At 38.9% G+C, this 144,179-nt stretch overlaps 3 protein-coding genes, 1 long non-coding RNA gene and 1 pseudogene across 11 annotated transcripts in view; 2 read left to right on the forward strand and 3 right to left on the reverse strand.

Moving 5' to 3' along the window:
* Nucleotides 1-22,633: 22,633 nt before the first annotated feature.
* Dbf4 (DBF4-CDC7 kinase regulatory subunit) lies at nucleotides 22,634-53,280 on the reverse strand. Of its 4 annotated transcripts, none has more exons than XM_076566287.1 (12): nucleotides 52,978-53,280; nucleotides 51,696-51,868; nucleotides 41,525-41,704; nucleotides 39,919-39,969; nucleotides 38,199-38,268; nucleotides 37,943-38,019; nucleotides 35,485-35,521; nucleotides 34,341-34,386; nucleotides 31,123-31,251; nucleotides 30,590-30,704; nucleotides 25,508-25,632; nucleotides 22,634-23,792 (listed from the first exon to the last, which is right to left on the reverse strand). In XM_076566287.1, exons 1-12 carry the CDS (start codon nucleotides 53,021-53,023, stop codon nucleotides 22,856-22,858), a joined length of 1,986 nt encoding a protein of 661 aa, XP_076422402.1. In that variant the 5' UTR covers nucleotides 53,024-53,280; the 3' UTR covers nucleotides 22,634-22,855. The 4 variants fall into 4 exon arrangements, with proteins under 4 accessions (XP_076422402.1, XP_076422403.1, XP_076422404.1 ...); XM_076566288.1 differs by having other exon boundaries at nucleotides 34,341-34,383; nucleotides 52,978-53,262; XM_076566289.1 differs by having other exon boundaries at nucleotides 52,918-53,183.
* Nucleotides 49,898-50,078, reverse strand: LOC121828444 (U1 spliceosomal RNA; annotated as a pseudogene).
* An 80-nt stretch (nucleotides 53,281-53,360) lies between the features above and the next one.
* On the forward strand, nucleotides 53,361-83,234 carry Slc25a40 (solute carrier family 25 member 40). 3 transcript variants are annotated; one of them, XM_042272723.2, is made up of 12 exons: nucleotides 53,361-53,543; nucleotides 58,179-58,249; nucleotides 58,376-58,499; nucleotides 60,343-60,402; nucleotides 63,628-63,734; nucleotides 67,796-67,863; nucleotides 69,608-69,732; nucleotides 70,871-71,044; nucleotides 74,480-74,589; nucleotides 76,676-76,757; nucleotides 81,188-81,268; nucleotides 81,563-83,234. In XM_042272723.2, the coding sequence occupies exons 3-12, from the start codon at nucleotides 58,400-58,402 to the stop codon at nucleotides 81,667-81,669; spliced, it is 1,014 nt and encodes a 337-aa protein (XP_042128657.1). In that variant the 5' UTR covers nucleotides 53,361-53,543; nucleotides 58,179-58,249; nucleotides 58,376-58,399; the 3' UTR covers nucleotides 81,670-83,234. The 3 variants fall into 3 exon arrangements, with proteins under 3 accessions (XP_042128657.1, XP_076422406.1, XP_042128656.1); XM_042272722.2 differs by having other exon boundaries at nucleotides 53,404-53,543; nucleotides 58,179-58,261; XM_076566291.1 differs by lacking the exon at nucleotides 58,179-58,249 and having other exon boundaries at nucleotides 53,377-53,543.
* Nucleotides 83,235-114,558: 31,324 nt separating this feature from the next.
* Nucleotides 114,559-144,179, reverse strand: part of Rundc3b (RUN domain containing 3B) — a 160,744-nt gene continuing 131,123 nt past the window's right edge. The window contains exons 9-11 of one of the 2 annotated variants that reach the window (XM_042272720.2): nucleotides 129,393-129,539; nucleotides 119,761-119,882; nucleotides 114,559-116,936 (exon numbers count right to left, since the gene is read on the reverse strand). In XM_042272720.2, coding sequence (XP_042128654.1) covers nucleotides 116,791-116,936; nucleotides 119,761-119,882; nucleotides 129,393-129,539 — 415 coding nt within the window. In that variant the 3' untranslated portion in view covers nucleotides 114,559-116,790. The remainder of the gene's footprint in view (nucleotides 116,937-119,760; nucleotides 119,883-129,392; nucleotides 129,540-144,179) is intronic. The other variant, XM_042272721.2, reaches the window with a different exon arrangement.
* Nucleotides 138,329-144,179, forward strand: part of LOC143272285 (uncharacterized) — a 16,897-nt gene continuing 11,046 nt past the window's right edge. For both annotated transcript variants that reach the window (XR_013049717.1, XR_013049716.1), the window contains exons 1-2: nucleotides 138,329-138,441; nucleotides 140,408-140,517. This is a non-coding gene — a long non-coding RNA (uncharacterized LOC143272285). The remainder of the gene's footprint in view (nucleotides 138,442-140,407; nucleotides 140,518-144,179) is intronic.

Consider the following 144,179-nt stretch of genomic DNA (forward strand, 5'->3'; position numbering starts at 1 on the left):
ACTGAAAAAAAAGGAAAATATGGATATGATAAGATAAAAGGTAGATTATTGAATCTACTTTTAAAAAGCAACTACTAGTTTTAAATATTTTACATTGGATTGGATTTTTGTATATTGTGTACAAATCGTGTGTATTGATACAAAGTTGAGATTATTATTGTTAGAACATACTGTACATACATTTCTAATCTCGTTCAAGGTATTGTACCTATACAGTTCATTTAACAATGTAATGCAAATTGCTAGTCTTTGAAAGTTATTATTACCTGTAGATGAAATTCTAAATGGTCTTATTAAATGCAAAACAGAGCCAAATACAGAGTTAAAAGCCCGGAGATCAGAGCAATAGCCAAGAGCTAAGACCACCTTATCTCACCACTCGCTGCCGTCCTTCCCCTGAGAGAGAGAGACCTTCTTCCTGTGTCCTGTCTTTTTATTGCCTTTCTGTTCTGCCTTCTCATTGGCTCTAAACCCAACCACATGACTTCCCTGTCACTGCCTGTCTATACAGACCTCCAGGTCTTTATGGTTGGTACTGGGATTAAAGATGTGTGTCACCATGCTGGTTGTGTCCTTAAACACACAGAGATTCTGCCTGCCATGTGATCAGATTAAGGGCGTGTGCTACCACTGCCAGACTTCTGCTTAACGGCTATGACCTCTGATCTCCAGGCAACTTTATTTATTAACACACAAATAAAATCACATTTCAGCACAAATAAAATATCACCATAATTACCAACTATTTAGGGCAATAAAGAAATGCAGGTTAGTAGTTAGTCAGCTATTTCAATCTAACTTGTAGTCAGGTTAGGTATGTTTTTAAGGTCAAACAGAGATATTTTAGATAGACAGGTCATCTTCAAACACTTCAGAGATCTACAGAATACGGCACTTAAAATGTTTTAATAACATATTCTTTTTTTAATGACAATGAGACATGTCTGCTCTTGTCAGCACCAATGTACTTCAGAGAAGATAATGGACATTGAAGAAACTCCTTATGGAGTTTACTTTCTTTCTGGTAAAGTTAGCCACTGGATAAGAAAGTACCCTTGCCTCAACTGCTCACGGTATGCTGTCCAAATGGACAAGCAGGACACAAAAGAAAGTTCTGCTGCACCTTGCTAAAACAAGGTAGATGGCCCTTTAGACAATCCTGCTTCACAGAAAGGTCTGTCAGGTATGCTAGGCCTATAGGCTGAAGATGGATATCCCAACGTTGCAGAGGAACCTTGGGTGACTGTCCAGGCAGCCAGCTGTTTCTGTCATTTCTCATATTTTTTTGGAAGTCACTTGTTTGCACTTCCTGTTTACTTAGGTAATATTATTTCCTTGTCAGGTCTCTGATGGAGTTGAAGACTAGATAGTTACAGTTTTACTTATTAACAAATTCAGAAAAGAAACTCACTAAAGAGATGTAAAATGTATAAGTTTGAAAGACATTGAAAGATAGTTTTGGGTTGATAATACAAGTTAGGATAGAAAGTGAATTAGGTACAACACTTTGGACTCACCAAAATAGGATAAATAATGGAATATTTTCTCTGAATTTATCAATTGTTAATGGACTGGACATTGTTAGTGTAATTCTTGATTGTATATATTGTATATACTTATTGTACTTATTGTATATAGTTTTTATGATATTAGTTATAACCTTCTTTTATTATTTTAGACAAAAAAGGGGAAATGTGGTGATATATTATGTACCCTAATAATTTGCCTGAAGATCAGAGAACAGAACAAGTCACTAGATTAGCATAGATGCTAAGCAGTGGTGGTACACACCTTTAATATTATCACTCAAGAGGCAGAGACTCTTCTGGATCTCTGTGAATTCAAAGCCACTCTGGACTACATGAGATTGACTCAGTCTAGGAGAGAAAACAGAGCCAGGCAGTGGTAGCACACACCTTTAATCCTAGCACTGAGAAGCACACAGGCCTTTAATCCCAGGAAGTGATGGCTGGGCAGAGAAAGGTATTGGAGAAATTATTTTGGCCACTCCACGTAGTTAAAAGGATATTTATTAAATGGTGTAACTCACAAATTAAGTAATGGGTAGGTCGCAGGGTCTGGGGAAGGTGTAATGCAGTCCAGCGGTGTTCTCCAGAGCTCTGCACAGTCAATCTGCACCGGTCAGCGTCAGCGTTCCGGCACCGAGAGAGCGCCCAGAGCGAGCGCTGGCCCATCCAGCTCTCGGGTCCCCAGGCGCCTCCCCTCGCCCCGCCTCGTAGGCGTGACAGTTGCCAGAGTCTCAATGGGGGTTGGAACTTCCAGAACCAAGCTGGAATGGCTACCCACTACATCTCCCCCTTTTTGTCTAAATAAGAAGGTTCTAAACTAATACAAGACTATATACAAAGGAATGGTTATCAAATATTGTCCAGAAATAATGAGGGATAATGACCGAGATAAGATGTAACTACAACCAATGCAAACAATATCAAGCAAGAAACACATACTAAAATCCAGAGAAGTATAGAGCATAGGTAAACAGCATGTTATAAAGATCATTCAAAGGTGTCCTATCCTAAAGAACCTGAACCTAATACTTAATATGTTCTATCTAAGATATTATATATACTAAGTTGTAACTATAACTGCTAGTCTTCAATCCCATCAAAGACCTGAGAAGGAACATAATGGTCCCTGAGAAATGGTAGATGGATGCAAGCAACTTGCGGGAATCTTGCAAGAGTAGACCAAGACAGCTGGCAGCCTGGACAGTCACCTAATGTTTCTCAGCATTGTTGGTGCATTCAAATTGGCTACAGGCCTAGAGTATCTGACAGACCATTTTCAGAAGCAGGATTTCTGAAAGACCATCTTACCCTGTCTTGGCAGAGTACAGTGGTCACTTTCCTTGTGTCCTGCTTGTCCAGAAAGGAGAGCATTGCATTTGTACTGTCAGCCATCAAGGCAAGGGCAGTTCTTTGCCCAGTAGGCCATTTTGTGCCAAAGGACAAACTTCCAAATGGAAATGTCTTAGAAGCCCAACATTCTCTCGGGATCAATTGGTGCGGCCAGGAGCAATTGTGTCTCACGTCAACAGAATTCTAAGTTATTTAAATGCCATATTCTCCAGGTCTATGAAGTGTTTGAAGATTACCTGCCCATCTGACCTATGTATCTGTAAATCTGGATAACCTAACTAACGTAACTATAGAGATGACAGGCATAGGCGACTATAAATCTATAAATCTTATCTATCGAAATAACCTAAGGACTAAGGCTTCACATAAATAAGGTAAACAGTCTATAAGCAAATGTATGGTGAAGAACGATGACTTCAAAATTGTGACAATACACAAGATATTTATAACAGAGGTAGGAATATATAGTGCGATATGCAATATGACAATAATATTAAATATATATCAATATACCGAATATCCTAAACAGAAGTAGAGCATATATAAAGTATGACAGATATAAATTTACATTTGTATCAATATAAAAATGTTTCAAATAAGAGTAGAAATATATGTACATTATAACAAATATAGTTCTGTATTTGTATCAATATACAAATTATCTTAAACAGGAGTATAAAATAGTTTACATTTGTATCAACATATAAGAATCTATAACAGTACAAATTACAGTGCAAATTATTAAAGGTATATAAGATGTGAGGGGACAGGAACCAAAGGCTTTTCAGCAGAAGCATTCCTTTCAACTAGATGCTTTTTCTGCTGGAGTCTTTTAGCTAAGGACTGAGAGGATTTCAGTCAGAAGATTCATGGAGTTGGCGAGGTGAGACTTGGCAGTGGCTTGTGCCTTTGTCTCTCTGATCTTCCAGCATTTACCCCGATATCAAGCTCCAGGTTAATTATTATAAGACCTTGAGGATTCAAACAACAGTGTTCCTCTAATGGCTCTTTGTCACATTTAAGATGTAAAGATGCAAACCTAGAAACCAAACCAGAAGTTTCAAGGGAGAGAGGGAACTTGGTTAAGACTTAGTTAAAATGAACTATTTTTCTCCATGTGATGTACCATCATGGCCTACGCACAGTACAGACTACATCTCTACTTGCTTTAATGTCTTGTCTGAGTGCCTCCTGCATAACCCAGCCTCCACAAATCAGGTACCTCCAGTTGTCCCATCATTTATAGTCTTGCTTTTATCAGACATCTAAACTACTCAATGCAGCCTGAGCATCTGGGCCACTGCTAGGGAAGCAGGCAAGCAACTGCAGAGTCACAATTGCTGGCTGAAATAGCAGTAGATTAAGGCACAGCCACTCCGCATAAGATAAAATAATTTGCCACTCCATCGTGTGGCATGACCACACAGACAGAAGTAACGCCAGCTGGCTCTGCTACAGTTACAGGCTGGGTCTCTGCATGAGCACTCTTGGCAGTCCTCTGCTGCTTGCTGGGACTCTGGAAAGCAGGCTGGCACTTGAAATTTGTAGAAGGGGCTTGAGTTCACCACCTACACTGCCCACAAACAGTGGGAAATCAGCAGATTTGCTGAGATACCTGGGAAGGCCTTTAGGTGAGAGTTAAATAATATTAAAAAGAAAAAATTTCCCATGTTAAGAATGGCAAACACCAGTTGGGCAGTAGTGTTTCACACCTTTAATCCCAGCATTCAGGAGGCAGAGCCAGGCAGATCTCTATGAGTTCGAGGCCAGCCTGATCTACAGCGCAAGATCCACCACAGGCACCAAAATTACATGGAGAAACCCTGTCTCAAAAAACAACCAAAACAACAACAACAACAACAACAACAACAACAACAACAAAGAATGAGAAACACCACAACGCAGGACGCTAGGATGCAATATAGTGATATTATGGATGGTTTGAAAATGGAAAATTTAAATGAGGGGACAAATGACTTAGCTGGCATTGAAATAATGTCAGTTGTAATTACTATTAGTTTGATATTTTATTCTTAAAAAAGAGGTTTAATAATCGCCAAATATGAAAATTTGACTGATAAAATATAAGCTTTAGAAAGACTTATTACTGATAAAATACAAGCCAATAAAAACAAGGCTGATAAGATAAAATTCTTAGAAGGATTTACTATTGATAAGCTATAAGCTTTATAAAGACTTACTATTGATAAGATATAAGCCTTAGGAAGACCTACTAATGAAAATAAGGTAAATACTCAGACACAGACAGAGGAATTTAGAGCAGAACCTATCACACCATTGAATTATGAAATTGAAAAAGAGTGTAGCAGGCCAAGGTTATTAGAAAACCAACCTTAACTTATCCAGTTACCATACAAGAATGACCACCAGATGATAGGCACACCCAAGGCTATGCAGAAGTTAATTGGAATCCTGTAGAAATGTTAAGATTTGAAGAAATTCAAGGAAGCAGTCATTTCATATGGTATGCATTCACCCTTTGTGAAGCAGATGTTAAATTCATAGACTACTTGGAGCAGAATTATTCCGCAACACTAAGAAGGTTTAGTTACAGGAATATTGGAAGCTGGTCCTCAGTTACAACAAAGAACATGATGGAGAGAGGAAGCTAGGGTTATAGAACAATGAGGTAGGGCTAGAGGTCATGAAATTTCCCAAGACCAGCTTCCCAGTGAGGGCCAGTATGCCAGTCTGCAAAGGACCCTCCATATTTGATGATAACACCTTGATTCTATGATGTATAGTGTAGTGGGTAGCCATTCCAGCTTGGATCTGGAAGTTCCAACCCCCATTGAGACTCTGGCAACTGTCACGCCTACGAGGCAGGGCGAGGGGAGGCGCCTAGGGACCCGAGAGCTGGATGGGCCAGCGCTCTCTCTGTGCGCTCTCTCGGTGCCGGGATGCGGGATGATGAAAGGTAGATTGTGCAGAGCTCCAGAGAACACCGCTGGATTGCAATACACCTTCCCCAGACCCTGCGACCTACCCATTACCTAATTTGTGAGTTACGCCATTAAATAAATATCCTTTTAACTAAGTGGAGTGGCCAAAATAATTTCTCCAATATCTGGCACCCAACATGGGGCCCGAACCCACAACCCTGAGATTAAGAGTCTCATGCTCTACCGACTGAGCTAGCCGGGCTATCCTAACAAGAAAGGAACAACAGCTGCAGAGAGACATTGGACGACAGACAAAACTCCTGAGCTAAACCAACCAGTTTATTTCAAGGATGTGCTGACCTCAGAATGGAAACCTGGATATGTTCTACGTTGGGGAAGGGGTTTTGCCTTTGTTTCTGCAGGAGAAGAAAAGCTATGGATACCAACAAAATTAATAAAAATCCGATTCGAACATGAAAAACCCCTTGATGAAGAGAAGTAAAAGATCATCCACCAATGTGACATCTCTACAAGTTGTAAGAAAAATTTAACAAACAAAGGGTGGGGTAGGGTTCTGTTTTTGTCTTTCCAGGATAATGGAAATACCCATCTTCCAAAACTCATAAGGCCTTGGATATCCGGATGTTTACAGCAGAAAGGAAGAACCTATTGGTACCAATCTACACATGGTAAAATCTCACTGTCTAACATCTTTCTATCAATCTAGAAAAGTTGTGGTTCCAATTCAATTATAGCCAAGCTGGCTTTGAAGATGGAATTGGCTCACTCCTTCTCTAAACCCAAGCATATTGCTAAAAGAAAAGTTTGAGAGATTCTTCAGTCCCGTATCAGAAGAGTCCTCTGGTGTGAGACAGAAGGAAACCAATAAAAAGGGACCATTGTCTTCTAAATTCTAATTCTCTCCATGCTTACTCTTGATTTCTCAGAATCCTTTTTTTTTTTTTTTTTTTTTTTTTTTTTTTTTTTTTTTTTGAGACAGGGTTTCTCTGTGTAACTTTGCGCCTTTCCTGGGACTCACTTGGTAGCCCAGGCTGGCCTCGAACTCACAGAGATCCACCTGGCTCTGCCTCCCGAGTGCTGGGATTAAAGGCGTGCGCCACCACCGCCCGGCCAGAATCCTTTCTTACATGCTATGTCCTCTTTAAATCCAAACCTCCCATTTTTGATAACAAATAAGTTTTTCCAATAGCAATCTCAGAAGTCTCCAGAAGGAAGATGGGGCCCCAACAACAACAACTCTACCCAATCCAGAATGATGCCATGGTAATCATCATCATACTACACTTCTTGCCAGAATTTCAGACAATCTTACGCATTACTCTAAAACTTGCTGCAGAACCTACAGTTAGTCTAACTGAGATTTAACTATCTGAGCTTTCTCACAGTACCCAACAGAGATAACATCACCCCCTAAACGGCAGGAAGCAATTCTAAGAAAACGACGCCCCTTCTCCCTTAGGTTTCATAATTCTCAGGGTTATGGATGACAGTTATAGGGTTGGGGGTGGAAGAAAATATTAACTCAGTATTGTAAAGAAAAAAAAGGGGGGGGAGAAGAAATGGAACGGATAGGTATAAGATATGATGGTAAATCATTGTATATACTAGTAAACAAACTTAGTAAAATAGCAACCTTAGATAATTTGCACTGTAATTTGTACTGTTATAGAATCTTATATGTTGATACAAATGTAAACTATTTTTATACTCCTGTTTAAGATAATTTGTATATTGATACAAATACAGAACTATATTTGTTATAATGTACATATATTTCTACTCTTATTTGAAACATTTTTATATTGATACAAATGTAAATTTATATCTGTCATACTTTATATATGTTCTACTTCTGTTTAGGATATTCGGTATATTGATATATATTTAAGATTATTGTCATATTGCATATCCCACTATATATTCCTACCTCTGTTATAAATATCTTGTGTATTGTCACAATTTTGAAGTCATCATTCTTCACCATACATTTGCTTATAGACTGTTTACCTTATTTACATGAAGCCTTAGTCCTTAGGTTATTTTGGTAGATAAGATTTATAGATTTATAGTCCCCTATAATATGGTGATATTTTATTTGTATTGAAATGTGATTTTAATTTTATGTTAATAAATAAAGTTGCCCTGGGGTCAGAGCTATTAGAGCCATAGCAAGAGTGTGATGGTTAGAAGAGCTAGGTAGATTTCTGTGTGTTCAGGGATACAGCCAGTATTGGAGACATACGCCTTTAAGACCTGGAGGGCGGTACTTACAGGCAGTGATGAGGCAGTCACATGTTTGGGTTTACAACCAATGAGAAAGAATTGGCCTTGGTAGAAAAGAAAGTACATGAAGGGCATGTGGATCGTATTGATCCAAAGCTGGATTGCATTTTGGTTATTTTACCTTCTAGGCATTCTCCTACTGGAATATTAATGCAGAGGGAAGATATTATATTGGAATGGATATTCTTACCAAATAAACCAAATAAAAAATTAAAAACTTATAGGGAAAAAATCTCTGACTTGATTTGGAAAGGAAAATTGAGATTTCGTCAATTAGCAGGCATAGACCCAGCAGAAATTGTCGTACCTTTAACTAAGGAGGACATTGAAAAATTATGGACAGAAAGTGAACCTTGGCAAAGAGCTTGCAGTAATTTTTTGGGAGAAATTAACAGCAAATATCCCAAAAGCAATAGAATTGATTTTATAAAGAGAGCTGATTGGATCTTGCCTCGAATTGTACGGCAAAAACCCATATCTGGAGTTCGTACATTTTATACAGATGCCAACAAACAAGGAAAGGCAGGTTACAAATCAGAAAATTTAAGTAAAGTGGTTCAAATTCCTTATAATTCAGTGCAAAAATCAGAATTGTATGCTATTCTGTTGGTATTAATGGATTTTTCAGAACCTCTCAACATAGTAACTGACTCTCAGTATGCTGAAAGAGTGGTATTACATATTGAGACTGCAGAATTTATCCCTGATGCTTCAGAATTAACTTCACTATTTATTCAATTACAAGATACAATCAGGAAAAGGAGTCATCCTTTATATATAACTCACATCCGATCTCATACTGGTCTGCCAGTCCCTTTAGCACAAGGCAATGATGAGATTGATAAATTATTGATAGGAAATGTGCTGGAGGCCTCAGAATTTCATAAAAAACATCATGTCAATAGTAAGCATTTAAAAAAGGATTTTTTCATAACCTGGCAACAAGCCAAAGAAATCGTAAAGAAATGTCCTACTTGTTCCTTCTATAATCAAACACCATTACCAGCAGGATGTAACCCAAAGGGTACTCAGAGGAATGAAATCTGGCAGATGGACGTGTTTCACTTTGCAGAATTTGGAAAATTGAAATATGTACACCACACTATCGATACTTATTCAGGATTTCAATGGGCAACTGCTCTGAGTTCTGAAAAAGCTGATTCTGTAATCACTCATTTGCTAGAAGTTATGGCCATCATGGGTATACCTGCACAAATCAAAACTGACAATGCTCCATCATATGTCTCTGTTAAAATGAAACAGTTTTTTGCTTATTACAAAATAAAGCATATTACAGGTATACCACATAATCCTACAGGTCAAGCAGTTATAGAAAGATCAAACAGAACTCTAAAGGATATGCTAAATAAACAGAAAGGAGTAACAAAAACCCCCAGAAATAGACTGCATAATGCTCTATTAACTTTGAATTTTCTGAATGCCAATGAGAAAGGAACAACAGCTGCAGAGAGACATTGGATAATAGAAAAAACTACAGAATTAAATCAGCCTATATACTTTAAGGATGTGCTGACCTCAGAATGGAAACCAGGGTATGTATTACGTTGGGGACGAGGTTTTGCTTTTGTTTCTACAGGAGAAGATAAGCTGGGGGTACCATCAAAATTGATAAAGGTTCGATTTGAACAAGAGAAACCTCTTAATTAGAGATGGTAGTTCATCAACCAGCATGAACATCCAATTTAAACTAACTTGTACCAGTAACACATGCCTTTTTATTTAATCAGATAATAACTTGCCAAAAGGGAACATCCCCAAAATTAGTCTTGGGGAAAGGTTTTTGTTTTTGTCTTTTAGGGGAATGAAGGTTAATGAATCTGAAGGACACAAGAAAAACGAGAAAACTGAAGAAAAGGGACAAATCATCTATCCCAGGAAACAGAGTGAAACGGCGTATGGGTATATATAATCTAAAAAAATTTTATGTCTTCTTAAATGTTTGTTTCTGCTTTTTTCTAAAGATTTAACACTATTGGTCTTCTAATAGTCCCAGTTCAATTAAAATTTAAAGCTGACTTTGGAGTTGGAGAATGGCTCTCTCCTTCTTTAAACTCAAGCATGTTGTTAAAAGGAAAATACAAACTCCCTGTATCATGCCAGAATAAAAGAGCCATTTTCTGCTATGGGACAGGACAGAAGCCAAATTAATTAAGGGACTATTCTATTACTAATCTCAACTCTTTGATTCTATTCTGATTCTTTAAACTTTTCTTAAAGTATAAATCTTATATCAAAATTTACAAGATTAATATATATATATATATACATTTTAAACTTTGTTAAGATATGAATGGTCATATAGATTACTAACTAATTCTAGAAAAAAGGCTTCAATTAGCTGCATATATATGTCTTTGTGTTCGAGTCTCTTATCAGTTTTCTGCAGGAAATCACGGCCAGGCCTAACATCAACTGAAGTCTCCAGGAAGAAGATGGGGCCCCACAACAACAACCACAACAACAACAATTCCACGTGGACAATAATAATATCACTGAACTGACAAACATCATCTACAGATCAGCTCAGAGCAATTTTGAGATGACTAGCTGAGATGATCCAGTCTCAAAGACTACTTGAATAAGGACTTGAGATAAACCCTGAACTTTGGCATTATACACAGACTGGATAATAATGAAGGATATAGTTACCTTTCCTAGAATTTGACAATTAACCTAAATTTTTCTTTCAGGATAAAGATAACTTCGCCCATACCCAGCAGGAAGCAATTTTAAGAATATGACGCCCACATTCCCAAAAAAGTGGTGTGGGGCGGGTGGTTTTTTTGGTTCTTTTTAACGGGTTTTGGGTCTGGGATAATTTTCATTAAATAGGGGGGTTGGTTACAAGTTGTTTTCAAGGGTTAGGAAAAAGGCTAAGCAAAGGAGATTAGATTTAAGGTTCTTGTTTTTAAAAAAAAAAAAGAAAGAAAAGAAAAGAAAAAGACAATTACTAGTTTTAAATACTTTATATTATTACCAACTATTAGGATATAAAGAAATGAAAGTTAGTAGTTAGACATTACAATAGAAATTGCAGTCATATTAGATATGTTTTAAAAATTGAGCAGATATATTTTAGACAGGTCATCTTCAAACCCTTCAGAGATCTACTGAATATGGCATTTAAAATGTTTTAATAACTTAGAAATTTTTCTTTTTTGAGACATGTCGGCTCCTGGCAGTACCAATCTACTTCAGAGAAAATATGGGCATTGAAGAAACTGCATATGGAGTTAACTTTCATTGTGGCAAAAGTTAGCCACTGGACAACAAAGTATCCTCAAATCAACAGGACAAAATGGACAGATAGAACACGATACAAAGGACTACCGATTCCTGCCAAAACAAGTGTGGTTATGGCTTTATCAGAAGGCATCTTCTGAGGCCAGGACAATATGGCACCATCCCTGAAGTGGCCTTCTCAATCCGGAAAAGGTACAGTGTCCTTTTCTTCGAAGGCAGCTGAACAGGAAGTGGGCCGATGGCTTCTGTTGTGCAATGGAACAGCAACTGAAAGCTCACGCCTCTCAATAGTAGACTGGCATTTAATAGAGGGATGTGGAGAAGAAGGGGATGCTGAGATGAAGCCATATATACACAGCCAAGAAGAATGGACAGCTGAATTCAAAAACCATCAACAATTTCCAGAATTTAAAATCCTGAATCATGACATGACACTAGTGGAATTCAGGTGTTTCTGGTACATGGACTGCTCTCACCCAATGTGTGGTTGAACTGTTGACCTTGTGTACAACCTACTTCACAAATGAGTCTGTCAGATACAAGAAGCCTATAGGCTGAAGATGATGCCCCAACACTGCGAAGAAACCTCAGGTGACTGTCCAGGCAGCTGGCTGTTTCTGTCAACTCACAAAATTTTTGGAAGTTGCTTTTGGGCACTTCCTGTTTTTATTTTTGTTAGCTAATATTATTTCCTTCTTGGGTCTCTGAGGGAGTTGAAGATTAGTTAGTTATAGTTGAAGATTAATTAGGATAGAAAGTGAATTAGATACATTTTGGACTTACTAAAATAGGATAGATAAGGGAATTATTTTCTCTGATTTGTCAAATACAAATGGACTAGACATCATTTAGGTATTTGTTACTTGTATATATTGTATATAGTTATTGTACATTTGTATATAGTTTTTGTTTTGTTAGTTATAACCTTTTGCCTTTTTTCTTTTTATTAAAATAGAAAAGGGGAAATATGGTGATATTTTATTTGTATTGAGATGTGATTTTAATTTTATGTTAATAAATAAAGTTGCCCTGGGGTCAGAGCTATTAGAGCCATAGCAAGAGTGTGATGGTTAGAAGAGCTAGGTAGATTTCTGTGTGTTCAGGGATACAGCCAGTATTGGAGACATACGCCTTTAAGACCTGGAGGGCGGTACTTACAGGCAGTGATGAGGCAGTCATGTGGTTGGGTTTACAACCAATGAGAAGGCAGAACAGAAAGACTATTTAAACACAGACAAACAGGAAGTAGCTCTCTCTCGGGGAAGCTAGGAGCACTGTAGGAGGTAAGATTTTATCTCTGAGCTCTGACCTCTCGGCTTTCTCTTTTACATTGGCTCTGTGTTTTTTATTTTAATAAGACAATTGGATACATCTGCACCCTATGCCTGTCATCTCTATAGTTATGTTAGTTAGGTTATCCAGATTTACAGATACATAGGTCAGATGGGCAGGTAATCATCAAACACTTCATAGACCTAGAGAATATGGCATTTAAATAACTTAGAATTCTGTTGACGTGACACACAATTGCTCCTGGCTGCACCAATTGATCCCAAGAGAATGTTGGGCTTCTAAGACATTTCCATTTGGAAGTTTGTCTTTTTGACCCAAAATGGCCTACTGGGCAAAGAACTGCCCTTGCCTTGATGGCTGACAGTACAAATGCAATGCTGTCCTTTCTGGACAAGTGGGACACAAGGAAAGCGACCACTGTACTCTGCCAAGACAGGGTAAGATGGTCTTTCAGAAATCCTGCTTCTGAAAATGGTCTGTCAGATACTCTAGGCCCGTAGCCAATTTGAATGCACCAACAATGCTGAGAAACATTAGGTGACTGTCCAGGCTGCCAGCTGTCTTGGTCTACTCTTGCAAGATTCCCGCAAGTTGCTTGCATCCATCTACCATTTCTCAAGTACCATTATGTTCCTTCTCAGGTCTTTGATGGGATTGAAGACTAGCAGTTATAGTTACAACTTAGTATATATAATATCTTAGATAGAACATATTAAGTATTAGATTCAGGTTCTTTAGGATAGGACACCTTTGAATGATCTTTATAACATGCCGTTTACCTATGCTCTATACTTCTCTGGATTTTAGTATGTGTTTCTTGCTTGATATTGTTTGCATTGGTTGTAGTTACATCTTATCTCGGTCATTATCCCTCATTATTTCTGGACAATATTTGATAACCATTCCTTTGTATATAGTCTTGTATTAGTTTAGAACCTTTTTATTTAGACAAAAAGGGGGAGATGTAGTGGGTAGCCATTCCAGCTTGGATCTGGAAGTTCCAACCCCCATTGAGACTCTGGCAACTGTCACGCCTACAAGGAGGGGCAAGGGGAGGCGCCTGGGGACCTGAGAGCTGGATGGGCCAGCGCTCTCTCTGTGCGCTCTCTCGGTGCCAGGACGCGGGACCATGAAAGGTGGATTGTGCAGAGCTCCGGAGAACACCGCTGGATTGCAATACACCTTCCCCAGACCCTGCGACCTACCCATTACTTAATTTGTGAGTTACGCCATTAAATAAATATCCTTTTAACTACGTGGAGTGGCCAAAATAATTTCTCCAATAGTATAGCAGCTTTGAATGATTGGAATGGGGTTGAAGAATCAGGAAAGAGGACTGAGTCATTTAATAAAATTATACAAAGCCCAAAAGAAGCTTTCACTGATTTTTTTTAAAACCAAGATTAACTTCAGCTGTAAATAGAGTGGTATCAGATCCAGAAGTTAGACAAATATTAATTAAATCTTTGGCTTTTAAAAATGCTAATTCATGCCGGGCGTTGGTGGCGCACGCCTTTAATCCCAGCACTCGGGAGGCAGAGCCAGGCGCATCTCTGTGAGTTCGAGGCCAGCCTGGGCTACCGAGTGAGCTCCAGGAAAGGCGCAAAGCTACACAGAGAAACCCTGTCTCGAAAAACCAAAAATAAATAAATAAATAAATAAATAAATAAATAAATAAATATAAATAAATAAATAAATAAAATGCTAATTCAGAATGTAAAAGGGTGATTAGGCCTTTAAAAGCAAGATCAGCACCCACAGAAGAATGGACCCACAATACAACTGACATTGGGTCTCATACTTACAATGATACTTGGATACAAGAGGTGATTTCTAAAAATTTTAAGAAAAATCAAAAGGTCAGATGTTTTAATTGTGGTAAACTAGGTCATCTGAAAAGGGATTGTAGAAAAGGTGTTTCTAGAAACAATGTTTTCTCTAGAGATAATCCAAACAGTAGGCCCCAGCTTTCTGGAGTATGCAGATGTGGCAAAGGCCAGCAGTGGACTAATGAATGCAGACCAATAAGGGACAGGCAAGATAACCCTTTGCTATTGGGAAATGCCTTAAGAGGCCCCAATGTCAAATTTGGTTCAGTCATTCCCCGTCAGCATTGGGGAAAACCCTCCACAGAGCAATTAAAAGACTTAATGCCTGTTATTAATAACCATATTACTCTGGATGGCAAAAAAGCTTCAGTAGCTAAAACAAAATTGTCAGGAGAGATCATAAAACAAGTATTTTGTCAAACTTCTATAAATGATCAAAGACCAAACGGGCAGAGGTGGTACACACCCTTAATCCCAGCACTTGGGTGGCAGAGGCAGGTGGATCTCTGTGAGTTCAAGGCCAGCCTGGTCTATAGTAAGAATTACAGGACATGCTACAAAACTACACAGAGAAACCCTGTCTCTAAAAAACAAACAAAAAAATTGAGAGTTTAGTAGATATAGGCACAGATGTAAATCATTTCACCAAAACCTTGGCATCCAGATTGTCCTCTTCAGGAGGTAAATATTCATCTTCTAGGGATTAGAACTTTATCAGGTAAAACAAAGTGTAAGATGGGTCAAGTGTATAGGGTCAGAAGGACAGATAGGAAAATTAAAACCAAATGTGGCTAACATAGCAATGAATTTATGGGGATGTGATTTGTTGCAACAATGGAAAACACAGAATAATATTCCCCCAATATCAGAAACAAACTATAAATTAGTGCACACTTCTGAGAATAATATTAAAAGAATTATCAACAACAGTCACCAACCATTCAGGTTGGACATAAACAGAGCACAACAGCTTTGTGGGTGGAACAATGGCCTTTGACACCAGAAAAATTACAGGTACTAGAACAGCTGGTACAGGAGCAGCTAAATGCGCAATATATTGAAGAATATACCAGCCTTTGGAATTCTCCTATATTTGTTACTAAAAACAATGGTACCAGATTTAGAGCCATAAATAAGGTAATTCAGCCAATGGGCTCTTTACAGCCTGGAATACACTTGCCTTCTTTACTACTTAAGTGATTATCTATTATAGTGATTGATTTAAAAGACTGCTTTTGAAAAACTATACCTTTATAAGAACAGGATAGAGAAAAATGTGACTTTACAGTACCTGCTTATAATAATTCCCAGCCTGTTAAAAGGTACCATTGGAAGATTCATCCACCAGGAATATTTAACAGTCCCACCCTGTGCCAATAGTTTGTACAATAGCCATTAGAATTAATTCATAAACAGTTTCCTCAATCTATAAATTTACCATTATATGGATGATATCTTATTGGCTGATTAGACACAGATACTTTAGAAAAATATTTGATGAAGTATAGAGAATTTTGCCTTGTTGGCAATTATAAATTGCTCCTGAAAAAAACACAAAGAAGAGATTCTATTAATTATTTAGTATATAAGTTAGGTTTACAGAAAATACAAATCAGGAGAAATCAATTATGCACTCTTAATGATTTTCAAAAATTGCTGGGAGATATTAACTGGCTATGGATCACAATTGGATTAACAATGCAATAACTAAGTGATTTATTTCAAACTTTATGAGGTGATAATGACTTAAGCAGTTCAAGAAAACTATCAGCTGAGGCTGAAACAATATTGGCTCTAGAAGAAAAGAAATTACAGGATGTACATGTGGATCACTTAGATCCAGAACTTGATTATATTCTGATAATTTTACCTTTTACTCATTCTCCTACAGGGATTCTTATGCAGAGAGAAGATATCTTAGAATGGATATTTTTAGCACACAAACACAGTAAAAAATTAAAGACCTATGTAAAAAACGTTTTTTGAATTGATTATGAAAGGAAAATTGAGACTTTGTCAATAAGCAGGAACAGACCCAGTAGAAATTGTGGTACCTTTTACTGATGCTCAAATTGCCTCATTATGGACAGAAAATTAACACTGGCAAAGAGCTTGCAATAATTTCTTGGGAGAAATTAGCAACAAATATCCCCAAAACAAGAGACTTCAGTTTATAAAAAGACTAATTGGATTCTCCTTCATATAATAATAAAGGGAACACCAATTTCTGGAGCCCCTGCATTCTATACTAATGCAAATAATTCAGGAAAGGCAGGTTATAAGTCAGGAAAATTAAAGTGGCTCAAATCTTATATGGTTCAGTTCAGAAATCAGAATTATATGTTAGTCTCATGGTTTTATTAGATTTTCCAGAACCTCTTAATATAGTAACTGATTCTCAATATGCAGAGTTGTTTTACATATTGAAACTTCTGAACTATTCCAGATGATTCAAATTTAACTTTGTTAGTTATTCAATTATAAAAAGTAATCAGAAATAGAAGTCATCCTTTGTATATAACATATATCAAATCCCATACAAGTCTACCATGCCCTCTAGTACAAGGTAATGATAAAATCAATCAGCTTTTGGTGGGAAATGTGCTAGAAGCCTCAGAATTTCATAAGAAATACCATATTAACAGCAAAGGTTTAAAGATTTTTCTAAATCTATCACTTGGCAATAAGCTGAAGAAATTATAAGGAAATCTCCTACTTGTTTTTGTACAATCAAACTCCATTACCTATAGAAAGTAACCCAAAAGGTATTCAAAGAAATGAAATTTGGCAAATGGATGTGTTTCATTTTGCAGAGCTTGGAAAATTAAAATATGTACATCATACCATAGATACATATTCAGGATTTCAATGGGCAACTGCCTTAAATTCTGAAAAGGCTGATTCTGTAATTACACATCTATTCGAGGTTATGGCCATCATGGGTATACCTGACAATGCTCTAGCATATGTCTCTAGGAAAATGAAACAATTTTTTGTACATTACAACATAAAGCATATTACAGGCATACCACACAATCTTACAGGACAAGCAGTTATAGAAAGATCTAGTCACACTTTAAAAGATATGCTTAATAAACAGAAAGGTGTAATAATGACCCCCTGAGATAGATTTTACAGTGCTTTATTGTGTATTAAATTAAATATTAATTATGTAAATTAATTTGTAAATGTAAAAATTTACATTTTTAAAGTACCAATAAAAAATGACTGCAGAAAGCCACTGGATAATAGAAGAAGAAAAAAAAAACCCACCAAATTAAATCAGCCTATATATTTTAAAGATGTGTTGATCTCAGAATGGAAACCAGGACATGTGTTACATTGGGGAAGAGGTTTTGATTTTGTTTCCACCAGAGAAGAAAAGCTATGGATACCATCAAGATTGATAAAGATTAGATTCGAACAGGAGAGACCTCTTGATTAGGAGTTCATCAAACAGCTTGGTCATTCAATCCAAACTTCTAAGACTAACAAATGCCTTTCATTTGATTAGGTATGAGAAAAATTATTATGAAAAGATATTTTTACTGTTGCCAAAACAATTTTGTCTTAACAAAGATATAACCTGACAAAAAAGGAACTCCCCAACATTAGGGTTGGGGAAAGGTTTTGTTTTTGTCTTTCCAGGAGAATAAAAGCATCCAACTAAGGAATCTGAAGACCACTGGACAAATGAGACATCTGAAGGACAAAAATCATCCAGAGAAAAATGCCCCAGCAAAAAGAGTAAATTTGACCTAATGATATAGCACACTTCCAATAGGATAAAATTTCATAAATCTTCCCAAATATTTGTTCCTGCTGCTCTCTGCAAGCGTAAAAGGCAAATGGTCTTTTTGTAGTCCCAGTTCAATTAAAAACTAAAGCTGATTTTGGAGTTGGAGCATGGCTCTCTCCTTTTCTAAATCCAACCATGCTTGTTAAAGGAAAATCCAAATCTGTCTCATGTCAGAAGAGTCACCTGATGTGGGACAGAGGAAACCAAAATTAAGGTACTATTCTATTGTCACTAATCTCATAATCCTTTGGTTTTATTTTGACTCTTTAAAACTTTTCTTAAGGTCTAGATATTAAATTTATAAGATTACTATAAATATATTAAACTTTCTGTCATGGTATTAATGGTAATATAGAGTACTAATTCTAGAAATAGGCTTCATCTAGTTCCTGTACATGCTGTGGGATGATACACTTGTATACTGGTTTAATAAAATGCTGATTGACCAGTAGCCAGGCAGGAAGTATAGGCAGGGCCAACAAAAGAGGAGAATGCTGGGAAGAAAAAGAGCAGAGTCAGGAGTCACCAGTCAGAGGAAGCAAGATGATAAGGTAGAACTGAGAAAAGGTACCAAGCCACGTGGCTAAACATAGATAAGAATTATGGGTTAAATTAAGTATAAGACCTAGTCAGTAATAAGCCTGAGTTGATGGCCAAGCAGTTATAATTAATATAAACCTCTGTGTGTTTATTTGGGAAACGTGAATGGGGAAAACTTGTTCCAACTGCCAGCCAGTTGAGACACAGGAAAAACTTCAAGCTAATTTGGTGCCCAACGTGGGGCTCTCAAATTTCCATAAGGCCTAAAAGAGTTTAAAAAGGACTTCTAAACACACAATAATGGAGCCAAAAATAGCTTTCTACTTCAGGGCTCATGTGGGCTGAGATATAGAGATGCCAAGGTACAGAGATGCTGTGGCATGCAGACTTGAGCTACAATATGGCAGGTTCATGGTGTGTGGGCTTGAGCTACAGCATAGTGGATTCCAGCCAAGTTACACAGCAGTTTCTTTAAGCCTACAACACACTGCCTGGCAGATTTAGCTTTTGCTAGTACAGAAGGAAAAAAAAAAAAAAAAGGTTTCTGGGCTACATGCTGCTGGAGACATGGACCCACTGCTTCCCAGAGTTGGTGGTGAGCATGACTCCGACAGAGCTGGTGGTAAACTTAGTTCCACTATGTTGGGAAACTGAGGTGGGCAGAGCCAGAAGCCAAAGCTGCCATTTCAGTCCTAGTCACTGCAGTTTAAAGCAATAGATTCACAATAAAACAGATTCAGATGAAATAAACCTCTAAACAGTTTACAATGTTTATAAAAAAAATATGTAGGCTTGGAATATAGACAGTTATATAAAGAAATAGAAGTTTTAAAAAATAAAGTCTTTAGAGAGAAAGTAAAAGTAATAAAAAAAATAAGCCACGTAAAGATGGAACTCACACAGTGAGTCTGCAGAGAGACAGTTGATTGTAAAAGCTGCTGAGTTAAATCAATATAGGTATTTTAAGGGTATCTGGACTTCAAAGTTTATGTCTAAGGATATGTTACTTTGGAAAAGAGGTTCTGCTTTTATTTTCACAGAAGTTGAGAACCTGTGAATTGTTTCCAAGCTAATATAGCTTGATCAATGAAGACCCCCTGAAAGGTCTCTGATTACACCATGGCCCAGATTATTCAACATCCAAAAACAGCTTCAAGACAAATGGCTCAGACAATGCAGCCTCACAGAGTATTCCAGTCAGGACTTGACAAAAATTCTTAATTTTCTCAGGATCCCCATAAGACTATCAGTACCCACATCAGCAGAAAGTAGCATAGAATACTACTTCCACATTCCCGCAAAATGGATTATGGATATTTGTATTTGTTTAGGTTGTTGATTACAAATTGTTATTGGTCATAGTCAATCTCTTTCTAAAAAAAGGGGGATATGATATAGAAATATAGGCTATAGATATGATAGGATAAAAAGGGTGGATTATTGAATCTTTTAAAGAGCAACAACTTGCTTAAAATGTTTTATATTGCTATGGATTTGTTTGATACAAATTTAAAGTTAATTTTGTTATACTGTATATATATTTCTACTCTTGTTTAAAGTATTTTGTTTGTGCAACTCATTTGAAATTGTAATGTATAGTTGAGAAATACATTAGTTATCTATGATAATCAAACTTATAGTCATGTTAGTTAAGTTTTCTAGGTACATATATTTCCATTAGGTAGGTAATCTTCAAACACTTCAAAGACCTATAGAATATGGCATTTAAAATGTTTTAAGAACTTAGACTTTCCTGGACAATGAGACATGTCTGCTCCTGGCAGCACCAATTACTCCAAAGAGGGGGGTGGGTGTTGAAGACACTTCATATGGAGTTTATCTTCTTCATGGCAAAAGTTAGCCATTTGGGCAAGAAACTGTTATTGCCTGGACTGCTTGACCACATGTTGTATAAACTGGACATTCAGGACCCATAGGAAGGTGACCACTGAACTTTGCAAGGTGAGATGGTCCTTCAGGTTCCTGCTTCACAGAGGAAACTGCCAGACACTCTACAGGATACAGAGAGAAGCAACTGAGAGACTCCAGGTCTGTAGGCTGAAGATAGATGCCCCAACATTGCAGAACTTTGGGTAATTGTCCAGGTAGCCAGCTGTCTGTCATTCTAGATTTTTGGAAGTTGCTTACAATGCTCTTCCTGTTTACTCAGGTAATTGGATTGAATTTGCCAACTACAAATGGACTGGACATTGTGAATGTAATCCTTACTTGATAATTGTTCTTATTGTATATAGTTTTACTGTGTTAGTTAAAACCTTTCCTTTTTAGACTAAAAGGGGGAATGCTGGGGGATATTGGATCACACTGTGAATATGAGTTTCCATTTGTGTTGATTAAATAAAATTTTATTTTATTAATTAATCTTGGGTCAGGAGGCTGAGTTAGCAATTAGTTTACAGAAAGCAATCATAGGAGCACCAGAGGGCATCTGGAAGAGATAGACACAGGAAGTAGCAGGGAGGGATTTGGAGTGATGCCACATTTCCTAGTTTGGTGGAATGGAAGTATGGGCCTTTTGGAGACACCAGCAAGGAGAAAGGGTTAGCTAGCTGCTACTCAGCTTCTCTGAGTTTGCAGGGTTTCACCCCAGCCTTTGAACCTTAAGTCTTAGAACAGAATTCCTGCCAGGCCATGGCCTGAGCAGCCAGGCCACTCACTGCAAGAGAAGTAGACTGGTAATTGTGGAGTCACAACTTCTGGCTGAAATGTCAGATTAAGGTGCAGCCACTGTGCTGAAGATAGACCACCACATTGTAGTTCAGATGTTGTCAAATTAAAATTTAAAACTACTGAAGCATTTAGCTTTTCTTAAATATAATTAAGGCAAAATAACAGAAAACCATTTGGAGACATAGGGAGGTAAAAAAAGACTACATAAAAAGTTTTTTCAAGTTTCTAGATTTTTTATATTCCCGGGTAACTATGTGATGCATGATACTTTAAAAGTAACAGGCTCTTCAATTCACAGAGGTACTTTTTTTTGCCCCTGAAGTTGTTTGACATTTTGACTTAGTTCAAGAAAGTTAATACTCCTGGACAAGCTACACAGCTCAGCAGGTAAAAGGAGTCTGCCACCAAACCTGACAACCAGTTTGCTCTCTGGGACCCACATGGCAGGAATAACTGATTTCCATGGCCTGTGAACCCCACTCCCATACACACACAAATAAATAAATGCAACAAAAATTTTCAAGTGAATACTGATAACCAACTTTTAGTAACATTGTGTATTTATGCAGTAGTTAATAGCACCATCTTTTGGGCCATCCATGAAAAATTGTTCTTAGTGGTAAATATTTCACTTTTATACAAAAATACTCAAAGGTAAGAGGAAATTCACCTTAAATTTTCCCTGTTCCAAGTTATTTTACCGTCAAGTACCAGATCATGTTATTCTTCCCATGCATTTCAAAACAATTCCAACAACTCACCACATCACTTAACATTGATGTAAGTTCTCCTTTACAATTTTAAGATTGTTTTAATCCCTACAATAACCTCAGTTTGCAGTGTCAGGATCCTGGCACAATCTAGCTGGGTCAGTGCCTATATTCAATGTTTCTAGTAACTTCAAAAATCTAAATATACCGATTAGTATATTTTTTCCCCTTTTTAACTGAAATTTGTTTTTAGGCAATAATATGTTAATCATGGAAATCTATGCTAATGGCAATGGTTAATAGTATACAATGTATAGTGCTTAATTTTTGATATGTTTAAAATCTCACTTGAAATTATTTTCAGTGATAAAGCAAATGATACTCATTACAACTCTCAGGAAATAATTATGACCATAGTATATAAAATAAATCACAAATTTTATTGTATAATTTGTAATAGCTACTCAATTCTGTAAAAAAAAAATTACAAACATCTTAATATTTACATGTGGTTTCATAAACAAAGCTGGCAAAAAACCAAAGCCAAAACAAAACAAAAACTCATAATTCCTAAGAATTATATATATTTATAAAAAAATTCAGGAATTTTTATAACTGTCACTTCTGAAAAACACATTAAATACTAAAATCCAACAAATGTAGAAGCTGAAGGGGAAGAGAAAAATGTTGACAGCAGACTACTTGAATTTTCTTCCTCCCAAATATCTAAAACATCACACATTCCACTGTTTTCAGTGTAGCTTGTAAAACCCAAAAATTCTGATTTCTCTCCACTTGTCTGAAAGAGGTCCAGGAGAGATTGTACTGGTGACCCACAAGTTCTGTCTTCACATGCAGGAAGAAACTCAGTTCTTTTCTTATCCAGTTCAGCACTTGGGTCCACATTTTTTTTCTTTTGCCCTAACAATAGTCTCACTTTCCGCTGGATCTTACCACAAGGCAAATTATCCATATTCTCAGTGTCACATTCATTAGGCTCCTGAGGACTACAGGATGGAGTTCTAGCCTTCACTGTTAGGTGTTCTTTTGATGTATTTAATGTCACCAGGTCAGAATCATGCTGTAGATGTTTTGCTGAAGAATGTGTAGTATCTGCAGTTAATTTTGGTTGGGGAGTACTATTTTCTGAACTGAGATAAGAAACTTGCACACATGACTGTGGCACACCCAGAGAGTCACCTCCCCTCTCTACTGAATCATTTCTATTAATAATTAATTTATGTTCAGAAGCATCAAGAATTCCTTCCTCTTCATTTTTACATGGAGGTAGCGGTGTACAATTCTGTTTTAGGTCAGGTTCACTTGCATTGAAATTGCTCACTGTTTTCTCATCCAGTCTTTTCAATCCAGTTGAACAGTAGGACATGGGTTCTGAAGCAAACACAAGCCTTTGCTCAGGTTGCTGGGTTTCTTCATACTGAAAATTCTGCTCGAGCAGTTGCCCATTACTTTCTCCCATGTCCTGGAAAATGGGCTCCAACTGTAGCTTCTCCTTTGGTTCAGTGTTTCTCAGGACGTTTGCAGAAACAGAAGAAAGGGATCCGATGCTGTATTTTATTCTTTATAAAGAAAACAAAACAAAATAAACAAAAAAAACCCCAGAGTTAGAAATTAGTAAAACTATCTGAGTTATTTAAGAAACTGATTTAAGATAAATCTTAACATTTACTTCAGATGTTTTAAAAGTGAAAAACCAAAACTGCCTCCATACAGCTGAAAACTCTAGTGTACCCATTTCCCATCCACATTCTTCTCCCTCCCTGAGAAACCAATATCCTGAACCTTGAAGTAGTCACGAGAAACTAAAACATGAATCATGTAACCAAAGGGAGACGACAGGATCTGTCTCCGACCCTGACTTTGTAGTTATCCTGAGAAAAGGTCAGCACTTCAGTGCTTTGGTTCCTATTAATGTACATTTTACTAGTTTTCTTTTCTTTCTTTCTTTTTTTTTTAAAGAAAGTATTATTAGAAACTGAAAGCAGAAACATACATTTTCTATTTATATTTAAAACATTTCATGTCAAAATGAACTAGATCTTTGTATTTCTAAAGGTAACAAAGTAGTCCTTCAATTTCACACAAATATTTGAGCCAAAACTCTTCTTCATGTAGAATCTTAGAATACTTGGGATACTACTATTTCTTGAACAATCCCAAATTATGTACAAATGAATGACAAGTTAACTGGTCACCAGTCACACTTCGAATTATCTATGACAAGAAACCACGAAATTCACCTGTCTCTACAACCAGAATGGTTTCCTTTACTTATAAATGTGGTTTACTCTTTAAGATTCCTTTTGTGCCTCATCTGTGAGGCCCTAGATTTGATCCCTAAAAAGCAAAGCAAAACCAAGATGGGGACTAGAGTTCCTTTCAACAAATGGTTGGTAACACTAGTCCCACTGTACTTCAGAGATGTACATGGACTGAAAAGTAGAAGTAGTGGTGATAAAATGATCAGGGAATGGCTAGTTTAAAACTTATGTTCAGGACCTTTCTGAAGCTTTCAGAAAATTTTAAGTTTTTAGTTAGCCCCACATGGCCACATTAGTAAGTCAGCCATAAAGTACCATGAGAGCACTGCAGAAATCCAGAATCTAAAAATGGAACACTTCCTGCTCACTTTTCAGAAGCTGTATTTTAGTATCACATCTCTAATCTTTATGCCTTAAGATTGGGATAAAAATAGAAAACTGAATTATCTACTCTATAGCACATCCATATAAAAGCATTTCTAAAATTTTAGATTTATGAGAATAATCTAATTAGGATCCAAACTGTCAGTGTGCAGTCACTGGAAACTGAACAGCATGGTATTCATGGCATTGCCAATGTCCTACTTAGTAATCAACGTTTTTAATCTGAGTATAGTAAGTTCCATGGTTTAACACCAGAGGCTGACAAATCGCTTACTGGTAGTATCTTGTCTTCACTTTATTTTCTCAACGAATGTTTGCTGCAACATAGCCATGTTCTGTAACACAGCTGAGCAGAGGCCACTGAGCTCCTTCAGTTCACAAAACCTAAAATATCAACTCTACACTGACCTTAATATAAAAATTGTGAACTCCCTTTCAAAAGCATGTCAGAGGGGGACTAAGTACCTTTGGTGGCAGGGAAAAAGAAGGGAAGAAGGTATTAGTTCTAAACCACATTTATGTCATGTTAAAAAAAGCTATATTCCTTCTAAGAGCAGATAAACTTTAGATTAATTTTTAGTTTATAAAATAGCTTAACAACCTAAGTAGAACTTTGGCAAATTAATTACCTTTTCTTTTTTGGTGTGTCTCTTTCATATTCCACAAAATCAAAAACTAACTTAGATATAATATCATCAACAACTTGATACTGGTTACTCTGCGCAAAGTTTCTGTGTTTCTCACTCAGAAGGTGCTAAAACAAAACAAAACAAAAGCATCATAAAATTGTGGCCAATAATTATATCAATTAAATAAAAAAAAACAAACAATTCCAAACCAAATAAAAAACCTCTCATTATATATGTCTTTATCAATTCTGTCTGTCTGTCTGTCAGATCATCTATCTATTCATATATCTCAAATGATATGTAGCTGTGCTGCCTCAGTCTCCAATCACTGTACTTGGGAGGGCAGCTGTGAACCTCAGGCCGGCCTGGGACAGACAGCGACTACCGTCACTTTACTAAACTTGTGTGGTGTCCAGAGAACATCCCAGGAGAGGAGGTCAAAAGATTGTAAGAGCCAGAGGAACAGGAAGTCTGCTGTGAGACGGCATCTCCTGGAAAGGACAGGAAAACACACTCATGAAGTCTCAAAGAGCTGAAGAGGACAACACTGATAGCATACTAAGACAGAAGGTAGAACTCTCAGGGTCCCCAACCCTTTGCAGACAAAGTACAGCAGCAACTAAGGAATGCCGAGGGTGGAAGAAGTATCTTCTCCAGGAAGAGCACACCAACTGGCTATCTTATACAAGGTAGCCAGCCTGATACTGTATCCATACAAGTAACATTTTATGGACTGAAGAGAATATATAAAGAAATCAATTTTTAAGGAGAGTCCATGAATTTTGAGAGACAGCAAGTGGCAGTAATTGGGATGAATGGGGAAAGGGGAGAAATGATGTATTTATATTTTAATTTAGATATTTTTAGAAAGACCTTTCCTCAGCTGGGAGTGGGAGAGCATGCCTTTTATCCCAGCACTGGGAAGGTAAAGGCAGGTAGATGATCTCTGTGAGTTTGAGGCCAGCCTGGTCTACAAAGCGACAAAGTTCCAGGACAACCAAGGATGTTACACAGAGAAACCCTGTCTCAAAAAGAACCAAAAAAAGAGAAAAACAAACAAACAAACAAACAAACACCTTTTCTCAAGACAAAAAGTTAAGAACTACCTTTAGCATCCAGTAACATACTAATATTTTATAAAACATCTTTTCATCTACTACTGCTTATAATTACCAAGGTAGGGCTTATAGAATTAAATGAAGTCTTTTAACTTAATATACAAAAATCTAAAACCTGTAATAGTCTAGAAGGTTACAGTTTAAACACAATCCAGAGGGCTGGAGAGCTGTCTCAGCAGTTACAAGCACTTACTGCTCTTCCTCAACTTGAACTTGGTTCCCAGTATCCAAATCTAATAGCATACAATCACCTCTAGTCCAGTTCCTGGTAACACAATGACCTCTTCTAGATTCTACACATGTGCCATATACTCACGAATACGTAAAAATAAAACTTAAAACCCCAAACCTATGATAAATGCTACAAAATATATACATTACAAAAAGACTCATGGTTGAAGAAACATCCAAGTATGAGCAAACAGATTATCTCTTTACCTACTGATCATAACAGAGGAACTTTCCAATCTTAGAAGTGATTAGAAATAAAAATAATCTGGGCATGGTAGGACATATCCTAGCATTTAGGAACCAGAGGCAGGTAGATGCCTATGAACTGGAGGGCTACCTGTCAACATGAGTTCCAGACCAGCCAAGGCTACACAGGGAGACCCTGTCAAATAAAATACAAACAAATTTATGGTGTAAACCTCAAAGGAAACAAAGTTCTTTCTGAATGAGTGAGATCACCAGGCTAATTTTACCATTTGTCTGTTAGCTGATTCAGTATATCTAAAGCCTAGAGCTGGGTGTCTGTTAGCTGATTCAGTATATCTAAAGCCTAGAGCTGGGTGTGGTGGCACACGTCTTGAATCCCAGCATTGGAGAGGCAGATTTCTGAGTTTGAGGCCAGCCTGGTCCACAGAGCTAATTCCAGGGCAGCTAGGGCTACAGAGAAACCCTTTTGGAAGAAAAAAAAAAATCCCATCTTAAAGTTCAGACTGAGTTCATTTATATTCTGGGAAGGAAAAAGAAGCACTTATTAATTTTAAGTGAAACTCCAATTTTATGTAGTTCCTCTCTACATCCACTTAGTTTTTTTTATTACTTAGGTATTGATTTAAATGCCTCAGCTGTCTTTGCCTTCTCTAACACTGTAAGTCAAGCAATCTTATTTAATTTTAGCTTTGTGTCTGGGAACTGAACCCACAGTCTCACATGTGCAAAGCCTATGCTTTCTACTGGACTACACTGCCTAATCCCTTTCTCATCATTTAATACCATTGAGCTTTATATATAGTCCACTTAACTTGAAGATTCTCCAAACTACAATTAGAACTAGAAAAACAATTAGGCTTGTATCATCCTTCATAATTCAGGCCCATTACCTGCATTAAGACAGACCTTCCTCACCCCCTTGTAGTTAGCCTTTCTTGTTTGTTCTCTTTTCTACATGTTATACTGTACTCATATTTGTTTACATGTTTATATATATTAATGGATAAATTCCACATATGGAAAGAACATGGTTTTTTTTTCTGAGATTGTGTGATCTTGCTTAAAATTATACATTCTAAGTCCATTCATTTGGTGGCTAAAATATATTTGATACTGAAAGTGTTAAATTTAGTATGAAGCTCCACAATTTTCAATCCGAATGCCTAATTTAACTGTATAGAATTTCACTGAATTGTATAGACTCTGAGTCCACTTAATTTTAGTGTATGATGTTTATATTTACTTGCATAGTTTTTTTTAAATAATAAAGTTTATTTTAAGAGGTATAAATATAAAGCTGGGAGTGGTGGTGCATGCCTTTAATCCCGGCATTGGGGAGGGAAAGGGGAGTTCAAGGCTGGCCGAGTCTACAAAGCAAATTCCATGACAGCGAGGGCTGTTATACAGAGAAACCTTGTTTGGGGTGAGGGGGAGAAGTAAAAAAAATAACTCACCACACTTGCAAATAGATATAAACCTACTTCCTATGCTGGCTACACAAGCTAGAAAAGGTGGGGAATGTCTGCTTTACCTCTAGTACACAAAAATATTTGTGTACAGGCCAGAGGCTAACCTTGTTTCTCATTCCTTTCTCAGGGGCTGTCTACCTGGAACTCTTCATCAAGGAAAGTAGATGGTAGACCAGCAAGCCCCAGAACTACCCTGTCTCTGCCCCAGCATGGGGACTAAGCATGCACACCATCATGCCTAGGGTTTTATGTGGGTTTTGGGGATCAATCTTAGTTCTTTCATAAGCACATCACTGACTAAGCCATCTCCCAAGTCCTCAAAAATATCTCCTAACTCAGTCTCTTGGCATGTGTAGAATCATCGTGAAACTCAAGTTTCAAAAACAACATATTTTTTTCCTTTTCAAAGATCTCACTATGTAGCCCAAATTGGTCTCAAACCCAAGACCCTTTCTTCATCCCATGCCTCCAAAGTGCTATGATTACAAACAACAGTGACCTAACTCAGCTTTAGTTTAAATTTAAAAAACAAACAAACAACAAAACAAAACACCCTATCAAAGTCATGATCTTAAATTTCATTATCACATCTACTTTGAAATTTATTTTCTTTGTAGCAACCGGTGGACAACTTTCATACTACTCTTACATTTTCTGAATATCACATTAGAACCTCAAAGATTAAGAAAAACAAACATTCTAGATTATTCTATTCTCCCAATGCCAAGTAATTACAGACCAACCAATAACCTTAGTTTCAAAAATCAGAAAGAACAGGGAAAAATTGGAGATAGTTTAGCTTCTGAGTCAATGCAATTTTAAACTGTATTTTCTCCTTTATTATATAAGTAAAACAAAGCAAAACCCCTGGTAAGTATTACTATATTTTGGGTTACAAAACAAACTCTAATTTAAAAGATGAAGTCAGGGATGCTTTATGAATCAGTCTTTTCAGGCTTAATTCTCTAAATTTCCAACTAAATCCAAACAAAACACTAAAACCCTGTGTGTGTATATATACACACACACACACACACACACACGCACATTTATTTATAATATATATATTCAAAAAGATATATATATATATATATTTATATTTCAATACGGGTCTTGTTATGTTGTTTATGTTGTCCTAGAGATTATGCACTCAAATATTCATCCTGCCTCAGCTTCCTGAGTATTTGAAACTAGAGAAGTTTAAGTTGTGCAACACCACATCTATCTTTTAAAAGTTAAGAATTCAAAAATTAACTGCTAAGATTAAGAAGCACTTGCTATGCACTAAACTCTAAGGGCACATAGACAGATTGCCAGTGATTGCAAAGTTCTTATTTTTTATCAGTTTACAAACCCCAATAGTCCTCATTTTTAAAAACTACCTTCATCTAGTACGCTCTTGCAAGTCTTTTCTTTTATAATTGCTCAGACCAAAATACATAACTTTCACTTATCCACCATCTCTCAATTCAGAATCATGTCCATCTTCTCAGTCTCATCCTTCAAGTGCCTCAAGAACTTCTCCCATCACTGCTTGGTACTTGTACATCTTGTACTCTGAGTCTATCAACCAGTTCTGGGCATTTCCCTGGATGATTTTCAGTCAGTATTGAGAAATCTGGTTATCTAACTTTTCTGTATTTCTACTTAGACATCACTTAGGTATTTCTTTGCCAAGTCTAAATAAAAAGCAACATCTGACTCCTGCTTTGATGCTCCTTGCAACTGACCTAATACTGTCTACATAGATTTCGTTATTTTTATCTTGTAGTTATATACTAAGTACTCAATATAGCTACTGAATGAATAAAAACTATTTCTTTCAATGTTGATTTCCTTCTTTGGGCTCTTAAAACTTCAAGTGCTTCCGGCCAAAGATGTAGCAGTGCTGATGCACATGCCCATAATGTGTAGAGTTCTAGGTTCCATCCCTACCATAAAATATACTTGTAACTATCATGCTGCAAACTACCATCAGAATAGTAAGGTAAGACTTAAATGTAAGAATGTATCTAGGCTTTTAGAAACACCAATCCCAAGTGTAAAATGACATTTACAGTTTCGAGATCTTCGTATTTCTGTAAGCAACATTCACAATATCCTTTTTTTCTCTTTTCCTTCAACTGGAGTTGAACTGGGGTTCCACCACATTTATCGCCATCCGTAGTAATTCTAGTGATTGAAATACATGGTAACAAAATTAACTGCTAAACTCAATGATTAATTTAAAAATTACTTTCTTAAACAATCATATGCAGAATCTGCCATAATCAGAGACTTGTAAGAGCAAAGACCTTTAACTGCATTTCAAGAAATATTAAAAAAAAATGCAATAAATATTCTGAAGAACAGTTCAAATGGTCAAGAGAAACAGGTTTCATTACTGGAGCACCACTCTCATTGAGAATTTCTAAATAATGCACTTAAAATAAGACTAAACCTAGCATAGAGTTATTAAAAACATACACAGGAAAACAAGTACACATACTAGTACCACGGCATCAAGTACGATACCCCAAGTGTTCATGAAGAACTGGCAATAGTGAGAATCTGAAGAGCATTCCTTCTAAAAATAAACTTTCAAACCAACCTGAGTTTAGGCTGAGCCTGCTTTTGGATGTTAGATGGCTTATCTCCATCAAAAGGGCTGCAAGGCTTCTGAGTAGAGTAGTTTATAGAAGGCATACTGGTCAGCTGAAGGTAAAATGGCCTGTAAGACCTAAAGGAGTAAAGACAAATATGTGAGTTTCTCTAGAATCAAAGGGAGGTTTAAAGCCTTGCATTTCAAAATCATGTAATTCACCCCAATCTGAAATAAACAATAGAGACTTGGTAGGGGTCATCTTCCTTTCAAACAATCAATTTGTAGGCCTGTTCTTTTCTTCTTTTTGGTTTTTTGAGACAGGGGTTCTCTGTGTAGCCCTGGCTGTCTTGGAATTCAACCAAGCTGGCCCTGAACTCAGAGATCCGCCTGGCTCTGCCTCCTGAGTGCTGGGATTAAAGGTGTGTGCCACCACTGCTGCCGCCGCCACCTGGCTTGTAGGCCTGCTCCTTTAACATTTAAAAAACACTTTTTTAAATTAAAAATATTTTTTCACACAATATTCTGATCATCGTTTCCCCCTCCCTCATCTCCCAGATCCTCCCCACTCAAAAATCGCAATTTAAAACATACCAAAACACCTTCCACCTTAACTATTTGAAACTGTACAGTTTAGTCACTTAAGCATTAAATTCTGGAATCAGTATACCCTCCTAATCTAACATTAGTGGTTTTCAACCTTGCTAATGCTACAGTCCTTTAATAGCGTTCCTCATGTTGTGGTGATCCCCAACCATAAAACTATTTTTGTTGTTGTTTTATAATTGCAATTTCACTACTATTATGAACTGTCATGTAAATATCTGTTTTCCAATGGTCGTAGACGACCCCCATGAAAGGGGTCATTTGACCCCCTCACCACAACCCACAGGTTGAGAACCACTGTTCTAGATACTACTTGAAACGTACATTTAGTCACATTAAGCATTAAGTTGTGAAAGCACTACCTATCTTCTATAGGCTTACCTTGCAAAAGCAAGAACCCTACTCACTGAACAATAACTATTTCCCTCTAGCCCTTTAACAACCACCAGGGATTGAATCTGAATACTCCAGATGCTTTATGTACATGGGATAATACAGTATTTTTTCCTTCATATTTCTCTTAGGATGATGTGGTTCATCCATGTTGTGGCATGTCAGAATTTCAATCTCTTTAAAACATTCCACTGTCAGAATACACAGGCACATGTATCTTCCATACCTCATTTATCCATACATTTGCTGATTGATGGGCAGGGGTTGCTTATACCTTTTGGCTATTCTATGCTTCTCAGATACATATGGAACTCTCCTAATGGAACTAAAGAAGTCTCACTGTGATATGGATTTTCATTTCTCAACTATTTTTTTTTTCCTTTTGAACTGTAGGGATAATTCTCGATAATAACTCTATAAATATATGACTTGCCTTCTTCCACTTATTGGGTTAATCTTTATATTGCTGTCTTAGTTAGGGTTTCTATCGCTATGATAAAACATTATGACCAAAAGCAACTCGAAGAGGAAAGAGTTATTTCTGCCTCCATGCTCTAATCACAGGCCATCCTGAAAAGAAGACAGAGCTGAACTCAGGGCAGGAACCTGGTGGCGAAAGCTGAAGTAGAAGCCATGAAGGACACTGCTCATCTGCTTGCTGCCTGTGCCTTCATCCGCCTGCTTTCTGTCTTTATCATCATTATTATTTTTTGTTTTTTTTTTTATTTTTTTTAAAAGATCGGGTCTCTTGATCTGGAGGAGGTGGGAATGGGGGGTGGGGTGGGGGGAGGGGGAAGGGGGCGAGAGTGGGAGAACAGGGGACTCTGTGGCTATTATGTTGAACTAAATGATGTTGTAAAATAAATTTACAAAAAAAAAAAAAAAAGATCGGGTCTCACTGTGTAGCCCTGACTGTCCTGGAACTAGCTCTATAGACCAGACTGGCCTCAAATGCAGAGATTCCCCTGCCTCTACCTTTCTAGCACTGGGATCAAAGGTGTGCACCACCACTGCCAGGCTTCTTTATTATGAATCTATTTAATTTTTATTTATTTGTATGTGTATAGGTATTTGCCAGAATGTATATCTGTGCATCATGATATGTATGCAGTGTCCACAGAAGCCAGCAAAATGCATCAGATTCCCAGGGTCTGGAGTTACAGACAATTGCTAGCTGCCCTGTGGGTGCTGGGAATTGAACACTGGTTCTCTGGAAGAACAGCCAGTGCTTTTAACCACTGAGTCATCTTTTCTCCAGCCCCAAATGCTAAGGTGGAATTACCCACACTGTTAAATCTTCTAGTGCAGTCTACGATTATAGGATGTCTGACCCATTACCAAATTTTGTGACAGGATCTTGCTACGCTGCTTGGGATGGACTCGAACTTGAGATCCTCCTGAGGTTACAAGCATGTTAGATTACCATCAAACCTTGGCAAGGCCTAATTTTAAATTGCAATTTTTCCTCACAGTAACACATTTAAAAACTTCATGTATCTTAAAGATTGTATTATTTATTTGTGTATACATGTATGTCGGGTGCCAAGGACACGGGAAGAGGGCGTCAAGATCCTCGAGAGCTGTAGTTGCAGGTGATTATAAACCACTCAACACACATGCTGGGAATTAAACTCACATGATCTGAAAGAAGAGCCAGCATTCTTAACCACTGAGCCATCTCTCCAGCCCCATAACAGTTTTAAAAGGAAGCTTTCAACACTGTAATCACTTCAGTGAACACCTGACATAATGAGCTATACTTGGCCAAAGAAGTAACTAGAGAGCTAAGAGAAATTAACCCAACTTTTCTAACATACCAAACTAACTTACCTGTTGATTTAAGATTATCTTAGAAAACAAAAGAGTTTGGAAAGCTATCATAGTAAATGTCATATTTAGCTTTTGTATTTCCAAGTAGTATCTATAATTTTTCACAATTATAGGGGAAATCTTTAGTAATTGTTCAAACTAATATGACACTGAATTTAGCCAGAATGATTATTTAAAATACCAAAAAAGAGATGATTTTATGATTAGTCTACAGCAAATACTGTGAATTTAAATCTACATAGGATGAAGCTAAATTCAACCCGTGAACATAAGATAATTAATGCTCTAGGCACAACACTGTCATATAAAGGAAGTAAACATATTAATGGAAATAGGTCTAATGAGATTTTCTCTGTAATACCAACTCAATTTCCCACACACTGGACTTTGACACTTACCGGTTCACATCTTCAACCTTTAAAAAAGGCTTTTTGAGTCTCCCTGCTTGAGAAGAAAAATATCATTAGAACTTTCAGATGGGTACTTAAAGACTCTACTGTGGGTAAAATCCCCTCAAAGTCTTCTAAAACCTATAGAATTGAAAGGTGTAGGCCTAAGGTAAAATATTTTCCAATATCACCCCCCCCCCATATACCAGATCTGTCATATCTGAGAAGACAGAATCTCTCTACTGCAGCCCAGGCTGGGCAGGAACTTTGAATACTCCAGCTTCAATCTCTGCAATGTTGGGATTAGACATGTGCCATCATAACCAGCCACACAAGATTCTTACACTGAATGGTGCTGATATTTTCACACTGTAAAACCTCAATGTACTGTTTTATGCTCATCACAGTGAATGGGTTTGAACAATTGCTTCTTCTGGGACTCTACTGAGCTTTAAAAAATGTTTTTGAAAATATTAACTTGGGGCCAGGCGGTGGTGGTGCATGGCTTTAATCCCAGCACTCAGGAGGCACAGCCAGGTGGATCTCTGTGAGTTTGAGGCCAGCCTGGTCTACAGAGGGAGATCCAGGACAGGCACCAAAACTACAGAGGAACCCTGTCTCAAAAAAACAAAAACAAAAATTAATTTGGGTGCTGGAGAGAGAGTTCAGCAGTGAAGATCACATAATGCTCTTGTAGAGGACCAGAGGAGTGCAGTTCCCTGCACCTACATTAGGCGAGACTCAACTGCCTGTGACTCCAGCTCCAAGATCTACCAACCTCTTCTGGCTTCTTTGGGTACTTGTACTAATGTACACATAACCCCTTCCCACAAAATAATAAAACAAATAGCTTAAAAACAACAACAACAACAACTTAACACGGGGTAGGGTAGTGCCATCAGACTGCTGTAGAGTTCCATGTTCTAAAAATTACTAAGAAATCCTTGAATAAGTCATTTAAAGCACTATTTGCTAACTTAGAGAATCTTTCTAAGTATATATATATATATTTGGATACCCTGGAAATTTAATCTAGGGCATCATGCATCTGAATAAGTACTCTACCACTGAATTAAGAGTCCCAGGCTACAGTCTTCATGTAATTTTTTTCTGCTCTCTAAAAGAAAATTAAACATTGTATCAGAATACTTACTTCTTGCCTTCTGTATTCCAGTACCAGCTTTTTTTCCCTTAAAAAAAAAAAAAAAAAAAGAAAAGATGCAGTGAAAATACAATAACTGTAGACAACTGTTCCATACCTTCAAGAGAAAAATCCACAGGGAAAATACTGTACACAAAGTACATGGTTATTGTTCAAGGGGGAAAATCTTGTTTCTTAAAATCAATTCAATCAAATAAACTGAACAACACTCAAGAACTAAAGATCTTGATTATCTATATAGAAGTCAGTCCTATTTTGCATTCTTTATTGTGGTGCTGGTATTGAACATGGGCCTCACAGTCCTGACTGTATCTTTATCCCTTGCATTCTAGATTAAGTTTTAGCCTTCAACATGATTTAATAAGAAAAGGTACAGTTAACAGTTGAGACCTATATGAAGCAAATACTTATAATCCACTTATAACTAAACTCTAGACAGCATTCAATAAGCAACTGGGTAGGTATCTAAAAAATTTAAGGAGTAAGTAGATTGCGAAGCTGGTGTTAAACTTGGACTTTCAGTCATGAAGGTGTCTGAGTAAATGACTCAAAAATTACACTAACTTCATCTTTCTCACCAGAGAAAAAGCAAAAGAGACTCCAGGAGCCCAAAGAAGCCTCTGAATTGTTTCTTCCAGTTGTCCCGAGGGTGTAAATGCAGTATGGGCAGTAGCGTAGGCAGTATGAGAAATGCCCAATTTCTTATTACAGGAGCTGGCAAAGGGACCTTTGAACAGAGGATTCAAGGAGCAGGCTGGAAAGGGGCACCCCCAATTGCTTGTGTAAATCCACACATGTGCTGGGCATAACTCAACTTTGCACATGCTATCAATAGATCCAAAGTACAAGACAAAAAGGGCTTTGGAAGTGGAACTAAGATTTGAATCACTGACCAGATCTCAGACTAACCCTGTGAGCAGTATGTGTGTAAGAAAACCCCAAGGCTGCATGCAAGTCTTTGAAAAACTGCAACAAATTAGAATGACCTCATAATCACAAAATTAAGACAGAATAAAAAGTGGATGGATATATCTGTTAAAACAACAGTAATGCCGGGCACAATGGCACACACTTTAATCCCAGCACTCGGGAGGCAAAGGCAGGTGGATTTCTGTGAGTTCGAGGCCAGTCTGATCTACACAATGAGTTCCAGGACAGCTAGAACTACATAGAGAGACCCTGTCTTGAGAAAAACAAACAAAACAAAGAACAACAAAAATAGCAAAGCAAAACCAAAACCAGCTTTGCCTAACTATTATAATAGCCATGAAATCTGCAAAACACTGCCAGTATCTTGTGCGTACTCAAAACTTACCTGATACATAAAAGCTTACACACATACCCCAACAGAAACTGTAGAACTGAAAAGTATGGCACTCATGATACTGTGGGGACTCAACACCAGAATGCAAACGACAAAGTGAAGTGCCAGTCAACACAGAGATAATGAGTAACCAACTGGAACGAAGGGGTGGGAATCAAAAAACAAAACAAAACAGGAAAATCAAAACTAACAGAACCTCAGATACAAGTCCTTAGTGTTACTGGAGTTGTGCAAAGTGTTAAGATGCCTATCACACTACATAAAATAACCCAAATTACCAAGCTACGTTTGTCTCCATCACTTTTTATTTACTCTATTAACTTCATTTTCTTTATATCCAAGCTATTTAAGGATTGAATGATACAAAAGCAAACCACATAAGAATGGTCTGAGGAATAAGAGAAAGCAGGAAGAAGTGAAGAGATGAACAGAGTTCAAGGAAGAGATGGACAACATCAGGAAAACCAACACAGCTGGCTTTCAAAGGTATCAAAAGGATCTGGTAAACTGCTTAGGCGTTTCATACCTTTTCAGTTGAAAATAAGGAAGGAGTACAGGAGTAGACATCTGTGAAACACTGAGAAGATGGACTATGAAGACTGAAGAGTAGACAGACGGAATGTGAGATCAACAGTCGAAAGGATAGAAAAAGGGTGACTCTGTACAGAGACTCCAGAGAGAAAGCAGAGGCCGCCAACACCGCCAGCAGAACACGAGGACAGCTACTGCGCAGAACCGGCACTAAAGGCCTTACACCAGACCAACTGGCTAGACGGCACACGACTGTGATAGACTGCCATTCAGAGCAAATGAAATGTGTATTTGAATTTTCTTACATATAGGTTAATCTGAGCATCTTTCCACAGAATAAACAAACAAAAATATCTATTAACAAACAACAGCAATAAAAAAAGATGAAAGAATGTACGTCATTGCTCCAGAAATAATTTTTGCTTCATGAATGTAAGTTTCAAGTCAAATGATACACAAACATTACATAGGCTTACCCAAAAAATATTTTGACAAAGTATTTTTTGACTTATTAGGAAATTACTCATAGATATATAAATAAAAAACTAAGCTATCACTTTGAACAGTGCTTTAAAAATAAAGAAAACAACATACCGTATCCCTCACAGAAGTACTTGATTTCTTGAATGTACATAACTCTTTCTTCTTCTGTTCAATGTAGTATCTAATGTCTTTATTGAAAGAAGGACCGAGGATTAGCAATTTTACCTTTGGAGTTAAACAATGATATCTTAAGTGGCAGTAAGCTTAGGTTAACAGTTTGCCATTGGAGGTACCTCTACTATCAAAACTTTTACTATGTAAAGTTAAACTAAGAGACAGACAACAAATATTGTCAAAAGATCCTTACCATCAATATGAAGAATCTTCACTCCCCATGATAAGGCATTTGATAATATACTATTAGCAGGAATAAAATCCTGTAAAACAATAAAAAACTAAGTTGGTCTAAAAATTACTTTAAAAAAGCTATATAAATGCTAAACCACTGAAGAGCTTATGCATAAGTGTCCCTAAAGAATGACAACAGTAATGAGGACTTTGTTTTATATTTTGGCATTCTTAAATCAATCCCAATTAATAGATTCCTATGTCTCCCTTTGTAGCCCTGGCTTGCCGGGAACTCAAAAATCCACCTCTCAAGTGCCAGGAATAAAGGCATGCCCAATATGCCTACCTGGCTTAACACTAATATTTCAGATGGCCACAAGATGGGGATGTTTCTGCAGGAAAAGTAGCTTCTGCTTTGGACCGACTGAGATGATGCCTTGATTTAAGCTTTTCTCATTAAAAACTAAAGGACAGCTCTAGAACATCTGCACTTTAATTAAAAATTCTGTGTGTGGTGTGTACATGTCTGTGTGGCATGCAGAGGCCTGAGGTCAACGTCAGGTGTCTTTTTTCAATCACTCTCCACTTTTAATTTTTTAGACAGGGTCACTTGTTGAACCTGAAAGTCACTAATTTGTAGGGGCCCACAGAAGCTCCCTAGTAAGGCCTTATTCAAGGTCAGAGAATCGGAGCTTGCTTTGCTCAGCAGGGCTGCATAATGGGATGATTTGGTCAGGGGTGTGGTTACCAGGTGTTTTGAGGGGTCTACACTTGGCTGTATGTTGTGCTTTGATCTTGAAACGGGGAGGTCTTTTGCCTCTTCCCTTGGTAGTGTATAAAAAGCCCATTAGAATAAATCTCAGAGAGACTGGGTACTGACCCAGGGCCCTCCCGAAGCTATCCTGTGTCTCTTTCTTGTCATCTCATCTATCTTCCTATCTGACACTTCCTCATTCTTCTCTCCTCCCCACAAGAACCCTTCAACAGGTCGGAGCTGGTCTCTCATACTAATTCAGCTAGGCTGGCTAGTCAATTAGCTTTAGGGACCCACCAGCCCCACCCAACCGCCAAAAAAACTCCAAGGCTGGGGATTCGAGGCACCTGCTGCCATGCCTGGCTTTTTACTTTTTATGTGGATTCTGGGCATCCAGATTTAGTTCATGCGTTCATGGCAGGCTTTTTTTTACTAACTTTACGGCCAGTCCAAGTCAAATAATTTATTACATTTACTTATTTTCCATGTGTTCATGTCTTTGTGTATGTGTGTGGGTGCACACATCACAGTGCACACCTAGAGATCAGAGGGCAATCTGCACGAGTCAGTTCTTCCCTTCCACCATTTGGATCCTGGGTATCAAACTAAGGTCAGTAGTCTTGGCTTTACCCACTGAGACATCTACCCAGCCTACAGTTAAATTTTTAATAAAATATAGCTGGGTGTGGTAATACCTATCTATAATGTCAGCACTTGGAAGTCAAGCAAATCTGAGGCCAGCCTGAACTACATGAGACTCTGTCTCAGCAAATCAGACAATCAAGACGTAGAATATGCACTGCAAGTGTTTTCCCTGCCTGTCTCTGCATGACAGGGTCTTCTGCCCTGGCTGGCTTCCCTAATGCTGCTCTGCCTGGCTTATGAAGAGCTGGGGTGGATCCTAGGACCGAATGTATGCTAGACCAGCCCCATCCCAATGAGCTCTAGCTGCACCACACACTGTGAACTTCAAGTTCCTACTCACATGATCCTTGACAGCTTTCTCAGCTAACAACTTTCCTCGGCTCAGACACACCTGCACAAAGACCAAGATGACAAACGTAAACAGTTACAGAAAGGGCTAGAAAGAGGAAATCATTAAAGTAGGTAAATTTTGTTTATATCAAGCCCCAATGGCTAGGAACACAGCAAATACATGGTCAAAAGTGACTTCATTATTCTCTTGGTAAGACAGATTAGTAAAAAAATTCCTTTTCCTCTTTTTCTTTTTTTCTAGTGGAGAAAACAACAAAACACACCAAGAACAAAAAGAAACTGAATGAGATCCCAGAGGGTCAACTGTTTAGTAAATGTAACAAAGATGAAAATAGCTAGTATCCACTGCAATTTTAAATCTACAATTGTCAGGTTAACATTTTAGATTTTAGTCTTTCCTTTTTGGTGATACATTCTAGCAGCCACCCTACAACCGAGCTCTGTCTCCAGTGCTTCTAACACCGTAAGTAACTTTAGATGTGCTCTCACTAAGTCGCCCAGGCTGGCCCTGAAACTGCAATCCTCTTGCTTCACAGTCCCAGGAGCGGGGATAGCAGGCCTGGCTTAGTTCTGCATTGACTGAAGAGTCAAGAAAAATAAACTTGATACACAACTTCTTATAAACTACCTCACTTTTAAACTAAGACAGCATGGAAAGTTGCTGAAAGGCTATGAACAAATCGAGAGCTTGTTGCTGGTACACGACCTTCTCCCCAAAGAGCACTAACGCACAAGCCCGCCGTCTTCTCTTCCCAAGCGATCTCCGATGTAACTCCTGTTTCCTTTTTCTCTCCATAAGGCTATCACAGATAAGGAAGGCGTGGCCACTTAATTACATGTCAACCTAACAATTTAGATCCATTAAGTGTTTTATCTCTCACTCTCTTCTCTAAGTATTTCAATCAATCAGTTTGTCCTTCCTTTTGTCTTCCAACTTCACGGCAATGAATTGACAGGGATTTACCGCCAGTACCTTTTTAGCCTGGATTTTAACCTATCTCATCACACACACATTTTCTATCCGTCACAAAATATTGTGATTTTCCCACCAAGCCCTGGATGTGTAAAATTATGCCCAAATTGAGAGTGTGAAATTGGCAGTAAGCTGGAACTGGTCGATTTGCTTTTCTCTACTTTGAAAATTTTATGTTTCTATTTTTTCTTCAAAAGAATACTAGCTATTAACTTTCATTGTAAAGTATTCTAAAAGTAAAAGTTACCCCCTAAAGTACAAGTACACTTTAGGAGTCAGGGCACAACTTGACTACACTGTATTATTAAGGAAAAATTATTACCTTTCAAAACGACAGCCAACGTTATCAACAGTGAGAAAGCACAGAGCTTTGCTTTATTCTAACCAATCCATCTACATGCTATAAGCCTGCTACTGAAAGCCCAGAGTCAGGGGTGAGGGTAAACATCTATAGTCTCAGTACCTGGGAGATAGGCCGGAGGGCTGAGAATTTTGAGGTCAGTCTGGGCTATGTAGGGAGTTCCAAACTAGCCTCAGAGGGCTACAGCGAGAGCTTGTCTCACAACTAGGAAACCATGAGATCCCCTTTTCTAGAGTCTCAAAGCATGTAGAGCACACTTACTCTGTCTGGAGACTTAAAGGAACTTCCATCATGGCTAGGATGAGGTGAGGTGGTTTCTGCAGTATACGCAGATTCTGGACTTGGTACAGGAGAATTTCGACCCAATGTTTGTGCATATTTTGCTTCCTTTTTATTTGAAACAAGATAACTGATATCTTTGCTGAGAAATTCTTCAACTCGCTACAAGAAAACAAAGTATTTTCAATAAAAACTCCAAAGCTAATTAAAAACACTGCAAATTCCAATTTGATGTAATCTAGTATCTCACAAATTGGTAACTGAAAATTACCAGTAGTTCTGAGAAAGGAGGGGGTTCCGTTAACAGTATAATAATGTCATGTGCTAACTACTATTCTTAAGTACTTTGTCCTAATTAATGTAGTCCACGTACTCCCATGGCAATTATCTGTGTATATGGAGATGAAAACTGAAGTGACTTGCTGGAGTCATTCATACCAACCAAGTTTCCTACAGAGATGAACTGTTCCTTGCCTGCACCACGTAACAACATTGCACAAACCTGCTACATGCGGTGACTAAGCGCCCAAAATGTAGTTATTATAGCCAGGTCACTGAATTTTAAATTTTACTTACTCTTAATGAATTAGCTAATATCTGGTACATCACAGTTTTAAACCATTAAGTTTATAACATTTTCTAAGACTTAAACTTAGAAGAGAAAACTTTTACTCAACAAGGCTAAAATTGTTAGAAGAAAATGCCCTAACATGCTTTATGGGGACACACACATGAAAGTGAATGTTATTAAAATGCACACCATATAAATAGAGCTTACACGGAAGACTAGGGAATTAGTAAAAGCTCTGTCTAATTCCTACAGTCACACTATGAATAGCAAGGTCTGTCAGCAAGATGCCTCAATAGGTTGGTGCCGATCTGAGTTTGATCACCTGGACTCACAGGGCAGAAGGAGAAAAACAATTCCTGCAAGTTCTCCTCATGCGCGCACACTTACATGTGCATACACACACACAGAATAAAAATTGTTTAAGATGCTAAAACCAAAATGAAGCAAAGCTTGTGATAGCTAAGTTAATTTAAGCTACATTAACTCAAAATTGGCTGTTGACAGGAGCAACCTTAGTGAAATGCAAACTGTTTTCTTTTTCCCCCAGGCAACACTCATTTCCACTGACCAGCTAATAAAGTATTCACATTTATTCCAGAAAATGAGTCTTGTATAAAGACAGGAAAGAATGTAAATAATAATTTATATATAAAATACTGTCTTAAACTGCATCGTCTCTAGTAACCCTTTTTCAGTGTGTGCGCGCGCGCGCGCACACACACACACACACACACACACACGGTGTATGTATGTATGTACACTAGTTTAACATTTTTTTTTTGAGACAGGGTTTCTCTGTGTAACCTTGGCTGTCCTGGAACTCGCTCTGTAGAACAGGCTGGCCTCAAACTCACAGAAATGCCCCACCTCTGCCTCCTGAGCGCTGGACTAAAGGTATGTGACAGCACCACCCAGCTTTGTTCAACTATTTTAAGCGTAACAATTCAGAGGCAATCCCCACCTTTATAATGCTATACAACCACCACTACTATCCATTTCTAGAACATTTTCATTCCAAATTTAAATCCTTTAATCCTCCATGTCCTCATGCTGATAACCTCTACTTAATTTGTCTCAATGAACATGACTATTCTGGAACTTCACTGCTATAGTTTGAATGTTCCCACTTATATTGTAGAAATTTAATTCCAGTTGTGAGGTATTAAGGCGAAAACACGCTCGAGAGACAGCTCAGCAGGTAAGAGTACTGGCTGCTCTTCCAGAGTACCCCGGTTCAGTTCCCAGCACCCACACGGTGGCTCACAACACCTGTAACTTCAGTTCCAGGGGATCGGATGCCCTCTTCTGACCTCTTCAGGCCTGCATGCATGTGGTGCACAGACATATGCAGGAGAAACCCTCAAACACTTGAAATAAAAACAAACAAACAAATAAATAAAATGGTGAAAGCACTCTGCAGCAGTGGCTCTCAGCCCGTGGGTCATGACCCTTGCGGGGGGATCACATATCAGATATTTACACCACAATTCCTAACAGCAGCAAAATTACAGTTATGAAGTAGCAATGACACAATTGTAAGGTTGGGTCATCACCACAACATGCGGGACTGTATTAAAGGGTCACAGCATTAGGAAGGTTGAGAACCACTGTTCTATGGTCTTTGGAGATAGACTCTGAAAGTTAGACAGACCATAAAGGCAGGATCAAGCCCCAGCTACTGCTCTGGCTATACAAAAGAAAGAGAACTAAAACCGGATGATCAGTCAGTCATTGTATTGTTACCTTTCTCATTGGCTCTAATAAATACCTCACAAAAGCAACTTAAGGAACAAAAGGTTCGTTCTGGCTCAGGATCTGAGGGAATATAATCAACCCAACACAGCAGAGAAGGTGTGACAGTGGGAGCATGAAGTGGCTGATCACAGTAAGTCATGAAGCAGAGAAAGATGAATGCTGGCGCTCCGCTAGTGTTCTCAATTTCATTCAGTCCAGAACATCAGCTCATGGATTAGTACTCCTTTCCTAATTCGCTTTCTGTTACTGTGCTAAAACACCAGCCAGAAACAACTTGGAGAGGAAAGGGTTTATCTCAGCTGATACTTCCAGGTAACAGTCCATCATCTAGAGAGTGCTTCTCAATCTTCCTAATGCTGCAACCCATTAATAATACAGTTCCTCATGGTGTGGTGACCCCCAACCATACGATTATTTCATTGCTACTTTATAATTGTCATTTTGCTACTGTTATGAATTGCAATGTAAATCTGTGTTTTCCAATGGGTTAGGGGTCTTGACCCACCAGGTGAGAACCACTGGTCTAGGGGAAGCCAGGGCAGGAGCCTGAAGGAACTGAAGCAGAGACCGTGGAGGAATGCTGTTCACCAGACTGCTGCTCAGCCTACAGATGTCCACATCTCTTTGACACCCTGCTTTCAATTCTTTCAGATATATATATACTAAGAAACCTTTTTTCCTGAGACCACCCATACGGTCTGCAAAGCTGTTGCCTCATTTTACATTCCTACCACCAGTGGACAAGTAAAAGACTGTGAAAGTTAACACTTATTTTCTTTTCTTTTCTTTTTTTTTTTTTTTTTTTTGCCAGTAGCTAATGTCATTACTAAGGTTTAGATTTGCATTTACCTGATGATTAGAATGCTGTGGGCTACTGGTACATCTTTTTTGAATGTCTCTTCAGGCCCTTCACCTATTATTTATTTTTATGTGTATGAGGGTTTGCATGCATATATACATATATGCACATACATATATGTATATCTGTGTGTGCTTAGTGCCTGCTGAGGCCAGGAGGGTGTCAGGTCACCTAGAACTATACACAGACGATAGTGAACCACCATGTGGGTCCTGGAAACTGAACCCAGGTCCTCTGTAAGAACAAGTGCTTTTAACTGCTGAGCCATCTCATCTCTGCAGCCCGCTTCACCAATGAATTATCCTTCTGTTGTGGAAATGCAGGTCTCCATGTATTCTGTACATAAATCACTTATTAGATATATGATAAACCATTTTGCTTTGAAACAGGACTCAGAGTCTATGATGACCTTGACCTATGGATGACCCTGAATGTCTTGATTCTCTTGCCCTTACCTCCTGAATGTTCTGATGCCACTGCCACACGTCTGTGCCACTGTTTGCATTTTATGCAATGGAGGACTGACCCCAGAGCTCTATGTAGGCCTAGCAAGCACTCTTATCAACTGAACGAACATGAATGATTCACAAAATATTCTCTACCCTTTGGTGGGTTTCTTGTTAATGTCCTAGGAGAGGGATGAGTTGTTCATTTTAACTAAGTTAACTTAAGAGTCTTTTAAAATTGCTGCCGATGAGTAGATATAATTTTGGTATTACTGAAATCACTGCAAAAACTCAATATTATAAATATTTCTTCTAACATTTTCTAATTATTTAGCCTCTTACTTGGATCCATTTTGAGTTAATTTTTTTGCATATGATGTAAGGTAAATGTCCAAACTCATCCTTTTGCATGTAGATATCCAGCTCTCCTGAAAATGACTTGTCATTTAAGAAACAAAAACAACTAACTATATATAAAATAGTTTATTTATAAGCTTTCACTCATTGGCCTGCATGTTACACTACTATAATACTATAAAATTTTCCCAGTTTTACATTTCTTATAAACCAAGTTAAAACTCCTTAATGTAAGAGCTGAGATGGCTCAGCTGATTAAGCCCTTACTACACAGAAGACTCTGGATTCAGCGCACTGCATGTACATGGCAGCTCACAACCATCCATAACTCCAGTTCTAGGGGGTCTGATGCCCTCTCCTGGCTTCCTTGGGCACCCATGATGTTTTGTGTACACACACCTTAAAATCAATAATAATAAACACCTTCTGTGGTAGTTCTGGGCACAGTACAATACACAGAGAAACTGTCTTAAAACTCAAAAATAACATTACCACAAAACCAAAAGGAAACCAAACCAGAAAACCACCTCTGGTGGGTGTAGCAACAGCTCAGGTCTCTGTTATTTCAACACTGGGGAAATGAAGACGGAATATTATAAGGTTCTAGGCCAGCCTGCGGTATAAAGGATGATCTGTCCTAACACAAAGCCATGTCCACCCTCACCCCCTCAAAAGCCCAAACGTACTCCTCTATCCTTCATAATGTAGGAAATGTCCTTTATAATTTGGTTCTAACGTAACTGATTACTGCCACTTCCATATCTAAATTTCAATCTCAAGGTATGTTGTAGCACCATCAGGTACACAGACACACCTATACAGGCACACATCGTAACTAAGTTCTTTCCAAAAGTTATGCACAGTGTATTAAGTACATCCCTAACAGACCTTTAAGACCCAACCCAAACTTTAACTGTGCTGATTCATATTGGCAAGTAGGCATTTTCATCTGTGTCCTAAAAGCAATTTCTACATATTCTATTAAAGAATTCACAGGGCTGTTCTATAATGACTTAGTTATTGTGCCCACACAATGTCCTCTAAAATTCTTCAGCTGGAAGTAATCTCCCCTTTCCTTTTATGTTATATTATAATCAACTGTACCCATGTGTTGTGTAAGTTTCCTAGAGGATTGAAACAGTTCATCCTACAGGAAGCTCCTTAAGCAGGAAGGTAAACAACTCAAAATAGCTTCAGGAAGTCTCAGAAACTGACCAGATTCACTAGGCCCCTCCCTGATAGAGCAAACAATAAAAGCTGAGTGTTCCTCTCGGATGAAAGGAAGTGAAGTGTAAAGACTCTCAAAGTAGAAAGCTGCAAAGACTCTGAGACCAGACCAGCTGCCTGGAAGAAGCAGAAACCAGCTAAGCTTCCTGGAAGAGGTTTAGACCAGTTACTTGGAAAGGACACTCTCCAACCTCCTGAGCTGCCTGCAGGCTGGGCAGTGTGCTCCAGGTTTCCCAGCTTTTGTGAGCTGTCACTCACACTGGGGTGGGGCTTGGTGAAGCAGCTATCTTTGAATCATTTCTGCTCCTATAAGTAATCCCAATAAAATTCATTAATTCACCAAGTTATACTTTGGTGGTATCCATATTTTGATCTGTCATGGGATCCCTACCTGGGGTGAATAGATGTGTGTTGTATCTCCCTAGGAAAAGATTTTTCACACAAAACCATGCCATCTCTATCTAGATTAGAGCTTCAGGAAAGACAGGCACAGGATTTATTTTTGAGCCTAACAAAACACAATACCATGCCCTGCAAACCACACTCAGATAACCGCTCAATTATTGTGGTGATATTTTATTTGTGCTCTAATAAATAAAGCTTGTCTGGAGATCAGAGGAAAAAGCCAGCCATTATATTAGACAGACGTCAGGCAATGGTAGTACCTGCTTTTAATCCTATCATTTGGCAGGCAGGAATCTGTCTGGATCTCTGTGAGTTCAAGGTCACACTGGAGAACAGAACTAGGCATGGTGACACATGCCTTTAATCCCAGTACCAACCAGAGGTCTGGAGGGCTGTACAGACAGACAGGAAGTGACAGAGCTGGACAGGAAGAGGAAGTGATGTAGCTGGGCTGAGAGAGTGAATGAGAGAACAGAACAGAAAGGCATACAGATGTGGGAAGACAGGAAGTAGCTCACATTTGGAAGCTGTGGAGATGGTGAGGTAAGATTAGCTGTGGCTTTCCCTATTTTCCTGATCTCTCAGGTTTTTACCCCTATATCTGGCTCAGAGTTTTTTATTTAATAAGACCGTTTAGCAATTCGTCTACAAATTATAGTTTTACCATGGTTTTCAATTTACTGGAAATTGTTGGCCCCTGTCTTAATGGCTAAACACAAAATTATACTTAACTCTGTCCTCAGGAGCACAACATAGTAAGGTCTGGCCCTGTTGGAACATAGCCCAGGAATGGAGTCACATGAGAATTCTGAGTGCTAGTGAGAAAACTCCAAAAAAACAAAAACAAAAACAAAAACAAAAAACAAACAAACAAAAAAACAAGTCTTGTGACCTCAGTTTCTTCAAAACACAGAATTGTTCTTGGAATGTGTTTTCATGCCCCTCCAGGTGTAGCGGACAGGAGAGAGTTACTTCAGCTGTTAGTCATGTGCCTCTCTGGAAAAACATGGTTTTTCCACATGTGGCTTATCCTTATGGATGTGATTTTTTTTTTTCTTTTTAATTTGGTTTTTCAAGACAGGATTTTTCTATGTAGCTTTGGGCCTTTCCTGAAACTCACTTTGTAGACCAGGCTGGCCTTGAACTCAGAGATCTGCCTGCCTCTGCCTCCTGAGTGCTGGGATTAAAGGCGTGTGCCAACACCGCCTGGCTGAATGTGATTTTCTTTCTTTTTTTTTTTTTTTTGTTTTTTTTGAGACAGGATTTCTCTGTGTAGCTTTGTGCCTTTCCTAGAACTCACTTGGTAGCCCAGGCTGGCCTCGAACTCACAGAGATCCGCCTGGCTCTGCCTCCCGCCTGGCTCTACCTCCCGAGTGCTGGGATTAAAGGCGTGCGCCACCACCGCCCGGCATGAATGTGATTTTCTTAATGAAGGAACTCTAGCCAGCCAAAGAATGGCAAACATGGCTCTGGCAGGCCCCGCCCTTCTCCCCCATTCCCTGGCCTTGCTAAAAACCATTAGATTACATCCCTAAAGCCAGCCACCAAGATCTATTCCCTTATTTGGCCACTTCCTTCTCTCCTGAGGCTGACTACCAAGGTCCAGCTGTCAAAGTATTAAAGTCCAGCAATCAGAAGTCCCCTTTGGCTCTCCTAATTAACATGCCCAGTTAAAATTAAAACACTCATCCCAACATAGGGTTTCCCCTTGTACCTTTATTTTCCTACAGGTCATGTCTGTCCCCTCTCTATCCAGAGGTAGTCCTTTATCGTGCCCACCCCTTCTCCTTTGTCCTCTATCTCCTGTTTTCTCTTTTATTCCCTGCCCTCTGTCCCTCTGGGGGAAATAAATCTCCTTTGTGCTGAGAACTTGGTCTTGGGGTGTCCTGAGCAAACAATGGTCCCTTTCACTTAACCCTCAGAGTATAAGTTGCCTGGTGCTCTGAATAAAGTTGGCTACTGCACGAGACTTTAGTCCACCTCATTAGTAGGCCCTGCTCTCCCAGTTCCATGCTGCCAATAAAGTGGTGACCATCACCCTTATATTTATCTTTCTCCAATTGTTTTACTCTAGTCCAAACTGTTTAGAAATGGGCCGGCCTATCCTTCCTTCTGTTTTTCTAAATAGGGTCTTACTACATAGCCCAAGCCACATGAGCTTTTGAACTCATGATCCTCCAGCCTTCCCTAAACCCTGAGATTAGAAGCATATATGCCAGCAAGCCTGGCTCTATGTCCTTACGTGGTTTTGATTTAGCTACTTTTCTTAACAGTATAAAACAAAGTTTGTGAAAGCTGACTGCAATTTAATTGTCATGAGTATCCTGTGCAAATGAATAGGATACTAACATGCTTTCATTAAGACTAGAAAATAATACAGAATTGGTCAATTAAACAATGACATTATTGGGATGATCTGAAGCAAAAAAAGTAATAAAAAGGATAGAAAGGTTATATAAAACTAGGAACTGGGGAAAAACATAACCTTTTAAATGACTACTTGACAAAATTAGTGTTTGGACCTAGGAAGTGAATTGACATCATTGAGTTATATAGGAAAGTTAAGACCACAACTAAGTACCTTTTTTCCAATAAGAATGTTAGTAAAGTGTGGAAGTCGGCTTTCTCTTTTCACCATATGGGTCCCAAGGATCACAATCAGGTTGCCAGGTTTGGCAGCAAACGCCCTCCCTTACTGGCAAGCTACCTCACTGGCCCAGTACTTTTTTTGCTGGGGGGAGAGTGCAGATGCAATCTCCAATAACAAATTGTGCAGCAGAGCTCTTTGCATTTAGGAAATCACAGGGTCGGGACAGATGTACTGTACTATGAGTGCTATGTAAGAGTGCCATGGATCAGCCCTACCATGGGAGAATCACCTTCGTGATCATGGTAACTCCCCTGCCACATAAGTATAAAGCTTACGCTTCTAATATGTCCACTGGGATACTCGAAACTATTTGATGGTAAAATTTGACACATATAAGAAAATCAAAATCTTCCTTAACTACTATCTATGGCAGAAGTAATTCAAATGCTGTTTCTTGAAAATACCTTAGAAAGTGCCGTGAAGATGGGAGAAAAAGAAACGAGCAGTGGAAATGATTCCTGTCCCAGTGGTCACATTGCTAATTGACTCAAAGCTTCCTTTTCACAGGTTTCCCACACTGGATTTATAGATATACCATTATCTGAAGCACCTACTGCTAAAAACAAATCCAAACATCAGTGAATCGAACCTAAAGTCAACAGAGTGAACAACACACCTGAGAAAGCTACCAAGCATCCATTGGCCACTGACAGCTAAAAGAAAGAATGGCGGCATGCCATGTTTCTCTGGGATTAGACCAGCAGACAGCACTTCATTCTGAAACGGGGGTCTTCACACCTATCTCGGGCAGTAAGCACATTACCATACCCTTGACAGGCCACACAGTCAATGGTGGCAGGTCTATCAACCATGACCTCTAGAAGTGCAGCCATATGGGCCATTATGATAAATGCCACCATAAATACGTGATAATGAGTCAACAAAATGAGTATCAGAAAAGTAGGATGTTCAGGGGAGTTGGAAGGGGCCTAGCTATGAAGGAGAGTGAGCAAGAGAGGAACGAGAAGGAAGGGTAATAAGGGGTAACTGATTACATTAAAATTCGTATATGAATGTAATCGACAAAAAAGAAAAAAATTCTATTTACCAACCCCCCCCTTTATAATTCTAAGGAATCTGTGAAATACTCTTTTGAATTTCCAGACTAGAAATGTGAACTTTCAGAAACTCAAAATTCCAGTCCAGCAGAAACCTTTGAAACAGTAAAAATACTAATACCCTCATTTGCTAGAATTTAGGTAATATTAACATTACAACTAAGAAATCTTTTAGAATTTGCCTAAGTTTTCTAATCATCTAAGTAATGTTTATAACAGGGAAGACAGTTTAACTAATACTCCAAACTGTTCCCTCAATAATGGGCTGCTGTTTACTCAGTAGTGTCTGTCTCTGTCTCTCTCTCTCTCTCTCTCTCTCTCTCTCTCTCTCTCTCTCTCTCTTTCTCTCTCTCTCTCACACACACACACACACACACACACACACACACGTACGTACATTATAAAAGTCACATCATAGATATATCACTAAAGAACTATTTTAACACATAACAGCCCCTCAGTAATCAGTCAAGTAGTTCCTGCTGATTTGGAAGGCAGTTCACTAGGACAAAGGACTCTCTTTCCTTTATTCTTAACCACTCATCACAGAAACATTTTGTCAGGTGACAAAAGGCTAAAAAATGTGTTTTGTCCTTTGGTGTTGGGACTTGAGCACAGAAAATCTTGCACATGCCCAGTAGGTGCTCAACCACTGGACTACACTCCCAGTCCCCAAATAATTCATTAATAATAAACAATTCATAGTTTTTAGGCTGCTATTCACTAAATGGCTATAGTTTGCCAAAATGAAATTCTTTAATGATTTCATATCATAAGGTGCTAGAGTAATTTTCTACTCTCTGTGAGCGTGCAGTTTTCACTTACCCCGCCAAGATCCTTTATGTCTTTTTGGAGTTTTTCACATACGGTGATAGAAGGCAAGTCAAGGTAAAATATTTTTCCACAAAGAGGCTTATATTTCGATTTTTCCAGTCTATTATCAGTTTTCAGGGATTTCAAAGACGGTCTGTTCTTTTCATTTTTGTCCTGGATGCCACCTGTGATTACAAAAAAGAATCAGGTAATCAGGTCTGCTTTATGCAGACAAAAATTTACCTGCTTAGAAAACATTAAACGACCTTACCACAGAAAGGAAAATTATTAGTCACACCAACTTAAGTAGTTAGAATCTAAATGTATTCCTGAATATCACCACTTAGGATGAAGGCAAACTGCCCTGTATGGTTTCCATAAATTAATTCTATAGTGGAGAACAGGAGCTGAATCAGCAGAAAGTAGACATTATTTATTCCTGTTTATGTATGAAGGGAACTCTATAAAGCCTTTCTGAAAAACTTACTTTCTCAGGATGTAAACTTCACGGGAGTATTTACTTATTGAAGTCAGCAGTTCTGTGAAAACTCAACACAGGTGTTTCAAATTTTAAAACTTTATTTACCTCGGCAAAAAAAAAAAAAAGTATCTAGAATAAACAACCCAATCCTCAAGGGTTACTTACTGAGTGCTCAAATTGTGGTTTCATAGTTTTGTCTAGTCCTAAAACGAAATAAACGATCTAGTTCATGCACTCTGCTTACATATTAAGGACTCAGGCCCACTAAGGACATCGCCATTTATCTCCTTCCTTCTATTTTAAAAGCAGATGAGAATTAAGCAACTTCTATCAACTTTTCAAAAGCAACCTGCATTTTATGGCCTGGTTAAAAGACACACATGTATCTTCTCAGGAAAACTTTTCATCGTGAATTTTTATTTTTATACGACACAATGCAACTGAAATAGGAACCTGTTTTTGTCTTCAGGTGTCTAGGAGGTTGAAATCAACACGGCGAGTTACACACACACAAACACTGCTTTAATTACGAGGGAAGGAGCTAACAGCCGCAAACGGAGCGGGCGGCGCGGCCGGCTGTCCGTCGGGGACCCGCGCATTGTCTGCAGCTCGCAGCCCCGGGGATGGGGGACGGCAGCTGCGGCCGGAGGGCACGAGGGGCCCTGCCGCAGACCCACCGCCTTCGGGGCGCCCAGAACCCACGCAAGTGCAGAAGCAGCCGAGGCCCCCGCGGGAAGCCTCGCTGGAACCCACCGTGGAAGCGGCCGAGCAGGAAGGGATTAAAGGGACGGCGGCGGGGGAGGGGCTCCGTACCGGGGAGAGGCGCTTTGCTGTGGATCCGCATGGTCTCCAGGTTCATGGCAGCCACCGGGCACCTACATGCTGGGTCCGCACCGGGCGCCGCACGGGACGGCCGCGAACACGGAGCTCCGAGGCCCGGCCGCCGCGCCCGCGGGCCGACGTCCACGGCCGGTTCCGGCGCCGAGCCTCCGAGCAGGAAGGGGCTGCAGCACCGACGTGCGAGCCGCGGCGGTTAAAGATTTGAAAACGCGTCACGCGGCCGCGACGCCCAGGCGACGCGCTCCCCGCCCTCCCTACGCCGGGCCGGCCTCGCGCAAGCTCCACCCGCTGGGCCGCGCGCGCCGCAGGCCCCGCCCCCGCCCCGGGCCCCGCCCCTCGCCCCGCCCCCGGCGCGCGGGCCTGCCTGGCTTCAGACCCCGGCGGGCCGGCGTCCCTGTCCAGCTCGGGCGCCGCGCTGCGCACCCCGGAGTGTGGAGCGCCCCGGGCCGGGGGTGCAGTGAGCCTCGCAGGCCGTGTGGCCAGCATCACCCGCTGCGTTTGCTGCGACCCCCGCCTTTTTGCAGGCGCCTCGCCGCCAGGTACGCCACTTAGCCGCGTGTGGGACGCGGGCCCCGGCTCTCCCGGCTCTCGCCGACCTGGACAGGCCGCAGAGGTGGCCGGGGTGGCGGCGGGGCGGGGGTCAGCCGCTGGACCCGACTCCCGCTGCCCTTTGGGGACTTTTGTCCTGTACAGGTCTGTCCTTTCTCTGTGTGTGTGGATGTTTTTTTTTTTTTCTTTTGCAACAATAAAAGAGTGGAAAATGAAGTGTCAGGGTTTTTCACCTGTAAAACGGTAATGATAAATGGATTAATGGTCAAGACGAAACTGAGGGGTTTGTGATTTGTTTTAATTTTGCTTTATAGATGAGAGAATGCCTCATCAAAACTTGTTCTGACTATACTTCTGCTTACTCACCCTTACAAACGTTATGTTTTGTACTGTTTTGCATTTCTTAACTCCTGGCCATAATAGACCGCCTTGAGTATTGATTTTTAATGTAGTACCTCAGACCAGTCAGTGCAAATAAGTATCTTGAAGCACAGACAGTGAATTGTGAGACTGCTAGGCAAAGTCAGGACTCCAAGATGGATTAGGTTTGCTAAAGGAAATGATTTTGTTTTGAACAGGTTAAGGATGGAGTCCAGAGCGACAATCATGGAGCTGTCTTTATTAAACTGTTTATTAGACAGTTGGGGATATTTGTATTCACAGAAAAGACTGGGAGCGAGAGCCCAGAAGGGGAGATATACATTAAGAGACATCGTACTGATCTTGAGAAGGGGGCGATACAGTTTGAGCAAACATTTAATATTTTTTTTGGGGGGGGGCAACTCAATTTTCAAAATGTAATATAAACTACAGAAAGAACATGGAATTTCCATGTTTGCAAAATGGTTTAAATGTTTGAGAAGCATGAATACAGACTAGAATTGAAGCCATGAGTGAGGGGTGGAATGCCTTGGAGTAGATAGAGCGTGTGTGTGTGTGTGTGTGTGTGTGTGTGTGTGTGTGTGTGTGTGATAAAGAAGTAGGGATGGTCAGAGGATAAGGAAACGAGCTTGAGGCTCAGGAGCTGGAAGAGAACTGCGGAACAAAACTTCATGGTGGGAAGTCATGGAATTTTCTTACAGAATTGAGGTGGTTCCAGCTTCACTAAACTATAGGAGTTGGATAATTTTGAGGCTCAGTTTTAGTCTATGTGAAAAGGGGGAGATGGATGGAATATTCCTGAGAGCACAGTACAGCGCCTGGCACAGTAAGAGCTCTAAAAATTCCTGTCATTCTGATGAGCCTTGCACAACTTCTCCATTCCCAAGACAGTTCAGAACAGCTAAAACCTGAAGTGGAGGCCTGTGGTTTCGATGTGGGAGATACCATTCATTTCCTTATGACAGTCTGAATGATCATGTAGATAAGTACAATTTGAATGGTAATACGGATAAGTACAATTTGAATGGTAATATAGCTATGAACTAGTTTAAAACCGTGGGTTTGAAGTCACAGGTTGAGCAAACTGTTTGTTAAAAAAAAAAATGCCAGTAAGGAAGGAGTGATAGAAGGAAAGACTGGGTTTTTTGAAGTTTTCAGGATATGGGAAAGATACTTTCTTTTGAAAGTGATGAAAAGTGGAAATCCATTTTATGCTCTTGTGAAAGGTGAGTTATATTTTTGAGACAGGACAGTGAAAGTGTTGGACCTGTGCTGTTAGATTCCATTATGTGTTACATAATGATAATTACAAGCTATGAATGAGCAAAAAAAAAAAATCTACTCTTGTTTTTAGTTAGTTGTATTTCAATCTATCATGTAGTGTCATTTAAAAAAAAAGTTAGTGAAACTCAAATCTTAGTAATATTTCATGTAGTTAGTAGTATTTCAATCTATCATGCAGTGTCATTTTAAAAAAAAGTTAGTGAAACTCAAATCTTATAGTAGCCACAGGAAGAAGGACTTGGTCATAAACAGAAATCTCCTTACCTGTCCTGTCAGTAGTCAGGCCTATAAAAGAATGTGCTTTATGTTAAAGCAGATCTTCTCTGTGTGTCGCTTTGCGCCTTTCCTGGAACTCGCTTGGTAGCCCAGGCTGGTCTCGAACTCACAAAGATCCGCCTGGCTCTGCCTCCCGAGTGCTGTGATGAAAGGCATACACCACCACCGCCCGGCTAGATCTTGTTTTTCTCTTTGAGGTGATGTCTCCCTGTAGCCCATCCTAGCCCTGGGACTCACTACATAGCCCAGGCTGGCCTAGAATTCAGTAGAGATCCTCTAGTGTCAGCTTCCCAAGTGCTGGAATTACAGGCATGAGCCACCATACCCAGCTTAAAGTAGATCTTGAAAATGTACCTCATAGAGTCCTTCAGATGAAGGGTTTTCATTCAAGAATAAGTGAATGGGGCCAGAGTTATTTATAGTAAGAAATTGTATTAAAGCATCTTGTTGAGAAAAACTGAAGAACAGTGAGCAGAATTATGTGTGTCCAACTTGTTTGTTTAATTTTGGTAGTTTTTTTTTGTTGTTTATTTGTTTTGTTTTATTTTTGAGACAGGGTCTCAGTATGTAGTTCTGGCTGCCCTGGAACTCGCTATGTAGATGAGGTTGGCTTCACAATTCAGAGATCTGAATCTACCTGCCTCTGCCTGCCTCTGCCTCCCAAGTTCTAGGATTAAAGCTGGAGGCCAACTTGTGGCCCAACATATTTGTAGATAACCACATTATGCCACAATGTCAAAAGTTTGGACAGCCCTGGAATTAACTGGCCATGTATTTGGCTATGAATCAAGAGAAATGAATTCATTTAGAACTGGTCTAGCCTTAAAGTAATTTTATGACCATGGGCAAATTTTAAGTGTGTGTGTGTGTGTGTGTGTGTGTGTGTGTGTGTGTGTGTGTGTGTGTGTGTTCTGGACACTGAACCTGGTACCTTGTGTTTTACCACTGAGTTACATCTGTAGCCAAATATTAACCCTTATTCTGTAATTTTTTTTTGTGTTAATGAAGTTAGTATCTGCTCAACCTACTTCACCACTTTTGTGATTATCAAAGGAGGCCTAATCTGCTTTTTTCAGATTATGTCACATATAACCAAATATACATTTTATAGTCTTGAGTTTAGACGATGAATACTTTTATAATACCTGTTACTTTCCTTTTTTTCCTTCCACTTAAGCCTTTCTCGCCAAAAGTTGGGGTTTTTTTTTCTTTCCTATTTATAGACTTAACCTTTATCTGCTACTCACTGCGGCCTCCATTAATAATTATTTGTATTAGATTCATTTGCCAGCTGTCGTTATGTAACATTGTGGCAAAAGCACCCAGGCGAGCAGAGAGGTTCAGCTCATGACATCCAGGAAGCAGAGGGAGGGAGGGGCCGACACATGTAATGAGAGAGGGTCTGTGAACATAAGAGTGATTGGGATGGCGTACAGCCAGTGAAAGGGTACACTAGTCTCTCCTGGAAAGGAGTTTGTAAGTGAGTGACCGAGTTTTACTGTAAAGTCCAGACTAGTCTGTGGCTCCATCATCCTGTCTCCGCCTCCTAAGAGCTGGGATGTCCACCACCACCCAGGCTTTGTATTAAGGGTTGTTTGTTAAAAAAAAAAAAAAAAAAAAAACAACAACAACAACAAAAAACCCGGGCGGTGGTGGCGCACGCCTTTAATCCCAGCACTTAGGAGGCAGAGGCAGGCTGATCTCTGTGAGTTCGAGGCCAGCCTGGACTACCAAGTGAGTCCCAGGAAAGGCGCAAAGCTACACAGAGAAACCCTGTCTCGAACCCCCCCCCCCCCAAAAAAAAGGTTGTTTTGTCTGCCACTGGGTCTGCCTATGTAGTCCTGGCTGTGCTGGAATTCACTCTGTAGACTGGGCTGGCCTTGAACTCAGAGATTCTCTTGCCTGCCTCCTGTAGCTGGGGTTAAAGGAATGTGCCACCACTCCCAGCTTTTAAATATTATAGCCTAGCTGCCTTAGTTTCCTCAACAAGGGAAGTGTAGGAGACTACAAAAAGATACATGAATAGGAGATTATATCAGAATGGCTTGCCATTGAGAATTTGACAACAACCTAAGTCTAAGAGATTGTTTAAGCATAATTATACACTCTGTAAAGCATTAAAAGTGATATAAGATTTATCTGTATTATATTCATAGCAGAGTACTAAGCATAAACAGTATTTACTGTTTTTTTCAGAGCAGCATGTACATATATCAATGTCTAAATGTGTTTGTATGTATATATGACTTCCAAAAAGTAATAAATATTGTCTGTCTCAAGAAGTTTTTATGAGATGCCCATTAAGGTCATGTGTTTTTATTTTATAACTATGCAACAACTATTGATATTCAATAAAGTTATGCATTATTAAATAGTATTCTATTCTAGAATAGAGAAGGTATCTATGTAATGTTTCTCTTTAAACATACAGATTTTGTATGTTCTTGTTGGTTAGCTGCTTTTCCTCTGGCTTTGGGCAGAGGGTGTTTCCTTACCTGTTGGTTACCTGTCCTGCAGATGTAATGCTACTCATACAGCTTAGCCAACGTGGTCTTATCAGGGCGTGTGCTGTTAATGGCAGTTACACACCAGCGTCCATCTGTAACTTACTTACTTTGGGCAGTGATAAAAACATGTGCTTTGATACGAATTTTATTCTATTCTATTCTGCTTTATTTTTGCAGTGCTTTGGATCAAACCCAAGACTTGAGCATGTTAGGCAAGCACTCCTGATATTGTTTTTATAGTTTAGCAGGTAATGTTGAAGGTATTTTCCACTAAATTTTATATTATATATATATATATGTATGTATATAATACATTTTATGTATTATATATATATGTGTGTACACATATATTATTTTATATTTTGCTTCAACAGATTCTTTTTCGACTAGTTAAAAACATGGAGCCAGAAACCGAGGGGCCACCACCAACAGTCCAAGTGACACCTCTTCAGCAAATGATTGCCTCTTGTACTGGAGCTATATTGACATCACTAATGGGTAAAATTATGTTATCAGTACAGATTATGTAACTTTGAATGTTCCATTAGAGTTTTTTATCTGTGAGGTAATGATATTATTTTTGAGGGATGTGTGTATGGGATGTGTGAATGTATACATACTTGTTGTTTGTGTATGAGTGCATGTGACAGCAGAAGTCAGTGTCAACATCTGTGCTTTTACCTTATTCCTGTGTGTGCCTGTGTATGTATGTGTGTGCATATGCATGCATGCATATGTGTATGCAAGTGTGTGTGGAGGCCAGAGTTCGATGTTGGATGTCTTCTTCAGTCCTGCTCCACTTAATTTTTTGAGACAGCCTCTCACTGAAGCTGGAGCTTAATGATTGGCTAGCAAGCCCCCAGGGATCCTCCTGTCTTTGCCACCCCAGTGCTAGGATTACAGTCCAGTGCCACTGGGCCCAATGTTTAACGTGGGTGAAAGGATTCAAAGCCTATTCTGCATTCTTGTGTAGCAGGCCCTTCACTGGGCCGTCTCAGCCCCAGACTAATGATAGTATACAACATGTAGGATGCCAGAACTTCTTCATCAGCATGACAAGGGGAAAAGAACAGAAAAGGAAGAGACTGAGTTTCTGTCCTTGCCTCTTCACTCACAGGTCGTGGCTGCACTCTCGAATACCAATTTTTCTGAGGTTTATCTTTTAATTGAAAATAAGGAGTTTCAGCTGGGTGCGGGGGCACATGCCTTTAATCTCAGGACTTGGGAAGCAAAGGCATGTAGATCTTTGCAGGGCGGCATGGTATATATAAGAGTTCCAGGACAACCAGGGCTACATAATAGAGAAACAAAACAAAACAAAAAAGCAAAAGAAAAAGGAGGAAGAAAATTGGTTGGTTTTAAAATAAGTTACTGGAGGTCTCTATCAACGGTATTAAACTTTCACAGTTCCCTTATGTCTTTTAAAATAGAAAAGGAATAAAACATTTACATATGGAATAAGAGAATTTTGGGCAACTTAAGAGTTTAAGTTTCTAAGGATTATGTTTTTTATGTATCGTATAGTGCATTTCTTATAGACATAGCCAAATGGCATACATGATACCTTACCATTTGAATGATTTTTAAGTTGACTAGTTTATTTAATTAAGATAAGAAGTGATTAGAACATATAAACCAGTTGCTTTGTGGTGTATATTTAGGTCAGCATTCAAATTCATAATGACCTTACAAATTATCTAATGTGACTTTCTTCTTTGATGAGGAATAGTTTTCTTGAAACTACAATTTGGTATTTTTATCTTATTTTCATGAAATAGAGGATGCAAATGAAAATAAGATGCAGATTTTCTTTGTTCCCAAATGGATGGTAATGCTGAAGATAATTTATGGCTAGCCTACCCCAAATTTTGTTTCTTAAAGGCTTTATTTGATGCAAATAAATTGGTCAGGTTGGGAAGACTCACACTGTCTGTGTTTTAGTTACTTGTAATATGAAGTTTTTCTCAAATTTTTAGACTTTTAGGACTTTGGTTCATTGCTTTAAAGAACATATTTTAAGAGTGTAGTGCGTTGGTTCTAACACACTGTGTTAGATTCACCCTGGAATTGTAGTTGCAGATAGGAATGACTTGTACTTGTGAGAAGTGATTCGAAGTCTGTCTTCACTAGCCCAGGACAGACATACGGAGAACTGCATTTAGGAGCAGTGAGTAGGACACCTCCTTGGTGAAACTCACACTCAGTGCTGTTCTTAGATAAACAGTTCATCCATTGCATAGAAATGAGGAAAAGTATGAACTGATGGATAGTTTTTAAATGACCACATACGTCTTAGAGAATTAGAGATAACATATCTTAATTAAAATTTCTATATTCATAGTGACACCCCTGGATGTTATTAAGATTCGACTCCAAGTCCAGAACAACCCATTCCCCAAAGGTATGTATATTTGATACCCTGACAGTATTGTTAGACTTTTTAAAAATGTTACTGTGCTCATTTTTTTTTTGCATAATATTTCTGTTAATTTATTAGAATTGATACCTTATCTAGAAACATTTTTTCACCTTTTAATTGTACCCAATGAAGTGTAGGCAGAGAAAATGTGTATGGTAGCTATCCTTTATTTATTGTATATAAATACATCTATTCATCTATATCATAACATTTTTATGGACTACCTTACTGAAGTAGAGAATGACTATATGTGAGTATATGCTATTCAGGTAAGAATAGCCCCTTTCTATCTCTTTAGGAAAGAACAGGTTTCTAAGAGATAACAACAAAACATAGCAAAATAAAATACAGTAAGATAAAACAAAACCGTCACATTGAAGTTGGACAAGACACACCAACAGGAGGAAAAGAGCCTAAGAGAAGGCACAAGAATCAGAGACCCACTCATTTACACTCTCAGGGGTCCCATAAAAACACTAAACTGGAAGCTATAACAGACACACAAAGGACCTGGTATAGACCTAAGCAGGCTCTGTGCATGCTGTTCCTTCTGTTGAGGGACATCTAGATGGCTTCTAATATCTGGCTATTATGAACCAGTGAACATGACTGAACAAGTGTTTCTGTGGTAGGATGAAGTGTCCTTTGGGCATATTCCCAAGAGTGGTATAACTGGATCTTGGGGGTAGGTTGATTCCCATCTTCCTGAGGAACCATCACACTGATTCCCAGAATGGCTATACAAGTTTGCACTCCCTCCAGACCTTGTGTAAGGGGAACAATCCCACAAGCTATGGAGGAGTGTTGCCCTTACTCCACATCCTCGCCAGCGTGAGTTGCCACTTGTTATTGATCTCAGTCATTTTGACAGATGTAAGATGAAATCTCAAAGTAGTTTTGATTGGCATTTCCCTGATGACTAAGGATGTTGAACATATTTTTAAAGTATTTTAATGAACTTATTGGTTTTCTTGATTTCAGCCCTGAGTTTGATTATTTCTTGCCATCTATTCCTTTTGGGTGTGATTTCTTCTTTTAGTTCTAAAGCTTTCAGAAGTGCTGTTAAGTATGAGGTCTCTCTGCTTTTTTTTTTTTTTTTTTTTTTTAATTTTATGTAGGTACCCAGTGCTATGGACTTTCCTCTTAGAACTACCTTCATTGTGTCCTGTAAGTGTGGGTGTGCCTTGTACTCTTTCTCATTCAGTTCTAGAAAGTCTTTAACTTTCATCTTGATGCAGTTTTCATTCAGTAATGAGTTGCTTAGTTTCTGTGAGTTTGTAGACGTTCTTCTGTCTGTTGTTGATATCCAGTTTTATCTGTGGTGATCAGACAGGATATAGGGCTTCAGTGTTCTTGTGTCTGTTAAGGCTTGTGTTGTGTCCTAGTATGTGGTTAGCTTTGGAGAAAATTCCATGAGGTACAGAGAAGAAGGTGTATTCTCTTGTGTTTGGCTGAAATGTCTTATAATATCTGTTAGGTCCATTTGGTTTAGAATAACAGCTCCAGCATTTCACTGTTTAGTTTTTGTCTGGATGACCTGTCTGTTGGTGTGAGTAGGGTGTTGAGGTCTCTCCCACTATCAGTGTGTGAGGGTCAATATGTGATTTAAGCTGTAGTAGTGTTTCTTTTGTGAACTTGAGTGCCCTTGTGTTTGGGGCATAATTGTTAAAAATTGAAATGTCCTATTGGTGAATTTTCCCTTTGAATATGTAGTGTCCTTCCCTAGCTAATCTGATAGTTTTGGTTTGAAGTCTATTTTGTCAGGTATTAAAATGGTTACACCAGCTTGCTTCTTAGGTCAATCTGCTTGGAATATCTTTTTCCACTCTTTATAACCCTGAGTTGATGGCTGTCCTTGATGTTGAGGTGTGTTTCTTGTATACAGCAGAAGGATGGTCATGTTTGTGTGTGTTTCCCATTTTGATTTGCTGGTCTGTATTGTTTGTTCCTCGTGCTTTGGGGGTGGTTGACCTCTTTACATTGAGGTGTCTGTCTAGCAATTTCTGTAGGTGTAGATTTGGAGACAGATACTGTGTAAATTTGGTTTTATCATGAAATGTCTTATTTTTCCATCTATTGTGATTGGAAGTTTTGCTGGATATAAGAGTTTTGCTGGATATAAGAGTTTTGCTGGCATCTGTGGTCTCTTAAGAATCTGTAGAACATCTGTCCAGACTTTCAGAGTCTCTGTTGAGAAGTGATATTTTAATAGGTCTGCTTTTATATGTTACTTGTCCCGTGAAGCTTTTAATAAAAATTCTTTCTTCTGTACGTTTAGTATTCCAGAGGAAAACTTGCTAGAGTTGGGCCTGGAATAATAGGATGAGTGGGGAGGAAGGTTGGAGAAGATCTTCCTGATTCACTGAACATGGGGGCAGAAAGGAGGGCGAGGCCACAGCTGTTGTCTGCTCCAGAGATGGGGGTGAGACTGGGGAGCTGGATTTGGAGGAGAGAAGGGAGAGATGAAGGTCTGCAGTTAGCCCACCTGTTTCCCTCTCTTATTTTATATTGCAAGATTGTTCATTGTATGACTGTGGAATTTCATGAAATAATTCTATGTTTTATCAGAAGGAAAGAATACCAGTTCTATAGTCAGTCTTGAGTATATACAAATAAAGGTGAAATGAACCATCGTATTTCAGATAAGGATAAGTGAACAGTAAAAAGAGACTTTTGTACGTTAAAGAACGCTGTGCAAGCAGAAGGGGATGCTTAGACGTGTAGATTACGACACAGAGAATTGTATGTCATTGAACAGAGAAGACATTAGAACAAGTTGTGGTAAGTTAGTAGAGCTGTAAGGTAGACAGCAGTACAAACGGAGAAAAGGACAAGCACTGCACTACTTACATTAGTAACAGGTTTTCACGTCAGTGTCCCTTGTGTGCAGGAGTTGACATGTAAACATGCTGCTCTTTCTGTCTTCCATCTCCCATCCCTTAGGTAACCTAAAAAATACTACTGCAGACTTTTTTTTCTAAAGCCATGGTTCTGAAAATATAAAACCCACTAATTCATGTTGTCACTTTTCAGTGTGAGTTTAGAGACCAGTGCTGACTTACCTTAAGCAAATTGAACTAATTGAGTGTGCTCCATCCTAGAGTTTCTCTTTCCATACTCTCCTAGTCTCGCTGTACTTGCAGTTTATCTGTAAAAACAATGTAATTATAGGAAGTAACTCCTGGCTATTGGACTCTTCTTTATTAGGAAAGTGTTTTGTGTACAGTAACGGACTCATGGACCATATGTGTGTCTGTGACAATGGAAGCAAGAAAGCATGGTATAAGAAGCCAGGGAATTTCCAGGGAACGTTGGTAAGGAGATGCTTTTGTTTGGAGTCTTTGTATGTTTTCTGTTCTTTTATTTATTCTTACATATGGCTTTCTAATTATAAAGGAATTAAAAGTTCATCATACCAAATCATGGTAAAGAAAAGTATTTCTTTCCTTTATAACTTATTCATCTTGTTTATATAGGAAAAAGAAGTAGCGTTTTAAAGTTATTTTTAATTTTTTTGAAAATTGTAGCTCTCCCGTATTTTTTTTTTTTTTTTTTTTTTTTTTTTTGGTTTTTCGAGACAGGGTTTCTCTGCGTAGCTTTGCGCCTTTCCTGGAGCTCACTTGGTAGCCCAGGCTGGCCTCGAACTCACAGAGATCCGCCTGGCTCTGCCTCCCGAGTGCTGGGATTAAAGGCGTGCGCCACCACCGCCCGGCTGCTCTCCCGTATTTTTAAAACATACAAACAGACTCATGTATGTTTGTCCCGAATCCTTGGTGGTATTAACATTAATGCACTTCTAAAGAGTACTGTGAGGACTTTCTTGTTTCCTTTGAAGAACAATACTCATTTTATTTGTTCTCTCAGCCACTCTGTAACCCCTGACAACTTCTAATCTGTTCTTAATTTAGAAAACTTTGTCCTGTAAAAAATGCTATATAAATGGAATTGTGGTAGCATGCTACTTTAGGCGTTGCCTGCCATTTTTCACTTACATAATAGTCTGGAGATTCATCCAGGCTGTTGTATGAGTCCATTATTTGCTTCTGGTTTATTGCTCAACAGTTTGGTGTAGATGTGCTACATTTCCATTCAGGGTTGTTTGCAGTTCTCAGATAATTTGAATAAAAGCTGCTACATTCATTTTGTTTGTCTGGGGCGGGGGAGCAGTATGTGAGATAAACTTATTCTTTAATATCTCTGAGATTTTTAGAGGAATTGTATTGCACTTCTATTCCAACTTAGGGTGAAACAACAGCTTTAATTTGTTGGGCCTTGCGTTGAATTTTGTTTTGTTTTGTTTTGTTTTGTTTTTCTTTGAGACAGGGTTTCTCTGTGTAGCTTTGCGCCTTTCCTGGAACTCACTCTGTAGCCCAGGCTGGCCTTGAACTCACAGAGATCCACCTAGCTCTGCCTCCCAAGTGCTGGGATTAAAGGCGTGCGCCACCACCGCCCGGCTTGTTTTGTTTTTTTAAATAGTGTCTCTCTGTATAATTCTAGCTGGCCTGGAACTTCATATGTAGACCAAACTGGCCTCGAACCCATGGAGATCTGCCTCCCAAGAACTGGGATTAAAGTTGTGTGCCACCAAGCCCAGCTTCCAGTGCATTTTAAATCGGCTTGCAACACTATAATTGAAACATTTTTTTTCCTTAAAGATAAGTTTTAAATTCACTGTCAACTTTTGTCATTTAATTAATAGACGAATTCTGTTAATGCAGTTACAGGTGTCAGGGTCTCCACTTGCCTCTTCCTGTTCTCTTGTTTGTTTCTGTTACTTCTCGTGCCCTCCTTTGTGTCACTGTCTACCATCCCGATTTCAGCGGCCATGCTGTTGTATGTGTGTTTCTTAGCTGAAGCAGTCCAATTCTTTTTTCTAACTTCAAGTATGTTGATAAATGATCATTCTATGTTTTTGTTTTGTTTTTAACATTAGCTGTTTTGAAATCTTTGTCAGGGAACTCAGACATATTAGTTCATTTCCAGTGTTTATTATTGTCTTGTCTTCATTTAGTGTAACACCTTCCTAGTTCTTAGAATGGGCATTTGAGTGTTGTTATTAAATCTCAAGTTCCAGTTAAACATTTTGTTTAAACTTTTTTGGGGGGTGGCGTAGGGGAATGTTTCACAAAGGAAGAGGGAGTATCACATGATTAATGCAGCATAGCTAGAAATCTAGGTTCTCCACTCACCTCCAGTTGGCAGCAAGTTTTGGGGGAACCTTCACTGTTGGGCAGAAGTGGGAGTTTTGGCTCTTGCCACTGGTTCTGAGATGGAGTGACCTCATGACTGTCAGACGGTGGCCCAAATCCCCCTCTCCACTGTTCCTCTCCTGACACCACCTTAGCGTAGTAGACAGACATGTTATCTGGGGGACAGGAGTTTCACCTTGTTGGTCTTCTGTAATGCCAACCCACTGAAGGTGTTAGAGTGCCTCATTGCAGCCTTGTGAGGGAAATCTCCACGACCTTCTTGGTTTTTGCTGGTGCGGTTCCGAGCAGTGGTTGGCAGGAGGAGAGTAAATGTGTCTTACAAGTTCTCTTCCCACTTGTGAGTGGCTTTTCTAGCATCTTTTAAGGTACAGTGTTGTGATTGTGTCCACATCTTTTTAGTTGTATAGCATACTACTTTATGACTATACCTTGTTTTATTTCTCTGCTTATTAGTTGATGGGCATTTAGGTTATTTCCACTGCAGCAAGTGAATAATGTAGTTATGAACATTTAAATTTTTGTGTGAACATGTGTTTTAATATCTCCTGCATATATATCTAGAGTTGAATTTTGGGGGATTTGTGGTGCCACTTCATTTAACTTTTTAAGAAACTGCCAAACTGTTTTGCAAAGTGGGTGTACCATTTTACTTTCTCATAAGCAATATATGAGGCTTCCAAATTCTCCAGTCCTCCCTGGGACCTTTTTCTCCTTCTCCCCTTTCCTCCCGTCCTCCTTCCCTCCATTCTGAGTTTGTATTATTAAGTTGTAAGAATTTGTCTGTTCATGGCAGCCTTCTCTTTAGTTTCTGACCGCTTTTGATTTCTCTCAAGATACTTCAGAAAGGGGTCTTTAATGACACTATCTCAGATGTCATACTTAAGAGAGTTTCTGTGATCAATTCTGTACTTCCTTTTTATAGTAATCTTATAAAAAATTTTTATTTAAAAATTTTTAATTTATGTATATGTATCTGTATGAATCTATGCCCACATGTGTGTGAGTATCCACAGAGGCCAGAAGACAGCATCAGATCCCTTTGATATATGTGTCTGTATGAATCTGTGCCCACATGTGTGTGAATATCCACAGAGGGCAGAAGACAGCATCAGATCCCTTTGGTATATGTGTCTGTGTGAATCTGTGCCCACATGTGTGTGAGTATCCACAGAGGGCAGAAGACAGCATCAGATCCCTTTGGTATATGTGTCTGTGTGAATCTGTGCCCACATGTGTGTGAGTATCCACAGAGGGCAGAAGACAGCATCAGATCCCTTTGGTATATGTGTCTGTGTGAATCTGTGCCCACATGTGTGTGAGTATCCACAGAGGGCAGAAGACAGCATCAGATCCCTTTGGTATATGTGTCTGTGTGAATCTGTGCCCACATGTGTGTGAGTATCCACAGAGGGCAGAAGACAGCATCAGATCCCTTTGGAGCTGGACTTACAGGCAGTTGTGAGCCACCTAACATGGGTGTTGGGATCTGAACTCAGGACCTCTGGAAGAGCAAGCTTAACTGCTGAGCCATCTTTACAGCCCCTCAAAAGCTTGTTAGGTAGAAACAAAGTAAAATAAGTTTAAAAAAAAAAAAAAGTGCCCGGCCTGCAGGGCTTCAACAGGTTCTCTACCACCCTAAGGAGGGAATGTAGGGACAGGAGATACAAAGGAAAAGACACCAAGTCTAGATTCTGATCAAGGTGCAACTTTATTTTCTCCAGAAAGGTTTATATAGTTCCTGCAGGGTTGGGGGAGCAAGAAGGTGTCATCTGCATAAGGTGGGGCAAGCTAACAGGATGTTTGTATAGGCTGTTTACAGGGTGAAAGGGTCAAGGGCTCTGACTCAATGTCCTGTTGCTGGGCAACCTGACTGTAAGATGATCTAGTTCCCTGTCTTATTGGGGGTCTGTATTTTTCCACTAACTAGAGATTCTGTCCTTGTCCCTGACAAAAAAGAACAAGTAATGGAGACTTCAGTCTGTAAGAATACATTCCACCTTATATATGTGAAATTGTCTTTGTTTTTTAAAAAATGGGCATCCATAAGTCCAAGAAACTTGTATTTTAGAAACGGATGTTTAAAATATTCAGATTATCAGTTATTACTATAAATTTTTATCAGGTTTAAAGATATATTTTTGTTTACCTTTCTATTGTAATTTTAGGATGCCTTTTTAAAAATTCTTCGAAATGAGGGCATTAAATCCCTTTGGAGTGGCCTGCCTCCTACTCTGTAAGTTGAAATTTACTATGTTTTCTACTAAGCATGATTGTCATCAGCATGGTTGAACAGACTCTTGCATTTTAATATTAGGACTCTTTCATTTCCTGAAGTATTGTTTTATGAGTTTCACAACTGTACATTTGATGTCCTAGAAGGACTCACAGAACTCAGGGAAGGTTATATTCATGTATATGGTCCATTACAGTTACAGCATACCAGGTATATTTGGGAAGGAAAAAGACACATGTACTTTCTAAAATCCTTTTCCTGGCATAGCACAGGATGTACTTACTCTGGCAACAAGTAACTGCAGTGTGTGAAGTATTTCTGCCTTGGAAAACTCAACTGAGTTTCAGAATGTAGTTATTATTGCATGTTGGCTACATGGAACATTGTGTTTTTGCAGCTGAAAAAATGTCATACCCCAGAAAGAAAGTAGTTGTATATCACAAATCACACTGTTGTATAGTCAGTCTAGACAAATTGTTGTAGAACTTCAGACATATCTAAAGTACTATCCTTAGGAACATTCTAGTGGCTAAAGGTTAGCATACAGATTGGCCCTCGTGGAGATATTATAGAAAACTTAAGCAACCATGCCCTCTGTGTTGTTTTTGCTGTCTACGTTTTTTGTTTCGTTTTGATTTGTTTTTGTAACAAAAATCAATAATTTTGTGTTTTTCTTTTTATTGTACTAAAACTGTAAGGTATGTTGAATATTTATATATCCAATTCTAGCTCTCTACTAAGTACAAATTTGTGAATGAATATGGTAAACTCGCAAAGCTAAATGTAAAAGCTCCAGCAAATGTTTTGGCTTCCTTTGTTTTATTTGTTTTTCACAACTTCCTTTGTCTTTCAGAGGGGATTATTCAATCTTGAGCCATATTTGAGGCATATATTTTAATGCCTAAGATGATTTATTTTTTTAAAAAAATATTTTTATTTAACTTATTTTATGTACATTGGTGTGAAGGTGTCAGATCCCCTGGAACTGGAGTTATAGACAGTTGTGAGCTGCCATGTGGGTGCTGGGAATTGAACCCAGGACCTCTGGAAGAGCAGCCAGTGCTCTTAACCAGTGAGCCATCTCTCCAGTCCCCTAAGGTGATTTCTTATTGCATTAATCTATATGACATACTGCTGCCTGAAAGTTTTACTTGAATTTAATTAATAATTCCCTTTGATATCAGAATTCCCTCACAATTAACATACATAATCCTGGCAGTGTAACTGTAATCTACTTCTTATAAGCCACTGTGATGTATGATCTGTGGTTTAAAACTGTTTTACAGTTATTCTTAGACTTTTTAGAGAAATTGGGGTTGGGAAGATGGCTCAAATGATGGCAGAGCACTTTCTCTGGTTGTGATCCCCAGCACTCACTATGTCAGGCACACTGGTGCGCATCTGTAGTCACATCACTGGGGAGGCAGAGACCGAAGTGTCCCTGCTGCTTGCTGGCCAGATCACTGAGCTTGAGGTTCAGTGAGAGACCCTATCCCAAAGAGAAACGGGATGGAAAGATACTGAATAAGACTCCCAACTTTGACCTTGTTGCTTTGTGCATGTACACATACAGGTCTATCCAGGTACATACACATATGTACATGCAGATATGCACACAAGCGTATTTCTCTCACGGGGTGATTTTTTTAGTTTATCCCATATAAAAACTTATAATATATGAGCTTAGCAGTATAGCTGAGGCCTTTTGATAATTCTGAACATATTTTGTGTGTCTTTCTAACAGAGTGATGGCAATTCCTGCCACAGTTATTTATTTTACCTGCTATGAACAATTAAGTGCTTTTTTGAGAACTAAATTAGGAGAAAATGAAACCCGAATACCAATAGTTGCTGGGATTGTTGCCAGATGTAAGTAATGAGTTTGTTTTCATTTAGATTTCTACTTAGAACATCTATTTAGATTCTGATATTTTACAGAGAATCTGTTGAACGTACAGAATATTGGTATGATGTATTTTGTGTTCTAGTTTGTATTAATTATTGCTATCTATACTCCACAAGTCATTCAGTAAGGAAGTGATTACCATCAGAATGAGATAGGGTTATCTCATCTTCATTGAATCTTAGATAGTTACTTAACAGTGATGTTAGAACTGATTCTTATTCACCTAAATTTCTAATGTATTTGAGTCCATACATGACTTCAAGCCAAAGCTTTAATCACATTTCTTATAAACTCTAAGATTCAGAGCTTAGTCAGAAGGAAAATTGTGTCTGTGCAAACATTCCCTGTTAAATAGGCTCATGCTGGGCATGGTAGCACAGGATTTTAATCCCAGCACCTGAGAGACAGAGCCAGGTGATCTCTGAAGGCCTGGTCCAGTATAGAGAGTTCTGTGCCAGCCAGGGCTACATAGTGAGACCCTTCATCCAGAAGAGCAGAGGAGATGAAGTATTGTTGCTGTCTATCTGGGAGTACTAACTGGGCTTTCTAGTGGTTCTCTGGCTGGCTCTGGCATTTTTAGTATTACCCTTGAAAGAGTTGAAATGAAGAGGAGGTACAACTTTGGCACTGTTATCATGAGAAAAAAATCTTTTGACATCATAGCTATTCTCTTTCAATCTTTAGAGACATTAAGAGTAACTGAGGGTAGCATAGACATGAATATTAATGTAGAAAGGTAGACTACTGGGGCAGAAGCATGCAGGGAGGAAAGGGTCCACGTGGAGGTGGGGGCAGGAAACAGGTCATCCAAAACAATGTATATCTGGAAATACCACAAGGAGCCTTTTACTTTGTCAGCTAATTAAGTTTTTAAAAATACAAAACACAGACTTAACCTAGAAGGAGAGTTTCCTTTCCAGGGTGAGGCTTGCTCATTGCACTCTTGGTGTGCTGACCACTGACTGCTGCAGGTTCCCCACAGCAGGAAACTTGAGTGCATAGTTTGTGGAAGTGGGGGAGGGGATAAAAACCAAAACAGAAGTGTTAAATTTGGCTCCCACCGTATACACCTTAATCTTTCTGTTCTCGTGTTTGTATTAGTTGGTGCAGTAACAGTGATAAGTCCATTAGAACTGATCAGAACTAAGATGCAGTCTAAGAAGTTTTCTTACAAGGAACTCCATGGATTTGTGAGCGGGAAAGTGTCAGAAGAAGGTTGGATTTCCCTCTGGAAGGGCTGGGCTCCAACTCTACTTAGAGACGTGCCTTTCTCAGGTGGGATTTGTCTTATTAGTAGCTGTTCATTTTAGATCTCTGTCTTAGGTCATGTATTTTACTAGGTTTTAAACTCTTTATGGTTAAAAGTAAATTTTTTTTCTGTACTGACCACAGATTTGTAGTTCATTATTCAAATTTGAGACTTGCACAAGCCTTTATTGATTGAACAGTTTCTAATTCAGGTCCTTGTGTTTTCTTATTGTGTCTTATTGTTGCTAAACATTCATTGGTACATATTCATTCTCAGATAATACAGACTACCTTAACACTGTCCTAAACAAGTCATAATAAGGCAATTAAAATACAAATCAAAATATTATAAAATGTACTTAAGACCATCTTAAAATTAACTGAACACTTAGTTTTTCAGTAATTAAAAATAAACATTTCCTATTAAGTATTCTATAAGACTATTATAAATCAAATAGGTTCACTTATACGAAAAGTAAGTAATCGGCTTCTATGCCAGCTTACTTTTACAAATATATTCTGTTATGTAAAAAGAAACACAGACACGCGTTTGCAGACTGCACACCTGTGGACTTGGCCTGTCACCATATGGGGTTGGACGTCATGTGTTAGAGCATGAAGCCATTTGGGCCCCTTTGCTGCTGCCCCACACCGTAACCTCAGTGGTAACCTCCATACCAGCTTTTTAAAGACACTCATGAAAGTCAGAGTACAGAAGTTGGTTCTCTCCTTCAACGATGCAGGCTCTGGATTTCACACCCAGGTTCTCAGACAAAGCAGCACGCGCCCTACCCACTGGGCCGCCACACTGGCCCCATATTGGGTTTCTATCATCTATTTGGTTATAATATGTTTTCTTGAGTATTATGCTTAAAAATACAGTGTTTAGTTTTTGATCTTTAAAACCACCCTCCCACCTTCTTCCTGCTCAAAACTTTTCATAAGATACATTCTAGAGCTGTCTCCTTACTTTTACTTCTGTCTATGTACAAATAAAATAGTACTGCTCTGAAATAAATTTTATACAGTTTCTTATTTTACCTGTGCAACAGTTTTCCATATTGGACTTGCTGATTCATTTAAATATCTTAGGTGTATTTCTAATTTAGGTAGTTAAAAGTGAGGTTTTTTTTTTTTTTTTTTTTTTTTTTTTTTTTTTTTTTTTTTTTTTGAGACAGGGTCTTTTTATGTAGCCCTGGATGACCTGGATATATAGACCAAAGTGGCCTCAAATTCATGGAGTCTGCCTGCCTCTGCCCCTCCAGTGTTAGTATTAAAGGTGTGTGTCACTGTGCCCAACTAAAACCAGGTGTGGTCCTCATGTCTGTAATAGCAACCCTTGAGAGACTGAGGGATGAGGATTACCATGAGTTTGAGGCCAGGTGAGATTATACAGTAAGACCCTGTCTCAAAAAAAACCAAAAAAACAAAAACAAGACCAAAGAGATGGCTCAGCAGATGGGAGCACTTGCCACATTTGCTTTTCTTGTAGACGGCCTGAGTTTGGTTCCCAGACATACATGGCAGCTCATAATCATCATAACCCAGTTCCAGATCTGACCTCTCTTCTGATCTCTGTTGGCACCAAGCATGGCAGCATATGCAGGAAAAACACATAAAATCAAATTTTAAATTATTTAGAACAACAGAGGGGACAAAATAGGATCAGTGAGATGGCTCAGTAGATAAAGGTGCCTGCTATCAACCCTTGCAACCTGAGTTCAATCTCCAGGACCCACAGATAGAAGGAGAGAACCAATTCCTGAAAATTATTTTCAGACCTCTACATGTGGACTCATATACCCACACACAATAAAACAAAATTTAAGTGATTGTGTGGATCGATACATTTATCATCAATTATGATGGTTTCTTCTGTCTTATACTTCCATAAGCTCTTCATTGTCAAGGTCCTTAAATTATGTTTATTTGATCATTTAAAGTGTCTCACTTTGATTTGTATTTCAGTGATTACTTATAAAGGTTGGCATTGTTTCATTTGCCATTTGTTTAGAGATAATTGATTTGGGGATATGACCCAACATATAAGTCATTGCAGCATCATTCATTGAGTAACTTTAGTTTGTAAAGAGATTTTCATGTATGGATGGAGTTTGGAGTATTTGTACAATACTCATTTGCTAGTAATACTGTCCAAATCACGATCGCTTTATAAAAAAATCTTGGTATTGCCTTATTTTTCTTTTCTAAGAATGATATATTTGTGTTAATAATATTCTTTAAAGTATTCCAGTAGCTATCTAAAATTTTCTTCATAAAGGTTATGTACACTATTTTTTTTTTTTTTTTTTTGGTTATTTTCGAGACAGGGTTTCTCTGTGTAGCTTTGCGCCTTTCCTGGAGCTCACTTGGTAGCCCAGGCTGGCCTCGAACTCACAGAGATCCGCCTGGCTCTGCCTCCCGAGTGCTGGGATTAAAGGCGTGCGCCACCAACGCCCGGCTTATGTACACTTTTTATATATTTAGTAGGTATACTACATCCTCTAGGCTTTGGTTGTGTGTGTGTGTATGTGTGTGTTTGGTTTTGATGGGGACTCAACCCCGGACATTGTATGTGCTAGGTCAGTGCTGTCTCTTTGAGCTGCTTCATCGGGCCTTGCTAGTTCTTTTTAAAGTTGTATATTTATAATAAATATGCTTTATAAAGCTTTGTGGGTAGTATAGTTGCAATTGAATTTTCCCTATTAGCTGATATCTAGCTACTTTTTAAAAGATGAATAAACACTAATTTGCCTAAATATCTTTCTGAGCTTCTTTGTAGAGAATATATATTAGGACCTCAATGTTTTTATGTTTATTTGTAGATAATATATATTAGGACTTCAATGTTTTTATATTTATTTATCCTAATTTTTCCTTCCTGTACATTAGCTGTCACATTTTCTACAAGTTTTTGGTGCATATCTTTTATCAGTCTAAAAAACCACTTTTTAATCTCCATATTTTCAAGAAATTTGAGTTTGCTTTAAATGGAAGTGTTAATTTTATTAAATATCCTCCATCATAAATAGGCTCTCCCATGGTTTAATCATGCAGTATGTAACATGAATTATACTAACTACCCTGATTTATGGGATACCTCCATCTAGCCATCGTGTATGGCCTTTTATGGTATTCCTGTTCAGTGTGATTTGTCTTTGGTGTGCATTCTTACACTGTGCTCTGGATCACCCTGTGTATGTCCATTCTTCTGCTTGCCCTGTTGAGTGTTTACTATACTTCAGCTATATTGATGGAGAAGTTTCTGTTTTCTTAAAAGACTGTTAAAATAATACTTAGAATTTCAGTCCCCTCTTTTAATCCCGTCTAGTTTTAAGCATAAAGGACGGTGTGTCAAGGCTAGAGTTTGTGTTTTACTTTGATTTGTAACATCATAGCTCTATTCTCCAAAGTCTACATTGTGTTTCTAAATTTGTGCTCATTTCATTCTCTGTTTTATAGCAATGTACTGGTATAACTATGAGATTGTAAAGAACTGGTTGTGTGAGAAATCTGGTTTATATGAACCGACATTTATGATCAACTTTACTTCAGGGGCATTGTCTGGTTCTGTAAGTTTTTTGTTTTTTTTTTTCCGTTGTTGTTGTTGTTATTGTTAATATTCCAGATACTTGCTAATTATTATTAAAACAGAACAAGATCTTATCTAGCATTTCATGTATGTTGAGAGGACACTTTTTTCCTGTTTTCAGGAAATAAATTATTAGCCATTAAAATATTTTCAAATGTACTTCCTATTTATGTTTTTATTCTATACACATTCATTTTTGAATAACCTTGTATTGGTTAGCTAATTATAGATACCATCATGATTGTGTGCATACAGCACTTTTTCTTACAGAGTATTTTACAGTACATTAGTTCAGTAAACGCTGGTAGATATGGTTAGCTAATAGTCATGGAGTTTTGTCTAAAATGAATCACCAAATCAAACAGACGATATTCTAGTCTCTGCTGCTATGATTCTTTGGGAACATTTTGACTATTGAGAAGTTTCTGAAGGAATTCTGAGAAACAGAAACCAGAAGGCAAGACTCACAAAGGACCATTTTGGGGAATAGGAAGGTCTTCCCTCCTCTACCTTCAGGTGGTGCAGATTCATCTCACCACCGCCTTGCCCATAAAGAGTTTCCAGCATTAATGTGTGATCATTTACCGCATGACACAGACAGATGGTAGTTACAGAGCGACAGGACTAAGTCAGCTCTGAGTGCTTGAGAGGTGGAAGCAGGAGACTTGGGTCGGGGCCAGCTTGGACTGTGTGATGACATCCTTTGTCTTTAAGAAAGACAAGTGAGAGTTAGGGCTGAGTGGAGAGGTGAAAAGTTGCAGGAAAATTTGAATAATGTGCCAGACACCCTAGGATAAGGAAGCTGGTGCTGGACATGCAGAAGTGAGAAAACAAGTTCAGATCTACTGTCGGTCAGTTCAGCTGCAGTGACACAGAGGTAAATAACTAGCAGGGAGTGACGGCCTCAGGACGCGCCAGCTGTTCAGGAATAGGAAAGACTCCAGCGTCATGTTGCTACTGAACGTAAATGTTCATTTTTAGTCTGGAAATTATTGGTAGCTTTAACAGCTTTCAAATAAAGATTTGTCTGTGCAACTGAAAAAGCACATGGATTTGATGGTGCCAGAAACAGAGCTGTCTTAACTGTGACTTAGAACGTGGAGTTGCAGCCTGTTGCCTCTTGACTGGAGATGAGAAAACGGCAGTGTATTGCATGTTTGCAATCTTTGCAGCTGAGTTCGAGAACAGCACAGAGTTGAGATGAAATAAAATGTGACGCTTAAGAGGCATTTTATTAATGTATTTATTCAAATGTGAGCTAGGAAGCAAAAAAAAAACTATATGGATATTGTATCAGATATGACACCATTCTTAAAGGAATTTAAGTATCTTTTAAAATCTTACTTAAGGCAATATGGGAAAGGGTGTTAAATTGTATCACTTTGAGAAAACTTTAGAAAATGTGATTTTTGAACCTTTGCAACTGTAAAATCCATTAAAAGATATATAGAGGCTAAAAGTTTGAAGTACATTTTCATGAACTTCTAAATTTATTTTGTCTAATATTTGAAAAATGTTTGCTGGAAGTTTTCATATGCTAAATACATACTGGAGAATTCTACTTTAAAATATGTTAAAAAGCTGAGTGTGGTGGCTCCTGTCTGTAATCCCAACACTTGACAAGCATAGACAGGATTGTCAGGAGTTCAAGGTAGTCCTTGGCTACTCAGTTGAGTTGAAGGCAAGACTGAGCTACATGAGACCCCCCCCAACACACACACACTCACATACACACTGACAGTACATAGTAAAATAGTATCGTATGACACGTAGACTCAGAAGGTATAAACACTGGTGTAAAGCTACAGAGGACTGATGCTGTCTTTGCAATTGGCAGCTGTGTGGTCAGGAAAGAAAATGGATTGTTCTGAGGCAGTTTACTTTGGAGTTTTATGATGAAGCCTTGAGATGTAACCTGTTTTCATCAATAAAAACTCTTTATGTATATATCTGGTTTATTTTACATTTCAGCTTATTATTTTGTCATTATCCATATTAAATAATGTGATAATACATTTTTAAAATATTTTTTGAAAACCTAAGGATTTAAATTGACTTTTTGATAGTTTGCCGCTGTTGCAACTTTACCATTTGACGTGGTGAAAACCCAGAAACAGACACAGCTCTGGACGTACGAGAGTGGTAAAGGTGAGTAGAAGCATTTACAGATGTCCCTGTTGCCCTTGTGTGATTTTGTTAGGAAGACGTAGTCAGGAAACACTGTTGTTTTCTTAGACCTTAGTCCTCTTTACTGAAACTGAGGGAGATGTGCTGGTAGAATGGAATACCTAGAGAAATACTAACAAGTGTCCAGGAATCTTTTTTTTTTTTGGTTTTTCGAGACAGGGTTTCTCTGTGTAACTTTGCGCCTTTCTTGGAACTCGCTTTGGAGACCAGGCTGGCCTCAAACTCACAGAGATCTGCCTGCCTCTGCCTCCCGAGTGCTGGGATTAAAGGCGTGCGCTACAAGTGTCCAGGAATCTTAAAGCCTGTTTCCTATCTGTCTCTTAACTGCTCTGAAGAAAAAAAAATTACTTTTATCACAAAAAGCTACGTTGTTATAATTTTTCTTGTAGTTTGTTTTCAAATTTATATTTTTATTCACCATGTAAGTATTCTTTGAAATAAGTCAATAAAATAAATCTCGACAAATCAGTATAAATGATAAAAAAACAAACAAACAAACAAAAACCCAAAAAAACAAAAAACAATCTGGCCCTCCATGGCTACATAGCAAGACCTTGTCTCCATGAAAGGTGGTAGGAAATTACTGGGAACTTTTTTCATGAAGTTGATGTTTAGCTTCTGTGTTCTTACTTTTTCCCCTACCTGTTTCTTCATGTTTATTTTTTACCTCTTTGTAACCTATAATTTCTTCTGGAACGAAAGTGTACTCTTATTTACTTCTGCCAGCCCTCACCACACATACCATCAATTATTCTGGTTTAGAAATCTAGCACACCTGGCTGTGATTGTGCATGCCTGTAATCCCAGCATTTAGGAGGTGGAGGCTGGATCGTAAGTTCAAAACCATCCTAATGTACGTGGTGAGACCCATCTGGAAAAGAGGGGGAGATGAGAAGAACAGAAAAAAGAAACAGTATATAACAGGCCTAAAGGAATTACCCTTTGTACAATGTTTTGTATAAGCTTTATGGCAGCTTATTTTAATGTAAATACCTTTCTAGCCTGTGAATTTTTTTTTGCATAAAGTTGGCAGTATAATATTAAAGAAATGTTGTTTATAGACCTCTATAAATTAATCTGAATGGGTTTATCTTTGACCTACTAAATACCAAGTTTCCTCTAATACCAGACACTAATGAAGCCTGGTAGGTAATGATAGTTTATACTCTGTCTCTTACCTCTGTATGAGCCTTCTAGCTGTCTAAGCACTGTCTTCCTTTGATAGCTTAGAATTATTTTGATTTGTTCTTCCTTCTCATCTAAATACGTTTGATCCATTAAGTATCTGGTAGGAGTGTTCTACCTGGTGTAATTTCTCCTAAGCAGCATGGTTGTGGTGTTGGCATTGGGACTGGGACAAGGAGGCCATCCTTTCCAGTATTACTGCTTTTTCTAATCAGTGCCTCTCCTTTTCAGCGCATGGTGGGGAAGCTTAAAGAAGAGTTGGGGTTTCGTTTTCTGTGACTCTCATTGCTCACTTTGACCTATTACTCCACTTGAGTAACTGCTTACCACTCTAACAAGATACATATGGGTTACAAAGTTACACAATAAATCACTTGAAACTGTTTTGTATTATACGTCATTTGTATTACACATTATTTATCTGCCCCCCCCCCCAAATAACTTTGCTCTGTTTGAAATGACTTCACTTATCTCTAAGTGTCTTAATTACTTTTCTGTTGCTGTGACAAAACGCCATGACCAAGGCAACTTCTAGAAGAAAGTGTTTAGTGGGGAATTGGCGTTTCAGAGGGTGAGTCCATGACTGTCATGGCAGGGAGCATGGCAGCAGCAGGCAGGCATGGGATTGGAACAGTAACAGAGCTTACAGCTGAGGCAGAGAGAGGCAGACAAGAGACACTGGAATGGTGGAGCCCCCAGTGACACACCTCCTCCAACAAGGCCATGTCTACCTTCCCAAACTATTCCACTAACTGGGAACCAAGGATTCAAATACATGAGCCTGTAGAGGGCATTCTCATTCAAACCACCATGCTAGGCATAAAGAAAGTGAGTTGATATGGGATGATGTGTCCGTTCTTCATCTGTTACTCAGTTATTGCATGTCCACTCTGTGGTAGGTGCCAGGCAGCAGTACAACAAGAAATGAGACCCTCAAAACCTACCAGAAGACAGGGAGCATGCAGAAGCACATAGGCTGTAGTAAGTGCCAGTTCTGTAACATTTACCTCATCTATGAATATGTCATTTTTATATAATTTTTCAAAATTTGGATCACTAAGATTGTTCAGTAAGTAAGGTACTTGCCACCAAGCCTGATGACCTGATTTCACTCCCCAGAGAACTGACTCCCACAAGTTGTCCTCTGACCTCCACATGTCTGCCATGGTGCATATTCATAAATGCACGGATTAATTCATTTTTTAACAACGTGATGCTTAGCTTCACCATTTTAAACTTGACCCAAATTTTTCTGTTTTCTAGAGGTTAAGTTTCACATTCTCACATATTTGATAACTTAAAATATTATTTGAATTTTTAATAATTTTAATTCTTAAGAAATATTTTGGGTATTAGTACATCATAGTGATTTTTGTCTTTTTGTATCATTTTTGCCTTAAAATCTATTTTGTCAATCACTGAGTGGTGGTACATGAACATAATCCCAAGAACTTGGGATGCTGAGGCAGGAGGATCTAGAGTTGAGGTCTAGCTGCCTGCGTAGTAAGACTGTTTTATAGGAACCCCGAGAGGGAGTCTGTCCAGAGCCCTAAGCACAGCCCTCCCTGTGTGCTTTGTCTTCTGTTTACTGGAGTCTTATTTCTGCCTTTCACATCTAGTCTGTTTCTTCACGGGTGATAGGAGCCTGTCCATCAGCATATTGTCAAGGCTTGGGTTTTCTTTAGTCCATTCACTCAGTCTACAGTTAAAATAGGCATTTTTAGAGGATATTTTTCTGTAATCTTTCCCTTTTTGTCCAGCTTGCTTAGGGGTATGTTCTTTAGTCTGCCTTTGTGACTAAGGATTGTCATCAATATAAACATTGGTAAATAATATTGTGCTATGCAGTTCTCAAAGGCCAGAAAAGGCAACACAGGATTGTTCGTTCATTGTCAGCTGGTCCCATGTGAAGACAGAACTCTTGAGCTGTGAGTGAGCTATTCCCATGAGAGCTTGCCTGCTTCTGAGAGGTGTTTTCAAACTTACTGTGTCTTTATTCTGTGGACTTAGCCAACTCTACAGAAACTATGGGAAATGAAAGTCAAGTGTGTACAGTTATTTATAGGCTTTATATTTGAATGTAGTGGCATCCTCCTTTAGCAAAGTTTTTATATTTTGTTGTCCATCCCCCACATACTTGAGTGGAAATAACTGAGATGGCATTGCTACCTAAAACCTGTCATTTGAAGGAAATAGTGCAGATCTAATTAGAAGGGTTGTGATTAAAGCAAAGCACCATTAGAATGACCCATCCTCAGAACCATTCTTAGGCAAAATTTTTTCTTCTTCTGTTAAACTATGGATAATAAAATTGAAATGAAAGTGTTTCTCTGGACTTAGATTACAAGAAATACATTAGATATATTAGGTGGGTTTTCTGTGTCTTCCATTTTTCTTGGTGAAAGACTCTTGACATGAAGGAAGTACAAACAGTAACACCACTGATTGTGTATGCTCCTCCGTGCTTTGTATACAGATGTGTGCACGGTTTTGCAGTAGAGCTGCCATCTTTTTAAGGAAGCCAGCTACTCAAAATTGAACTTGGATCTGGTGGTTCACATCTGTACCCCAGTTCTCAGGTGAGGCAGGAAGATTTGTGAGCTTGAGGTTAGCCTCAGCTAGAGAGCAGGGCAGGCTAGGCTATGTAGTAAGAACATATTCGAGCATAACAAAACAGATTGAAACTCCCAGATAAACAGGTATTTTTTTAATATAATGAAATCTAATATTACCAAAGGTAATAAGTACCTTTATATATGATCTTGTGAGGGTTTGAATAAGAATGGCCCCATAGGCTCATATATTTGAATGCCTGGTCCAAGTTAGTGGAACTGTTTGGAAAAGATTAAGGTGTGGCCTTGTCAGAGTAAGTATGGCCTGTTGGAGGAGGTGTGTCAGTGGGGGTGGCCTTTGAGGGTTAAAAAGCCCAGGCCAGGCCTAGTCTTTCTCTTTCCTCTGCTGCCTGAGGATCAGGGTGTAAAGCTCTGGGCTGCTGCTCCAGCACCATGCCTATCTGCTTCTCACCGTGATGATCATAGACTAACTCTCCAAAGTTGTGAGTGAGCCCCACTTAAGTGCTTTTTTATACAAGAACTGCCTTGGTCATGGTGTCTCACCATAGAACAAAAGCTAGGACAGATCTGTAATACAAACTGTTGAGTTATGGTTTATGTGCTATAGTATTTTTTTTCTTTTAACATTTATAGTTCCTGTGCCTTTGCATTTGTCAACCTGGGCTATAATGAAGAACATTATTGCTGAAAATGGATTTTCTGGGTTGTTTACAGGTAAGAACCCTTGCTTATAATTAACTTCTAGGAAGAAGTGATAGGTAACATTTTATATTTATTATTTTCTCCTAAATATTGTTATAAGGTAAAGTAATCTTCAATAGTAGATTTTTGTTATGAGGGAAATTTGATTTTGAAGTTGGGAGTGAGCAGGTTGTTCTGTTCTTTGCTACCTATTTATGATATGGACTTGGTATTGCAGTTCATTTAATTTGGTTATTATGAAGCTAAATGCTACATTTTAAAAAAGGTAAAATGTGTTTGTTTGTTTTTTTCCTATTCTCTTTCCAGGTCTAATTCCTCGATTAGTTAAAATTGCTCCTGCTTGTGCCATTATGATCAGCACATATGAACTTGGAAAGGCTTTTTTCCAGAAACAAAATATTGAAAGGCAGTAATTCTCTTGATGGACTTTTGTCTTAAAATATCAACCAGAGCCAAATGAGATGAAGATTGATAAGCAAGTTTTTTTTTCAACATTATTCTCTTACAGTGTGACTTTATCTGTCTTCCCTATAATTTTTAAGTGAATAATAATTTCTAATCTACCTCTAAGCCATAATCCTAGTTTTAATTTTTTGAGATTTTTAAAACATAATCCAGAAGCTGCAGCCATTTTGTACTATTGCAGAGAAAATTACTCCTTAGGAGAGAAAGAAGTTTTCTGAGTGCATATAGCATTATGTATTTCAGTATGTTGATGCTGTGAATGTGGCGGCACATCAGAACATTTGGATGGTGTACTGAATGATGCGGTCTGGAGAATTAAGTTCAGTCTCACACACAGCAGAGAGTGGAAGGAGTTGTCAAGTGGCAGAGTTCCCCTCCCCCAGATGGTGGCTCGTGACCCCTTCATTCAGGTGCATGGTGTCCCCTCACTCTCGTTACTGCTGCCCTAAGGCCTCGTGGAGCTTGGACTTTCCCTGATGAAAGCTGCAGCCACTTTATCTGTATGAACCAAAGTACAATCATTTACAGGATGTGGCTCCACATTTTAAGACTAATTCACTCAAATTTGGGTCTACAGTAGAAAACCCTGCTGAACTTAGACTAGTGAAAATAAATAGTTTTGGGCATGGGAATGTGCTTTTTACCTAGCTTGTCTTCCAAGTGTCATTGCTTGTAGAGTTCTTTAGGTCAGTTCTACAACTTTTTCCAATAAAATCAACATACGAAAAGGCCAAAATATAAAATGATCCAAAAATGTCAACTCTTTATGTGATGTCCTCAAATAATGCTTCTACAAGTGGAAAATCCTGCACCTTCCCTTGGGTGATAGCATACAGAATGTAGGCACATAGAAACATATAAATTGCCTTCAGGCTGTTTGTATAAATTGTACATGACATACATGAATATATTTATCACTAAGTAGGAATGAGGTTTTTGAAAATTAGATTTGTTTTTTGTGTATATCTATGTATATATGAAGGTCAGAGGAAAACTTTCAGGAGTTAGCTCTCACCTCCCATCATGTGGGTCTTGGGATTTGAACTGAGGTCCTCAGGCTTAGCAGCAAGTGCCTTTACCCACTGAGCCATCTTAATGGCCCAGGAATGAGATTTTTAAGTATGCTTGAAATGTAGCTCAGGAGTAGAAGAACACTTGCTTTTGGAATGTGAAACTCTTCTGTTTGATCTCCAGCACAGATGATAAATAATTTAATTAATAAATTAGGTGGCAAAGCAAGAAATGCTATTCTGTTTTACTTATCCCAGTAAAGCAAAAAGCATGTTACCACATTCTTTTTGCATCCTATGAAATATGAAGTATCTCCTCCCTGCCCCAACAGCATAATGTATTTGGTAACAGTGATCTCTAGTGTTGGTAGGAGAACAAATGCATAGTAGAAAGTGTTTGTATGTTTCATCAGAAATAAATGATACAGGGTTTATTGTATCATGGTGTTTTACATTACAATCCTGTGTTGATTTACATTAAAAGTTTAATATATCTATCTATATATATATTTGTGATTTTCTTTTTTTTTTCATTAAAATATTTTATGCTGCTTAAAAGTACCATCGTTCTTCTTGGCAATGGTTTTCATATTCAATCACTATATAATGCTATGAGATACAAACATGAAAGTTCATTATTAAACTTAACCTTTCCCTTAGTTTTGTTATATTTCTTTTTATTATTAGAAAAGGGCAAGAAACTCAGTACAGAAACATATTTAAAATAGTATCATCTATTATGGGAAAAGTTCCCCTGTACCCCTCAGTACTGCACGAAAAATGATTATGACACAATAAGTTAAATAAATCTAATTTTCCAATAGTATATCTAACACATTACATGCAGTGTAGTTGGAGGAACTGGAGAGAGGACTCAGGTTAAGACCAACAGTAGCTCTTCCAGAGGACCTGGGTTCAATTCCCAGCACCCACATGGTGGTTCACAACTGTCTGTAACTTCAGTTCCAGGGGACCTACTGCCCTCTCTGGCTTCCACAGGCACTGTACAAACATGGTGTACATATGTGTAGGCAAAACATACACGATAAATTTTTTAAAGAAATATAAATTGACATTTTCTCTACATTTAACTCATAAAGAAGCATTAACACTTTTAAAAATAACTTTTTTGTATTGTAGGAGTATTTGAATAAATTTGGTCTGGGAAATAGCTAAAATATTACACTTTGAATTTTTTCTAAAAGTTTTGTCTTCTAAAATAGTGGAACCATTATTGGTGTGATTGGGTATCCTCAGACGCCACAATAGTAGATAAACTAAGCTTTTGACCATGTGTGCTTCTTGGGTTTTTTGAAGGATTTGCCATCTTTGCAAGCACAGCCTATACTCATGCTCTTTATAATGTGATTGATTGTTGTGGTCTGAACGTGAACTGTTCCTCATAGCCTCAAATGTTTGAACACTCAGTCCACAGTTGGTGGCCTTGATTTAGAAGTTGTGGATCCTTTAGGAGCTAGAACCTTGATGGAGAAAGTGAGTCGCTGTGGGCAGGGCTTCAGGTTTGATAGCTTGGCACCAGTTCCTCTCCCTCTTCCTCTCGATTGGTGCTCTTGCTGTGTGGTGATGAACTGTGTCCTTAGAAGATGGCCACAATGGACCCTTCTCTCAGGTTGCTTTTTCTCAGGGAGTCGAGCACAGCAACAATACTAGTGATGGTTATAAGGACACAGTTTTCCAGGTTTAATGTTAAATGTTAAATTCTCATAAACTTTATTACTTAAATGTTCTGTTTTTAAAGAAATGTATAGAATATTCTCGTAATACAACCTGTAACCCATGCACATTAACCTAATAAATATTTGGCTTTTTACAAAAAGTAGGTATGGAGTAAAATTCAATTTTTATTCCCTAAAACTACTCTTTTTCTTATTTAACTACATATGACTTATACAATTTTCTCTCCATTTTTCTTGGGCACAAATTCAGGGATACATGGAAATTTTGTTCAATGTATTGCTTTTACATTTTTCCAAAATGAACTTTTTAAAATTAAAGACTATTGCTTTTATTTGTTAATCTGTCAACATTTATTAAGACATTTTAGATCTGTTAAGATGGCTCAGTGGGTAAAGGTGCTTGCCACCAAGCCTGATGACCTGAGTTCGATCCCCAGGACCCACATAGGAGAGAATCAATGCTGACCTTTACTTGCATATCTTGGAAAAGAAGATATGTTGAAAATTGTCAGTCAGTCATAGAGGAAGTTTCAAAGATGTGATTGAGAATTATGGGAAGGTGAAGGAATTATGGGAAATTTGAAGAACTAGTCATCCAGTCTTGAGGTAGAGAAAACGTGACAAAGTCAATAGCCATGGCTTTTAGTTCATATGGCTTGAGCAGTGAATATGCGTGGGGATGCTGGTGGGAGCTGCGATTGGAAATGTGGCCAGAACTGTGGGTCAGAGGACAGACAAGACCGTAGGGAGCCGGGGGCCTCTGCTGCAGCTGTGAATTGGAAGTGAGACGAAAGGCATGGAAAATAGAATTTATAATGTCCAAAAACAATTTTAAAGTTTTTATTTATATTTAAAATGTGCCCTACAAAGCTACAAAGTTGTTGTCTTTATCAGTTAAAAAGAACAAATGCTAAAGCTGCTTTTTTGTTTCTTGAGAGCAAAGGGAACTGATTTAATTTTTTTTTTCTTTTTGAGAGCTCTGAGGCTCAAGATAGTCTTGAACTGTGTGCTAGCCTAGCACATTCTGGACATTTTACCTGAGGCTAGAAACTTTAGCAAAGACCTCAGTAAATAACAGATTTGAGATCACTGATAATCACTTCAAAATGTGTATCAAAACCTAGAGTGACGGGCTGGAGAGATGGCTCAATGGTTAAGAGCACTGGGTGTGCTTCCACAGGACCTGGGTTCAATTCCCAGTACCCACATGGCAGCTCACAACTGTCTGTAACTCCAGTTCCAAGAACCCAAGAGACACATGCCTGCAGAACATCAATGCACATAAAAATATATCGCTTCAAACAAACAAACAAACAAACAAAAAAAAAAAAACTAGAGTGACAAAAACTGATTTGTTTCATCATTTTTTTAAATTTGTGCCAACTGTAACCACCAGTTTGCATTTTTCAGTGATCTGTTTAAAACTTGTGAAAGTGGTCAGATTCAAAATGAGTAGCTTATAGTAACCCTCACCAAAAAAAGGGGGGGGGACTGAGAGAAGGGTTCTCACTTGCAGCTGATAACGTCTATACAAGAACCATGGCCTTACAAAAATACTCCACAATGACGCCTGCCCAACACTGCCATCTCTCCCTGGTCTGACATATTCTTTTCATTATTCCTTGTGGCCTAGGCATGTTCGAAAATAGGCACTCTTCCCATCTCGTCCCTTAAGTTATTTCCCTTTAGAAGACAAAAAACACTTTCATTACTGTTACTCAACACGCTAGATGTGCTAGTCAGGCGAGAGGAAAAGTTTCCACACTGGAAGAGAAGTTTTCATTTCACACACCCAAGATCCATCCAAAACTATTAGAACCAGCAAATGAATTCAACAAAGTTGCAGGATACAAAATAAACAGTAGTATTCTTATATGCCAATAGCAAATTATCTGCACTAGAGACCGATAAAGCAAACGTGTATACAATAGTTGCCCTCTCATTTATGTACACATTGATTCCTAGGAATAAATTTAACTTGAAAAGGTCAATAAGAATTATAAAATATTCATGAAATTTTCGAAGACAAAAAGATGAAAAGGAATGTATGCTCCTAGTTTAGGAAAAGCCAATACTGTCTGAGTTATTTTTACATAGCTATGGTCAAATACCCGAGGAAAGGAACTTAGCCGGAAGAAACACTTAAGTTAGCTCACTGCTTCAGAGGGTTCAGTCCAGGACTGCATAGCCCACAGCACTGTACAGAATTTAACAATGGTGGGAGCAGCAGCACATTGGCTTCTTCACCTAGGCAGATGGCAAACAGAAGAGCAACCCATATGGTGGGCAGGAATAAACAGTAAGAGAAAGAGCCAGGGCACTGTGTAGCCTCCAACCTGGTCCCCACCTTCATAGTTCTGTCACCTCTCAGATTCCATTCAGATGTTCAATCCATCAATGAGTTAAATCTTTTAGGTCTGAGCCTTCACCATCTGATTGTGTCTGGAATGTTCACACATAGACTCAGGGTGTGCTTCATTAGCTTCCTAGGTATTTCTTAGTCCAACCTAGTTGACAAGGTAAACTATCTCACTAAGCAAATTTAATCATAGATTCAATGTAGTGTCTCTGTCTCTCCCTACCCCTGGCTACCTCTCTTTTATCAACCAAAGCCATTTTGAATAAAAAATACCTACTGGAGGTATTACACTGCCTACTTAAAAACTACTACAAACTGATACTAATCAAAGCAACATGTTATTAGCATAAGACACATAGGCCAAGGGAACAAAGTATTGATTCTAGGAATAAACCCATGGACTAACATGCAGCCTTTTGATTTCTTAAATGATTTTTAACAAAGGTATTAAGTGCACACTTGGAGAGGGGACAGTGTTTTTAGTAAGTGATACTGGGGAGATTGAATGTCAGCATCTAGAAGAATACCATCAGGACTGTGTGAGGTTTCGGCAAACACCAGGGCTGGCAGAGTAATGATCCATGGAGGCAAGAAGGAAATCAATTCAATACTCAGTAGTCATTCAAACTTCCAGACTGTGACACCAGGCAGTTTATTTTTGGCATATTAAAGTACAGTACAATTTGGAAAAATGTTTCCTAGTGTAACATAAGCCTGTGTGCACAGGAAGCCTAATTACATTGACACTCAAAGTGCTTGTCACTTCTTCCATGAAGATGGGTTCCAGAGATAGGCTACCCGTGGTATCTTAAGGGCCCAGGGGAGGATCTGGTGTGGTCTCAGTCATACAGGTAGCAGAGAGGTCATCTGGGCTATTACCCACCTCCAGTCCTGGTTGTGAAACCTTGGGGGAGTCCCTAGCCATACAGATAGTGTAAAGGTCACCTAGACAATTAGGTACATCCAGCCTTGGTTGTGGGAGCTTAGTATGGCCTGGCCCTACAGGTGGTGCAAGGTAGGCTATTAGCCACCTCCAGCCCCAGCCTTCTGGATAGAAAACAAGGTGACACATCTTTTCCCTTGAAGAGACAACTCTGAGTGTTTGTTTAACATTCCTGGTTTCCCTAGTGCTATCTGTGAGCACAAGGACCTTTGTGCTCCTAGCAGGACTGGGAAGGTCACTGTGATTGTAGTGCTTGGCCAGCAGGTTTAAAGCTTGGTGTTTCCAATGCTAGGTGGGGAAAAGCCCCAAGAGCTAGACTCATATTTATGACTAGTTTTAAAAATCAAGGAAATTAAAGACATAATGTAAGATCAAAACTATGAATTCATGAAAGACACATCAAGTGCCAAGATACTAGAAAGGGCAGGGTTGTTTTGGTCAAGACTGTAGAAATACAGGCAACAAAAGCAAAAGCAGACAAAATTACAATAAGCCAAAAGCTCCTCTACAGCAAAGGATCACAAGAGTGAAGAATCAACCCAACAGAAAGGGAGAAATTACAAACTACCTGTAATACAGTGTTCAAATCCAGACTAAACAACACCTAAAACTCAACAGCAAAACAACAAAACCCTTAAAGATAGAGGCTGCCAGGATGGCTCAGTGAGTAAAGGTGTTTGATGCCAGGGCTGATGACCGAAGTTTGGATCCCTGGGAACCACATGGAAAAAGAGAACTTCCTCCCACAGGTTGTTCTCGGACCTACCCACATGTGTGCACACACATTGTCTCTCACACACACATAAATATAATACGATTTTTAAAGCATAGGATATATACACACATACTTACACCCACACACCCACACATACATACATACACACCCCCCACACACACACATACACATTTCTCAAACGAGAACATGCAGCTATCCAAGAACATATAATAGCAATCTCCTAATACATCACTAATCAGGAAAACTCAAGTCAAAAATCACAGTGATGTGTTATCTCATTAATAATGTCTATTATAAAAAAGACTGACACTAACAAGTGCTGGACATGGTGTGGATAGTAAGAAAATCCTTGCCTTCTATGGCATTGGCTGGACTGTTGGTCAGCACAGGCTTTATGAAAAATTGTGGAAGAGATTCCTCAAAAAATGAAAATAGACTGGCATATGTTGAATTCCACTACTGATTTTATATCTAAGTATATTGAAAGGACATCTGGACTCCCATGTCCATTGCACAATAACCACAAAATGTATGTAAACAATGTAAGTGTTCATCGAATTCATGAAGAAACAACTGTACATAGGCCCAGAGGAATACCATGACAGAATGGAATCCTGCCATTCCAGCAATGAAACTAGAACTGGAGATAATGTTAAGGGAAATAAACCAGGCAAAAAGAAAAGTACTATGTAATCTCACACAAGGTTTAAGAGCTGATCTTACAGCTCTTCAGGGTAGAATGCTGGTTAGCAGACACAAAGGAGAGAGAGGAAAGGGAGAAAAGGAGAAAGAAAAGATGGAGGAAGTGGGTCAATAGGTACTAACTTACCATTATGAAAAATAAATTCTGATGTGCTATTGTATACTGGAGCAACTGAAAACAGCATTCTATAACTTTAACCCCAGAAGAGTTTCAACATAAAAGATTGATACATGTTTGAAGAAGAGATGAATATGTTTAACTTGATTGAAATATTATCCGATGTATGCATGTGTATGTATGTATATATGTGCTTTTTATATTTTAAATATGAACCATGTCTGCCTGCATATGGCCATACACCCTGCTATGATAATAATGCACTAAACTCAGAAACTAAGCCACCACCTTAATTAAATGTTTCTTTTATAAGAGTTGTTGTGGTCAAGGTGTTTGTTCACAGCAATAGAAACACTTAGACAGAAGTTGGTACCAGGGACTGGGGTATTGCTTTGATAAGCCACATTATGTTTTTCTTTGGACTAATATGGGCTTTGGGAATTTGGGTTAGAAAGCAGTGAATGCTTTAAGTGCTGCTTAATGGGCCATACTCGTAGGAACATGGAAGACAGTGGTGCTGAGTGTGATTTGAACTGTGGGTGCCTGGATCAAGAGGTTACAGAGGAAAAGAATGTTAGTATGTGGCCTAGAGGCCAGTCTTGTGATATTTTGGTGAAGAATATGACTGCTTTTTGCCCTTGTCTGAAAAGACTGCCTGAGGCTAAAGTGAAGAGTTTTGGATTAATTCCATTGGCAGAAGAAATCTCAAAACAGTCTAGTATAGACTCTATTGTGTGTTTATTAGCATTAACTCTGATTTATTTATGATGAAAAGGAACAAGCTGAGCAAGGAAAAATGTAGAATATACAGATTGAGGAGAAAAGGGTCACCAGGAAGTAGAAATGGAACTAAGTCCTATTCAAGGAGATAAACAGATTAAGAAATGGAATAAAGGGGGTGGTAACCTCAGGGTAGGATCCCACCCAGCTTTGTTTCTGACTTGTGTCAAGGAATTAAAGAACAGGTTAGGTTCAGGCATGGTGGTTCACTCCTTTAATCCCAGTACTCAGAAGGCAGAGCCTGGCAGATCTCTGAGTTTGAAGTCAGCCTGGTCTACAGATACAGTTCCAGGACAGCCGAGCTTAGGCAGTGAAGGTAACCATCAAAAACAGCAAGCTGGTGAAGATGTAACTTAACAAGGTGGGGCCATGTTCCAGCCCCAGCAAGCAGCAGAACTTGGCACCTTTGGCCACATGGTCATGGCTTTAGAGTAATGGAATAACTGAGAACCTGTTGTAGAATATTTTAAGGCATATTACTTTTGTTTATGTTGCATTTGTTTAACTCTGTGAAGCTGTGTCACTGTGCCTGTCTAAAATACCTGATGGTGTAATAAAAAGCTGAATGGCCAATAGCAAGGCAAGAGAAAGGACAGGTGGGACTGGCAGGCAGAGAGAATATAAATAGAAGGAGAAATCTGGGAGAGGACAGATCTAGGAGCCAGAGAAGGAGTAGGACTCCAGGGACCAACCACCCAGCTACACAGCAAGTCACAGAGTAAGTGTAAGATTTACAGAAGTAAGAGAGTAGGAAAAGCCCAAAGGCAACAGCTAAACAGGATAATTTAAAGTTAAGTAAAGCTGGCTAGCAACAAGCCAAGCCTAGGCCAGACATTTATAATTAAGAATAGGCCTCCATGTGTGTGATTTGTTTGGGAGCTGGGTGGTGCCCCTCCCCACCCCACCAAAATAGTAAAAAACAACCAACTACAGAAAGTTGCAGAGGCCACGCATGTGTCATGAGTATCCCTGAATGGAGGCCTAGAGAGGCCACTGTGTGAAGCTGTGAAGTTGACTCCTGGATTGCCTTTGAGACCCCAAGATGTTAGAGATGCCAGAGTCCTGGATATTTGCCAAGAAGAGCTGCTAACAGAGAGTGGAACAAGCCCAAGAGAAAGAAGTGTATTGCAGCCAACAAAGCTGAAAGGAGTTGGAGATCTGAAGAGCATCTTGACATCAGACATGGAGATACAGCGTTTGGAGTCTTGCTTTTGTCCAGTATTTTCTCACTATGTTCCTGTCCCTATGTTTTGGAATGGTAATGTATATCTTGTGCCATTATATGTTGAAGTATATGATCTGCTCTTTTATTTAATTTTACAGCGGATTACAGTTAAGAGATCACATGAATCTCAAGAGACATTGAACTTTAGACTTGTAAATAAGTTTGAGACTGTTATAAACTATGGGGCTTTTGAAGTTGGACTGAATGCATTTTTGCATTATGATATGGCTATAAGCCTTTGGGGGCCAGGGAGTGGAATGTGATGGTTTGAAAGAAAATGGTCCCCAAAGGGAATGGCACTATATAAAAGGTGTGACCTTGTTGGAGTAGATGTGGTCTTGGAAGAAGTGTGTCACTGTGGAGGCAGACTTTGAGGTCTGATATATGCTCAAGCCACACCCAGTATCTCAGCCTACTTCCTGTTGCCTGTGGATCAACATGTAGCAGCTCCTCCAGCACCATGTCTGTCTATACATGGCCATGCTCCCCGCCATGATAATAAACCTCTAAAACTGTAAGCTGCCACCTCAATTAATTGTTTTCCTTTATAAGAGCTGCCTTGGTTGTGGTGTCTTCACAGCAATAGAAACCCTAAATAAGATACCTGTGAAAGATTTCTCTTTAATTAAATAATTTGAAATGGGAAGATCCACTTTAATCAGATCTTTGAAGTGGGAAGATAAACCTTTAATTTGGCCTTTAAGTCAGTCTCATAAATCCCATATATATATTTATACTACATCTCTCATATATTTATACATATAATATTGTATGTTATATTTAACAAATATATATGACAATAAATAATATATATTAATCCTATAAGATGTTATTCTAGAGAACCCTAACATACCTGCCTTCAATGGGTACTTCAATTTAAATATACTTATCTAAATTTTTAAATGCTGAAATAGAAAAACATCCCTTCTCCTTGTCTCAACCTCTGAGTATGCTACTAATTTACTATAGCATGTATTTTGTTTTTTGAGGCATGGTCTCATTATGTGTCCCTGGCTGTCCTGAAACTCTCAGTGTAGGTATATGACTGGCTTCAAACTCATAGAAATCTATGAACATGTACACACACACACACACACACACACACACACACACACACACACACTAAGACAATATGATTAATATCTAACAAGGTAACAACATCTGAAGAAGAGGAAACCAAGTTAATAAACTCCAGCCCACTTGGCTCTTCTGATTCATTCTTCAGTTGATTCTGTGTCTGCAACATCTTTATATAAAACTTAAAGAAGCTATCTGACGTATTTCAGATTTGCCTTGTATGATTTCTTTTATGAACTAAAATTTGTGATTTCAATGGAAACACAGTATTTATGATAATTTATCTTCTCACTAATCATAATGTGTTATGATTGTTTCCTTACCCAAACCTCCTACCTGACTTAAACAGAGTCTTTATGCTTGGAAAGCTTCACATTTTAAATGACTAACTCCACAAAATTCTATCACTATTTTGTATTTTTTAGATAACAATTCTAGATTTTAAACTAACAAAACCAACTCTTAGTTTCCAGTGGCAACAATATTCATGCCATTTCTTGACCAAACAGTAGAATGAGTTGCTTCCCAGATGTAGTTGCAGTTACTATTAACTAATTTAATTCTTGATCTCTGTGGACAGGATTTTGTAGATTGACACTATTTTTGAATTTTTAGAGGTGCTTACTCACACGTAATTTACAAAACCTGAAACAGGACATATAGACTCAGTGTATTTAGTATTTTTTTCAAGGTATGCTGTATTTTATTTAACTATTCATCTATCAGGAGAGAGTTGGGTTGTATAAAGTTAAAAAAAGTTTTTTTTTCATTAAATAGCCTCATATACTTTAAAATAACGAGCATACCCATAATTTTAGGTACAAGAAACCCCAGCCAAGTGGCTCATTTAGGAGTGACATCAGAATATGGGTGTTTCCTGAAGCAGATATGTGTCCCAGTCTAGAAATGTGGGCATTCAGGAAACATCCTTTGCTTTTTTTTTCAAGTCTCCAACCAATTTTGAGAGCATTAACTAGTCAGTCTATTTAAAGATACACTGTTAAGGTCTGGTTTCCTAGGCTATGCTGGAGCAAGCCACCAGAGCAGTCAGCTGATTGGTGCTAGCCCGTGGGTGTGAAGTGATCATCAGCTGCTGCTGTTCTCTATCAGGTGGCAGGAACTGGCTGAATCTGGCTTGGAAGCTCACGGAGACCCCAGAGTACCCTTTGCTGTGCACATGGAGCCAGTGGTGGTGATCTGTCCATGGAGAAGAATAAAGCTCTGCCCTCTGACCCCATCCCAGGTCCATTCTTCCCTGCCACGGCCATATTACCAGGCTGTATTTCCTAGTTCTGGTGTCTCAGCCACTGGGTGATGCTGCCAAGTGAAGGCATAAGAAGCCAGGTGTCTGTCTTAGGGTTTCTATTGCTGTGAAGAGACACCCTGACCACAGGAACTCTTGCAAAGGAAAACATTTAGTTGGGGTGGCTCACTCACAGTTCAGAGGTTCAGTCCATTACCATCATGGTGGGATATGGCAGTGTGCAGGCAGACATGGTGCTTGGGAAGTAGCCGAGAGTCCTTCATCTTGCAGGGAACAGGCATATTTAGCATTTTTAATCATGAAAACTAAACTATGTTTAATAATTGATATTGTGAAGTAAAGCCCCCAGAAGAGCCACACGTTACATTGAACTTTTTACAGGACTGACTGACTTCTAAGAATTTCAGTCTATATGGAGACGTGTGTAACTTAGCATTCTTGAGACTATTGTAGATAACCTTTGGAATGTATGAATAAAACAACCAAATGGCGTAGCATCTGTGGCCTGTAGCTGAGGGTACCCCACTTTGCTGTTCCCTGCTTACCTGATGCTTCCAATGATGCATTTGAAAAGTATCTTGATTTATGACCTTCTCTGTCCTGTTTCTATTAAAAAAAAAAAAAAGAAAAAAGAAAAAAAAAAAAACTTCATGAAGTTAGAACCTCATTGGAACATGGAATCTGAGGAGGCCTAAATCTGTGTTCCTATGCTATGACCACTCATATTTAGCACCAGAATAATTCTTACCTCCTTTAAGGTGACCATTGTGTTTTGGGGTCAATAATACTGAAGAATTTAACTTTTTTGTTTTGTTGAGATAGTGTCTCACTAAGTAGCCTGGGCTAGTCTCCAACTCAGGATCCTCTTACCTAAGCATTCAAATGCTGGAATATATACATAAAACCACAGACATAAAGCTGGGTGGTAGTGGCACACCTTCAATCCTAGCACATGGGAGGCAGAGGCAGGCAGATCTCTGAGTTCGAGGCCAGCCTGGTCTACAGAGTGAGTTCTAGGAGAGCAGGGCTACACAGAGAAACCCTGTCTGAAAACAAAAACAAAAAAAGCTCACAGACATACCTAAACAATGTTTTTTGTTTTAATTTATATGTATGTATATGTATGTGTGCAAGGGGGTTATATACATTTCAGAGCATATGTGTATGGAGACTAGAGACCAACATTTGGGAATCAATTTTTTCTTTCTACCATGTGGGGCCCAAAGACCAAACTCAGGTTGTCAGACTTATGTGGCAAGCTCCCTTACCTTTTGAGATCCTCCTCTGTAACCCCCTTTTTTCCAGGCTCCTTTTTTTAATAGTGTCTCGTGTATCCCAGGCTGACCCTGGACTTGGTATGTAACCAAGAGTGGTATTAAACTTCTGGTCCATCTTTCTTCACTGGAGTGACAGATGATGGATGGGCCAACCCACTCAGTGTCCTGGGAAGTGAACCTCCCCAGCCCACAGCTTCTCTTGAGCTGATTCTCTATTTGCTAGCTTCAGAGCAGTTTCTTCCCCTTGCTTTATTAAAGGAGGATGTGATTTCCTGAACCATTGCAATGGAAGCAGTTGATAATCCTGTTTATACTTCGAGAGGAAGACAGAGATGTAACAACACAGAAAACCTCAAGATACCGGTCCTGAAGACCATATTCACTGAGTAGGCACAGGGACTGGGCAAGACAAAAAGACCAAGGTAGTTAGGCCCGGAATCCTGCACGGCACACCTGTAATCCCGCAGTTCATGACACTGAAGCAGGAGGACCAGAAGTCTAATACAACTCTTGGTTATACCACCAAGGTCAAGGGCAGGTGAGAAATATGAGACACTATTTCATTCAATATTTTTTCTTAATTAAAAAAAAAGCCTGGAAAAAAATAGGGGCCAGAGAGATGACTCAGAAGGTAAGGGCTAAGGAGGTTATGAGAGTGAGGTCAAGCTGGGATAAATTCAAGGCAATGTGGACTAACTAGGGAGACCCTGTTCCAAACAAATGAGCAAACATGAGGCTTATGAAGGTTTTAATGCATTCTCTAGTGTTAGGATGGTCTGCAAAGAGGGAGACAGCCTAAAGCCCTGACATTTCCTTTATAGGAACCTTTTAAAAAGAATTTTAAATACAGCCATCTAAAGTGCCAAACCACTGCATTTTTAGAATCAAGGCAAACGCTATTTTTACTGTGCTGCAAACCTAGATCAGCACGTTGCTGTCTTCACATAATGTCAGAGTTTATTGGTAACTATAAACTCACAAGGTTTAGTCATTCCAGTGAGAGCAGTTTACCATGTAATCCACCTATATTGGCAAATACAGGCAGATTATAGCTAGTACTGGCAGAGGCAAATGCAACTAAGTTCTTTTATTGATCACTAGTGTTACAGCTCATGTCACACAGCACAGAGTAAGTATAATCTCTGCATACACAGAATGAATACAAGTTAAAGGGACTGCAGTAGAGGTCAAGTAGATTCAGAAGTAACGGAGAAAGCACTGTACGGCAAGAACAACCCAGGACAGGAACAGGAGGAGCTGCTAGGCCCACAGGAGTCAGCCTTGAGAACAAGCGTGGAGTTCAGCTGTGAAGTGAAGGGGTGAGCCAGTGTCCAAGAGCAGGAAATGGTCCACCCGCTCCAGACTGGACAGGACCCATTGGTCAGGAGCAGGAAACAACAGGTCATGTCTAGATCCAGATGAGCAAACAGATGGACAGGCAGGCAGTAGAGTAGGCTATCAACAATGGGACCAAGCTGAGCCAGAGGGTCCTCGGTCCTTCCAACAGACACCAGGGATCAGATGATAGGTTGGTGTGGGACCATGGCATCGCTGTAATGTTAGGTGTCTAGGTCTTTATGGGATCCAGGAAAGAGTTGTACTCTTTCCTAGGTCTCGTGTGTCTGGTAAGTTCTTGGGCCTGGTTTCTCTGATATGATTTTAATATCCCCACGTGTCCCCATGGTTTCAATTATCCTCAATACACTTACAGAGTGGCTACATACTTTTCCCAGGAATAATTAATCTCTCAGTCTTTGTTGGTTGGGTGGTGCCTGACAGATGGCACAGTTTTGGGTCCACCCAGAGCTGTAGTCACTCTTCCCCAAAATGGAGCCAAAGGCTACCTGAGTCTTCTATGGCAATGTAGCCTGATAATTCACTGCTTTACACAGTGTGGCGTGGCTGAGGGTACAGCATGATCTGGACACTTCTCCTTTTCTTTTGAGACAGGTCTGCACAGCTCAGGACAGCTTTGACTTTGCTATCATCCACTGCAGCCTACTGAGCTGGAAGCTCACAGGTCAGTGCCGCCGTGCCCACAGCTGTGTTCTTACTGGTTTGATGATGACATTAGCACAAGCTCTGACAGAAGAGGGGAAAGAACGTGTCTGGCCGCTTTACCTGGGGGCTTAACCTTTATAAATATGTAGCTTTCTTTACGTTTCCAGGTTCTGAAGCAGGAGAGTTGCATAAATGGGCTAAAGAGCAGATTAGTACGGACACAGGAACTAGTGTGGGGGGGGTGGGGGAGGGGCCCCGAAGCAGCAGCTCCAAGAGTGGCCTCACTGCAGGCCAGGGATGGCAGCAGAGCTCTGGCCCCTCTGCCACCCAATAAACGCTCCTCTCCGAAGGTTGTAGGTGCCTCTGCTCCTGGTGCTGAGCACAGGCACCTGGACACCTGATTGGGCCAACCGGACTGACCAGCTCATTCCTCTCCCCTACCTCACATGAGTTTCTGCAACAAATTCTTCAAGGCCTCCAGACTGGCAGCTCAATGGCATCCTATTTCCTGTGAACTCTCCTGCAAGATGGGGTTCGGCTTACTCACTCAGCCCCATCTAAGTCTCTCAAATTCACATTCTGTAGTCTGTGGATTTCAATTGCGAGCCAAGAAATCTAGAGCTACTGACTCAAGGTAGCTTTGTCGGCCCTGGAGTTTTCCACACCCCTAGTTAAGCTGAGACATTTCCATCGTTCTCAGCCATACCCTGTTGTTGGATCCTAACAGCTCCCTCGGGAGGGGGTGAAAAGGTGCAGCGTCACCAGCACAGACACTTAGGAGTCCATTGAAGGCAAATAACGAACTTGTTTATTCTATAATGGGGAAGGCCTTATATACCCTCCTCCCAGCACCCAGTCTGCGTGGTTGCCCCTCATTGGCTGGGCATGATCAAGAACTCTGACAGCACCTGTTGCTAGGCCTCAGGCAGACTCCAGGTTGGCTCTTATGGAAGTATGTTATGTGCATGCCTTAGCAATTGGTCTGAGCCAGTTTCCTTGACCCTATGGGCCTGTCCTACTACAATACTCCAATATTCTCATGTCATATCAACATACAGGCACATAGACACTGTTTTTTTTTTTTTCCTTTATTTTCCCAGAAGGCACTGACTCCTCATATGGCCCAGAAGGTAACTAAAAGCAGGAAAAAGTCTGGCATTTTCCCAGCTCTCTCCTGGAGATGTTTTGCTTTCAGCTTTTACAATGCCTTGGCTCAGATTCCAAAGGTGTCTGAAGGTTCATTGTGCTGAACCTGAAGACACCTTGGATTCCAGGAATACCTTTATGAACATCCCCAAGAAATGGTGATCCTCACAGAACAGATAACCTACCCCAAAGGAGAGCAGTTGTCTAAGTATGGTTGAATGCCCAGAGTGTTATGGAAATTCTGTCGTTAGTCCACTAGCCAATTGAAGGGAGTGGCTTGGCCCAGTGGGTAGGTGATCTGAATAAAAGAGGGGGCCAAGAGATGTGTGTTCTCTTGAAAGGTGGACAAACTGGAAGCAAGCATGGCTGTGGCCTTGGTCTAGGTTCCCCATTCCTCTTGGGAATGAGGAGACAGTGGCTACGGCTGACCCGCTCAGATTTTTGTTTTGTCTTGTGAGTGTAGTGCACTGATATTTCTTGTTAATAAACTGTAACGTGATCCTGACTCCCTTCTTTATCTGGTGCCCAACAGGATGCCTGTGCCCACCTTGCCCCGAGGCTAGCCCCTGGGATCTGCCACTTGGTCCTCGTGATCACTGCCTTGAGCATTTTCGCTGTGTGCCACTACCCTTCCAAACCCAGTGCAGGTGAGCGCTAGACTACAATCTAGTCTGGCATACAGCTGCTCCCTCAAACCAATTTTGTTCAGTGGAACCAAGTGCGGCACTGAGTCTGCTGTGGCTCAGGTTGCAGAGCCTGAGCTGCTTTGGTGCCGCACCTGCTCCACCTGCTGGCCAAATGTCATCACTACATCTACAACAGTTCTCCAAAGATCTGAACTGCAGGTAGGTCACTTGACAACTTTTAAACGGTAAATAAGTAATAAAGTAAATAAATAAATGAAAAAAGGGAAAGGACAATCTTAAAACTTTTCCCAGGTCAATGATTGGGAATATCATAATGCAGAGAATTAGAACCCTGATCACTGCTATTGTGGATGGGATGCTAGGACTACTAACTGAGGAGATAAACAACTTAAAGTGTTATTAGTCTGGCAATCCATATCTTATTCTTAAAAAATGGTTTGATACTGGTTCCAGATGTGAGAAACTGACTGAAAAGATACAGGTCTTAGAACATGGTATGTAAGTCTACAAATAGTAACTAAGGAGAATGAGACAGCTTTGAGTGACAAGATAAAGGCTTTAGAAATATTTACCACTGAGGAAGGTGACTGGTAATATGCACACCTTACAGTTAGTTACTAAGGAGAATAATACAGCTTTGAGTGACAAGATAAAGGCTTTGGAAATATTTACGGATGAAGAGAGTAGAAAGGTGACGGATAACATGTGGGCCTTAGAACAGCTTACTGCTCCAACTATGCAAGCCGTAGAAAGAGCAACTACTGGTAAATTACAAGCCTTAGACGAATTTACTAAAACTGATAATAAAAGTGTTCAGACACAGACAGAAGAGTTAAAAAAGAACCAACATCACCATCACCTTATGGAATTGGAGAAGAGTGGTAGGTTATTATAACACCAACCACGATTTGTCCAATTAGTATTCAAGAAAAATCACCAAATGACAAGTATCCCCAAGAATATACAGAAGTGAAATGGGATCCTATAGAAATGTTAGGTTTAAAGAGAATTAAGGAAGCAATAATTTCCTATGGTATGCATTCAGCTTATGTGAGGCAGATGTTGAATACATGGTCCTCTCAGAACAAAATTACACCAACAGATGAAAGATTTAGTTACAGCAGTACTGGAATATGGTCGTCAGTTAGAATGGAGCAGCTGGTAGAGAGAAGCTAAGGCCCTTGAACAACAAGGTAGGGTTAGAGGTTATAAGATCTCTAAAGATCAAATCCTTGGTGAGGGCTCTTATGATGATGTGGATAGTCAGGTTACATTTGATGAACACACCTTGTCCCCATGCCATCATTAAATGATTTGGACAAGATTCAAGAATCAGGAAAGAGAACTGAGCCATTTACTAAAGTTATACAAGGCCCAAAAGAACCTGTCACTGAATTTTTGCAAAGACTGACTTCAGCTGTAAATAGAATGATATCATATCCAGAAGTTAGACAAATATTAATTGAATCTTTGGCTTTTGAAAATGCTAATTCACAATGCAGATGGATAATTGGGCCTTTAAAGATCAGATCAGCCCCTACAGAAGAATGGATCTAACACAATGTCATTATTGAGTCTCTCAACCATGATACTTGGATAGGAGAGGTTATTTCCAAAGGCTTAAGGAAAAATCAAAATGTCAAATGGTTGAAAAATCAAAATGTCAAATGGTGAAAAATCAAAAAATCAAAATGTCAAGGTCATCTAAGAAGGAATAATATGCAGGGCATTCCTGGAAACAATGTCTCTTCTAAAGATAACTTGAAGAGAAGGCCTCAGCCTTCTGGATTATGCAGAAGATTCGGCAAATGCTGACAGTGGACCAATGAATCCAGATCAATGAGGGACAGGCAAGGCCACCCTTTGCCATCAGGCAATAACCTGAGGGGCCTCTCATAGGCCCCCATGTCAAACTTGGTCCAGTCATTCCCTGTCACCCTGGGGGAAACTCCTCCCCAGAACAATTAAAGGACCTGATACCTATTGTAAAAAACCATACTGCTCTGGATGATAGAACAGCTTTAGAATATAAAACAAAATTTCAGGAGAAACCATAAAGCAAATATTTTGGCAAACTTCTATAAATGATTGAAGGTACTATTGTTGTCACAAATCTCTTACCCCTCAAATTTATTTTGATGCTTTAAAAATCTTTCTTTAGGTATATTACTATCTCATAATTTAAACTTTCTGTTTTGATATTAATGATGTTTAAGTTTTCCACAGTGAACAATAAACTTTCCTAACAGTGATCTCTGAAGTCTCCAAAAAGATGTGACTATTCTACCTGGTTTGTAATAATGCCACTGAGCCAATAAACACCACCCAAGATTGGTTTTGGACTATAAACAGTTCAGGACAATTCCAAGGTGGCTAGCTGAGATGGTCTACCCTCATGCATCACTCCAGCCAGAGCTTCAAATAAGCTCTGCACTTCCCCAATACTGAGAGACTAGCAACAAATGATGAAGCTAGTTCTCCCAAGACTTAACCATTGTTTCCATTTTTACAGGGTCCCTTAGAGATACTGTTGCTCCTCAGACAGCAGGAAGTAATTCTAAGAACAGGACACTCACTTACCCAATAGGTGGTGTGGATGGTTTTTGATCTTCCTCAGGGTTGTGGATAATTGTAGGGGGCATTGGTTGTAAGTTGTTATAGGGCTGAGTAAAAGAGATTAGACTCAGGAATTTCATTTGGAATAGAAAAAGGGGGGATAGATGATAGGATAAAAAGGTAGATTATTAAATCTACTGGCAAACTAAGCAATTATCAGTTTCAAATCTATATTGGCATGGAGTTTTGTATATCGATACAAATTTAGGTTCTTTTTGTCATATTATAAATACCTTTCTACTTCTGTTTAAGATATTTTTGTATATTGATACAAATTTGTTATTGTTCTTATACTGTACATGTTTCTAATTTTGTTTAAGGTATTACCTATACAGCTTACACCTATACTGCTTGGTTATTTATATATGGTGAAGTCTTAGTCCTTAAGAGCAACATAAGATAATATACAGGTTATAGTATAAGATAATATACACGTGCCGGGCGGTGGTGGCGCACGCCTTTAATCCCAGCACTCAGGAGGCAGAGCCAGGCGGATCTCTGTGAGTTCGAGGCCAGCCTGGTCTACCAAGAGAGTTCCAGGAAAGGTGCAAAGCTACACAGAGAAACCCTGTCTCAAAAAACCAAAAAAAAAAAAAAAAAAAAAAAAGATAATATACACGTATAGAGAAATATGTTTCAAATGGATAGGTAATCTTCAAACACTTCAAAGACCTACAGAATATAGCATTTAAATGTTTCAATAACTTGGAATCTGTTTTTTGATATGAGATGTGTCTGCTCCTGGTGACACCAATCTACTTCTAAAGAGGATGCTGGGCACTGAAGACACTCCATATGGAGTTTGCTCTTTGTGGCACAAACTGGCCTATAGGGCAAGAAACTGCCCTTTGTGGTGATATATTTGTAATCTAAGAAATGAAACTTGCCTGAAGATCAGAGGACAGAGTCAGCCATAGAGTTAGCCACAGAGATCAGGGAGTGGTGTCACACAACTTAATCCTGGCACTCAGAGGCAAAGATCCATCTGGATCTCTATAAGTTCAAGGCCATATAAGCTGGGCTACATGACATTAAGCAAGTATAAAAAAGAAACAGAGCCAGGCACTGATGGCACAAACCTTTAACTCTAGCACTTAGGATCACACACCTTTGATCCCAGCACTAGGAAGGCTGAAACAGAAAGTGATATGGCTGGGTGGAGAAAGGGATATAAGGCAGGAGGAGACAGGAATCCACTCTCTTGCAGACACTCTGTCAGGCTGAGGAGTTGTTGAGGTAAGAGGTGGTGGCTGTGGCTTGCTCTGCTTCTCTGAACTTTCAGCTTTTCACCCTGATATCTGGCTCCGGGATTTTATCAGAAGACCATTTAGGATTCATGCAATATCTGGCATCCAACTTTTGGGACATGAATTTATGAAAAAGCCACTTGTCTGTAGCTTTGCAGCCACCCGCTCAGGCCAGAGCTGCACAGAGCCCGAGTCCCTACCCTGCTGGCTAAGTTTGTGTTGCAGCCTCTCTGCAGCAGACTCCACAGACTTTGGGCTCCCAAAGCCACAGGAGTTCGCCTCTGCACATCCCCCAGCACACAGCTGGCTCTTCTGCGTCTTCCCTCTCCTGGTGGGCTGTGGCTTTCTCTGGGCCCCCTCCTCCGGCTGCGGCCACATCTTCAACTGAATCGTCATTGTCAGATTTGGTGAGTCAACTGGGATTTCTTTTTTTTTCTTTTATATTTTATTTTTTTTAAGTAAATTTATTTTACAACATCATTTAGTTCAACATAATAGCCACAGATTCCCCTGTTCTCCCGCTCTCGCCCCCCTCCCGCTCCCCCCACCCCACCCCCCATTCCCACCTCCTCCAGATCAAGGTCTCCCCCGAGGACCGGGATCGACCTGGTAGACTCAGTCCAGCCAGGTCCAGTTCCCCCCTCCCAGACCGAGCCAAGCGTCCCTGCATAGGTCCCAGGATTCAAACAGCCAACTCATGCAACGAGCCCAGGACCCGGCACCAACGCACAGCTGCCTCCCAAACAGATCAAGCCAAATGACTGTCTCACCCGTTCAGGGGGCCTGATCCAGTTGGGGGCCCCTCAGCCTTTGGTTCATAGATCCTGTGCTTCCATTCATTTGGTTATTTGTCCCGGTGCTTTATCCAACCTTGGCTTCAACACTTCTCGCTCATATAAACCCTCTTCTTTCTCACTAATTAGACTCCCAGTGCTCCACCAGGGGCCCAGCCGTGGATGTCTGCATCCAGATTCCTCAGACCTTCCTTGGATGGGGTTTATGGCACAACTAACAGGGTGTCTGGCCATCCCATCACCAGAGTAGGTCAGTTCCTGCCGTCTCTCGACCATTGCCAGCAGTCTTTTGTGGGGGTATCTTTGTGGATCTCCGTGGGCCTCCCTAGCTCTCTGCTTCCTCCCCTTCTCATGTGGTCTTCATTTACCATGGTCTCCTATTCCTTGTTCTCCCTCTCTTTTCTTGATCCAGCTAGGATCTCCCACTCTCTTTCCCTCGACCGTTGCCCTTCATTGTTCCCACTCATGACCAGGCTGTTCATGTAGATCTCATCCATTTCTCCGTGTCTTTTTTGGGGTCTCGTTTTCCAGGTAGCCTCACTGGTGATGTGAGTAGCAGTCCAGTCATCCTTGTTCCACATCTAGCATCTTCCTATGAGTGAGTACATACCATATTTGTCTTTCTGAGTCTGGGTCACCTCACTCAGGATGATTTTTTCTAGATCGATCCATTTGTCTGCAAACCGTATGATGTCATTGTTTTTCTCTGCTGAGTAGTATTCCATTGTGTATATGTGCCACAATTTATTTATCCATTCTTCAGTTGAAGGGCATCTAGGTTGTTTCCAGGTTTTGGCTATTACAAACAATGCTGATATGAACATAGCTGAGCAAGTGCTCTTGTGGTATGATTGAGCATTTCTTGGGTATATGCCCAAAAGTGGTATAGCTGGATCTTGGGGGAGATTGATTCCCAAGTTTTTAAGAAAGCACCATATTGATTTCCAAAGTGGTTGTACAAGCTTGCATTCCCACCAGCAGTGGAGGAGAGTTCCCCTAGTTCCACATCCTCTCCAGCATAAAGTGTCTTCAGTGTTTTTGATCTTAGCCACTCTGACAGGCGTAAGGTGGTATCTCAGAGTTGTTTTGATTTGCATTTCCCTGATGATTAGGAATGTTGAGCAATTCCTTAAATGTCTTTCAGCCATTTGGGTTTCCTCTGTTGAGAATTCTCTGTTTAGTTCTATTGCCCATTTCTCAATTGGACTGTTGGTCGTTTTGATGTCTAATTTCTTGAGTTCCTTATATATTCTGGATATCAGTACTCTGTCACCTGTGGGGTTGGTGAAGATCTTTTCCCATTCTGTAGGCTGTCGCTTTGCCTTGTTGACCGTATCCTTTGCTCTACAAAAGCTTCTCAGTTTCAAGAGGTCCCATTGATTGATTGTTTGTCTCAGTGTCTGTGCTACTGGTGTTATATTTAGGAAGTGATCTCCTATGCCAAGGCGTTCAAGACTATTTCCTACTTTCTCTTCTAGCAGGTTCAGAGTAGCTGGATTTATATTGAGGTCTTTGATCCACTTGGACTTAAGTTTTGTGCACGGTGACAGATATGGATCTATTTGCAGCCTTCTACACGTTGATATCCAGTTATGCCAGCACCATTTGTTGAAGATGCTTTCTTTTTTCCATTGTACACTTTTGGCTTCTTTGTCAAAAATTATATGTCCATAGGTGTATGGGTTAATGTCAGGGTCTTCAATTCGATTCCATTGGTCCACATGTCGGTTTTTATGCCAATACCAAGCTGTTTTTATTACTGTAGCTCTATAGTAGAGCTTGAAATCAGGGATTGTGATGCCTCCAGAAGTTGTTTTATTGTACAGGTTTCTTTTAGCTATCCTGGGTTTTTTGTTTTTCCATATGAAGTTGAGTATTATTCTTTCCAGGTCTGTGAAGAATTGTGTTGGTATTTTGATGGGGATTGCATTGAATCTGTAGATTGCTTTTGGTAAGATTGCCATTTTTACTATGTTAACCCTGCCTATCCATGAGCATGGGAGATCTTTCCATTTTCTAAGTCTTGGAGCGATCAGGAATACGGGGAACATACCTAAACATAATAAAGGCAATATATAGCAAACCAACAGCCAACATCAAATTAAATGGAGAGAAACTCAAAGCAATTTCACTAAAATCAGGAACGAGGCGAGGCTGTCCACTCTCCCCATACTTATTCAATATAGTACTTGAAGTTCTAGCCAGAGCAATAAGACAATATAAGGAGATTAAGGGGATACAAATTGGAAAGGAAGAAGTCAAGCTTTCCCTATTTGCAGATGACATGATAGTATACTTGAGTGACCCCAAAGATTCCACCCAGGAATTGATAAAGCTTATAAACACCTTCAGCAACATAGCAGGATACAAGATCAACTCAAAAAAATCAGTAGCCCTCCTATATACAATTGACAAAGAAGCTGAGAAGACAATTATAGATACATCACCCTTTACAATAGCCAAAAATGACATGAAATACCTTGGGGTAACACTAACCAAGCAAGTGAAGGACCTATATGACAAGAACTTTAAGTCCCTGAAAAAAGAAATTCAACTGGGATTTCTTTTGTTTGTTTTTTTTTTTTTTTGGTTTTTCGAGACAGGGTTTCTCTGTGTAGCTTTGCGCCTTTCCTGGAACTCACTTGGTAGACCAGGCTGGCCTCGAACTCACAGAGATCCGCCTGGCTCTGCCTCCCGAGTGCTGGGATTAAAGGCGTGCGCCACCACCGCCCGGCACAACTGGGATTTCTTAAAGGGGGAAATTAGGTAAAAGAGTTTTTTTCCCACATTGAAAAAAATGGGAAACACTATTACAATGAAAGGAGTTGGGTCTCTGTTTGATAATATGATAGATGGTTTGAAAATGGAACAATTAAATGAGAAGATAATTAACTCAGATGGGATGTACATAATGTCAATTATAAACATTATCAGTTTGATCATTCTTGTTTTAACCCTAAAAAAAGTTGGTTGATATGAGTGCCAAGATACAAGTCTTAGAAAAACTTAATAAAACAGATCATAAAGACATTTAGACCCTGGCAGAGGAATTTAAAGGAGAACCAATCTCAGCATTGCATTATAAGGTTACAGAGAAACAGCCTAAGGCTTTCAAACAGCCAAACTTAATTTATCCAGTAACTTTACAGGAAATGTGGATAGATATACTCAAGGCTATGTAAGAGCTGACTGGACTCTTGTGCAAATGTTAGATTTGAGGAGATTCAAAGAAGCCATAGTCTCATATGGCATGCACTTACCATTTGTGAAGCAGATGTTAAACTTGTGGTCAACTTGTACAGAATTATCCCTCAAGACTGGAGGGATTTGGTTACAGCAGTCTTAGAGGATCTGGTGGAAGGATGAGGCTAAGAGCCTTCAACAATGATATAGGGCTAGAGTTATGGAAATTTCTCAAGATCAACTTCTTGGAGAAGGTGATTACGCTGATATACAAAGACAATCTTTATATGATGACCACACCCCCTGGCTTTATGCCGCACAGCAGCCTTGAATGCTTGGAACAGAATTGGAGAAGTAGGAAAGAAGATTGAGTCATTTATACAAGTTATACAGGGCCCAAAAGAAACCTTCACTGATTTCTAACTAACTTCAGATATAAATAGAATAATACCAAGTTCAGAAGCTAGACAAATAATAATTGAATATCTGGCTTTTGAAAATGCTAATGTACAATGCAAAAGGGTAATTAGGCCATTAAAGGTGAGATCAGCATTCTTAGAGGAATGGATCAAGATACAATCAATATTGAATCTCATGACCATGATGATGCTTGGATAGGAGAGGTAATTTCTAGAGGCTTGAAGAAAAATCAAAATGTCAAATGTTTCAATTGTGGTAAACAAGGTCACCTAAAAAGGGACTGTAAACAGGGCGTTCCTAGAAACAATGTTTTTTCAAGGAATAAACCTAACAGAATGCCCCTCCCTTCTGGATTATGCAGAAAGTGTGGCAAAGGCAGCCATTGGACGAATGAATGTAGATCAACAAGGGACAGATAAGGTAATCCCTTGCCTTTGCCATTGGGAAATTCCCTAAGGGGCCTCTTGCAGGCCCCCTTGTCAAATTCGGTTCAATCATTTCCTGTCATTGGGGAAAAAACTCCTTCCCAGAGCAATTAAAGCACCTAATGCCTATTGTAATAGACCATACTGGTCTGGATAATAGAACAGCTTTAGAAAATAAAACAAAAATTTAAGGTAAAACCATAAATCAAAATTGATAAAGATTAGATTTGGAAATTCCCCAAAGTTAGGGTTGGGTCAGAGTTTTATTTTTGTCTTTTCAGGAAAATAAAAACAACCATCTTGAAAAATTTAAAGACCTTTGGACAAATAAGCATCCAAAGAAGAAGGAAGAACTACCTAGAAAAAATTACTAAGAAGAGGAATAATCTGACCTAATGCAATCTCTGAAGTTTCCAAAAGGATGATGAGATCCCACAATAATGATTCCATATGGACTATGATGACACCATCAAGCTGACAAAGACCACCCAAAGATCAGCTTTGGACTACAAACTGTTTAGGACAATTTTGAGATGGCTAACTGAGATAATACAGCCTCACAGACTTCTACAGCTAGGACTTAAGACAAGCCTTGCACTTTCTCATTATGCAGAGACTGGACAACAAATGATACAGTTACCTCTCCCAGGACTTGGCAATTAACCCAAAATTTTCTTTTCAGGATCCCCTAAAGATGCCTTTGCACCCAGACAGCAGGAAGTAAAGTTAAGAACATGATGCCCACATTCCCAAGAGATGGGGTGGGTGGTTTTTGGTCATTCAATGGGTTATGGATAGTTGTCATTATTTAGGTGGTTGTTTACAAGTTGTTATTTATAATGGTCAGGAAAAAAGCTAAACAAAGGAGATTAAAGTCAAGGTTCCTGTCTTGAAAAGAAAAAAAATAAGATATAGATATGGTAAGTTAAAAGGTAGATTATTGCTACCTTTATCTGCTCTAAAAAAAGATATAGAAATGATAGGATAAAAGGGTAGATTATTGCATCTACTCTGAGAAGAAAAAAGGGAGACTATGGGTATAGTAAGATAAAAAGGTAGATTATTGAATCTACTTTTAAAAAGCAACTACTAGTTTTAAATATTTAACATTGGATTAGATTTTTATATATTGTATACAAATTGTGTATATTGATATGAAGTTGAGATTATTTTTGTTGGAACATACTATACATACATTTCTACTCTTGTTCACGGTATTGTACTTATACAGTTCATTTAACAATGTAAGGTAAATTACTAGTCCTTGAAAGTTATTATTACAAACTATTTAGGATAATTAATAAATGCAGGTTAGTAGTTAGTCACCTATTACAATGGAACTTGTAGTCAGATTAGGTATGTTTTCAAGGTTAAACAGAGATCTGTTTTTGATAGGTCATCTTCAAACACTTCAGAGATCTACAGACTATGGCATTTAAGATGTTTTAATAACATAGATTCATTTTTTTATGACAGTAAGACATGTCTGCTTCCTAGCAGCACCAATCTACTTCAGAGAAGATGGGCATTTTTCTTTGTGGTAAATTAACCACTGGGCAACAAAATGCCCTTCCCTCAACTATTGACATTATGCTGTCCAAAATGGACAAGCAGGACACAAAACAAAGTACTGTCAAATCTTACCAAGACAAGGTAGAAAGGCCCTTCAGAATATCCTGCTTTACAGAAAAGTCTGTTGGATATGCTAAACATGTATGCTGAAGATGGATGCCCTAACGTTGCAGAGGATCCTTTGGTGACTATCCAGGCAGCCAGCTGTTTCTGTCATTTCTCACATTTTTTGGAAGTTCCTGGCCTGTAATTCCTGTTTATTTAGGCAATATTATTTCATTCTCAGGTCTCTGATGGAGTTGAAGACTAGATAGTTATAGTTTTCCTTGCTAATAAATTCAGAAAAGAAACTCATTCAAGAGGTGTAAAGTGTATAAGTTTGAAAGACATCAAAAGATAGTTTTGGGTTGGTAATACAAGTTAGGATAGAAAGTGAATTAGGTACAACACTTTGGATTTACCAAAATAGGATAAATAATAGAATATTTTCTCTGAATTTGTCAGTTGTTAATGGACTGGACATTATTAATATAATTCTTGACTGTATATAGCTATTGTACTTATTGTACATAGTTTTTCTTGTATTAGTTATAGCCTTCTTTTATTATTTTAGACAAAAAAGGGGAAATATGGTGATATATTTGTAATCTAAGAAATAAAGCTTGTCTGAAGATCATAGGACAGAGTCAGGGAGTGGTGTCACACACCTTTAATCCTAGCACTCGGGAGGCAGAGGCAGAGATCCATCTGGATCTCTAGACGTTCAAAGCCATGCTGGGGTACACGAGATTAAGCCAGTCTAAAAAAGAAACAGAGCCAGGTAGTAGTGGCACAAACCTTTAATTCCAGCACTTGGAATCACACACCTTTAATCCCAGCACTAGGAAGGCTGAAACAGAAAGTGATATAGTTGGGCAGAGAAAAGAATATAAGGCAGGAGAAGACAAAAATTCACTTTCTTGCAGATGCTCTGTCAGGCTGAGGAGTTGTTGAGGTAAGAGGTGGTGGCTGTGACTTGCTCTGCTTCTCTGAACTTTCAGCTTTTCACCCTGATATCTGGCTCTGGGTTTTTATTACAAGAATATTTAGGATTTGTGCAACAGCCCTTGCCTAGACTGCTGACAGTAAGTATGCTGTCCAGTCTGGACAAGCAGGACACAAAGGAAAGTGACTGTCAAATTTTGCCAAGACAGGGTAGGACAATTATTAAAAATTTCTTGCTTCTGAAAAAGGTCTGTCAGAGATTCTAGGCCTGTAGGCCAAAGATGGATGCCCCTACATTGCACAGGAACCTTAGGTGACTGTCCAGGCAGCCAGCTGTTTCTGTCTTTTCTTACATTTTTAGAAGTGGCTTGCTTGTACTTTCTGCTTACTCAGGTACTATATTTTCCTTCTCAGGTCTTTGATGGGGTTAAAGACTAGACGGTTACAGTTATTGTCTTCTCGAATCTTAGCTAAAGATAATATTAGGTACAAAACTTTGGATTCTTCAGGAGAGGACAGCTATTGGAGTAATCTCTATAAATTCTTCAATTACTTATGGTTTGGACATTTATAATGTATTTCTTACTTAATTGTTTTTATTATATGTAGTTCATTTTCATTTAGGTTATTACCTTTTCTTTCTTTTGGACAATACTTGATAAGCGTTCTTACTGTATATAGTTTTATGATGTTAGAATTAGCATCTTCCTTCTTAATTAGACAAAAGAAAGGGGAAATGTTACAGGAATTCTGTCATCGGTCCACTAGCCAATGAAAGGAGTGGCTTGGCCCAGAGGGTAGAATTTTTATTAGAGGGTAGGTAATCCAAATAAATGAGGGGCCGCCAGATGCACACTCTCTTAGAAGGTGAATGAACTGGAAGCAGTGCCTACGATAGACCCATGGCAAATTCTTCATTCTATCCTGGAATGTAGTGCACTGACATTGCTTATTAATAAACTGTAATGTTATCCCCTGACTTCGTTCTTTACCAGATTTTTAGGGTGAAAGCCCTGGTTCCATCTCTGTCAGCCTCTTCAGGCTAAGTTCTTAGGCTACCATTCTAATATGCCAGCTAAAGATGAATAGTGGGGGCTGGGGGCATGATTCAATATGTGCCACACATTTGTGAGGACCAGAGCCTGCAACTCAAGCACATGGAAGGCAAAAATGCGGTCCTTGGGGCAATTCTAGCTGGACTGGCCAGAACTAACAAGCTCAAGAGTCAGCAAGGAACTCTGACTCTGTGAGTAAAGTGGAGAGTAATGGAGGAAGACACCTGTGATAGTTTAGATGCTGAATGTTCCCTAGTGTCGCCAGCAATGGAACACTTGGTCCCCAGCTGGTGGCATAGACTGGGTAGGTTTAGGAGGCGTGGCCTTGCTGGAGGAAGTGTGTCACTGGGGCGAGCTTTGAGAATGTAAAGACTCACGCGTGCCATTTCTAGTTTGTTCTCTCTGCTCTGTGCTTGTGGTTTAAGATATGAATTCTCAGCTGCTACTACAACTGCCATGCCTGCTGGCTGCTACCCTGACCCCACGGTCATGGATTCTAACCTCAGAAACTATAGCTCAAAGAAGCTCTTTCTTCTATTAATTACCTTGGTCATGTTTTATAACAGCAAGAAAAAACAAAGTAACTAAAACCACATCCAATGTAACTAATGGGCCCTCACATGCATACACAATCGTGTCCATATTTACACATGGACATACACGTTCTCACATGTGTGAACATGCATGCATGTATTTATAGCACACATATATACAGATGCCAAAAAAATGAGTAATGAGCACCAGAAAAAAAAAAAGCCTTGCCTATGATAGAGATTCCAAAGCTGATTAGAACTTTGTGACTGTGGTGAGTTGGGATATTGCTGATCCAGAGGTACTCTAGATTGCTTATTATTACTGTGGTAAAACACCATGACCAAAAGCAACTTGGGAAGAAAAGAGGTTTATATGGCTTATACTTGAGAATCGTTGTCCCCCATGACAGGATAGAGGATCTGGGACGTTCTGACAGGTCAGAAACATTAATTAAACACTGTGGGCTGGGCTTTTAAGGTATTTGGGACACAGTGAAAAGATCAAATCTAAGAATCATGAATATAAAAAAAAATGTGAAGAATTTCCTTACAGAGACCAAAAACTATTTTCAACCAAATCATAGCAGAAAATTTCCCTTATTTGGGCAAAGGGATGCCTCTGCAGACACACAAGACACAATCCCAGAAAAGAATTTCTCATTCTACTTTAATTAAAATTTCAGAGCTAAGAGAATATATTGATGGAAATTTAAGAAAGCACAAAATATATTGAAAATAGCAAGAAAGAAGCACCAAGCCATATATGACATGATCCTCAGGATGGATGGATGAAGACAGGATCTTCAGGACAGATGTATGAAGGAAGACAGGACCTTCAGGATGGATACACAAAGACAGGATCTTCAGGACAGACATCAAAGGCTGGATCTTGGCATGACATCTTTCAAGTTTTAAAGAAAACAACTGCCCACCCCATCTATACCAGCAAAGTTACCAGTCACAGTGTGAGAGAAAGGACTTTCCACGACAGAAACAGGCTGAAGGCATTCACTAAAGCAGCTTTGCAAAAGACACCTGAAGGAATTCTTTGACTGAATAGAAAGACAAACACACCCAGCAGGCCTTGCAAACCACTTTAGATGAACAGTTAAGCAAGAGAGGAATAGGAAACACCAAATTATGACAGAACATAAATATACATCACTCAACAATCACTCTGAATACTAGTGGTCTCAATCCACCACTGAAAAGACACAGATCAATAGAGTGTATTAAAATGCAAGACCCAACGTGTGTGTGTGTGTGTGTGTGTGTGTGTGTGTGTGTGTGTGTGTGTGTCTTCAAGAACTGTACTTCGTCACAAAAGACAAACAAGACAGATGCTACCTTAGGGGACAGGATAGAAAAATGTATTTCAGGTGAATGGAAGCAAGGGTCAAACAGGAGTCACTGTTTTAATATCCAACAAAATAGACTTTAAATCTACTCAGAAGAGAGAAAGACAGTCACTTCTAAGTAAACAATCCACCAAGAAGACATTACAATCCTAATCATATACATATCAAGTGTGGGTAGCTCTAATTTCATAAAACAGATTCTGGTAAAGGTAAAGTCAGTTGCATAATAATAGTGGCAGATTGCAATAGACCATTCTAACCAATTGACGGATCATCCAGGCAAAAAGAAAACAGAAAACGTGAATTAAATGAGATCACAGATCAGATAGATTTAACAGACATCTAACTATCATTCCATCTGAACACTGCAGAATGCACATTTTTCTCAGTAGCCGAAAGAACTTTATCTGAACTCACCGATCTATTAGGACAGAAAGTGTGTCTTAACACATTCAGGGAAACTGAAAAAGCTCCTGACTTCTATCTGTCCACAATGGACCAAACCTGCAAATCACCAGCATGAGGAGTACAGAACAGTGACAAGCTCATGGGGACGGAATGACATCACTTGATGATGGCCAATGACAATGAGATCAAGAAAGGAATCTAGACAGACGTTCCTAGAAATAAAAGAAAACACAGTAACAAACACTTAATGACATTCCTGAGGGACTTGGAAAAACCAGAAAGGCTGAACTCAAATCAGATTGAAATAAAATTAAATCAGGGCAGAAATTAATGAAATGGAAATGAAAAATTACAGAGAATTAATGAAACAAGGTAGTTGTTTGATAAGTTTAATAAAAGTAACTAAATTTGCCTAAAGCATGAGAAAAGACCAAGATTAAGAAAATTAGAGGTGAAAAGAGAACCATTATGGCAGATATAAATAAAATTCAGAAAATTATTGGGAGATATCTTAATATATATATATGTATGTATATATATTCTGCTAAATTGGGAAAATCTAAAAGAAATGGATGAAGGAAATACACTCATGTAGATAATATAGACCAATCCATACTGTGATGAAAAGGGATTCTTTGGTAGGAATCCCTGAGTCCATTATACATCATGGGCAATGTCCTGATACTTCTGGAAAGTTCCAAGAAATGCCCCTGATGGGGAGGGATAAAGGAGAAATTTGTCCTAAATTCAGAGAATTTTAGCATTACCTTTACTAGAGCAGTCAAATACAAATTGTAACTACATCACATGGCCACAAGATGACAACATGTCAACATATTTTCAGGACTATAACTACAATTTTGTTGAGGTTTTGCTGTAAGCTACTGATTAATTAAATTTCCTTATCTTCCCCTATCCTGAGTGCTTGAATAATAATAAATCTAGAGTGTCAGAATTCTGTCAGCTTCATATGAGAAGAGTTGTGACATCATCATAAATGGATAGGAATTCTCAACTCCATTAGTATATGGGACCCCTGTTCTATATGTAGTCAATAATTCTCAAAATGTCATGTGGTCTATAAAGAGTATTTCTTAAAGTAAATATATAATCTATCTTGAATAAAAGGATTTTTCAAATCACATTCATTAATATTGTAGGTATAATTAATACCCACTATTCACTATATTTGCTGAAATAGAAATTCAGTGAACACTTGAATTGGGTAATTATTTTTGTCAGGGAACAAGACTATTACTGTATTATTAAAAAAAACTTTAATATACATGCAACAATTATAGTACATCAAGGCAACAAAATAAACATGAAAAGATAGACATAATTCAGCATTCTTTGTGGGGTTCTGAAAAATAAATACTACCACTGAAAATTAAAGATTGAGACACACAGTTTATTCATGCAACATTTATAAACTGCCTCTAGTTTTAAATGAACTGCAGAAACCTGGATTTCATAGTAGCAGATGAATTTTATACCAAGAATTCCAAGAATGAAGGGAAAGCCATGATCCTCGTGTGTCATGTCTCAGTCTGTGGTTTGCAGTAGGGTTATGTGCACAAACTAGTGTTTCTATCAGACAAATCTGAAAAAGTGTACCAACTGGGAACCTTGTGTTCCCTTCTACTTTATAAAAATGTATGAAAAGATCTCAACAAGGTTTTAATATATGAAAGAATCATAAATGTCAGGTGAGAGCAGGTCATGATGATAAAGCATTAAACATTTTGATAGTTCTTAGGAAAGTAGAGGCGTGCTCACGACCAGCCTGAAATTCTCAGTTTTTCTGACCATCTATTTCCTCATATGCCCTCCCTCAGGCCCCGAGGTCACATTGATTAAAAGCAGCTTTGGACATTGTATTCTTAATGTGGTGTACATTATTCAGAACAGCTGGAGGTGCTAAGTTTTAAGAAGGTATGCATTTGTACAAGTATTAAAGCCTTCAGCTATGGGCAGAAAGGTCCCAGTATGTTCTGACACATCCAATACAAAATCTGTCATGAGCGTCCAGGCCTCCTTTGCCCCTGAAATGACTGTCTGTTCTACCTCGCTGTAATGCTGCTCACATCACTATTAATTACTTGATATTCCACACCACGAGACTAAGCTCCAAGCATTTCTGAGAACCTCCCGTCCCTACACTTTGGACACAAGGAACGAACATGTGAGTTCAGCTCTCCTCGGACAGCTTTACAGGAGGAACAGATTCTACCTGTCACAGGTGCTAGGTTTAAATATAAAAATTAACAAACAAAAATGCCACATGAAGTACCCAGTAAGTATTGTGACCTCCTCATGTAAACAACATAGAAAATTTCTTTGGCACACTTGTTTTCCTCATATTACTCACTATAGAAAATATACTTCATACATTTTCATTTTCAATGGGTGGAATTTTTAGGGACATATGAAGCTGTTTCAAAAACTGCAAAAAGATTTGAAACACAGATATGAAGAAAACCACTTTTCCCATAGACATATACGATTTTTAAATACTAAGATCAGTTTAAAAACGAGGTCATGGTATAATGGTAAAGGGTGTGAAACATCCAAGATATAATTAATTGTTGCACACAGGAGGAAAATAGCATTGTAGCTCAGACATATATTCACAGTCAGATATGCTGGTCACTCATGAGTTCTTCATTTAAAAGTTTCTCAAATCCTTAAACTAAACTCTAAACTTCTGATGAAAATAACACTTTTCCAACATTTGTTCTGCATTTTGGAATGTTTCCAACTTCTCAGGCATACCCCATCACATTTTAAAATTGATAATTTTAAAAGGAAATCCTGAGAAAGTAAGCCTAAGAAATGTATTCATTTTCTTAGATATAAAATGCTTTTCCTACATACCTTACAAATTAAGTCAGCAAATGCCTAAAAAGGTACATATCTAAAAATTTATGAAATGCTAAAAGTTGGTACCAAATGATAAATGATAGAAGAAAAACTAAAAGAGCCATTGTGCCCCTGCGGCTGAGAGCCTTCTCCTGTACAAACATATCACGTGGACATTGCAACTTAGGAGATACTTAATGAAATTAGTTATCGTCTGTGCAGATGTAACCACTAAATAAAGGAGTGAAAGAAAACACTAATTTTTAAGTCTTGAATGAAGTCTGAGCCCAGCCTCTGCACACCAAGAGGCATTTAAACAAATATATAAAAATCAGTTGAGTAACAACTTTGTACAGTTTACAATGGATTTAGACAATCTTTGTAAGATTTCTTTAAAGCCTATTCAATTTTAAATATCCTCAATGACAAATGTAAGATTTAAAAAAAAGAAAAATAGCAGGACTATTATGCTTTTCCCTCAGACTTTACATGGGCTGGGCTGAAATCCTCAAACGACAAAATGCCATGTGTGTGCCAGAATAATACAAAATTTCAAAGATCTCCCCAGCAGCCAAACCTATGGAAACTGAATATTTACAATACAGAAACTCTGGGTTTTTATGTAGTCTTTCAGGATGGAGTCAGGCCTGGACTTGTCATCTCGGCTGTGGGGCTCGCAAGGCAGTCATTGGATTTTAGGCTCGTGAGGGACTTGTAGCTTGCCACAGATGTTAGTGACCCACAGAGACCAAGCAGTGAGGGCGTATCTTCTTTACCTGGAAGTTAAGATAAAAATCACACAAGAGTAACAGCCTTCATGAATCACACAGCGAGACCATAGCTTCTAAGGGAGTGAAGATGTATCTGAGTGGCTAAACATACTTCACCTTTCAGCAGTTTTTAATATCACCCTTAAAAGCATTAGAGTATTTGCACTTCTCTTAAGATTTCTTGGTATAGATGTTTGAGATAATGTATTCTAGAGCAAAAAGGGAACGGTTGTCTTCTGTTTACTTACTGAGACAGATCTCTTTATGACATTCTGGCTGTCCTGGATCTCACTATGTAGACCAGGCTGGCCTCAAACTCACAGAGATCCACCTGTCTCTACCTCACAAGTGCAGGGATTAAAGGTGTACACCACCATGCCCCTCAAAAATAAATTCTCATATATTTTTGAGAATATATTCACACTCATTCATCCAGTCAACTAAATAACACTAACTGTTGCCTAGCCGGAGAGAATATGGGAATCCCATACTTACATTAAGAAGGGCACTAGAAACAAACTTACCCTGATCAGACAATACTCACTTCCTGACCATTTATATTCAGTATCTCCTGTGCATTGGGGTCTGAGTTTTTAATTACATATATTATATATTTAAACATTTAAAATTAAATTGAATTAATTAAATTAAAATTTAAAAATATATATTATATAAAATTTTAATCATAAATAATGTATTTAAATAAATATATTTTAATTATATATAATTATAAAAATATAAAATATAGACTTTTTAAGTTATTTGTATGTGTCACAGTATGTGAAAAAACATATATTTAAACATTTAAAATTAAATTTAATTAATTAAATTATATTTATATATTATTATATAAAAAATTAATTATAAATAATGTGTTTAAATAAATATGTTTTTAATTATATGTAATTATAAAAAATAAAATATAGACATATTTTAGTTATTTGTGTGTGTGTCACAGAGTATGTGAAAAAACAACTGTCAGGCTTTGGTTCTCTCTTTCCACTAAACATCCCCAATGAGAAGCTGAATATGAAGAAGTTCTAGAATTTAGCATTCATGACTAGCCTGAGTGACATGGTAAGCTGAGCCAAATGAAATCCTGTCTTAAAAAATAAAATAAAACCCAGGTGGTGATGGTACATGCCCAGCACTCAGGAAGTAGAGACAGGCAGATCTCTGTGAGTTTGAGGCCAGCCTGGTCTACAGAGTGAGTTCCAGGATTGCCAGGATTACACAGAGAAACCCTGTCTTGAAAAACAAACCAATCAACTGACCAACCAACCAACCAACCAAATAAATGAATGGATAAATAAAAAAATAAAATAAAATATTCTAAGAATACTATGAGCTACTAAAGTCACTTTTATTCTTTTTTATAGACAGGGAAAAAGGGTAATTAAAAAATGTATGCTTAAAATCTAAAAGAAGCAATGAAAAATCTGAAAAAAAGCAATTGAGAAAATAATTTGATTTATAATATAATACAAAAGAATGGCATACTTAGAAGTAAATTTAACCAAATAATAATACTTACACACTTAAAATTTTTTACCATATGTACCTACCAGGACAGACTAGACAAAACTACTCTCAAATTTAATGAGAGCAATTCTCGTGATGGTGAATGGAAATAATGCAGAAATCTATGACAGCGCAAGATGTTGAGAATAAAAACAATCGAGGGCTTAGCTCTGATGAAGACATTTATATCACTTAAGGCTCAAGTAACATTTGCAGGAAGTACGTAAGAGCCAGAATGTGGAGAGCAGGCCTGTGAAATGCCAACTTCTAATCACAACACAGACAAAGCAAGCACTTTGAGCAAATGTGCCTACTGGCACTGGGCCCATACAACTTGGGACCTCCAGCAGTCAGCCATGGAGAGGAAGATGCTCACAGGGCCCTACCACTTACTGCTGATCTATTAGCAACATAATGCACTCTGGGAGAAGGGCAGGGCACACATCATCTAGTTGTATAGGCCCTGGTGAACACACCAGGCTCTGATGGACGGTTATAAATACAGGGTCACACAGTCAGTCCTAGTTAAACTCTGTGAGTCATGAAACAAATCAAAGTAATGAATATGAGAAAAAGATTTGTAAGGAAGAGGAGGTACCTGCAGGTATGGGAGGGAAAGGAGAGCTGAAGGGGTAACCAAAATGTATTAAAACATGTATGAAAGTATCAATGAACACAATTTAGTAATTAAGAATAAATATATCTTAATTATACTTAATGATTATTTATTTGCATATGTGCATGTATGTGGGACATGTTTGTAATCCAAGCACCAGAGGCAGTCAAAAGGATTATATGTTTAAAGCCAGTATGTGCTACAGAAGAACACTTTGTTCTTAAAAACCAGAAATGTTAAACTACTCACAAATACCAAAGCCACTTCCTTCCTGTCTTAGAGTGACTGTTGCTATGATGAAACACCATGATAAAAGCAATCTGGGAGAAAAGGGTTTATATGGCTTATACTTCCACATCCTAGTTCATCACTGAAGGAAGCCAGGACAGGAACTCACACAGGGCAGGGACCTGGAGGCAGGAGCTGATGCAGAGGCCATGGATGGTTGCTGCTTACTGGCTTGTTCCCTATGGCTTGCTCAGCCTGCTTTCTTACAGAACTCAAGACCACCAGCCCAGGGCTGGCACCAACCATGATGGGCTGGGCCCTTCCCCATCTATCACTAATAAGAAAATGCCCTATGGCTTGCCTATAGCCCAAACTTATAGAGGCATTTTTTCTCAACTGTGGTTCTCTCCTCTCAAATGATGTTAGCTTGTGTCAAGTTGACTTAAAAGTAGCTAGCACACTTACCTTCACCGATGAAATTCAATGAGTCTTGTTTCCCATCTCCTTCTTGTGAGTGGCTGGGATCCAAGGAGGCCTGAGACAGGCTAACTTCTGCTGATAACTGGTCAAGGCTTTGGTAACTTTTACTGAAAATAAGGATAAAAAAATATTGAAATTTATTTTCACTAAAGAGAACATGTTGTGATAGTCCTCAATGCTTTATAATGCATTAAAACTGTAACTAATTTTCTCACAACATCTTCCCTAAATTTTGCCTTTATCATAGTGTCTGTGTGATTTCCATTATACTTTCCTCCCTATCTACTTTGGAAGCTTATCTATTTTGTTCATTGAAAAACAGAAAAGAATAATAATTTGTCAAGCAAATTATCAAATTGATTATCTATTATCTAGACAATTAAAATGGGAACTTCTAATCTAAGGAATACTACCAATAATGAAACAAATGATGCCTGACAGTGGTGGCGCACGCCTTCAATCCCAGCACTTGAGAGGCAGAGGCAGACGGATCTCTGTGTTCGAGGCCAGCCTGGTAAACAGAGCAAGATCCAGGACAGTCAGAGAAATGCTGCCTTGAAAACAAAACAAAACAAACAAATAAAAAACCAAACGGCGTAATTTAATAATGAGCTATCATTCCGAGCACTTTACAGTGTCTTCTACAAAGTGCCTTCAGTGCTGCTCAACGAAAACCGATCCTGTACACTCCTGCAGTTTAAAAGTTTAAAACTGCTGAGTAATAAATAGCTATTGTATTTATAGACCGTCAAGACAATCTCCTCCCCTCATCTGTCTGGTGTTTCAAGACCTTTTGTATTATACTAATTACTTAGAAATTAATTATATCGGAGGCTATTTCAGTTAGAAATCAAAAATTAATGAAAGATTATTAATTTAGCTTTCAGGATAAGGCCAACAAAAAGATATAATCAGTGTCCTTTGTAGTTCATGTAAAATCAGAATTGATCATCATTTACCAACATGAGTGGACTAAGGTTTTTCAAACTGAATGTCTTTCATATGGTTGTCAGATCCTCTATAAATCCACAAATATATATATATATATATGTATATATATATATATGCATATATAATATTTACAGGAGAGCACATATGAATCAAATGAACTCTTTTTATAGCTATTTGTATGTATACAGCATGAGAAGACCTGGTCACAGATCTGACAAAGGAACATATATTAAAAGCTGGGTATAGTGGCACAGGCCTTTAATCTCAGCAATTGGGAGGCAGAGGCAAATGGATTTCTATGCATTCAAGCCATCCTAGTCTACATAGCAGGTTCCAGGCCACCCAGAGCTACATAGTGAGACCCTGTTTCAAGGAAAAAGTTCTGAATACTTATGTCCAGATATTATCTTATGCTAAATGAAAAGTAAATGGAAAACTATTCCATTACTAAAAGTAGATTTTATATTAATAATAACATGAACACAAATTACATTAATAATAACAATCAAAACAACAATAACAACAAAAGGCAGGTACCAATAAGTTTACTAAAATAATTATTATTTTAAATTGGTTTTGTATTATTTATTTCCCATCTATCTTATTAAGATAAAATTTTATAGGCTGCCATAGTGATAGAATATATTGATCAGGAATTCATTTTTTTTCTCTCTCAAAAAAGAAGAAAAAGAGAAGGCAGAATGAGTTTACTAACTTACAGTACAAACAGTGTTCTCAATGTATACTAAGATGACTTCTCAAATGTTTAGTGTTTAAAAGTCCTTAATTATAATTTTAGATCAGAAAACTCTGATATAGCAGATAATGCATTTATAAGCTATATAGTATACAATAAAGCAATACTCAATATTTATAAAGTACTTGGTATATGCCAAAATACAGTGCTACACATTAAATTAAATGTATATGACACACACATGTATGAGCATATGTACACATATAAAATTTTATTTCATACTGAATAGGAAGTTAGATTATTATTACCCCTATTTTGTTGAAAGGAAATAGGGTCACACATAGAATCAACAGCCCTAGCAGGCTGCCCTTGGACCTAACCATCATCTAGCTGCTGTCATCCCCACTCCAGCATCAGGAAGGACCTGCCTTCCTATGTTATAGAAGGTCTTCTCAAAGAGCCTGTGTCTGTATTTAATTATTCTGTCCCTGTAAAATTCATTGGCTTTCACTAAAGTTGTATTTTCTCTAGCTATAGAGGATGGTAAGAGTATGGGGGTCTTTTTTCAAGGTATGTATGTGTGTCTACACCTGTGCACATGCACACACAACAGAGCAGGCCTTGGGATGTGCTCTATAGGCTAATATTACTTGAGATGAGGTTGCTCCCTGAAATGGAGGCCTGTTGTTTCAGTGAAGTTGACTTTTGAAATCCAGTCCCAACCTATGCTTGGGGTTACAGATACAAGCAGCTGTTGTAAAGATGTGCACTATGATTGGTTTAATAAAAAGCTGAATGGCCAAAAGCTAGTCACAGAGGACGCTGGGAAGAATAAGGGTGGAGATGCCAGGAGATACAAAGCAAACAGGATAGGCACTATGGAGATGAGGTAATAAAGCCATGAGGCAGAAAGTAAATTGATAGACATGGATTAATTTAAGTTATAAGAGCTAGTTAGAAATAAGCCTAAGTTATCGGCCAAGCTTTCACAATTAATATGTCTCGGTGTCTTTTTTTTTTTGTGTGTGTGTGTGTGTGTGTGTGCTGGTGGCCCCAAAGAAAAGCCCAACTATAAGCAGCCATGTCCAGATTTTCAGCATGGGTGCTGGGGATTCAAACTCAGGCCCTCATGCTTACAGACCAAATGCTCTTATCTACTAAACCATTTTCCTGGCCCAGAACACAGGATTCTACTGGGCAATTTTAAATATTTCTTCACAAATTATTTTCTATGTTCAACACATAGAATTACTGCTTTTTAACTAGTGGCTTAAGATGACTTTCTGACACTATTTTTATTGTAATAAATGTGTTAGTATTTTTTATTTAAAATTTATATGCAGAAACATTTAAAAACAAAATACTCATAAACAAAAGACAGGAATTTATTGAATACCATAACAGAGTTTGGCAGCACATATTTTCAATAATCTCCAGGCCTGCTGCTTACTAGAGGAAGGAAACTTTGAAAGAGGCCCTGAGAATAACAATGTCGGATGAGCTTCCCACAAAGCTGAAGTTCAGAGGGACTGATATTGAAACTTTTTCTTTAAATTTTCCCAGTCATTATCAATCCTTGAGTTTATATTTGCTACTTAATCAAGGGAAATGAATGCAGAAACAGAATTTGGAAACAATTATGCTTTAAAACAACAACAAATATTTCATCCCCAAATTAACCCTTTACTTATAAGACATTAATAGCAGTACCTACTGTATATTCTACCTCCCTTATTGCAGACGAGCACAAATCCACCAGCAGGAAGGAGACCGGCTTCAGATGAGGAAGAACGGTGTTTAGATTACATATTCGTATCCAATTTCTAAAAAGACTCCTTCTCATAAACATTTGTAGGTTTGTAGTAAACTATCTATGGGAGTTCTGCCATTAAGAGGTCAGAGCTAAGTCCTGAGAATTCTAGATTCATTAATAACATCATGAGATTTAAATGTACCCAGAGAGATACATAAACTAATACATATTGCTGCTTCTCAGAACAGAATTTTTAAAATATAAGTAGTTTAAGGTCATAAAAATGAGAGCCCAAAGCAGCAAGAAGTATACCTTCTGTAACACAAGACCTTGTCATTTAATACATTATGTTGCTAAATATAATTTAAATATAACCTAAGAATGGTGTCTTATGTCATGGGTAGTCTTCTCTCAGTCAATGATTAGAAATAACGATATAGTTTTTTATATATTTGCTCAAAAGGTGCCCTAAAGCCAGTAATTCACATTATCTGGTAGTCACTGCACAACCCACTCTGTGATGCAGAGAGGGAAATGAGTATCAGCCACAAGGAGAAGAGAAATCATGTGCCTGATTGCTACACTCCACAGACGCAGAGAGGCTAAAAAACAAGGAGGGCTCTAGGGGGACGGACAGATTTCCTGGGAAGGGGAAAGAGAATAGATTATGTGGGTGGACTGGAGGCAGATGGGGATGGGAATAGGAGGGATCAGGTGGGGGATGGAGGGACTGAGGTAGAGAGTACAAGGAGAGACGACTGGAATTGGGGGGCATTTGGAGGAATATATGGAAATCTAGTACAGTGGAAAGTCACTGGAATCTATGAGGATGACCCTAGCGAGGATTCCTAGTAATGGGGGTACAGAGCCTGAACTGGCCATCTTCTGTAAACAGGCAAGACTTCCAGTGGTGGGACTGGGACACCAACCCAGTCAAAAAACCTCCAATCTACAATCTGTTTGGCTGCAAGATGTGCTGGGGCAATGGTAGTTCAGAGCTTGTGGATGTTGGTCTAACTTGAAGCCCACAGCAGGAGAGGGAGCTCATGCCCTACACTGTATGGATGGCCAGGAACCAGAAGCTGGATGGCCCTGAGACCTAGGGCAGTTCCAAACACGACCGGCCAAAGGGGTGGGGGTCAGGGAGTCAATGAAATGATTCCTAATGATATTCTGATATACTCAGAGCTCAGATTGGTGCCTAGCCCAACGGCATCAGAGAGGCTTCCTCCCCAGCAGCTGAGGGGAGTAGATGCAGACACCTATAGCTAAACATTAGGCAGAGCTTGTGGAACCCCACAAAAGAGATGGAGGAAAGACACCACAAGAACACAGCCCATAGACATCAGCTAAGCAGGGCTCACAGGGGCTCACAGACTGAAGTGACAATCACAGAGCCTGCATAGGTCTATGCTAGGTCCTCTGTATATGTTGTGGTTGTTTAGCTTTGATTTTTGTTTTGTTTTTATTTGTGTTTTGAGACAGGGTTTCTCTGTGCAGTCCTGGCTGTCCTGGAACTCTGTTGACCACACTGGCCTTGAGCTCACAGAGATCCACCTGCTGCTGCCTCCCAAGTTCTTCGATTAAAGACATGCGCCACTACCGCCCAGCTTATTTTGGGGGTTTTGTGGGACTCCTTACAGTGGGGGATGGATGTCTCTGACTCCTTTGCCTGCTCTTAGGACCCTTTTCCCTCTTACTGGGTTGCTTATTCCACTCTTGATAATGAGGCTATGTGCCTACTCTTACTGTATCTTATTATGCTATGTTCAATTGATATCCCTGGTAAGCTGCTCTTTTCTGAAGGGAAATGGAAGAGCAGTGGATCTGGGGGAAAGTGGAGGTGGGAAGGGCTGGGAGGGGTGGAGGGAGGGGAGGCTGTGGAAGGGATATATTATATAAGAGAAGAATGAAGAAAAAAATCATGTGCATGATATTCACAGGCATATGTATGCACATGGAAACAGAGAAGCTATTTTTAATTCTTGTTTTTCACAGGGATATGCTTAAATAATAAAATTGTTTGGGCTGGAGAGAAGGCTCAGCAGTTAAGAGCAATGACTGTTCCAGAGGACCCAAGTTCAATTCCCAGCACCCACATGGCATCCACAACTGTAACTCCAATTACTGGAGATCTGACACCCTCACACAGACACATGCACACAGTGCACATAAAGGGCACTATCACTTCTTCTGGTTTCTACAAACTGTAACAGCCAGTTTCATAGTCAAACTGAAACATAACACAGGCCTATACTTTTTTAGTAACAACAAGCTGAGTTTCAGCCAACCCCAGAGGGCCAACTGGTCATATCACCCCCAAACAAGGCCAACACCTCTTCCCTTTATGTTCAAGTGAGGCTCATGCTTAAACATAACCAGTCAAATGATATTTCTACTTTGCTTTCTGCTCCCTTTATAAGAGCCACTGGTCTGCTGCTGGGTGGGTGTTCTCTGAACTTGTTCTGAGTGTTGCCTAGTCCACAAATTTGCTGGTACTTCAAATAAGCGCTATTAAGTCCAACTTGTCCCAAGCTTGCTTCTGACACTTTCTTCTTGAATTCATCTTAGGCTAGGTGGTAGACTAATCTCCTAGAGCTTTAGGCATTGTACATCCTTTGTAGGAGAAACTTATTAACACCAAAATGACTGAACTGTAGGGCCAGCTATCAAGAGAGCTGATAATCCTTATTGAAAGAGACCTAACCATTCCCTCCATAATTTGTAAGTTCTTATAAATGATGGAAAAGTCTGCTTAGTTTTAAATATGATTTATAGAAACCTCCCTATCCTGAAAATCCAGACCTCCACCTTTAAATGAAGTAATTGGGATAACCTACTCAGAACTATTAAGGATCAATCAATTTTCTGTAAGGTTCAGAAAGCAGATCTTGGAATGTGAGATAGGCATGCACTCCTTTGTGTGGAAGATTAATAAAGAAAAGATCATATCAACTATTAATACTCACTGAGAAGTTATGAAGTGCCAGATGATGCACATGACAATTAGACAGGCTTTACTTTCAGTATTATATGGACAGAAAGAGAAAGTTAAGGGAAGGAAGTATCACTCAGTATCACAATGTAATCAATTAGTGGTGGTTATTGACAATCACTGAGTTTGAACTCTGGGTCCAGACTCCTCTGTACTATACTGCACCTAAATAATTTTTGCTGAGGGATAGCATGTAGTGATATATTGTGTACCCTAATGAACTTGCCCGGGGATCAGAGGACAGAGCCAGCCACTAGATTAGACATAGAGGTCAGGCAGTGATGGCACACACCCTTAATCCTATCACTCAAAAGGCACACATGCCTTTAATCCTAGGAAGTGACATGGCTGGGCAGAGAAAGGTATATAAGGCGTGAGGAAACAGGAACTAAAGCAGTTCAGCTGAGACCTTTTTGGGTGAGGACTCAGAGGCTTTCAGTCAGAAAATTCGTGGAGTTGGTGAATTAAAAGGTGGTGGCTGTGGCTTGCTCTGCTTTTCTGATCTTTCAGCTTTCACCCCAATATCTGGCTTGGGTTTTTTATTATAAGACCGTTTAAGATTCATGTTACCATAACAGGGTCATCTAAAAACAGTAAGAACATAATGAGTGCAAGTCAAGTTAATACTAGAAAAGGATACTCTCCTTTTCAGCTGATGATGTGAATCAAGAAGCACAAACTCTAAATTCATGCTGAATAGATAGGCTGGTCCCCTGCCTTTGTTTCAAGACTGTAATCACTTGGACTTATGTGATACTGCTTTGTAAATAAGTTATCATTACCCATGCAAGTGTAAACTAGCGATAAACATCCCACTTGTGGGTCTTTATTTTAAACCTTTATTTATTACTACTATTGTATGTGTGTGAGTATGGGTTTGTGGCTGAGCCAGGCCCATATCGGGTTCTTTATTGACTCTACAATAGGTAATGTGTGACCAGGTAAAAGCACACATCTTCTGTCAAAAATATTTTACCTTTTTACAATGATGTGGATAGTGCAAAGAAACATTTTAATTTAGCAGATTTAATGCAATCCCAGTGTGTGTGTGTGTGTGTGTGTGTGTGTGTGTGTGTGTGTGTGTGTGCGCACGCGCGCGTGCACGTGCACATACATATGGTTAGAGGTCTGAGACCAACCTTGGATACTATTCCACAGAAGCTGTCCACATTTTTTTTAAACTGACCTAAGGCTTTCCAGCCAGGCTGGGCTGCCTGGCCAGGGAGTCCTAGGGATCCATCCGTCTTCTTAAGATTGGGAATACAAGTATGGCCAGCCATATCCAGTTTTTAACATGGGAGCTAGGGATCAAATACAGGTCCTCAAGGTGGCACATTTAACACTCATGACTGAGTTCTGCCCACTGGCCCTGTCACAATAGTGAACATGTGTGCATGATATATGCATATATATGTATCCATGTGAGTGTGCACCCATGTTCACATGTATAATTTTCAGACAGGGTCTCTCAATGAACCAGGAGCTCTTGAATTGGACAAAACTAGCTTACTAGTGGGTTTCAAAGTCTCCCTGTCTTTGCCTCCCCAGTGTTAGGATTATAGGTGTGCAACACTACTGACTTTTTATGTGGTGAGGGAGATCCAAACTCAGGTCCTCATGCTTGCACAAGTCGTTCACCAAATGAGCCACAACACAGCTCATCTTTGTAAATTTAAGAGCCTCTCATGTGTCATATAAAGTCTACCATGTATTTCTATAAAGTATGTTTTTATCATAAATTCGAATACAAATTGTTCTATTAATTCAGTATGATGCAGAAAGATCAAGTTATGCTCAGCATAGGCTGTAGTTATGTAAACTTTTTTGTTTTGTTTTTCCAGACCAGGTTTCTCTGTGTAACAGTCCTGGCTGTCTTGGAACTAGTTCTGTAGACCAAGCTGGCCTTGAACTCACAGAAATCCACCTGTCTCTGCCTCCTAAGTGCTGGAATTAAAGGTGTGTGCCACCACTGCCAGGCCACTGTAAACTTTTATATGAGAATATAAAGGAACTCTATGCTAGTCTATGGAATGCTCAAAACCAATACTTTGAGTCATATTAAGAAATGATTTAATAGATGAAAAGGGTTCTGGTTTATTCCACAAAGTGTCTATTCACCTCTACTTGTCTCTAACATCAATGAGACAAGAAAGAGCTCAAGTATCTAGTACTACATTTAATAACAAAAGGTCACATTTAAATTGCACCCTATCCTTGATAACAACAACCCCAAAAATCATAAGAATAAAGAAGGTGGAAGTTATGCTTTTGCTAAAACATGTCTGTTCGAGTAACTAGTCAAGATGCAGAAAACTAGATGAATGCCAGACAGACAAGCCAACAGAAACACAAGGTAACTTGCTAACTAGTAGGGCATCCTAAAAAGCATAGGTTAAAAATGTGTGACTTTGCCAGTGACTTCTAAGCACAGAGACTCTAAAGAAGAGCAAATAAAGGAAGAGGGGAAGAAGAAGGGAGAGAAGGGGGAGAAAGAAAAAGAGTGAAAGGGAGAAATAGAAGGAAAGATAAAAATAAAAGGGGCTGGGAGGGAAGATTAGGGACACAAGTTAGAAACTTACAGAAGAAGAAATATAGTGGAAACATATGATTAAGATGGAAGTGTCAACCCCAAGAGCTGCTAATATAACCTGATTTCAAATGTAGATTGTCTGAGATTTTGCAGCTCATTCAATACCGACAACATTCTGACCAAACAGAAGGCAAACATCAGGACAGAGAAATCACACCCCAGAGGTGGAGTGATTGTGCTACAGCTTCTCAAAATTAGACTGATGAGTGATCAAAACTCAGATCCACTGAGAACCGTAACTTTACATACTTTTAGGAGAGAGAATACGGAACTTTTAAGAATCTGGAAAATTAACTCCAGGCTACTACGTCCTAAAGCTAAAATTGAAAAACAAATGCCTCATGAAAACAAGTCCATAGATACAATTAAGACTGAATGAGAATATAACAGAAGCAGAAGACAGTTGGTCTGACACTATTACCTAGGAATTCTTCAGATATTTTGCTTCTCCAGAGTGCCTTGGCTTCAAATGTTCAGACATCTACTTCTTAAGGGAACCTCATCGAGGGAGTTCTAAAGCCTATCTTTGCTGATAATAAGCTCAGAAAAATAACTGAGGTGCCAAAGTGGATAGCTACATGTTTTGGTACAACTAAATGTGTAATTAGTTGGAAAAAAATATTACACTTACTCATACCACTGTTTATTGTGTTTTCGGTAAAGCAACGTATCCAAGGCAACAGCATTGACATCCAGAGCTCCTGGGGAAGGCCACTGGTTGGTGAGGTGGGCAGTTAAGTCTTGTCTTGATCTTAAATCATTATTCTTTAGCACAGTCCTGTGAATATTAAGATGGTGAGTGCTTTTGTCTTTACTATTTGTTATTCTCTCAATGGCAGGGAACCTAACCAGTACTTAGGCCCCAAAGTAATCGTTTACAAATGGTATGTCAATAGACTGAGCAGAAACACAGCAAGGCTGGCTGGGACTTGGACTGTTTAATCTCCTGCAGCACGTGCTTTTTAGACTTTCTGTGCTGGCTAGGATCAGTCACTACCACTGAAAATCAGACTTCCTGTCTTCTCCAATGAGGTGTTACTAAAGAATTAAAGGGTCCATCAGCACTTTATACCTACATCAAAAGCAACGGTATCCTAGATACACACTACCAGATGCTAGCTAAAATACAGATTCCATGTCTAAGGATCTCCTGGCTTAAAAACTAGGACTAATAATTGAACGTAATTTAACTCAAGTAAAAAGATCAGTTAAATCAATTAAAAAAAGAAATATAAGAAATTTAAAAATTCATGCAATATATTTTAAAGAATATTTTAATTTAAAAATTTCCTTCACTTATCCCTTTTAACTTTTAACTTTTTAATTATGTCTGTATGTGTGTGTCTGCATGTTGTATGTTGCACATGAGTACAGTGCCTTTTGAGGCCAGAAGAGGGCGTCTAATGCCCTGGAGCTGTCTGAGAGGATGGTGGGAACTAAGCTCAGGTCCTCTGCACAAGCAGCATTTGCTGCCCTTAACTGCTAAGCCATCTCTGCAGACCTGTAAAACTGTTCTTGACAGAAATGACTATTAATAAAGTTTCATGAAATAATTAAATCAATGTCAAAACTGTACTGAATGCTATAATCAACTGACAATGTTTCACCATGTTTTCCTTTACTTTTTATAGTATTGTTACTTGACAGGAACAACTTGCAAAAGAATTCAAGTTTTGGCAAAATTTCAATTTACACAAACCAACTGACTATTGTCATGAGACTAAGTACACACTGGAACTGATTAAAGAAAATGTAAAAGCAATGGTCTTACTGTAGCTCTAAAAACCTTACAGAACATCTTGGCAGCACACATTCTCAAACAGGAGCTTATGAAGTTTGTGTACTAAGATTCTGAGTCATCGCGTCAGGAGCAGGGAGGGGATGGGTACCCACTACTAACCTCCACAACCCGTAGTCCTGTTCTGGATGGGAGAGGGTCAGTGAGCAGCTGGCAGCACAATCCTGCTCTGAAGACAGCTGAGCAGCACTAGGCTAATCTAACTGCCAGCAGTGGCTCTACATGATAGCCATGTTTCCATGTCTCTAATGGGATAGTTCTCTACGGTACAGTTCTGATTTTACATAGTATATAGTAACTGTATTTTAAAAATGGGTTTCACTAGATACAGAAAGAACCATCATCTAATACAGACACTAGATCTTGTTTCATTCAACTAAAAAGTCAGAGAGAATGAATCTTACTAAGATACTATTTTTTTTTCCTGCACAGCTGCCACAACTCTTTTCACTGGAAAAAGACATGAAACTCATTTAAAAAGACTTTCAAGGGGTTTAACATTGCTTGCTTATTGAAAATAAATCTTTACAGAAAATTTAAGATTGTTAGAAAAAGAAGCAATCACGATTACTGGCCTGATAATCTACCATAATACCTTGCATTATTTTGGGTTTTCCTAGTAGATCTTTCTCTAGTAGATACTTGCTTCACTGGAGGTGTCTAGTGAATACCAATGGGAAACTCAACCTCAGGGTCCTGAGTGGCTCTCAGGCAGCATTCCCTAAGGCGTGAGAAATACAACTGTGCGTCTGTGAGGAACTGACACTGCCGTTTGTTAAGGGCGAGTAACATCACAATTTCCAATGTACAATGCAGTTTCTCTTTGCAAAATGAAGCAACCAGAACCGGTTTCACAAAGGTTACCACACAACAGTTGTCCAAAGAAAACTTCTGCTTAAAACCGAATTAAGGAATTCTCTTTTATTTAGTGTACTGGTATGCGGGGGTGTAAGGATAACTTCCAGGAGTTGGTCTCCCCTTCCACCATGTGGGTTGTGGGAAATGAACTAAGGTCATCAAGTTTGGCGACAAGTACCTTCAGCAACTGAGCCATCTCGATGGCCCTCAGTATTATCTTTGGACCTTTGTCCTTAGAAATCCCAACGATACTGTTTCTGTGCACAGCTGCTTGTCCTTTGAAACGAGTAAAGAGACTTCAGTGTGTGGATGGGCATAGTTTTGGTTCATGTAGTACCCACTTTCCACTTTTTATAGGAAATGTACCATTGGGAAATCCTGGCATTTGTCCTACCCCTATGGGACAGATAGGTTCATAGGGAATTCTTGCAGAGTAAACTGTTGCTAGGTTTCCATTCTTGGGTACACCACAGAAAAAGCACGTGAGTTAAGTTAGATTAAAAACTTCATTCCGTATTTTAGATCTTGACAAGAATCTAATCTGAGTGACAAATAAGGAGGGCTATTTATCTACTCAAGCAGTGGGGCCCTGACTAAGATCAGCAGAGAACTTTCCACAGTTCCTACTTTCAGGCTGCCTCTCTCCAGGCCTGCTTCTCCATTCTACTAGCCTGTAAACTTCTCGTAGCTTCCCAGTAAATTTTACTGTAGCCAAGAGTTAACTGCAGTTGCTTTCAAACTAAACAATCCCATCATTTCCCTTAAAATTATACAAACTGACAGCAAGGCCTATTCCAAGTGACCCAAGTAAGGTCAGTAGAAAGAAGAGCGTTGTTCTTACCTGTGCCTAGCCTAAAAGTGACATTCCCTTACATTACCAAATAATTGTTCATCACGTTAAACCAGTGACTAAAGATCAATATGCATTACTTCATATTTTACTAAAAACTCTAACTAGGGTTGAAATTAATCGGCTAATCTAAATGTGGAAACATCCTATGTGATGGAAATAAATCAACTTATCAGTCACACTAAGGGAAAGATTCTACAGAAAGGTTCACTAAAGAAAAATTTTAATCAACTAAGTAACAATAATATATTATCTATAGTGGGTAGCCATTCCAGCTTTGACCTGGAAATACCACCCCCTTTGAGGCTTTGGTAACTGTCACGCCTACAAGGCGGAGCAGAGAGAGGACCCCTGAAGACCCGAGATCCGGATAGGGGAGCTTTCTTGGTTCCTGGACCCTGGACGCTGGAGGTAGACCAAGCTGAGTTCTCCAGAGAACACCGCCAGACTTTGCTACACCTTTCCCAGACCCTGTTACCTATCCCTTCACTTGTAAGCTACCCCACAAAATAAACCTCCCTTTTAACTACGTGGAGTTGCCTTAATAATTTCACCAATAATTATCAATTAAATTTGAAAACTTTTCTGTGATATTTATCTCTAAATTAATAAAAGCTCTTTTATCTTTGGATTTTTAATAGGAATTATTCAGGAATTTTATCTCTCAAAATAATGTAATTCAGTCTTGATGAATACAAAGATTAAAAGATCGATAAAGAAAGAACTTCATGCTATGGATTTTAAGCCAGATTAATTTCATCAAGCTTAACCACATTCTGACACATCTGATGCTAAAACAGCGACTTTGAGAGGACCCCAGAGGAGGGAACCATATCCAAAATCTAAATTTACTTAACTTTTGAAAAATTATCATCTCCTTGCCTATGTTCTTTAAACATTAATCATACCTCAGCTATATTTAAAAAACCCAAAGTCTAGGGCTGGAGAGAAGGCTTGGTGGTTAGAAGTACTTGTTGCTCCCCAAGGGACTCAAATTTGGTTCCCAGAACCAATGTGCGTGGCTCACAATCACCTGTAACTCTAGCTCCAGGGGATACAGTGCCTTTTCTGAGGGCAATATACCTATGTGGCACACACTCACACAGATACACATAAATAAAAATAAAAATCTTTTTAAAAGTCCAAATTCTATCCATTCCTCAGAATCTGTTTCCCTTTCTGACTCTCCCATGAAGATTTCAGACTCTTATTTGGTACATTCTAGAAGGGCCATCCTCTCTCCATCACTTTGCTCACTGCTCAGATCAGAGCCCATGCTGTGTTCACGATGAACTCATACTTGTGTCTGCTGGAGAAACACTGTAAGGTTCATGGTCTTTTGCACTCAGGGAGTAACATCTGTGGTTCCGAGTACTCATAAAAAGTCCAAAAGGTCCACGACATGAGACAATCTTTGTTTGTTTTTGTGTTTCAAGACAGGGTTTCTCTGTGTAGCTTTGCGCCTTTCCTGGAACTCACTCACCAGGCTGGCCTTGAACTCACAGAGATCCGCCTGTCTCTGCCTCTCGAGTGCTGGGATTAAAAGCATGCACGACCACCTCCTGGCAACACGAAACAATCTTTGGTTCTGATAAAACTAAACACTTGAAGCATGGAAGCCCCATGTAAGTTGTTTAAAGGTGAACGTCCTTGCACCAGGACTAGCTGTTCTTTGAATGCAGCCACCCAGAAGCACTTACTGGAAACATACTTCCAAAGGCAAAGGTGTTGCAGATGATGCTCATGGGAGGTGTTCAAGTCACAGGCTAATATACTAGAGCCAATTAATCCACACATGGACAACCAAGGGGCTCGAGGGTGGACGTGGATGTTGTTGTTGTTTTTTTTTTTAATTCTTACTTGTGTCCTCTTGCCTTCTACTGTGGGATGACAGCACAAGAAGGACCTTTATCAAAGGCTGGTGCCATGCTTTTGGACTTCCTGACTCCAGAACTGTGTTCTTTACAAATTACAGCTCCAGGAATTATGTTACAGTATCAGAGAATGAACTGAGACATCACTACAGCAAACCTGTGATTTTCCACCTATTCCTTGTCTAATGTGCCACAATTCTTGGTGTATTTGAGTGCTCTGAGACATGGCAGACTGAAAAAATCTTGGGCTATAACCTTTATGAAATTAAAGAATATATTACATCTATAGTAATGCAGACTTTTATGTATTTAATACAGGGCATCTCAGTAAGAGAACTGAAGTTCAAAGAAAGAGCAAGTCATCAAAGATAAAGTAACTTCATTAGCAATTACTGCTACAGGAGGGAAACAACCATCTTCCAGATACTGCTGGTTCCCCGTTAGTCACTGCTCTAAACCAAGGCAACCCTGTGAAGACAGAGACAGTTTACTTGCTCTTCCATCATCGGCACCTGGAACTGGGCCTGACTTTTCATATTATTTTCAATTAATGCTTACCAAATGAATGCAAGAGCATTAAAAAGGGTAAATATTAACTACAAGCAAGAGTAATGACAATGAATATATCATTATCCATGGAATGTTTTATAAAAATCAAAGAGCCCCAATCAGTAAAGGAAAGCTCTTTATATATAATTCTAGGCAGTAGGTACAGAAGGAATAACAATGAGGTAGTCCTGCTGTGTAAACCCCAATTAACCAGTGAATGAACTGGTTAGGTATTGTTCACCCATGGCTCAAGCCATCAGATGAAAGGATGATACAAACTTTCATAAAGAGAAGTCTGCTGTCACCGTCTAAATCCAGTGTTCATTCTTAGGATCATCAAAACTGAGACAATCATTGTGCTTCCCAACATGCCATGATATGAAATGAAGTGCATACTACCTATAAGATATTCTTGTCCCAAAAGCTCAATTAAAATTTACATGAGAGCAGTTCTCTGCCCTGAACACATATCAGAAATGCCAAGGAAGCTCTTTAGTATACATTTGCCTGGATTCTACCTCTCATCAACTAAAGCAATAACTGGTAAGTCTTAGTCCTGTATGACTTTTTGTCTTGTTATTTTATTCCCATTACACATAATAAAAGGTTTATATTAAATAACTACATCAGAGATAAAGAAGAAAACAAAGGGGATAAAGGAATAGGGAGAAATAGGGTGGCAGAGAGAAGAAAAGGGGGGAGGAGGGAAGGATGGCAAGAAGCAGAAATCTTACATAACACATTCTCAAGGGAATCCAGAAAAACGAGCACTTGGGGATATATGAGAAGAACTGTAACTGTAAGAACAGACCTCACAGATCTTAGAAGCTGAATGGGAATAAGTTAGACAGTTACCCACTCATTTTGGTTTTTGATCTTAATGCAAGCCATCAATATCTCTCTACCTTTTCTACCACTACCACTTATTACTCTGCCATCTATTTGGGCACATGTCTGGCTAATTACAGAACAGACCTGGCTTACTGTGCTATTTATATTCTCTCCTGGTCTCCATTCCTTCTCAAGTTCTTTCTACATATGTGACTTGGATCAACCAGAACTCGTTGATCTGGATGCAAAGGATCTCCTTTACAGAATATGAGCATGCCTCAAACTTTAATGAGTCACTTAACCCCCTGGAGAACTTTGTTAAAATCCAATTCTGAACCTAGGCTGGTGTTTGTTCATCTGTTCAGAGATGATGCTAATGGGGCCAGTGACTCAGACTAAGGCACATGTAGAGGTTATCTAGTAGAAATAAAAGAGGAGTTGGGCTGTGATTTGAGATAGTTGAGCAGGAACTCTGACTCAATAAAGTACACCAAGAAAAGATATTTTTAGACAACTGCAAGGATTTTGTTATTAATGAAGATTGGATGATAAAAAGAAATGCTTCTAGTTTTATTGGCTGAGATTATGTGAAAAATGTCTAGTTTTAAAGAGATGTGTAGTAAAGAATGTAGGAACGAAAGGACATAATTTGCCTCAGAAACAGTTCAGAAAAGAAAAGAAAATTGACCAGCCTGGGCAATGGCTAACTGGGCTTACCATCACTCTTTTTATAAACATTTGACACTTTCTCAATGAAAACATTAATAGCTCTAGACTCCAAATGATACTTTTTAAATTAAAAATGATTTCATGGTAAAATGCACATAATATATAACATCGTACCAGTTTTGATGACACAGTTTAGTGACATTTAACACATTCACAGGATGTGAAACCAAGCGCCAGCATCTACCGCTTACTCTTTCCTCCTTTCTTGTTGGTTGAGAGGTCCGGGGCCTGGCACGTGTGTAAAGCAAGCACTCTGCTCTGCGCTATAGCCTCAGCCATCTCTTAACTCTTCGTTTTGAGATAAGGTCTCACTACATTGCCCAAGCTAGCCTTGAACTCACTCTGGAGACTAGGCAAATGGAATTTATCATGCTCCTGCCTCAGCCTGCAGAGCAGTTGGCCTTCTAGCCTCTGCACCACCAGGCCCTGTCCTCTTTTGCTCTTGTAAACCTGAGATGACATATCCATTATACAGTAATGGTGATTTTCTCCCCAGCCCTGGAAACCACTATTGGCTTTGTTGTTGGGTTTGTGTTTTTTTGTTTGTTTTGTTTTGTTTGAGACAAGATTTCACTTTAATATTGGCTGATCTGGAATTCACAGGGATCTACCTTCCTCTGCCTCCTGAGTGCTGTGATTAGAGACATTTGCATATTCTATTAATTCTCTGTCAGATATCTAGCTGGTAAAGATATCCCACTCTGTGGGATTCTTCTTCAATTGATGACGATTGCTTCCTTAGCTGTACAGAAGCCTTTTAGTTTTATGCAATCCCATTTGTCAATCTTTGGTCTTAAATCCTCTGCAAATGGAGTTCTATCAGAAAAGCCTTCTCTACACTTGTACCTTGCTGGGCGCTGCCTATGAGTCCTTCCAACAGCTTTAGTGTTTCAGGTTTCCAGATCAGTGCCCAGGGAGGCCTCTTCTGATAGCTGATGGGAGCAGATGCAGAGACCCACAGCTAAACAGGTGGAGAGACAGCCCAAACTGGAGATCTCCATCAGGTCCCTCCCCTTGGAGCTCAGGGAACCCTACAGAAGATGGGAAGGAAGAATTGTAGGAGCCAGAGTGGTTGAGAACACCATGAGAACACGGCCCCCAGAATCAACTAAGCAGGGCTCATTGGGTTCACAGACCTAAGCGGCAATGAGCAGGCCTGCTAGGGTCTGCTCTAGGCCCTCTGTGCTTGTTACAGCTGAATACCTTGGGGTTTTGTGGGACTACTACAGTAGGAGGAGGTGTCTGACTGTCTTGCCTGCTCTTGGTATCCTTTCCTCCTATTGGGTTGCTTTGTCCAGCCTTGATGAGGGTTTGTGCCTAGTCTTATTGTATCTTTTTATGCTGTGTTTGGCTGACATCCTTGGAAGGCTTTTTTTTCTTTTTCTGAAGGGAAATGGGAGAGGAGTGGATCTGGGGGTAGGAGAGCTCAGAGAAGAGGGAGGGAAAATACAGTCAGGTTGCTGAAAACAAAAAAACCTAATGAAAGAAAAAAAACCTATAATCCCTAAAACCACACACACACACACACACACACACACACACACACACACACACACACACACACACACACACGGAGAAAGATAGTGAGGCCTGTGCTGCAATGCCCAGCTCCTCTGCTCTCTCTCTCTGTCTCTGTCTGTCTGTCTGTCTGTCTCTCTCTCTCCCTCTCTCTCTCTCTCTCTCTCTCTCTCTCTCTCTCTCTCTCTCTCTCTCACACACACACACACACACACACACACACACACACACACACACACACACACAAAAGGAGAAAGATAGTGAGGCCTGTGCTGCAATGCCCAGCTACTCTGCTCTCTGTCTCTGTGATTTTGGCTGCTTTGTGTCACTGTAATGTTTCAGATGTAAATTATCTTCCATAGGTTCATGTTTCAGCTTGTGGTCCCCAACTGGTGCCACTTTTTGGAAGGTTGTGTAACCTTTAGAAGGTCTTTGTGGAGATAGGGACTCACTGCAGCAGACTGGCAGTTGGCCAGCCCCCCGCCCCCCACCCCCCACCCCCACGCTCTCTTGGCCTCCTGAAGGCTGCACCGTGACCAGCTGCTGCATTCTATCGCAGCCACACTTCCCTGCCACGGTGCAGTGCATCCTTCATTAATCTGCCTCTCTCCCCGAAGCTGCGTCTTGTCAGTTATTTGGACACAGCAGGGAGAAAAGGGGTGAATTCACTCATGTAAGTGGAGTCAGTTTTTCTGTGAATGATTTTTTTCACTTAGCATGAATAACAACCTTGTTGTAGCACACCTTTCATGCCTGTTGTGGCACATCACAAAATTTCCTTCTATTTTAAGCCAGCTAATATTCTATTTTATGGATAAACCCCCTTCTGCTTCCTTATTTGCTAGAGGAGACACTTCATGTTATCTTTTTAAATTTGTTAAGAACTGTGTTCTCACATATGGCACATCTTGGCCTGGCCCTTGAGAATGCAGATGCTGGGTACAACGATAACTGCCTTAAGGTGCTGTGAAATCCTTAGTTCCTTTGTTCTAGTCATCGCTCAGAATGGTAGTGAATTCTCAAACTATTACATAGCTTTTTCTTGCCTTCAGTTCTTGTTTTGTTCTTCATAAATTTTGATGCTTTATCATTTAATGTATAACTATATGAGCTTTTATTAACGTGTCTTTCAAACAGTCTTATAGCTTTGCAGCTTTGAAGTATTCCTCTGATACTTGTGTAATTATATCTGTTCTCTTTTAATTACTGTTCCTGTGTATTACCCTTTTCCTTCTGTTACCTCTGGGGCTAAAGTGAGTCTCTTTTAGACTGCATGTTCATATGGACCAGATGATTTCTTGTCCTATGCTTCCATTCTGTTTCTTAGAGAGCTTTACTTCTAATAATGGAGACTCTGATCGATTTAGATTTGTTTTCAATATCTATAAGTTACCAGTCCCTCACTGACTGGTATACTTGTTTTCTTTCATGTTTTTGTAACAGTGTTTCAATTTCTTTACTTCCTTTCATATATATTCTGTTTTCTTTGGATTACTATAAAGATTACATTTTAAGGCTATAATACTCTAATTTGAATTTATATCGACTTAACTTCATTAATATAAAAGAACTCTTTTCCTTTATTTCTGTCCTCACTCTCTAGTTATCAATACTACAAATGACATGTTTATACATTTTTGTCCCCAAATAGAATGTAATGTTTCTTTTAAATGCACTAATCTTGCAAATTATGTGGAAATAAAATAGTGCTATAAACTGAAAATAATAATAGGAAAATTTGTATTCTAATGGAATATATCGTAGAGGAAATGGAGTACCATTCACATCAAATGGTTGTCTTTTAAAATTTAGTATTCTACTGGATTTCCCATCAATATTTAGGAAAAATGTAATACAATGTGCTTTACCTTCCTAGTTTGACCGCATTTTCTTTTTTCTGCTTTCTTTGTGTGTGTGTTTACGTCTGTGTGCACACATCTGTATCTGTGCACACATGTGTAGGCTACCAGACAACCTTTGGTGCTAGTCTTTGGGCACCATCCACCATTTTTATTTTTCAAACAGCATCTAGCTCTGGCCTGGAGCTTGCCAAGTAGGTTGGAGTGGCTGGCCGGAGAGACCAAGGGACTGGCAGTCTCTGCCTTCTCTTTGCAGTGCTGAGATGACAAGTGTGTGCCACAGCAGCTGGCTTTTTCACATAGGTTAAGGGATCAAACTCAGGTCCAGAACTTTACCAACTGAGCCATTTCCTTAGTCCTCACTGTATTTCCTTCCTTCCTTCCTTCCTTCCTTCCTTCCTTCCTTCCTTCCTTCCTTCCTTCCTTCCTTTTTTTGGTTTTTTGGTTTTTCGAGACAGGGTTTCTCTGTGCAGATTTGTGCCTCTCCTGGATCTCACTCTGTAGACCAGGCTGGCCTCGAACTCACAGAGATCCTCCTGCCTCTGCTTCCCGAATGCTGGGATTAAAGGCGTGTGCCACTACTACCTGGCTGTATTTTCTTAATATCTGTTCTAATATGGATAATGGAGTATGCAACTCATATTAACATAATTTTAGTTAAACTTTTATTAAGTATTAACAAGTATCATCTGCTAAATGCATTATGATTAGATGATTAGTTTAGGTCATAACATCTACTTTAGAGTAGACAATGATGACATCATTGTACTCTCTTGCCAGGATCTGCAGCACTCACCCTAACTGTGAACCATAAGTATCACACCACTGACTTATGTTTTGCTGGCTGATGGATGATACCACAACGATTTACTGTGATCTTCAGCAACGGGGTTGGTTCTTGAATTTCCTCGACAATGAGTAGTTGCTTATATTGTTTAGACTCTTCAGTTCCTTCCCTTACAAGATCTTACAGAAAATATTACCATTGCTAAAATTTTCAAGTCATTAACAGGAAAAAATGCATCGTGAGCTGTTAAGAACTCTTCATATAAGAAATCTTCATAGGACAAGATTTTCAGATTTTACACATTGTTCTATGGATCTCTATTTCTGAGGTTTGCAGTATATGCTTTACAACTGTTTAAACAGCAAATCTGCTCAAGGGCCCACATCTGCAGCTGTTAACAGACTGTCCCTATTACATATAACAATCCATGGTCTTTAAACAACCATGGGGTTGATGATGTCAATCTTCTACCTCACTATCTTGCAAACTACTTATAAGAAAAGGTCATGTGCTCTTAGCTTCTATTAAACAGGAGATCCTAAAAGCATACATATAAATAAATGACTATTAACTAGAGCTAAACTCATTTCTCCCACTATAACAAATCTTATATATATTGATCCAAAGAATAAGTAATATTGTAAGCTTGTTGATATTCATTTTATTGGATAAAGTTCAATGTATGAACTGGAGTTAATATTTATTGAAGTAAAAAAAAATCAATATGAACCACATATCTTAAAACCATGAGAATTAAACCTAGAATAATGCAGTATCTGCAATGAATATTACTAATATTTTCAGATTAAAAAATTAGCTTTAAATTTTAAAATATCCCAATATTTTTAAACTTTATTAACTGTGAACTCAGCTTTTTTAAAAAAGTGCCCTTTTTTTCCAGTGTCTTGTAAGATACTTATCATTTTATCAAATATATGAATGAGAAAAAGGATTACAGGTAATTAAACAGGACGCATCCCTATACACTGTGAACATACCCTTGTATAATGATTTTGACCATTCATCCAACTGGCATTTAAAAGTTAGAACTCAAAAGTCCATACCTTGAAACTCAAAACCAAGGCAGAAGAAATAATAATCTGAGTACCCTGCTAGTACTTAGTCTACCAACATAACACTTCTTCCCATTTTTTGGCATAGGATATTGGGAAGCTCCAGGCTGTCTTCAAACTCCTAACTGTCCTGCTTCCACTTTCTAAGCACTAATTATCCATGTGCGCTGCCTGGCCCGCCTTAACTTTTTTAATAATACCACAAAGTCAATACTATTTTTATTTTTGAGGTGAAGGGCCAGCAGGTTCAAGACATTAATTCAGACCAAGCTGACGGTGGGCAAGGACATAGCTATTAGCTGAAGACAGTCCTGATTTGTAAAAACTGTCAAAATGCTCTTGTATTACATGCACTACTAATTTACAGGGTTACCAAAACTACAAAATGTTCATATTTTATGAGCATTAAAAACATAATCCAAGAATATAGTAATTTAAATTACATATATTAAGAAATGTTGCTGGGCAGTGGTGGCACACACCTTTAATTCCAGCCCTTGGGAGGCAGCAGCAGGCGGATCTTTGAGTTCGAGGACAGCCTGGTCTACAGAGTGAGTTCCAGGACAGCCAGGGATACACAGAAAAACCCTGTCTTGAAAAATAAATAACTAAATAACTAAATAAATAATAGAAAGAAAGAAAGGAAAAAAGGAAGGAAAAAAGAAAGAAACAAGAAAAGAAATGTTCAAAAAAAAAAAAAGAGCAAGCTGAGTAGAAAAGGCTTCAACTCATCAAGAAAAGATACTCAACCCACATAGGAACAAGCATCACATGTCTTTTATTCTCTCTCTTAATACTCTCTTATACTGATGTATTTAAATATTGTCTCTTCTCAGAAGGAGCAAAAGGAACCGCAGTATCCACTCTGATGCAGGCTACTTGGCGATGGATAAAGGCCCTCAACAATAAGGGGAAATGCCCACTCTCTCCATAGCTGTGAGAGTGCTCACACTATTCTGTGTCTTAAATCTAATCTGCACTAACTGGTTAATTCAATTGTTGGTTAATATTTAGTATTATTAACCATTAATTATTAATTAATTTAGCAATTAATCAATACAAATGATTTTAATTAATTAAGTTGTCAAATGAGAATATTCAGGATCCTCTAAAGTAGTTTTATGCAAAGGAATCTTGGGAGACAACTTACAACAACCTGGAGGTTACAGCTCTATTACTTCAAGGCAAATGTTTAATTAACTTCTAAGTTCAAGAAAACAGTCCAATTTTTATCAATGGATAAATTTCAAGTATTTATTTTATTGAATTTGTATGGATGGTTAGTCTGCCCGTATGTCTCTGTATCATATCTGTACCTGGTGCCTATGGATGTTAAAAAGTGTATCAGATCACCTGGAATTGGAGTTATGTATACATGGTTGTCAGCCACCATGTAGGTGCTGGGAATTGAACCTGGGTCCCCTGGAAGAACAGCCAATGCTCTTAACTACTGAACCATCTCTACAGCCTTGAACACAACTTTTATTTGTTGCTTTATTAATATTGTTTTGTTAAATCTTCTTTAAAGGTATTAGGAATAACTGTAAAGTTCCTCTGCAAAACCAAAATGATCTATAACAGTTTTATTTTACTACACTATAACATAGTGCATGCTAACAATGGGAGTTTTCATTTAAATTATAAAAAGTAAATTAAACTTATCAAAACTTAATCCATCAACTGAAAATATTTTTAATAAAGTAAAATTAACTTTTATTTTGTTTATATTTAATTTTTAAAGTCAAAGTCTTGAAATATAACAGCCAGGATGGGCTCAGCCTCATGACCTTCTCAGCTCCTCAGTGCTGAGATTAGAGGCTCATGCTGAGTCTAGCTCATAAAGACTGATTTTATGATGAAAATATTTAGACAAGTTACCAGTATTACTTTTAAAAACTGTAATTACCTTCTTTTTTTAAAAAAATAATTTATTTTTTATGTGCATTGGTGTGAAGGTGTCAGATCTCCTGGAATTGGAGTTACAGATAGTTATGAGCTGCCATGTGGGTGCTGGGAATTGAACCCAGGTCCTCTGGAAGAGCAGCCAGTACTCCTAACCCATGAGCCATCTTCTCTCCTGTAATTATCTTCTTAATCTTTTAATTATAAAGGAATCCAGCCATTTTTACTATTTTGGTCTTGTTAGTTTCATCCATCCTAACAGAAGCTAGGTTTATGGAGTGTGCTAACACACCCTCAATTGTGATTCATGATGAGCCCTCTACATTAGAAGGAACAGGAACAATGAGTGGAGAAATTATTTTTATCAACACACAAACTCGCAGAAAATATTTTGAGTTTTTTGTTTACTTATAGAATTTTCTACTTAAAAAAGCCATCCCCTGCCAGGTGTGGCCATGCACATATTTTCTCACCACCCTGGAGGTAGCAGAAGGTGGTTGGATCTCTCTGAGTTCACCAGCCTGTTCTACACAGTGAATTCCAGGACAGCCAAGACTACACAGTGAGACTGTGTCTCAAAAAAAAAAAAAATGAATAAATAAGTAAATAAATAAGTAGGTAAAATAAAAAGCCATCTGTCATGTTAAATTGGCCTCATAATCTCTTATCATAGTTTATGGATAAATTACAAAGGAAAATAGCAGCAACCATACAAAAGACAGAATATTCCAGAATAGTTGTTCAACTCATTACAAATAATAATAATAAAGAGCCAAACATACTTTTGGGG

The sequence above is a fragment of the Peromyscus maniculatus genome, chromosome 3 (assembly GCF_049852395.1).
Source record: "Peromyscus maniculatus bairdii isolate BWxNUB_F1_BW_parent chromosome 3, HU_Pman_BW_mat_3.1, whole genome shotgun sequence".
Classification (NCBI taxonomy): domain Eukaryota; kingdom Metazoa; phylum Chordata; class Mammalia; order Rodentia; family Cricetidae; genus Peromyscus; species Peromyscus maniculatus.

What these genes read in the sequence shown, in the direction of transcription:
- Dbf4 (XM_076566289.1), bottom strand. Translation starts at nt 53,023, where the DNA reads ATGAACCTGGAGACCATGCGGATCCACAGCAAAGCGCCTCTCCCCGGT. An exon ending in GTACTTCTGTGAGGGATACG is followed by an intron (nt 35,522 to 37,942) that starts GTATGTTGTTTT and finishes TTTTTTTTTAAG; the next exon opens with GGAAAAAAAGCTGGTACTGG. An exon ending in TGGAATACAGAAGGCAAGAA is followed by an intron (nt 34,387 to 35,484) that starts GTAAGTATTCTG and finishes TTTCTTCTCAAG; the next exon opens with CAGGGAGACTCAAAAAGCCT.
- Slc25a40 (XM_042272722.2), top strand. An exon ending in GAACAACCCATTCCCCAAAG is followed by an intron (nt 60,403 to 63,627) that starts GTATGTATATTT and finishes CTTCTTTATTAG; the next exon opens with GAAAGTGTTTTGTGTACAGT. An exon ending in AGTGGCCTGCCTCCTACTCT is followed by an intron (nt 67,864 to 69,607) that starts GTAAGTTGAAAT and finishes TCTTTCTAACAG; the next exon opens with AGTGATGGCAATTCCTGCCA.